At 46.5% G+C, this 144,179-nt stretch overlaps 13 protein-coding genes across 13 annotated transcripts; 9 read left to right on the plus strand and 4 right to left on the minus strand.

Annotated features, from left to right (window-relative positions):
- The first annotated feature begins 13,108 nt into the window (after positions 1-13,108).
- LOC134584843 (histone H1B-like) lies at positions 13,109-13,753 on the plus strand. The gene has a single exon (XM_063440661.1). The coding sequence runs from the start codon at positions 13,109-13,111 to the stop codon at positions 13,751-13,753; it is 645 nt and encodes a 214-aa protein (XP_063296731.1).
- A 1,928-nt stretch (positions 13,754-15,681) lies between these two features.
- Positions 15,682-16,092, minus strand: LOC134584813 (histone H3). The gene has a single exon (XM_063440635.1). It carries the CDS (start codon positions 16,090-16,092, stop codon positions 15,682-15,684), a length of 411 nt encoding a protein of 136 aa, XP_063296705.1.
- A 20,602-nt stretch (positions 16,093-36,694) lies between these two features.
- Positions 36,695-37,339, plus strand: LOC134584761 (histone H1B-like). The gene has a single exon (XM_063440590.1). The coding sequence runs from the start codon at positions 36,695-36,697 to the stop codon at positions 37,337-37,339; it is 645 nt and encodes a 214-aa protein (XP_063296660.1).
- Positions 37,340-38,225: 886 nt separating this feature from the next.
- On the plus strand, positions 38,226-38,537 carry LOC134584802 (histone H4). The gene has a single exon (XM_063440626.1). It carries the CDS (start codon positions 38,226-38,228, stop codon positions 38,535-38,537), a length of 312 nt encoding a protein of 103 aa, XP_063296696.1.
- A 730-nt stretch (positions 38,538-39,267) lies between these two features.
- LOC134584814 (histone H3) lies at positions 39,268-39,678 on the minus strand. Its single transcript, XM_063440636.1, has one exon. The coding sequence runs from the start codon at positions 39,676-39,678 to the stop codon at positions 39,268-39,270; it is 411 nt and encodes a 136-aa protein (XP_063296706.1).
- Positions 39,679-48,900: 9,222 nt separating this feature from the next.
- LOC134584762 (histone H1B-like) lies at positions 48,901-49,545 on the plus strand. Its single transcript, XM_063440591.1, has one exon. It carries the CDS (start codon positions 48,901-48,903, stop codon positions 49,543-49,545), a length of 645 nt encoding a protein of 214 aa, XP_063296661.1.
- Positions 49,546-50,432: 887 nt separating this feature from the next.
- Positions 50,433-50,744, plus strand: LOC134584765 (histone H4-like). The gene has a single exon (XM_063440594.1). It carries the CDS (start codon positions 50,433-50,435, stop codon positions 50,742-50,744), a length of 312 nt encoding a protein of 103 aa, XP_063296664.1.
- A 730-nt stretch (positions 50,745-51,474) lies between these two features.
- On the minus strand, positions 51,475-51,885 carry LOC134584815 (histone H3). The gene has a single exon (XM_063440637.1). The coding sequence runs from the start codon at positions 51,883-51,885 to the stop codon at positions 51,475-51,477; it is 411 nt and encodes a 136-aa protein (XP_063296707.1).
- Positions 51,886-66,977: 15,092 nt separating this feature from the next.
- LOC134584754 (histone H1B-like) lies at positions 66,978-67,622 on the plus strand. The gene has a single exon (XM_063440584.1). The coding sequence runs from the start codon at positions 66,978-66,980 to the stop codon at positions 67,620-67,622; it is 645 nt and encodes a 214-aa protein (XP_063296654.1).
- Positions 67,623-89,787: 22,165 nt separating this feature from the next.
- On the plus strand, positions 89,788-90,432 carry LOC134584760 (histone H1B-like). Its single transcript, XM_063440589.1, has one exon. It carries the CDS (start codon positions 89,788-89,790, stop codon positions 90,430-90,432), a length of 645 nt encoding a protein of 214 aa, XP_063296659.1.
- Positions 90,433-92,361: 1,929 nt separating this feature from the next.
- On the minus strand, positions 92,362-92,772 carry LOC134584816 (histone H3). Its single transcript, XM_063440638.1, has one exon. The coding sequence runs from the start codon at positions 92,770-92,772 to the stop codon at positions 92,362-92,364; it is 411 nt and encodes a 136-aa protein (XP_063296708.1).
- Positions 92,773-111,874: 19,102 nt separating this feature from the next.
- LOC134584753 (histone H1B-like) lies at positions 111,875-112,519 on the plus strand. Its single transcript, XM_063440583.1, has one exon. The coding sequence runs from the start codon at positions 111,875-111,877 to the stop codon at positions 112,517-112,519; it is 645 nt and encodes a 214-aa protein (XP_063296653.1).
- A 27,321-nt stretch (positions 112,520-139,840) lies between these two features.
- On the plus strand, positions 139,841-142,322 carry LOC134584782 (histone H1-like). The gene is made up of 2 exons (XM_063440608.1): positions 139,841-139,879; positions 141,711-142,322. Exons 1-2 carry the CDS (start codon positions 139,841-139,843, stop codon positions 142,320-142,322), a joined length of 651 nt encoding a protein of 216 aa, XP_063296678.1.
- The last annotated feature ends 1,857 nt before the right edge of the window (positions 142,323-144,179 follow it).

Consider the following 144,179-nt stretch of genomic DNA (forward strand, 5'->3'; position numbering starts at 1 on the left):
ATATATATATATATATATAAAAATTTCAAAACAAATTAAAAATTTTTTAAATAATTAAAAAAAAAAAAAAAAAAAAAAAAAAATAAAAAAAAAATAAAGAGTAACTGGAATCACCCCACAACGCGGACTAGGATCCCATTAACTGGTTAATTGAGATCTTCTCACACACTGTTTATACTACCTGTTCTATTAAATATAGGTCCCCTGACCTTCTCTCCTAAAGGTTATTTAAGCAAATAGGATCGATAAGCCCCGGGTCCTAGATACACACCCGTAGCACACAACCCCAAATAAACTACGGTTCTCTCTCTGATAAAGAGACTGAACTTTATTCCCCTTAAGGGAAAACAGACTACCCACATTGTTGGGTTTAATCTCCATCTAATCTTTCATAGTATTACTACACAGTACAGACAACTCTTTATGAGATAGAGCGTTCACAACACAGAGAGAAATACTTTTCAGATACAATATATTCACATCTACGTTTGAAATTACGACTTACCTGTGAAATAACCTTTGTATCCATAATATCGAGAGGTCAATCTAAATATACTGAAGGGCTTTGTTGTTATTGCTATTGTTAGTGATACATTTTATACGTGTTATTTTTCTATGTATTAACTTATCTTTTCTTATCGTTGTTGTAATATATATACAGTGGTGCTCGCTTAGTGCCTGACAAATTACTCCACGGACAGCTTATACCGCACACCTGTGCTTCTGTGACTAAGACATATCATCGACTGTGAACACTAAATCTACTGCGCAGCCAGTTGCCCGGGGCCGACCGGGAGGAATCTCTGGTCTCCTACAGAACATCCTATCTGCAAGGTAACCAGTATCACCACCTCACCCCATCCATACACCAAACTTCCTTAAAAAATCAGGAAGGCTTGGGAGGTTATCGCACCAATAACACCCATTTGAATCTCCAAAATACACTAGCATTGAACACAATCCAAGCACCATATTAACAACCGCACCATAGCAATGTCCAATATAATTATTGTCACACAAAACGCTAGGGGACTAAATACTCCTGAGAAACGGTCCATAGCCCTAACAGATTTCCACAAACATAGGGCAAACTTTGTTTATATACAAGAAACACATTTTCGTAAAGATGCTCCTCCCAGACTTCAGAATAGGGACTATCCAAGAGGTTACTTTAGCAACTACACTGAGGCTAAAGCGAGGGGTGTGGCCATCCTGGTCAGCCGTCAGACACAATTCATTTTTCAGGATCAATTACTTGACGATGCTGGTAGATATATATTTGTGAAGGGCAAATTAGGAAACACTCAAATCACATTGGCAAATATCTACCTACCAAACAAAAAACAATCACACTCACTCAATAAAATATTACACAAATTATCCTCCTTTTATGAAGGAATACTTATCATGGGGGGAGACATCAACATATCCCTAGATGAAATCCTTGACACTACTTCCTCATCGCAGGGCTATCTGACGCAAACGAGACTACATATGAAAAATATCCTTTATGAAGCTCAACTATTTGATAGCTGGAGAGCAGTCAATCCTAAAACAAAAGACTACTCCTTCTTCTCACCTCCCACTGGCACTTACACACGAATAGACACAATTTTTCTCCATCATAGACACCTGCCCCTGATCACATCAGCCTCTTATGGCCCGATCACGTGGTCAGACCATGCACCACTTACACTCAAGCTGACCATACCTTCAATCCCTAAGTCGGCTCCTCAATGGAAACTTAATGACATGATACTGAACAATGAGGAAGCTGTTTCTCAAATAAAAGAAACAGTCACGAATTACTTTAAAGAAAATACCAACCCAGACACGACGCCAATCATGACATGGGAAGCACATAAAGCTGTACTTAGAGGAGAATTAATTAGAATAGCATCAAAACTAAAACGTAAGAGGGAACAAACAATTACCAAACTCACACAAGATATTAAAAATCTGGAAAGCCAACACCGGGGCGCCTCTTCCCTAGAAAATTACAATCTTCTGCTCTCTAAAAGGTCTGAACTCACATCGATCCTTACATTAAACGCAAAACGTAAGCTCTCACTCACCAAGGGATCTTACTACACACAGGGAGGCAAAGCGGGGAGATTCCTTGCTCAGGCACTTCAGGCAGAAAGACAATCCAGCTTTGTCTCCGAAATTAATATGGAGAATGGCGACCCTACCAGCCACATGCCAGACATACTCAAAGCTTTCCATAAATTTTATACTAACTTATACAACTTGAAAACCTCCCAACCCACCTCACAAGATATATTAGATTTCCTAACACCCAGGATTAAACATACTTTACCACCCATAGATAAAGCATTTCTTGACGAACCCATCTCCATCGACGAATTCCTTCAGGTAGTTAAAACTATCCCCATTGGTAAAAGCCCAGGCCCAGACGGCTTCACTGGGAAATACTATAAATTACTGTCTCAAATCCTAGCACAACCCTTCACTACTGCTTTTAACGCCCAAAACTTGTCATCTATCATCCCCAAGTCTGCACTAGAGGCAACCATCACTTTAATACCGAAACCAGGTAAAGATCATAAGGCATGTAGCAGCTATCGACCTATTTCTTTGATAAATGCAGACATCAAAATACTCACCAAAATAATGGCCAATAGATTGAAACCTCTACTACCCGGCCTTATCCACCAAGACCAAGCCGGTTTCGTTCCGTGCAGAGAAGCAAAACACAACACAACTAAAATTATTAATCTTGTACATTGGGCCCAATCGCGCAAAATAGAAAGCATTCTCCTAGCTATCGATGCGGAGAAAGCATTTGATAGAGTCAGTTGGGCGTTACTACATCACACAATTCAACAGTTAGGTTTTGGACCACGCTGGCAAGAATGGCTAAACTCTATATATTCTGCACCGACAGCCAGACTGAGGGTCAATGGCCAGTTATCCCAACCAGTAACCATCACTAATGGGACGAGACAGGGGTGTCCTCTTTCCCCTATCCTATTCATATTAATCTTAGAACCGTTCCTTCAGGGCGTCAGAGACAACAAACATATTCAGGGCTTTAAGATTGATAAACAGGAATACAAGGTCACTGCTTTTGCAGATGACCTTTTATTCACGATCACTAATCCACTCTCAACTTTACCTCACTTAATATTGGAGATGGAAGCATATGGCAGAATATCCAACTTCCAGGCGAACCTAACAAAATGTGACATTCTACCAATTCACACAACGGGAAACACCAATATGTTACTACAGTCCAAATTCAAATTCAACTGGGCCTCAGGGTCGATTAAATATCTAGGTGTGCACATTCCAAACAAATTGGAATTGATTTATACATTAAACTTCCCTCCTCTGCTAGCTAACATCACTAAAGATTTGCAGAACTGGCACAAACCTTGCTTTGGCTGGCTATGCAGAATCAATATAATTAAAATGAATGTGCTACCACGACTTTTGTATCTTCTGCAAACTCTGCCCATCGTAATCCCACACACCTTTTTCAACACAAGCAGATCCATAATCACGAAATTTCTATGGGCACACACAACACCAAGGCTAGCTCACTCCATCCTGACGAGAAACAAAGGAAATGGGGGAGTAAATCTCCCTGATATTGAGTTATACCACCAGGCATTACATCTACAAAGGGTTTATGAATGGACCAAAAACACACAAACCCAACAATGGGTTACCATTGAAAATGCCCTCCACAGCTCCCCACTACATACATGCGTTTGGTTCCATTCCAATCCTACTCTTCCCATTAAGGGAACCCACAAATCCCACCCGACGATTGACACAACCCTCAAACTGTGGCACAAACTTAGAAAAAATCCCATCACTCACAATCCCTACTTTCAACAAGGGAACTCGGGCAAATCTTTTGATCTTTATCACAAAAACGAGACTCTACAATTACGTGATGTGCTACAGGACGGCAAAATTAAGACTTTACTCCAAATTTTACCGCACGAAAATCCGACGGTAATACAACTCTTACACTACCACCAACTGAAACACTTCATCAAGACGCAAAACCTACTACCCTTGGGGAACAGACCACTCACAAAATTAGAACAACTATGCTCCTCACACCCGCTCACTAAGAAAATCTTATCATCAATGTACACGCTGCTTAGAGAATCTCAAGAGAATACTCTTCCAGGGTATACAGTTAAATGGACAGAAGAGTTGAAGGTAAACTTAACAGGCCTACAATGGCACCGCATATTCAAAGCAGCACACACATCTACTATTTCCCTATCAGCACAGGAGAGCAATTATAAAAGATTAACGAGGTGGCATCATACCCCAGCGAAGATCCACATGATACACACCACCTCTCCAGATCAGTGCTGGAGATGCTGCCAAACAGGAGCAACTCATGCTCACATTTGGTGGCAATGCCCGCAAGTAGTAAAATTCTGGAACAGGATACATACTATTATACAAAGCATTTTCCAAACCAAATTCATACTAGCCCCAGATCAATACATCTTCCTCATGCCTCCTCAGGGTTTTACAAAAATGCAAACTGCCCTTTTCCGCCACTTAGTCATGGCTGCCACGCAACTAATCCCCAAACACTGGAAAAAGCCAAACCCTCCCTCGCTCAGGGAGTGGATTCAGAGGGTTGAGGACACGAAACAACTTGAAGGACTAACACATGCTAAAGCAGGGAACTATATGAGATATACCAAAGTTTGGGCTCCGTGGAATAATTTCACGAGACTGGGAACTCTATAGACAACCAATCATACCATTTCCATGATAACCAACTGAAAAGTGGGGGAGGAGCCTTCTGGACACTATCCACGGGCGGCTGGTGGCGCAGTATTTGATTTGCAAAGACGATAACGTACTTAAACGAACGACTTAGACAACGGTCTCTCTGACAGAGGCAACTAAGGACTAGATGATGTGAATATGACTATAAAGTTCGGAATAGGTATAAGACATGTAAAGTTACCTATACCTCTATGACCTCACAAGTATTTGCAGGCAACTTACTAAACAGTGCAACCGCTATTATGATTTACACATTAAGTTTTACAATGTCATATACCGCATTTCTATATTCAAATTGTCACTTTATCTAACCTAATCTGATCAAACCGTGGGTTATGGAAATCGCCAAACAAAGTTTACAGAAATGTTCATGTACGAACTCTCTAATCAAAATATCTATGTATGTACTGTTTATATTTTCTATCTTCATGATTGTTATTTGTGACTATAATGAAAAAATTGTGCTGATCTTTCCACATGCTGACCAACTGTTAACATATGTCTGGTTATATACTTCTCAATACTGTTGGGGCATGGCAAGCCCTCTTGTTATACTTTCATGCACTACAAAAATAAAGAATTCAAAAAAAAAAAAAAAAAAAAAAAAAAACACTAGCTAACCGCCTACGCCTCAAGCTCCCAGAGCTAATTCACCCAGACCAGGCTGGATTTATACAAGGCCGAGAAGCTAAAAAATAATATCACCAAACTCATTAATCTCATGCATCACTCTGAACACACAAACACCCAGACACTGTTACTCTCCAGAGATGCCGAAAAGGCTTTCAACAGGGTGGACTGGTCCCTGATGCTTGCCACCCTGGAACAGATGGGCTTTGGCCCAAACTGGCTAAGGTGGATGGGAGCTATATACTCCAGACCAACGGCTAGGCTACTCGTGAACGGCCAACTCTCACTCCCAGTACCCATCTCCAATAGCACCCCTCTTTGTTTCGTCCTGGTCCTGGAGCCATTCCTCCAGGGAGTTAGAGAAAATCCTAACATCAAGGGTTTCAAATTTGGATGGGCAGAACACAAAATATCAGCATTTGCAGATGACATGCTATTCACGGTCTCCGAACCCAGCTCCTCACTCCCTCATATACTGGAGGAGATGTCTCTCTATAGCAAAGTGTTCACCTTTCATGCCACTCTAGGTAAATGTGAACTCCTCCCACTGAAAGTACTAAACTCGACCAAAACACATCTACAATCAAACTTCCCATTCTCCTGGGGAACAGAGCATATAACATATCTGGGGGTAGCACTACCATCCGTTATCTCACGACTATATGAAACCACCCCCCACCCCCCTGCTAATCCAAGCTAGAACTAAAGATCTTACTAAATGGCACACTTCGCAGTTCAGCTGGTTTTGCAGGATAAATATCCTGAAAATTAGTATTCTCCCAAGAATATTATACTTGCTGCAAGTTCTCCCGATCACTCTACCCACAACCTTCTTTGCTGCCATACAAAAACTATTTACGACATTTATTTGGTCCCACAAACGCCCCAGGCTAGCCTATCAGCTGCTCACAAGATCAAAGACGGAGGGGGGTCTGGGGCTGCCAGATGTGGAACGATACCACAGTGCAGTACTATTGGCCAGGATTTATGACTGGACAGGCAAGAACACGACCAAACAATGGGTAGATGTAGAGAATAACATCTTCCGTGTCCCCATACACACAATACCATGGCACAACTCTGGCCAATCCTTCCTTATGCACAAACAACACCCGACCATTACTCCGACACTGAGAATGTGGTCACACATGAGTCATTGGCGGCGGACATATCACCATACCCATCACCGCTATATCCACTGACTCACAATCCGCTCTTCAAGCCTGGTGAATCGGGAGCGGCATACAGATAATATCATACCACAGCATACCTACCTTCACGAGACCTCCTTGACAATGAGGGAGTTAGGCCCCTGTCGTCCCTACACCCGCAGGGAACTCCCACGACCCTTCAAAAATTTCTCTACGATCAACTCATTCACTTTTTGCGGACCAACAAATACCCCCAACAAGGTCACCGAGCACTGACCAAATTCGAACTTACGTGCACCCAATGCACACTCAAAAAGAAACAGGTCAAAACCACATATGCCTACTACAGGACACTAGCCAACCAATCAACCTACTCTACAAAAAACACTGGGAACAAGAACTGCACTTATCTTTCGCAGATAATGACTGGAAGCAAATATTCCTCCTGACACAAAAATCATCCACCAGCTTAGCGACACAAGAAAGTAACTATAAGAAGATAGCTAGATGGCACTACACCCCATCCAAACTCAAACGGGCATTCCCAGGCACGTCCAATAACTGCTGTAGATGACTAGAGGCCATTGGGGACACGGCTCACATCTGGTGGTCATGCACAGTGAACCAAAAGTTCTGGTCACGGATCTCCAGTCTCATACACCTCATAACGGGAACCACCATACCCTACCCACCTTAAACACTCCTATATCTTATATTGCCTCCCTCCATACCAAGGGACACTAGGACCCTAGACATACATCTGCTCAAAGCAGCAAATCTGCTTATCACCCTCCACTGGAAAAAAAAAAAATATACATGACCTCCTGGGAACCCTAGTGTAACTTCATGAACACCAGTCAAACAGACCGATAGTGACACCCAGCTGGAGATAATATGAGACCTTGAACTACCAGCGAATCTATTTGAATATCAACACCCTTATTATTTTTGGTCTTCACTTCCCCTCTATGTCGACTACAAGTATTTCTGTTACTGAATGTGAACTTTGTACTAGACATTATGACTAAAGCAGCAATGTTATACACATTTTTGAAGTATCAATTGTTACATTTGCAAGAATTTTAAAATAAACAATTTCTAAAAAAAAAAGGAAAAAGGAAAAAAAGCCGAACAGACACTGCTTGATCCGTTTTAGGTCAGCTTTGGGATTTCTAGGTAGTCTCAGTAAAATCCATTCTGAGTTCTCCTTATAACCGGCAGAAAAAAAAAAAAAAAATATATATATATATATATATATATATATATATATATATATATATATATATATATATATATATATATATATATATATATATATATCTGCGAGCGGTTCAACAGAACACTGCTTGCCGAGACTGGAAGCGACTCCTACCGCACTTCTTATGTGCATATTGGGAGGTGCCGCAGGAACTGCTTTGGACTATTATATGGGAGAAGATAACGAGGACCTCATCACAGTGCATTGGGATGGGGGAATGTGCTAAAACTCTGTGACCACATGGAACAGTTGGCTAAGTTGGTAAAAGAGAACCTCCAAGCTGACAAGGGGTGACAGAAAGTATGGTATGACCGGGGTACCCGACTGCGTAGTTTCCGTGTTGGACAAAAGATTAAACCGGTCTGACATGATTAATTACAGGCGGCATGGCAGGGTCCCTACAAGGTGGTGGAGCATATCTGCAATACCACCTATGTGGTAGCCAGCTGTGCAGATGAGAGAGTAAACTGCTCCTTCCACGTTAATATGCTTAAAGAGTACAAAAAAAGGAAGGACGATGTAACTGCAGTGTGCGCCCCAGCTTCTGAGGATCTAGACAGCCTCGCATTACCTGACTTGCTAGAGGGAGACTCCCAAGTTGACCTTATCGCTCAAGTCAAACTAGGAGACAAACTGACTGATAAAGAAATAGTTCAGGCCCACAAATTATTGAAAGCTAAACGAAAGACCTTCTCCCAAGACCCTGGGTACATCACCCTGGCTGTACACAACGTGGAAATCCCAGGACAAGCACCTATGAGGCAACCACCCCTACCACATTCTCGAGGCAGTCCGGTAAGAGATACGGAAGGATATACAGTAAATGCTGTGACTAGGAGTGATTGAGGCTTCAGACTTGGCTTGTAGTCCTAGTACCGAAGCGGGACGGAACAACACTCTTCTGCGTGGACTACAGGCGACTGAACGATCGGACTCTTACCAACTCTTATCCCATGCCCTGGAGGAACTATTTCATCATATAGCATGGGGACAGTATCTCGCCACAACAGACCTATGCAAGGGCTACTAGCAGATTCACCTGGCCGAGGAGGCTATCCCCAAGTCGGCATTCGTCACCCCGCTTGGCCTATTCCAATATCAGGTCATGCCGTTCTAGATGAAGAATGTCCCAGCCACCTTTCAACGTATGGTGGATAGGTTCCTCAATGGCTTCCAGGAATTTGCACGTGCGTACCTGGACAGCATAGCTATCAATTGTGACTCATAGGAGGAAGATTTCCCATGTAGGGAAGGTTATCGGCCGAATTAGAGCAGCTGGCTTAACTCTGAAGCCAGACAAGTGTCACATTGGTATGGCTGAAGTGCGGTATCTGGGACACAGAGTAGCTGGGAGACTTCTGCCCCTACCCGAGTGGCCACCACACACTGGATAACACAGTTCTACTTCACCCTTTACTAAGTCTTGGCTCGTGTTTTTTTTTAAATTCTTTATTTTATTTGTGCATGAAAAATCACATAAAGCACACAATGCCACAACAGCTAGAGCATGCAGAGCGTCATACATAGATTTACATTGGTTAGGCATTAAAACATAGCACAGTTTTATGGATTATTATCGCATGACAAAGAGTTATATCTAATAATATTATCAATAACAGCGTTAAACTAGGTTATCCAGGTTAGATTGTTATCAGCTATATATATCAGAGAATTTACAACATTGAAAACAGGTTAGACTACAATGTTAAACCGGTGAGCTATAAAACCACCTGGTAAGCACGTTAATAGAGGTGAGATATCCCCAGCAGTACCTTTCTACATTAGTAAGCATGTTGGTAGCCTGGCTGTAATCAGGCTAAGTTAAGTAATGACATGCAATTAGCCGGCATAGATGTATCTGTGCCATGGAGTAATAAAACGAAAAAAAAAAAAAAAAAAATAGATAATGCTGCTTCTATCTATAACAAGCTCGTGTTGGGATAAAGTCACCCTCACAGGCCAGCAGTATGCATAAGGGCTAGTACTCGTGTTCGCCAAGAGGGACAGTTAATGTCCAGGGTGTAGTAGCAGTTTGTGAGTACGTCTCTCAACAGTCATGCTGTCCCAGGGCCGGTCCGACCCTCAGCCTGTTCCCCGTCTGGGAGAGTGCAGCAGGTCTGTGCCAAGGTGCTGGTCATATCGGGTGTTGGGCATTGCATGATGGGTGACTACCTTCGGGTGGGCCCGCTGCGTCTCCGATTTCTCCGATGTAGGAGCCGCTTTAGAGGCTGTTGGCGGTCCCCGCTGTTTGGTAGGCATGTAAGGGGTACGGAGATGAGTGCACCCGCTTGTCAGCTCTGTGTCGGGACGCTTTGTGCGGCTTCCTCCTCCGCTTCCCCGCTTGTGTAGCGCCAGCTTTCCGCCCTGGCTGTGGTGGTTTGTCCCCGTTCTGTGGAGGGCTTGTTGCAGCCGTGGGTCTTGTTTGGCTCTGTTTAGCTTGTTCCCAGTATTGCTCCCAAAAGCGTTCAAATGCCAGGGCAATGGGATCCCTGGAGTCTGGGACAAACTTGGTCACGTGTTGGCGGCCATCTTTGCCCACTCCAAGCCGCACTCTTGCTGGGCTCATGTTTGGGTGAGACAGCTATACTCTGTGCAAGAGAGCTTAATCACTAGGACCCTGTTACAGGTTAGGAAAGTTTGGATAGACCCCAGCCAAGCTGCAGCGGGTAGGGGCTATAGCACTACTGGTGTCCCAGTGATAGCTAGGAAGCAAGCTTGGCAGAGGTGCCCAGTCAGGGTACCATGCAGTCCATCAAAGTGTGTCCAGGATTGTGTGTCCATGAATGGAGACCCCATGCTGGGGGTCTGTGTATAAATTCTGTGTGCCTTGCCTGAATAAACCAGATCTACTCCCAGCACTGGCGTACATACCGCGGTCGCAGGGGTTGCAGCTGCGACTGGGCCCGGCCCACCAGGGGGCCCGGCCACCTAGCGACTCGGTATGTACGCCAGTGTGGGCAGACTCTTCTACTGGGGGGACAAGGAGCTGGCCACATCAGGGCCCCCGAGGCCGGCCCTGGTGTTACCGGGCGCGCGCGCGCGAGGGAGCACTCTCCCCTGAGCGCTCTCTGATCAGCTCCCTTGCGCGCCCCGCACTTATGCTGCAGCCGGAATATGAAGTTATATTCTGGCTCCGGCATCAGTAAAAATGTGCGAGGGAGCTGGGCAGAGAGCGCTCAGGGGACAGTGTTCCCTCACGAGCCAGCAGGACCGGCCGCCGGGCAGCCCCTGGACTGGACTGGAAAGGGAGGCTGCGGGATTAAATCTGAAGAAAAAAAACACACAAAAAACGTGTGTATGTGTGTTAGTGCTACAGTGTGTGTGTGTGTGTGTGTGTTAGTGCACATTTTTGTGCCAGTGTGTGTGTTACTGTGTCTGCTAGTGAGTGTCAGTGAGTGTGTTAGTTTTTGTTTGCGTGTGTTACTGTGTTTTAGTTGTGTGTGTCTGTTATTGAGTGTGTGTCTGTTAGTGAGTGTCAGTGTGTGTGTCTGTGTGTGAGTGAGTGTGTGTGTCTGTTACTGAGTGTGCTAGTTTGTGTGTGTCTGTTAGTGAGTCTGTTAGTGAGTCTAGTGAGTCTTAGGTTAGTGAGTCTAGTGAGTCTTAGGTGTCTTAGTGAGTGTGTGTTTGTCAGTGAGAGTGTGTGTTTTATAAGTGAGTGTGTATGTGTCTCTGTCTGTCACTGAGTGTGTCTTTGGCAGTAAATTTGTGTGTCTGTTAGCTAGTGTGTATGCGTCTGTTCGTGAGAGTGTGTGTGTGTTTTAAACCCCTTAAGCACTTACCTTTCTCCAGCGCCGGACTCCCTTGGCGCTGGGGATCCCTCCGCCCCGACCTGCCTCTCAGCTCCCAATGCGCATGCGTGGCAAGAGCCGCGCGCGCATTCAAACCGCCCATAGAAAAGCATTACTCAATGCTTTCCTATGGACGTCGAGCGTCTTCTCACTGTGATTTTCACAGGGAGAATCGCGGAAGCGCCTCTAGCCGCTGTCAGTGACACAGCCACTAGAGGCTGGATTAACCATCAGTGAAACATAGCAGTTTCTCTGAAACTGCTATGTATTCAGCTGCAGGGTTAAACTAGAGGGCCCTGGAACCCAGACCACTTCATTGAGCTGAAGTGATCTGGGTGTCTAAAGTGGTCTTTTAAGTGTATGTGTATCTGCATACACTTGCGTACATACCGCGGTCGCAGCCCTGCAGCCCTGCAACCCGGAGCCTGCCGCCATCTGTTGCCCGCGCAGAGTAAGTGCGGGGGGAAGGGCACGGATCAATTTTAGCACCGGGGCCCCATGGGTCGTGTGTACGCCACTGACTCCCAGCATTACGTTTAGACAAATGTATTTGTGGAAAGCTGTACTAGCTAATACAACGGGAAAGGGAATCCATGAAGGTGATACCCTGGTGGTCCGCCACACAGATCAACATGTTAGCTCCTAATTTGGTGCTAAAATCAGGACAATTTTTGCTGTCATGTTTTTATCATGATTTGAAATAGCATTGAAATGTTTTTGATGTTTTGGAAAAAAGTCCCTAGAGTGCGGAACTCATTGCTGTTGTTTACTGTGCCAGACCTACACCAGGCTTCATAAAGGATTTCCTGGAGAACACAGTGTGTGTGTTTTAATATAACTGGTCTTAGTTGTTGTTAGAGGGTAAACATAGATATATAACATACAATTATGTAATTATGTAATTTAAAAATTGCCACGACTAAGAGCTCTTCTGCTATGATCTTACTACATCCTACCTGAGCTACCTGTCTGAACAAACGAGGATCAAAATCCCTTTTCTCTGTTTCTTTACGACACGAGCTTCAACCCACCTTGATAACACTGGCCCCTTCCCTTTCTTGCATAAGAGTGAGAAAGAAAACCTTGGAATATATTCTTTTAATAGTTATCACAGTAATGTTTGTGGAGAACATCAGGCTCATCCCAAAGGAGATGTGTCAGCTTTCACCGGCTCTGCTAGATCGTGACAACCCTCGGGACCCATGGAGCTGCTAATGAATTCTTGGTTAGATAGTTTAGTACATTCCACGATAGATGGCATCGACCTCCGTCCTCTTATTTTACCTAAATGTATTCGTTTTATCCATTCGGAAACACAGTGTGAGAGCAGAGTGTGAAAAGATGGAGTAGGGACAGTGGAGGGTGTGTCATAAGACTGTATCCAATCAGAGCGTGGTTAGATCAGCCAATAAGATGCTAGCTGGAGATGTATAATTTGGAGGCTGCTGCGGGCGCGTATTATTGCTTGATCTTCATAGAGAATAGTGACCATGTCTGAAGCCGCCCCAGCTCCCGCCGCCGCACCTGCGGTAGAAAGCGCCTCCAAGAAGAAGCAGCCCAAGAAAGCAGCCGGTGTCAAGAAAGCCGCTAAGCCCTCCGGTCCTAGCGTGTCCGAGCTCATTGTCAAAGCTGTGTCCGCTTCTAAAGAGCGCAGCGGGGTGTCCCTGGCAGCTCTGAAGAAGGCTTTGGCTGCTTCTGGTTATGATGTGGAAAAGAATAACAGCCGCCTCAAGCTGGCTCTCAAGGGCTTGGTGACTAAAAGCACTCTCGTCCAGGTCAAAGGAAGCGGAGCTTCCGGCTCCTTCAAGCTCAACAAAAAGCAGGCGGAGAGCAAGGACAAGGCTACCAAGAAAAAGGCACCGGCTAAAGTCAAGAAGCCTGCCCCGAAGAAAGCCACCAAGTCTCCAGCCAAACCTAAGAAGGTAGCTGCAAAGAGCCCGAAAAAGGCCAAAAAGCCGGCCGCCTCCGCTAAAAAGGCCACCAAAAGTCCGAAGAAAGTCAAAGCCGCCAAGCCCAAGAAGGTAGTGAAAAGCCCGGCTAAGAAGACCGTGAAGAGCCCTGCCAAAAAGGCAGCCAAACCCAAAGCCGCAAAGAGTCCTGCAAAGGCTAAAAAGGCAGCTCCCAAAAAGAAATAAGCCTTGCTCGCATTTAATTTTATTTTCCAAACCCCAAAGGCTCTTGTAAGAGCCACCACATTCTCATTTCAGAGCTATATATCAGTGATGGCAACGTGTTTGTTTTGGTGTCATGTCACACATATCGTTCCCCCTCCATCCCTCATTCTAAAGTCAGGAATAACCTAATGAATCCTGTAATCCCAGCATCTAGTGCTCGAAAAGATTACACAGGAATGTATCTTGTCGGTGTGGCTAAGTCCCCGTATACCAGTGCTACACTTGAGCGTTGATTTTTTTTATTTTTTTTGGCTTAGAAATTCCCTCCGTTCTAAGATACTGAGGGTGTTTCTTCATTAAATTGCGAAAGGCCAGTTTTAGTGAGAAACGCATATAATATATAGAATATCACACAGTGTCCTTCCAGACTAGATTTAATGTTATTGCCTTTTTCAGTAAGATAATAAAGCAGAACATATTTTAGGGATTGCGATTTTGTACATGGTGATAATAAAAGGGACTGTCCTCGTCCTCTCTCCACGTGTGAAACGGGCGCTTATTTCGATATTCAAAGAGTGATAAAGCCCAAGAAATGATACCTTGTGCAGTAGCTAAGCCGACTATCAAAGAAACACTAAAGACATGATAAAATGATTATACTTCAAAAGACTTCACGATTGTGAAATCTTTTGAAGCATAAACAGCTTTGGTTTTAAAAGCCAGAACCATTTCGAGCACGGAAGGAGAGGGTTAAGCATATTATTGAGAGGAAAAAAAAAAGTGAAGGGGCGTGTTTAAAACGCCCGCCTCCTTTGCTGCAGGTCCCCATACGGTCCGTCCGAGGAGTATATAAGGAAGAGCTTTGCAAAGCATCTCATATCGTTCGTGCAGAAAGAAGAGCAGAACCATGTCTGGCAGAGGCAAAGGAGGAAAGGGTCTCGGAAAAGGTGGCGCTAAGCGTCACAGGAAGGTTCTTCGTGACAACATCCAGGGCATTACCAAGCCTGCAATTCGTCGCCTTGCTCGCAGGGGAGGCGTGAAGCGTATTTCCGGCCTCATCTATGAGGAGACTCGCGGGGTGCTGAAGGTATTCCTGGAGAACGTCATCCGGGACGCCGTCACTTACACCGAGCATGCCAAGAGGAAGACTGTCACCGCCATGGACGTAGTTTATGCTCTTAAGCGCCAGGGCCGCACTCTCTATGGCTTCGGAGGTTAAAACTCGGGCTTGACTTTACCGCACACCCCATTAACCCAAAGGCCCTTTTCAGGGCCACCCACTTTTTCACTAAAAGACTGAACCTAATCACTTTAACCCCTTCCACACCTGATAAATTGCCTGCTATCTACATAGATACACCGAGAAGGAGATAGTAGTAGAGGCTGCTCCCAAACATCTAGACGGGAAAGGTTGCTAAACACTGTATTTGTAGACCGCATTTTTGAACCATCGGAGGATTTGGAGCCGCCTTCTGTTAATGGTAGGGGATGTAAAAAAATATGAGCAAGTACGTACACACACACTGTCAAGAAAGCTCTGGTTTTGGTGTATTGTTACTGTTGCCTACATTTAATACATGCTTGCAGCCACTTAAATAGAAACATTGTTACTAGCTTTGCATATGCACTCCTGTGTTAACTATGTATTCTCCTCTAAGCGAAAAAGTAGTCTTTTTCCTGCTGCCTCTCCACACGATGGATTCTAAATAGTGAAGTTATTGTAAAATCGCCAGTGAAATAGACCAGCAGAGATGATGGCTACATCGTTGCCTGACGTGAAAATGGGATATGTGGGGACATTTGAGCATTGTAGTGTGTGGGCTCCGTAGCTAGCCCGCTCAAAGTCACAGGCTAAAAGACACGTTTTTATGAATGTGTTGGAGCTCGTTCGAGTGCAGATTTGGTGGCTCTTAAAAGAGCCTTTGTGTTTTGTGTTAGCAGGTTTCAACTTAAGCACGTTCGCCTCGGATCCTACGAGCCAGCTGGATGTCTTTGGGCATGATTGTGACCCTCTTAGCGTGGATGGCGCACAAGTTGGTATCCTCAAAAAGACCAACCAGGTAAGCCTCGCTAGCCTCTTGCAGAGCCATGACAGCAGAGCTCTGGAAGCGCAGATCAGTCTTGAAATCCTGAGCGATCTCACGGACAAGGCGCTGGAAGGGCAGCTTGCGGATGAGCAGCTCGGTGGACTTCTGATAACGGCGGATCTCCCTGAGAGCCACAGTTCCTGGACGGTAACGGTGAGGCTTTTTCACTCCCCCGGTAGCTGGGGCGCTCTTTCTAGCAGCTTTGGTGGCTAGCTGCTTGCGGGGAGCCTTGCCTCCGGTCGACTTACGGGCTGTCTGCTTAGTTCTGGCCATTGTAGCAAAACGAAAGGGAATGAACGCTGCTCGCTGTAGCCTGGGCTTTATAGCCGATACGGCGTTTTCATTGGTTCATCAAGTGGGTGGTATGTTCTGATTGGCTGAAAACAAATAGTAAACCATTTCAAAATACCCGCTCAAATCAACTGCTTCTCATCCCCTCCCCCACATTCAAAATGCCCGCTCAAATCAACTGCTTCATCCCCTCCCCCCTCCTCCATCTATTGAGACCACGCGCCCAAAGAAGGGATCTAAGCCTTTAGTGACCCTTCCTGTCCTGACAGCATTTATTATAGACGCTACTAGTTGAAAGGAATGGCAGTGGGCAGTAATGGACGTATTCCTCCCAACATACTTATTAATAGCTGTATAGGCTTTATCGAGGGGGAGGGGTGCATGGGACATTGACCTCTTACACATGCAGAAAGGCCGCTTCTTTCGATGGGATAGAAGCCACGTCTGATAAAGGACTTTCACTCACAGGACGCTCAGTAGCCATACAAATGAGCTCCAGGAGACAGAGCAGCAGGAAATGTTACAAAGCATCCACTTATTGAAACAATGTTTTCAGCCGAGAGGCCAGGCTATTAAGGCTGCGTTAACTCATCCAGCAGCACAGACAACAGAGCTGTAGCGCCGCTAGGATTTGAACGCTCATAGTAGGTTTCACCCGGCATGTCCTCCAGACAGCGGGAGAGGGGGGAATCCTGAGAGTGAGCGACATGTAGAGATGCCCCGCTTAACAAAAGAGGACCTGTACACTATATACACTTGCCCCAATTGGTATTAATTTGCTGCTGCGTTTATCATAGACATGCATGGCAGCCATTGATTTTAACTAGTTCTATAGCTGGAATGTTGGACAGGATATGGACTGCAAATGGGACTCAGTCAGTGCTGTGACAGAAGCGCCCTAATATTTTAGCTTGCTTATGAGCTGCCAGCGTGGTGTGTGTGTAGATACAGGGAACGGTTTGCGCGCAGCAGAACAATTAATCGGCTCTTTGTGGAGAACGTGGGTGGCTCTTAAAAGAGCCTTTGTGTTTGGTAGGTGAGGGAGGCAGGTGCAGCAGCTGTCCGCTTTACTTGCTCTTGGGCTTGTGGCTCTCGGTCTTCTTGGGCAGCAGCACAGCCTGGATGTTAGGCAGGACACCTCCCTGGGCGATAGTCACTCCTCCCAGCAGTTTGTTGAGCTCTTCATCGTTACGGACAGCGAGCTGGAGATGGCGGGGAATGATGCGGGTCTTTTTGTTGTCTCTAGCGGCATTCCCTGCCAGCTCCAGAATCTCAGCGGTCAGGTACTCCAGCACTGCAGCCAGATAGACGGGGGCACCGGCTCCCACACGCTCTGCATAATTGCCCTTCCTCAGCAAACGGTGGACTCTGCCGACTGGGAACTGAAGTCCCGCTCGGGATGAGCGAGTCTTCGCCTTTGCACGGGTCTTTCCACCTTGCTTTCCGCGGCCAGACATGTTTGTTCTTGATTGAATGCAAGAAGATGAAAACTCCTCCCCTACCACAAGCTATTTATAAACACACTGTGCTCTGTGATTGGATGACTTTACAAGCAGCCAATTAGAGACACGTTATACAGGGAACCAATCTATTGCTGGAGCTAGTGTTAAACAGCCGCTTCCTTACGTCATCTGACTTTAGCAACCAATCGCAGGAAGGGAAGCGGAAGGGCCTCATTTACATGGTCCGCCTATAAATAGAACCGCCGGAGCAAGCCGCTTGCTATTCGCTCGCGAGCTAACAGCGTTAATCATGCCTGATCCAGCAAAGTCCGCACCAGCCCCCAAGAAAGGCTCCAAAAAAGCCGTCACCAAGACTCAGAAGAAAGATGGCAAGAAGCGTAGAAAGAGCAGGAAGGAGAGCTATGCCATCTACGTGTACAAGGTGCTGAAGCAGGTCCATCCCGACACCGGCATCTCCTCCAAGGCAATGGGGATCATGAACTCCTTTGTCAATGATATCTTTGAGCGCATCGCAGGAGAAGCTTCTCGCCTGGCTCACTACAACAAGCGCTCCACCATCACCTCCCGGGAGATCCAGACTGCCGTGCGCCTGCTACTACCCGGAGAGCTGGCAAAGCACGCCGTGTCTGAGGGCACCAAGGCTGTCACAAAGTACACCAGCGCCAAGTAAATGTCCGCCTCCCTGACCACCCGCTAACACAAAGGCTCTTTTAAGAGCCACCCACACTGTCTCTCTCAGAGCTGGCATCACACCCATGCATCAACTCTACAGCTTACTTGCTGCCCACCACAAGCTCACGCAAACGTGTAGCTTTCCTTTCACTTAACCCTTTCCATGCTGTCCTGTAACTCTGAAGATCTCGAGCTGCTCGTGTTTGCACATTTTAGACACTTGTATCACTCACATGCTGATTTAGCCACCTAATGCTCAGTTTGCTCCGCTCTATTACTTTCAAGTCTACCTAGATACCGGACTTGATCTTAGAAGATATTCGTTGGGCGGCTGTATATCTAGTAACTGTAGATTAGGGACAGGCTTCTTATTCAGGGTAGCGCTTGAAGTCGCATTAGGGATATTATAAAAGCTGCTACTGTAGGAGATCTTATACCTAATACTTTACCAAATGGCTACATGGCCAGGGATTTCACTCGATAAGTGTATCCGTTTCTTTCTCTTTTGTTATAGCCTATTGAAACAATGTTTCACTTCATCCTGATACTGTCTATTACTATGTTGCAACTCATGGAAGCCTAGTATGTGGTTCTATCGTCTTTTTGCTCACGCTAGTATTTTACTAGACTTTAAAAGGTCTTTTTGACATATATACCTCAAAACAGCTAGTGTGCAATATCTAGCCTACCTACCCTATGTTCTATCATTTCCACTAGTTATGGGGAATGTGCGCAGGCTTACTTTGGAACATTTAGCAGGCTTTTCCCTTTATTGCACATTGGATATGTACGGATTTATTTTTGTAATTGTCTTTATTTTGTGTAAGTCTTGATATTGGTGACTTCTTTTGGGGTATCCCACCCCTTTAGCTTTATTCTTATTAAAGGTTTAGTTGTATCCATTTGTTCAGCCAACCCCCGACTGAATTAGATACCTGTCCTTAGAAAGTATCTACATTAGTCCACATACGATTGTTCATTACTTTTTGGATACATGGAAATCCTCCTTTTTTTTTTTTTTTTTTTTGATTTGGTGTTTGCCAGTAAAGAACAATTTAGACCATTGAGGCTTCATCTAAATATCAGCATGATGATTTCAGTGTCTGCAGACATGTTGAGCTTATTAAAGACAATCTGATAAGCCTGTTTTGATCTTAAAGACATAAGCATTTTATTTTTTTTGTAACTTGCCTTTTTTTCCTGTTTATTGCGCCAACACATTATACACTTTCTCACCAGATGTGCCTGTATACACTCAAACAGCGTTTTCCAATTGGTTTTCTGCAGGAACCTATGGTCCAGCGAGAACAAAACTGGAGTTCTGTAGTGATTTGCCCATTGGGTAGCCCATACACTTAAAGAAACCTGATGGGCATTGCTGCAGAGGGACTCGGTAAGCACTGTTTAATTGCCCAACGGAATCCCTGTAGCATGAGATGCTGGGAAGTGACTGACTATCATTACCTCCCAGCTTCAAATAGAAAATGCTGCACTGGAGGGAGAGAGACCGCAGTCGGCACTGAGCAGCGATTTAGGCGGCTGCCTAAGGCCTAACTCGCCATCGGGCAGGCATACTGTGTCAGGTACAAGGACCCCACACCTTGCCCGGTATGCTGCTGGTTGCGAGGTCCCTCCACTCTGTCCTGAGAAGCAGAAAGCCAGCACAGTCTGCAGCTCCGCTGACTATGCAGTGTCTCGCGATCTCTGGCCAATCAGACCGTCGCCGCGGGATACCACTTCAATGCTCTGTTTTCTGGATATTGTGAGGCACTGCACAATCTGCAGCTCACACCTGGTGGAGTTGCAGACTGTGCAGTCTCTCAGGGCAAATTGTAGAGAGAGCTTACTGGAGCACCAGGGATCAAAGACACCAGGGGCCACCAGTTGCAATCCCCTCCCTCACTTTCACACCACTGTGCAACCCGCTCCCTTACTGTGTCACCCCGTCTCTCCCTCAGGCACTCTACCACCGTTCAACCTCTACCACCGTGAGGTTGGAGTGCCTCGTGTCGCCTGCTGCGTTCAGATAGCTGGGGTGGTGATTGATGCCACAGTCTGTTCCCCCAGTGGGGACCGGGATAACCCCCACCGGTCCAGAGGGGGGGGGGGGGTAGGAGACCTGTAGAGACGCTTGGTGTGTCTGGCGTCGGGGTGAGCGGCCGTCTCTCCCCGGCTCCAACTTTAGTAGGCCGCACTCGGCGTTTCGGTTTCCCTGCCTCGACGGGTTTCAGAGGGGTGTCCTTCGGTTCCGCAGTGCATTCCCAGCATGGGTAGCACAACCCGGTGAGTCTGCGGTCAGTGTAGCCGTTGAGTTTGACCCAAATTTGGCCCGTCAGGCGAGAGCTCGTGGTGCCCACGTCTGTACTGCTTGGCGGTCAGGCTCCGCCCCCTGGGTACGGATTTTTATTTAGCTTTCGGGTATTCACCTTTTTTCTCTACTCGCTGACACATATCAAAGGTTTGGCTATATCCCTGTATGATCCGATGATTCGCTTTCCAAATGCCTAATTGCCCTGCAAGGGGAATATCATGGCTGAGCTTCAAAATGCCCATTTGGTATAGTAGTCTTTGTGCCCTTAACGTAATCCTCTAGTTTGTTTGTTTGTCCGGTAGGTTTCCGGGGTTATATTGTATTGAACCATTCATTTCTCCTTGACCTTCTCGTATAGATGCATTTCTGATACTGCTCGATATGCCTCTGCCGGACAATTTGCTAGTTAAAATAGGTGCCCGGTTGTTTGTTGAAACACTTGAATCCACAGACAAAAACAACCTAGACCTCACCACATATAAAACACTTTTGGATAAACGCTCAGAGCTAGCCACCCTTAATAGAACACAAATCAAGAAAAGTCTTCTTCTTACCAGACACCGGTACTATACCCAAGGGGGCAAAGGGGGACGACTATCAGCGCAAGCTCTAAAAACACAAAGACAAACCACATTTATCTCATCCATACAGACTCCACAAGGGACCAAGTCAAATCTGATGGCGGACATCATGCTAGCCTTCCAGGAGTTTTACCACAAACTTTACAACTTGAGGGACTCTCCCCCCAGATGTTACTGACATAAGAGCCTTCCTCAAACAAAGGATCGCCAAGACAATCCCACCCAACGTACAACAAAGACTTGACTCTCCCACAACTAAAGAGGAGTTAGAAGTAGTGATACACTCCCTCCCACTAGGAAAGAGCCCGGGCCCAGATGTCTTCACGGCCAAATACTACAAGAGCTTTTCCATCCAGCTCATACCCCCACTCCTAGACGCACTCAACTCCCTACTTAAAGACAATTCCATACCCCCACAGGCATCGGAAGCCACTATTGCACTCTACCCAAACCAGGTAAAGATTTGACCCAATGTGGGAGTTATTGGCCTATCTCACTTAAAAATATTGATTTAAAAAATGTTCACTAAAACACTAGCTAACGGGGGCGTGGCTAACCGGGAAGCCTGATGGACGCGTTCTGATTCAGCTCCTCCAGACCCGGGCACAATCCGCTGCAATCGGAGAGACGTGAGTGACATGGGCAATCCCAGGAAACAAAATCAGGTACAGGGGCAACAAGGGAAGACCCCCACAGCTAAATCGGGCACCCTCACCCGATATTTTAAAGATAATCTCGATCGAGAGCCGGAGTCCGCGGCCGCGCTCTCCAAGATGGCGGACACTGACTCTGTAATAGAATCACAGCCACAAAGCCCCCACATGTCGGAGTGTTCAAGTAACTCACCAAACATTAGTGAGGATTTAGATATAAAAGATATGCTAAGAAATCTCCCATCTAAGTCTGATATCCAGAATCTCCCATCTAAATCAGATATACAGAATATAATTGGGAAATTAGAGACCACACTTCATGCTAAAATGGCGGAGATGGGCTCAGAAATTCAACAAATTAACCTAAAAGTCACTGACCTGGAAGAAGAAAAGGATGTAATGCAGGCCCAAATAGTTAATATTTCCTCAACTCTGGAATCTCACATACACTTCATGTCAGCCACCCAGAGACATATTGATGATTTGGATAATCGTGGGAGAAGAAATAATCTACGCATAAGGGGGATCCCAGAAACCCTAAATGAAGACTTACCAGGGGTATTAACTGAGCTATTCACCCTCATATTAGGAGACTCCAACGCAAGCCAAATGCTCCTAGATAGGGCCCATCGTTCGTTGCGCCCCAGGGGACTATCCCAGGATTCCCCCAGAGATGTCATTTGCAGGCTGCATTATTTTAACACTAAAGATTCAATTCTGAGATCATTGAGGGACACAACACAACCACTTTTATTTCATGGAAATCCAATACAGATCTATCCGGATCTTTCCTGGTACACCTTACAGGCCAGACGGGCACTTAAACCAATCACGGAACTGCTACGCAATAGGAGCATTAGATATCGTTGGGGTTTCCCCTTTGCGCTGATTGTAAATAACAAAGGTAACATCCACCAAATTGCCTCGATCATGGACGTCCCCCCATTTCTAAGAGCTATGGACCTGCCAGACACAGTTATAATGGACTGGAACTATCCAATACCGAACCAAGAAAGCCTTCAAATATCACAAAGACAGAAATGGACCACCCCAGCGAAACCAAGGAAACCACCGAACAGATTCATCTCACCGCATCTTCAACGAGAAAGGCAGCTGAACACTCAAAACCACATGAGACCAATCTCCAACGATTAATCCTCTATGTCTACTCTACATGTAATGGACGATGACGATAGGGGTTCTCTTTCATCTAAAATCCACTGATACCAGCCACATACAACCCAAATCTCTATCTATCTTGCACATGCCTCGTTTGTAGCTTTTGGAGACGCATGTAAGCACTGGACATCAAGACTTTCACCTAAACCTGATCGGACAAAGTCGTTGAGCCTTTGAAGCAACCACCTTTATGCTGGGAGATTAATGACTTGCGCTATCAGGTCGTATACCCAAAGACAGTCCGGACACATACGCTGTGTTCAAAATTCCTAAGTTTTACACATTTTGTACAGCTTTCTATATATATCTATAGGTTTTATTGTCTAATGTTTACTGTTAATATACCCGTAATAAGTCCTTAAGCCAAGCAAGTCCATTAGTAGCACAACAAATCAGGGATTCCAGGGTTTCCTAATCTAATAGTGGAAATAAAACTGGGTCATTCATACGAGACTCCCTAGAGTAACTATAGATGAGAAACCACACTAAACTGGTTTAGCTTCAGCTATTTATGTACGTTACACTTTGATTAGATAAGGGATTAAGGCTCATACTTTGAGACCGGCTAGATGACAATTGGACGTAAACGTTAATTCATAAAAAAAAAAAAAAAAAAAATATATATATATATATATATAAAAATTTCAAAACAAATTAAAAATTTTTTAAATAATTAAAAAAAAAAAAAAAAAAAAAAAAAAATAAAAAAAAAATAAAGAGTAACTGGAATCACCCCACAACGCGGACTAGGATCCCATTAACTGGTTAATTGAGATCTTCTCACACACTGTTTATACTACCTGTTCTATTAAATATAGGTCCCCTGACCTTCTCTCCTAAAGGTTATTTAAGCAAATAGGATCGATAAGCCCCGGGTCCTAGATACACACCCGTAGCACACAACCCCAAATAAACTACGGTTCTCTCTCTGATAAAGAGACTGAACTTTATTCCCCTTAAGGGAAAACAGACTACCCACATTGTTGGGTTTAATCTCCATCTAATCTTTCATAGTATTACTACACAGTACAGACAACTCTTTATGAGATAGAGCGTTCACAACACAGAGAGAAATACTTTTCAGATACAATATATTCACATCTACGTTTGAAATTACGACTTACCTGTGAAATAACCTTTGTATCCATAATATCGAGAGGTCAATCTAAATATACTGAAGGGCTTTGTTGTTATTGCTATTGTTAGTGATACATTTTATACGTGTTATTTTTCTATGTATTAACTTATCTTTTCTTATCGTTGTTGTAATATATATACAGTGGTGCTCGCTTAGTGCCTGACAAATTACTCCACGGACAGCTTATACCGCACACCTGTGCTTCTGTGACTAAGACATATCATCGACTGTGAACACTAAATCTACTGCGCAGCCAGTTGCCCGGGGCCGACCGGGAGGAATCTCTGGTCTCCTACAGAACATCCTATCTGCAAGGTAACCAGTATCACCACCTCACCCCATCCATACACCAAACTTCCTTAAAAAATCAGGAAGGCTTGGGAGGTTATCGCACCAATAACACCCATTTGAATCTCCAAAATACACTAGCATTGAACACAATCCAAGCACCATATTAACAACCGCACCATAGCAATGTCCAATATAATTATTGTCACACAAAACGCTAGGGGACTAAATACTCCTGAGAAACGGTCCATAGCCCTAACAGATTTCCACAAACATAGGGCAAACTTTGTTTATATACAAGAAACACATTTTCGTAAAGATGCTCCTCCCAGACTTCAGAATAGGGACTATCCAAGAGGTTACTTTAGCAACTACACTGAGGCTAAAGCGAGGGGTGTGGCCATCCTGGTCAGCCGTCAGACACAATTCATTTTTCAGGATCAATTACTTGACGATGCTGGTAGATATATATTTGTGAAGGGCAAATTAGGAAACACTCAAATCACATTGGCAAATATCTACCTACCAAACAAAAAACAATCACACTCACTCAATAAAATATTACACAAATTATCCTCCTTTTATGAAGGAATACTTATCATGGGGGGAGACATCAACATATCCCTAGATGAAATCCTTGACACTACTTCCTCATCGCAGGGCTATCTGACGCAAACGAGACTACATATGAAAAATATCCTTTATGAAGCTCAACTATTTGATAGCTGGAGAGCAGTCAATCCTAAAACAAAAGACTACTCCTTCTTCTCACCTCCCACTGGCACTTACACACGAATAGACACAATTTTTCTCCATCATAGACACCTGCCCCTGATCACATCAGCCTCTTATGGCCCGATCACGTGGTCAGACCATGCACCACTTACACTCAAGCTGACCATACCTTCAATCCCTAAGTCGGCTCCTCAATGGAAACTTAATGACATGATACTGAACAATGAGGAAGCTGTTTCTCAAATAAAAGAAACAGTCACGAATTACTTTAAAGAAAATACCAACCCAGACACGACGCCAATCATGACATGGGAAGCACATAAAGCTGTACTTAGAGGAGAATTAATTAGAATAGCATCAAAACTAAAACGTAAGAGGGAACAAACAATTACCAAACTCACACAAGATATTAAAAATCTGGAAAGCCAACACCGGGGCGCCTCTTCCCTAGAAAATTACAATCTTCTGCTCTCTAAAAGGTCTGAACTCACATCGATCCTTACATTAAACGCAAAACGTAAGCTCTCACTCACCAAGGGATCTTACTACACACAGGGAGGCAAAGCGGGGAGATTCCTTGCTCAGGCACTTCAGGCAGAAAGACAATCCAGCTTTGTCTCCGAAATTAATATGGAGAATGGCGACCCTACCAGCCACATGCCAGACATACTCAAAGCTTTCCATAAATTTTATACTAACTTATACAACTTGAAAACCTCCCAACCCACCTCACAAGATATATTAGATTTCCTAACACCCAGGATTAAACATACTTTACCACCCATAGATAAAGCATTTCTTGACGAACCCATCTCCATCGACGAATTCCTTCAGGTAGTTAAAACTATCCCCATTGGTAAAAGCCCAGGCCCAGACGGCTTCACTGGGAAATACTATAAATTACTGTCTCAAATCCTAGCACAACCCTTCACTACTGCTTTTAACGCCCAAAACTTGTCATCTATCATCCCCAAGTCTGCACTAGAGGCAACCATCACTTTAATACCGAAACCAGGTAAAGATCATAAGGCATGTAGCAGCTATCGACCTATTTCTTTGATAAATGCAGACATCAAAATACTCACCAAAATAATGGCCAATAGATTGAAACCTCTACTACCCGGCCTTATCCACCAAGACCAAGCCGGTTTCGTTCCGTGCAGAGAAGCAAAACACAACACAACTAAAATTATTAATCTTGTACATTGGGCCCAATCGCGCAAAATAGAAAGCATTCTCCTAGCTATCGATGCGGAGAAAGCATTTGATAGAGTCAGTTGGGCGTTACTACATCACACAATTCAACAGTTAGGTTTTGGACCACGCTGGCAAGAATGGCTAAACTCTATATATTCTGCACCGACAGCCAGACTGAGGGTCAATGGCCAGTTATCCCAACCAGTAACCATCACTAATGGGACGAGACAGGGGTGTCCTCTTTCCCCTATCCTATTCATATTAATCTTAGAACCGTTCCTTCAGGGCGTCAGAGACAACAAACATATTCAGGGCTTTAAGATTGATAAACAGGAATACAAGGTCACTGCTTTTGCAGATGACCTTTTATTCACGATCACTAATCCACTCTCAACTTTACCTCACTTAATATTGGAGATGGAAGCATATGGCAGAATATCCAACTTCCAGGCGAACCTAACAAAATGTGACATTCTACCAATTCACACAACGGGAAACACCAATATGTTACTACAGTCCAAATTCAAATTCAACTGGGCCTCAGGGTCGATTAAATATCTAGGTGTGCACATTCCAAACAAATTGGAATTGATTTATACATTAAACTTCCCTCCTCTGCTAGCTAACATCACTAAAGATTTGCAGAACTGGCACAAACCTTGCTTTGGCTGGCTATGCAGAATCAATATAATTAAAATGAATGTGCTACCACGACTTTTGTATCTTCTGCAAACTCTGCCCATCGTAATCCCACACACCTTTTTCAACACAAGCAGATCCATAATCACGAAATTTCTATGGGCACACACAACACCAAGGCTAGCTCACTCCATCCTGACGAGAAACAAAGGAAATGGGGGAGTAAATCTCCCTGATATTGAGTTATACCACCAGGCATTACATCTACAAAGGGTTTATGAATGGACCAAAAACACACAAACCCAACAATGGGTTACCATTGAAAATGCCCTCCACAGCTCCCCACTACATACATGCGTTTGGTTCCATTCCAATCCTACTCTTCCCATTAAGGGAACCCACAAATCCCACCCGACGATTGACACAACCCTCAAACTGTGGCACAAACTTAGAAAAAATCCCATCACTCACAATCCCTACTTTCAACAAGGGAACTCGGGCAAATCTTTTGATCTTTATCACAAAAACGAGACTCTACAATTACGTGATGTGCTACAGGACGGCAAAATTAAGACTTTACTCCAAATTTTACCGCACGAAAATCCGACGGTAATACAACTCTTACACTACCACCAACTGAAACACTTCATCAAGACGCAAAACCTACTACCCTTGGGGAACAGACCACTCACAAAATTAGAACAACTATGCTCCTCACACCCGCTCACTAAGAAAATCTTATCATCAATGTACACGCTGCTTAGAGAATCTCAAGAGAATACTCTTCCAGGGTATACAGTTAAATGGACAGAAGAGTTGAAGGTAAACTTAACAGGCCTACAATGGCACCGCATATTCAAAGCAGCACACACATCTACTATTTCCCTATCAGCACAGGAGAGCAATTATAAAAGATTAACGAGGTGGCATCATACCCCAGCGAAGATCCACATGATACACACCACCTCTCCAGATCAGTGCTGGAGATGCTGCCAAACAGGAGCAACTCATGCTCACATTTGGTGGCAATGCCCGCAAGTAGTAAAATTCTGGAACAGGATACATACTATTATACAAAGCATTTTCCAAACCAAATTCATACTAGCCCCAGATCAATACATCTTCCTCATGCCTCCTCAGGGTTTTACAAAAATGCAAACTGCCCTTTTCCGCCACTTAGTCATGGCTGCCACGCAACTAATCCCCAAACACTGGAAAAAGCCAAACCCTCCCTCGCTCAGGGAGTGGATTCAGAGGGTTGAGGACACGAAACAACTTGAAGGACTAACACATGCTAAAGCAGGGAACTATATGAGATATACCAAAGTTTGGGCTCCGTGGAATAATTTCACGAGACTGGGAACTCTATAGACAACCAATCATACCATTTCCATGATAACCAACTGAAAAGTGGGGGAGGAGCCTTCTGGACACTATCCACGGGCGGCTGGTGGCGCAGTATTTGATTTGCAAAGACGATAACGTACTTAAACGAACGACTTAGACAACGGTCTCTCTGACAGAGGCAACTAAGGACTAGATGATGTGAATATGACTATAAAGTTCGGAATAGGTATAAGACATGTAAAGTTACCTATACCTCTATGACCTCACAAGTATTTGCAGGCAACTTACTAAACAGTGCAACCGCTATTATGATTTACACATTAAGTTTTACAATGTCATATACCGCATTTCTATATTCAAATTGTCACTTTATCTAACCTAATCTGATCAAACCGTGGGTTATGGAAATCGCCAAACAAAGTTTACAGAAATGTTCATGTACGAACTCTCTAATCAAAATATCTATGTATGTACTGTTTATATTTTCTATCTTCATGATTGTTATTTGTGACTATAATGAAAAAATTGTGCTGATCTTTCCACATGCTGACCAACTGTTAACATATGTCTGGTTATATACTTCTCAATACTGTTGGGGCATGGCAAGCCCTCTTGTTATACTTTCATGCACTACAAAAATAAAGAATTCAAAAAAAAAAAAAAAAAAAAAAAAAAACACTAGCTAACCGCCTACGCCTCAAGCTCCCAGAGCTAATTCACCCAGACCAGGCTGGATTTATACAAGGCCGAGAAGCTAAAAAATAATATCACCAAACTCATTAATCTCATGCATCACTCTGAACACACAAACACCCAGACACTGTTACTCTCCAGAGATGCCGAAAAGGCTTTCAACAGGGTGGACTGGTCCCTGATGCTTGCCACCCTGGAACAGATGGGCTTTGGCCCAAACTGGCTAAGGTGGATGGGAGCTATATACTCCAGACCAACGGCTAGGCTACTCGTGAACGGCCAACTCTCACTCCCAGTACCCATCTCCAATAGCACCCCTCTTTGTTTCGTCCTGGTCCTGGAGCCATTCCTCCAGGGAGTTAGAGAAAATCCTAACATCAAGGGTTTCAAATTTGGATGGGCAGAACACAAAATATCAGCATTTGCAGATGACATGCTATTCACGGTCTCCGAACCCAGCTCCTCACTCCCTCATATACTGGAGGAGATGTCTCTCTATAGCAAAGTGTTCACCTTTCATGCCACTCTAGGTAAATGTGAACTCCTCCCACTGAAAGTACTAAACTCGACCAAAACACATCTACAATCAAACTTCCCATTCTCCTGGGGAACAGAGCATATAACATATCTGGGGGTAGCACTACCATCCGTTATCTCACGACTATATGAAACCACCCCCCACCCCCCTGCTAATCCAAGCTAGAACTAAAGATCTTACTAAATGGCACACTTCGCAGTTCAGCTGGTTTTGCAGGATAAATATCCTGAAAATTAGTATTCTCCCAAGAATATTATACTTGCTGCAAGTTCTCCCGATCACTCTACCCACAACCTTCTTTGCTGCCATACAAAAACTATTTACGACATTTATTTGGTCCCACAAACGCCCCAGGCTAGCCTATCAGCTGCTCACAAGATCAAAGACGGAGGGGGGTCTGGGGCTGCCAGATGTGGAACGATACCACAGTGCAGTACTATTGGCCAGGATTTATGACTGGACAGGCAAGAACACGACCAAACAATGGGTAGATGTAGAGAATAACATCTTCCGTGTCCCCATACACACAATACCATGGCACAACTCTGGCCAATCCTTCCTTATGCACAAACAACACCCGACCATTACTCCGACACTGAGAATGTGGTCACACATGAGTCATTGGCGGCGGACATATCACCATACCCATCACCGCTATATCCACTGACTCACAATCCGCTCTTCAAGCCTGGTGAATCGGGAGCGGCATACAGATAATATCATACCACAGCATACCTACCTTCACGAGACCTCCTTGACAATGAGGGAGTTAGGCCCCTGTCGTCCCTACACCCGCAGGGAACTCCCACGACCCTTCAAAAATTTCTCTACGATCAACTCATTCACTTTTTGCGGACCAACAAATACCCCCAACAAGGTCACCGAGCACTGACCAAATTCGAACTTACGTGCACCCAATGCACACTCAAAAAGAAACAGGTCAAAACCACATATGCCTACTACAGGACACTAGCCAACCAATCAACCTACTCTACAAAAAACACTGGGAACAAGAACTGCACTTATCTTTCGCAGATAATGACTGGAAGCAAATATTCCTCCTGACACAAAAATCATCCACCAGCTTAGCGACACAAGAAAGTAACTATAAGAAGATAGCTAGATGGCACTACACCCCATCCAAACTCAAACGGGCATTCCCAGGCACGTCCAATAACTGCTGTAGATGACTAGAGGCCATTGGGGACACGGCTCACATCTGGTGGTCATGCACAGTGAACCAAAAGTTCTGGTCACGGATCTCCAGTCTCATACACCTCATAACGGGAACCACCATACCCTACCCACCTTAAACACTCCTATATCTTATATTGCCTCCCTCCATACCAAGGGACACTAGGACCCTAGACATACATCTGCTCAAAGCAGCAAATCTGCTTATCACCCTCCACTGGAAAAAAAAAAAATATACATGACCTCCTGGGAACCCTAGTGTAACTTCATGAACACCAGTCAAACAGACCGATAGTGACACCCAGCTGGAGATAATATGAGACCTTGAACTACCAGCGAATCTATTTGAATATCAACACCCTTATTATTTTTGGTCTTCACTTCCCCTCTATGTCGACTACAAGTATTTCTGTTACTGAATGTGAACTTTGTACTAGACATTATGACTAAAGCAGCAATGTTATACACATTTTTGAAGTATCAATTGTTACATTTGCAAGAATTTTAAAATAAACAATTTCTAAAAAAAAAAGGAAAAAGGAAAAAAAGCCGAACAGACACTGCTTGATCCGTTTTAGGTCAGCTTTGGGATTTCTAGGTAGTCTCAGTAAAATCCATTCTGAGTTCTCCTTATAACCGGCAGAAAAAAAAAAAAAAAAATATATATATATATATATATATATATATATATATATATATATATATATATATATATATATATATATATATATATATATATATCTGCGAGCGGTTCAACAGAACACTGCTTGCCGAGACTGGAAGCGACTCCTACCGCACTTCTTATGTGCATATTGGGAGGTGCCGCAGGAACTGCTTTGGACTATTATATGGGAGAAGATAACGAGGACCTCATCACAGTGCATTGGGATGGGGGAATGTGCTAAAACTCTGTGACCACATGGAACAGTTGGCTAAGTTGGTAAAAGAGAACCTCCAAGCTGACAAGGGGTGACAGAAAGTATGGTATGACCGGGGTACCCGACTGCGTAGTTTCCGTGTTGGACAAAAGATTAAACCGGTCTGACATGATTAATTACAGGCGGCATGGCAGGGTCCCTACAAGGTGGTGGAGCATATCTGCAATACCACCTATGTGGTAGCCAGCTGTGCAGATGAGAGAGTAAACTGCTCCTTCCACGTTAATATGCTTAAAGAGTACAAAAAAAGGAAGGACGATGTAACTGCAGTGTGCGCCCCAGCTTCTGAGGATCTAGACAGCCTCGCATTACCTGACTTGCTAGAGGGAGACTCCCAAGTTGACCTTATCGCTCAAGTCAAACTAGGAGACAAACTGACTGATAAAGAAATAGTTCAGGCCCACAAATTATTGAAAGCTAAACGAAAGACCTTCTCCCAAGACCCTGGGTACATCACCCTGGCTGTACACAACGTGGAAATCCCAGGACAAGCACCTATGAGGCAACCACCCCTACCACATTCTCGAGGCAGTCCGGTAAGAGATACGGAAGGATATACAGTAAATGCTGTGACTAGGAGTGATTGAGGCTTCAGACTTGGCTTGTAGTCCTAGTACCGAAGCGGGACGGAACAACACTCTTCTGCGTGGACTACAGGCGACTGAACGATCGGACTCTTACCAACTCTTATCCCATGCCCTGGAGGAACTATTTCATCATATAGCATGGGGACAGTATCTCGCCACAACAGACCTATGCAAGGGCTACTAGCAGATTCACCTGGCCGAGGAGGCTATCCCCAAGTCGGCATTCGTCACCCCGCTTGGCCTATTCCAATATCAGGTCATGCCGTTCTAGATGAAGAATGTCCCAGCCACCTTTCAACGTATGGTGGATAGGTTCCTCAATGGCTTCCAGGAATTTGCACGTGCGTACCTGGACAGCATAGCTATCAATTGTGACTCATAGGAGGAAGATTTCCCATGTAGGGAAGGTTATCGGCCGAATTAGAGCAGCTGGCTTAACTCTGAAGCCAGACAAGTGTCACATTGGTATGGCTGAAGTGCGGTATCTGGGACACAGAGTAGCTGGGAGACTTCTGCCCCTACCCGAGTGGCCACCACACACTGGATAACACAGTTCTACTTCACCCTTTACTAAGTCTTGGCTCGTGTTTTTTTTTAAATTCTTTATTTTATTTGTGCATGAAAAATCACATAAAGCACACAATGCCACAACAGCTAGAGCATGCAGAGCGTCATACATAGATTTACATTGGTTAGGCATTAAAACATAGCACAGTTTTATGGATTATTATCGCATGACAAAGAGTTATATCTAATAATATTATCAATAACAGCGTTAAACTAGGTTATCCAGGTTAGATTGTTATCAGCTATATATATCAGAGAATTTACAACATTGAAAACAGGTTAGACTACAATGTTAAACCGGTGAGCTATAAAACCACCTGGTAAGCACGTTAATAGAGGTGAGATATCCCCAGCAGTACCTTTCTACATTAGTAAGCATGTTGGTAGCCTGGCTGTAATCAGGCTAAGTTAAGTAATGACATGCAATTAGCCGGCATAGATGTATCTGTGCCATGGAGTAATAAAACGAAAAAAAAAAAAAAAAAAATAGATAATGCTGCTTCTATCTATAACAAGCTCGTGTTGGGATAAAGTCACCCTCACAGGCCAGCAGTATGCATAAGGGCTAGTACTCGTGTTCGCCAAGAGGGACAGTTAATGTCCAGGGTGTAGTAGCAGTTTGTGAGTACGTCTCTCAACAGTCATGCTGTCCCAGGGCCGGTCCGACCCTCAGCCTGTTCCCCGTCTGGGAGAGTGCAGCAGGTCTGTGCCAAGGTGCTGGTCATATCGGGTGTTGGGCATTGCATGATGGGTGACTACCTTCGGGTGGGCCCGCTGCGTCTCCGATTTCTCCGATGTAGGAGCCGCTTTAGAGGCTGTTGGCGGTCCCCGCTGTTTGGTAGGCATGTAAGGGGTACGGAGATGAGTGCACCCGCTTGTCAGCTCTGTGTCGGGACGCTTTGTGCGGCTTCCTCCTCCGCTTCCCCGCTTGTGTAGCGCCAGCTTTCCGCCCTGGCTGTGGTGGTTTGTCCCCGTTCTGTGGAGGGCTTGTTGCAGCCGTGGGTCTTGTTTGGCTCTGTTTAGCTTGTTCCCAGTATTGCTCCCAAAAGCGTTCAAATGCCAGGGCAATGGGATCCCTGGAGTCTGGGACAAACTTGGTCACGTGTTGGCGGCCATCTTTGCCCACTCCAAGCCGCACTCTTGCTGGGCTCATGTTTGGGTGAGACAGCTATACTCTGTGCAAGAGAGCTTAATCACTAGGACCCTGTTACAGGTTAGGAAAGTTTGGATAGACCCCAGCCAAGCTGCAGCGGGTAGGGGCTATAGCACTACTGGTGTCCCAGTGATAGCTAGGAAGCAAGCTTGGCAGAGGTGCCCAGTCAGGGTACCATGCAGTCCATCAAAGTGTGTCCAGGATTGTGTGTCCATGAATGGAGACCCCATGCTGGGTGTCTGTGTATAAATTCTGTGTGCCTTGCCTGAATAAACCAGATCTACTCCCAGCACTGGCGTACATACCGCGGTCGCAGGGGTTGCAGCTGCGACTGGGCCCGGCCCACCAGGGGGCCCGGCCACCTAGCGACTCGGTATGTACGCCAGTGTGGGCAGACTCTTCTACTGGGGGGACAAGGAGCTGGCCACATCAGGGCCCCCGAGGCCGGCCCTGGTGTTACCGGGCGCGCGCGCGCGAGGGAGCACTCTCCCCTGAGCGCTCTCTGATCAGCTCCCTTGCGCGCCCCGCACTTATGCTGCAGCCGGAATATGAAGTTATATTCTGGCTCCGGCATCAGTAAAAATGTGCGAGGGAGCTGGGCAGAGAGCGCTCAGGGGACAGTGTTCCCTCACGAGCCAGCAGGACCGGCCGCCGGGCAGCCCCTGGACTGGACTGGAAAGGGAGGCTGCGGGATTAAATCTGAAAAAAAAAACACACAAAAAACGTGTGTATGTGTGTTAGTGCTACAGTGTGTGTGTGTGTGTGTGTGTTAGTGCACATTTTTGTGCCAGTGTGTGTGTTACTGTGTCTGCTAGTGAGTGTCAGTGAGTGTGTTAGTTTTTGTTTGCGTGTGTTACTGTGTGTTAGTTGTGTGTGTCTGTTATTGAGTGTGTGTCTGTTAGTGAGTGTCAGTGTGTGTGTCTGTGTGTGAGTGAGTGTGTGTGTCTGTTACTGAGTGTGCTAGTTTGTGTGTGTCTGTTAGTGAGTCTGTTAGTGAGTCTAGTGAGTCTTAGGTTAGTGAGTCTAGTGAGTCTTAGGTGTCTTAGTGAGTGTGTGTTTGTCAGTGAGAGTGTGTGTTTTATAAGTGAGTGTGTATGTGTCTCTGTCTGTCACTGAGTGTGTCTTTGGCAGTAAATTTGTGTGTCTGTTAGCTAGTGTGTATGCGTCTGTTCGTGAGAGTGTGTGTGTGTTTTAAACCCCTTAAGCACTTACCTTTCTCCAGCGCCGGACTCCCTTGGCGCTGGGGATCCCTCCGCCCCGACCTGCCTCTCAGCTCCCAATGCGCATGCGTGGCAAGAGCCGCGCGCGCATTCAAACCGCCCATAGAAAAGCATTACTCAATGCTTTCCTATGGACGTCGAGCGTCTTCTCACTGTGATTTTCACAGGGAGAATCGCGGAAGCGCCTCTAGCCGCTGTCAGTGACACAGCCACTAGAGGCTGGATTAACCATCAGTGAAACATAGCAGTTTCTCTGAAACTGCTATGTATTCAGCTGCAGGGTTAAACTAGAGGGCCCTGGAACCCAGACCACTTCATTGAGCTGAAGTGATCTGGGTGTCTAAAGTGGTCCTTTAAGTGTATGTGTATCTGCATACACTTGCGTACATACCGCGGTCGCAGCCCTGCAGCCCTGCAACCCGGAGCCTGCCGCCATCTGTTGCCCGCGCAGAGTAAGTGCGGGGGGAAGGGCACGGATCAATTTTAGCACCGGGGCCCCATGGGTCGTGTGTACGCCACTGACTCCCAGCATTACGTTTAGACAAATGTATTTGTGGAAAGCTGTACTAGCTAATACAACGGGAAAGGGAATCCATGAAGGTGATACCCTGGTGGTCCGCCACACAGATCAACATGTTAGCTCCTAATTTGGTGCTAAAATCAGGACAATTTTTGCTGTCATGTTTTTATCATGATTTGAAATAGCATTGAAATGTTTTTGATGTTTTGGAAAAAAGTCCCTAGAGTGCGGAACTCATTGCTGTTGTTTACTGTGCCAGACCTACACCAGGCTTCATAAAGGATTTCCTGGAGAACACAGTGTGTGTGTTTTAATATAACTGGTCTTAGTTGTTGTTAGAGGGTAAACATAGATATATAACATACAATTATGTAATTATGTAATTTAAAAATTGCCACGACTAAGAGCTCTTCTGCTATGATCTTACTACATCCTACCTGAGCTACCTGTCTGAACAAACGAGGATCAAAATCCCTTTTCTCTGTTTCTTTACGACACGAGCTTCAACCCACCTTGATAACACTGGCCCCTTCCCTTTCTTGCATAAGAGTGAGAAAGAAAACCTTGGAATATATTCTTTTAATAGTTATCACAGTAATGTTTGTGGAGAACATCAGGCTCATCCCAAAGGAGATGTGTCAGCTTTCACCGGCTCTGCTAGATCGTGACAACCCTCGGGACCCATGGAGCTGCTAATGAATTCTTGGTTAGATAGTTTAGTACATTCCACGATAGATGGCATCGACCTCCGTCCTCTTATTTTACCTAAATGTATTCGTTTTATCCATTCGGAAACACAGTGTGAGAGCAGAGTGTGAAAAGATGGAGTAGGGACAGTGGAGGGTGTGTCATAAGACTGTATCCAATCAGAGCGTGGTTAGATCAGCCAATAAGATGCTAGCTGGAGATGTATAATTTGGAGGCTGCTGCGGGCGCGTATTATTGCTTGATCTTCATAGAGAATAGTGACCATGTCTGAAGCCGCCCCAGCTCCCGCCGCCGCACCTGCGGTAGAAAGCGCCTCCAAGAAGAAGCAGCCCAAGAAAGCAGCCGGTGTCAAGAAAGCCGCTAAGCCCTCCGGTCCTAGCGTGTCCGAGCTCATTGTCAAAGCTGTGTCCGCTTCTAAAGAGCGCAGCGGGGTGTCCCTGGCAGCTCTGAAGAAGGCTTTGGCTGCTTCTGGTTATGATGTGGAAAAGAATAACAGCCGCCTCAAGCTGGCTCTCAAGGGCTTGGTGACTAAAAGCACTCTCGTCCAGGTCAAAGGAAGCGGAGCTTCCGGCTCCTTCAAGCTCAACAAAAAGCAGGCGGAGAGCAAGGACAAGGCTACCAAGAAAAAGGCACCGGCTAAAGTCAAGAAGCCTGCCCCGAAGAAAGCCACCAAGTCTCCAGCCAAACCTAAGAAGGTAGCTGCAAAGAGCCCGAAAAAGGCCAAAAAGCCGGCCGCCTCCGCTAAAAAGGCCACCAAAAGTCCGAAGAAAGTCAAAGCCGCCAAGCCCAAGAAGGTAGTGAAAAGCCCGGCTAAGAAGACCGTGAAGAGCCCTGCCAAAAAGGCAGCCAAACCCAAAGCCGCAAAGAGTCCTGCAAAGGCTAAAAAGGCAGCTCCCAAAAAGAAATAAGCCTTGCTCGCATTTAATTTTATTTTCCAAACCCCAAAGGCTCTTGTAAGAGCCACCACATTCTCATTTCAGAGCTATATATCAGTGATGGCAACGTGTTTGTTTTGGTGTCATGTCACACATATCGTTCCCCCTCCATCCCTCATTCTAAAGTCAGGAATAACCTAATGAATCCTGTAATCCCAGCATCTAGTGCTCGAAAAGATTACACAGGAATGTATCTTGTCGGTGTGGCTAAGTCCCCGTATACCAGTGCTACACTTGAGCGTTGATTTTTTTTATTTTTTTTGGCTTAGAAATTCCCTCCGTTCTAAGATACTGAGGGTGTTTCTTCATTAAATTGCGAAAGGCCAGTTTTAGTGAGAAACGCATATAATATATAGAATATCACACAGTGTCCTTCCAGACTAGATTTAATGTTATTGCCTTTTTCAGTAAGATAATAAAGCAGAACATATTTTAGGGATTGCGATTTTGTACATGGTGATAATAAAAGGGACTGTCCTCGTCCTCTCTCCACGTGTGAAACGGGCGCTTATTTCGATATTCAAAGAGTGATAAAGCCCAAGAAATGATACCTTGTGCAGTAGCTAAGCCGACTATCAAAGAAACACTAAAGACATGATAAAATGATTATACTTCAAAAGACTTCACGATTGTGAAATCTTTTGAAGCATAAACAGCTTTGGTTTTAAAAGCCAGAACCATTTCGAGCACGGAAGGAGAGGGTTAAGCATATTATTGAGAGGAAAAAAAAAAGTGAAGGGGCGTGTTTAAAACGCCCGCCTCCTTTGCTGCAGGTCCCCATACGGTCCGTCCGAGGAGTATATAAGGAAGAGCTTTGCAAAGCATCTCATATCGTTCGTGCAGAAAGAAGAGCAGAACCATGTCTGGCAGAGGCAAAGGAGGAAAGGGTCTCGGAAAAGGTGGCGCTAAGCGTCACAGGAAGGTTCTTCGTGACAACATCCAGGGCATTACCAAGCCTGCAATTCGTCGCCTTGCTCGCAGGGGAGGCGTGAAGCGTATTTCCGGCCTCATCTATGAGGAGACTCGCGGGGTGCTGAAGGTATTCCTGGAGAACGTCATCCGGGACGCCGTCACTTACACCGAGCATGCCAAGAGGAAGACTGTCACCGCCATGGACGTAGTTTATGCTCTTAAGCGCCAGGGCCGCACTCTCTATGGCTTCGGAGGTTAAAACTCGGGCTTGACTTTACCGCACACCCCATTAACCCAAAGGCCCTTTTCAGGGCCACCCACTTTTTCACTAAAAGACTGAACCTAATCACTTTAACCCCTTCCACACCTGATAAATTGCCTGCTATCTACATAGATACACCGAGAAGGAGATAGTAGTAGAGGCTGCTCCCAAACATCTAGACGGGAAAGGTTGCTAAACACTGTATTTGTAGACCGCATTTTTGAACCATCGGAGGATTTGGAGCCGCCTTCTGTTAATGGTAGGGGATGTAAAAAAATATGAGCAAGTACGTACACACACACTGTCAAGAAAGCTCTGGTTTTGGTGTATTGTTACTGTTGCCTACATTTAATACATGCTTGCAGCCACTTAAATAGAAACATTGTTACTAGCTTTGCATATGCACTCCTGTGTTAACTATGTATTCTCCTCTAAGCGAAAAAGTAGTCTTTTTCCTGCTGCCTCTCCACACGATGGATTCTAAATAGTGAAGTTATTGTAAAATCGCCAGTGAAATAGACCAGCAGAGATGATGGCTACATCGTTGCCTGACGTGAAAATGGGATATGTGGGGACATTTGAGCATTGTAGTGTGTGGGCTCCGTAGCTAGCCCGCTCAAAGTCACAGGCTAAAAGACACGTTTTTATGAATGTGTTGGAGCTCGTTCGAGTGCAGATTTGGTGGCTCTTAAAAGAGCCTTTGTGTTTTGTGTTAGCAGGTTTCAACTTAAGCACGTTCGCCTCGGATCCTACGAGCCAGCTGGATGTCTTTGGGCATGATTGTGACCCTCTTAGCGTGGATGGCGCACAAGTTGGTATCCTCAAAAAGACCAACCAGGTAAGCCTCGCTAGCCTCTTGCAGAGCCATGACAGCAGAGCTCTGGAAGCGCAGATCAGTCTTGAAATCCTGAGCGATCTCACGGACAAGGCGCTGGAAGGGCAGCTTGCGGATGAGCAGCTCGGTGGACTTCTGATAACGGCGGATCTCCCTGAGAGCCACAGTTCCTGGACGGTAACGGTGAGGCTTTTTCACTCCCCCGGTAGCTGGGGCGCTCTTTCTAGCAGCTTTGGTGGCTAGCTGCTTGCGGGGAGCCTTGCCTCCGGTCGACTTACGGGCTGTCTGCTTAGTTCTGGCCATTGTAGCAAAACGAAAGGGAATGAACGCTGCTCGCTGTAGCCTGGGCTTTATAGCCGATACGGCGTTTTCATTGGTTCATCAAGTGGGTGGTATGTTCTGATTGGCTGAAAACAAATAGTAAACCATTTCAAAATACCCGCTCAAATCAACTGCTTCTCATCCCCTCCCCCACATTCAAAATGCCCGCTCAAATCAACTGCTTCATCCCCTCCCCCCTCCTCCATCTATTGAGACCACGCGCCCAAAGAAGGGATCTAAGCCTTTAGTGACCCTTCCTGTCCTGACAGCATTTATTATAGACGCTACTAGTTGAAAGGAATGGCAGTGGGCAGTAATGGACGTATTCCTCCCAACATACTTATTAATAGCTGTATAGGCTTTATCGAGGGGGAGGGGTGCATGGGACATTGACCTCTTACACATGCAGAAAGGCCGCTTCTTTCGATGGGATAGAAGCCACGTCTGATAAAGGACTTTCACTCACAGGACGCTCAGTAGCCATACAAATGAGCTCCAGGAGACAGAGCAGCAGGAAATGTTACAAAGCATCCACTTATTGAAACAATGTTTTCAGCCGAGAGGCCAGGCTATTAAGGCTGCGTTAACTCATCCAGCAGCACAGACAACAGAGCTGTAGCGCCGCTAGGATTTGAACGCTCATAGTAGGTTTCACCCGGCATGTCCTCCAGACAGCGGGAGAGGGGGGAATCCTGAGAGTGAGCGACATGTAGAGATGCCCCGCTTAACAAAAGAGGACCTGTACACTATATACACTTGCCCCAATTGGTATTAATTTGCTGCTGCGTTTATCATAGACATGCATGGCAGCCATTGATTTTAACTAGTTCTATAGCTGGAATGTTGGACAGGATATGGACTGCAAATGGGACTCAGTCAGTGCTGTGACAGAAGCGCCCTAATATTTTAGCTTGCTTATGAGCTGCCAGCGTGGTGTGTGTGTAGATACAGGGAACGGTTTGCGCGCAGCAGAACAATTAATCGGCTCTTTGTGGAGAACGTGGGTGGCTCTTAAAAGAGCCTTTGTGTTTGGTAGGTGAGGGAGGCAGGTGCAGCAGCTGTCCGCTTTACTTGCTCTTGGGCTTGTGGCTCTCGGTCTTCTTGGGCAGCAGCACAGCCTGGATGTTAGGCAGGACACCTCCCTGGGCGATAGTCACTCCTCCCAGCAGTTTGTTGAGCTCTTCATCGTTACGGACAGCGAGCTGGAGATGGCGGGGAATGATGCGGGTCTTTTTGTTGTCTCTAGCGGCATTCCCTGCCAGCTCCAGAATCTCAGCGGTCAGGTACTCCAGCACTGCAGCCAGATAGACGGGGGCACCGGCTCCCACACGCTCTGCATAATTGCCCTTCCTCAGCAAACGGTGGACTCTGCCGACTGGGAACTGAAGTCCCGCTCGGGATGAGCGAGTCTTCGCCTTTGCACGGGTCTTTCCACCTTGCTTTCCGCGGCCAGACATGTTTGTTCTTGATTGAATGCAAGAAGATGAAAACTCCTCCCCTACCACAGGCTATTTATAAACACACTGTGCTCTGTGATTGGATGACTTTACAAGCAGCCAATTAGAGACACGTTATACAGGGAACCAATCTATTGCTGGAGCTAGTGTTAAACAGCCGCTTCCTTACGTCATCTGACTTTAGCAACCAATCGCAGGAAGGGAAGCGGAAGGGCCTCATTTACATTGTCCGCCTATAAATAGAACCGCCGGAGCAAGCAGCTTGTTATTCGCTCGCGAACTAACAGCGTTAATCATGCCTGATCCAGCAAAGTCCGCACCAGCCCCCAAGAAAGGCTCCAAAAAAGCCGTCACCAAGACTCAGAAGAAAGATGGCAAGAAGCGTAGAAAGAGCAGGAAGGAGAGCTATGCCATCTACGTGTACAAGGTGCTGAAGCAGGTCCATCCCGACACCGGCATCTCCTCCAAGGCAATGGGGATCATGAACTCCTTTGTCAATGATATCTTTGAGCGCATCGCAGGAGAAGCTTCTCGCCTGGCTCACTACAACAAGCGCTCCACCATCACCTCCCGGGAGATCCAGACTGCCGTGCGCCTGCTACTACCCGGAGAGCTGGCAAAGCACGCCGTGTCTGAGGGCACCAAGGCTGTCACAAAGTACACCAGCGCCAAGTAAATGTCCGCCTCCCTGACCACCCGCTAACACAAAGGCTCTTTTAAGAGCCACCCACACTGTCTCTCTCAGAGCTGGCATCACACCCATGCATCAACTCTACAGCTTACTTGCTGCCCACCACAAGCTCACGCAAACGTGTAGCTTTCCTTTCACTTAACCCTTTCCATGCTGTCCTGTAACTCTGAAGATCTCGAGCTGCTCGTGTTTGCACATTTTAGACACTTGTATCACTCACATGCTGATTTAGCCACCTAATGCTCAGTTTGCTCCGCTCTATTACTTTCAAGTCTACCTAGATACCGGACTTGATCTTAGAAGATATTCGTTGGGCGGCTGTATATCTAGTAACTGTAGATTAGGGACAGGCTTCTTATTCAGGGTAGCGTTCGAAGTCGCATTAGGGATATTATAAAAGCTGCTACTGTAGGAGATCTTATACCTAATACTTTACCAAATGGCTACATGGCCAGGGATTTCACTCGATAAGTGTATCCGTTTCTTTCTCTTTTGTTATAGCCTATTGAAACAATGTTTCACTTCATCCTGATACTGTCTATTACTATGTTGCATGTTACATGAGTCATTGGCGGCGGACATATCACCATACCCATCACCGCTATATCCACTGACTCACAATCCGCTCTTCAAGCCTGGTGAATCGGGAGCGGCATACAGATAATATCATACCACAGCATACCTACCTTCACGAGACCTCCTTGACAATGAGGGAGTTAGGCCCCTGTCGTCCCTACACCCGCAGGGAACTCCCACGACCCTTCAAAAATTTCTCTACGATCAACTCATTCACTTTTTGCGGACCAACAAATACCCCCAACAAGGTCACCGAGCACTGACCAAATTCGAACTTACGTGCACCCAATGCACACTCAAAAAGAAACAGGTCAAAACCACATATGCCTACTACAGGACACTAGCCAACCAATCAACCTACTCTACAAAAAACACTGGGAACAAGAACTGCACTTATCTTTCGCAGATAATGACTGGAAGCAAATATTCCTCCTGACACAAAAATCATCCACCAGCTTAGCGACACAAGAAAGTAACTATAAGAAGATAGCTAGATGGCACTACACCCCATCCAAACTCAAACGGGCATTCCCAGGCACGTCCAATAACTGCTGTAGATGACTAGAGGCCATTGGGGACACGGCTCACATCTGGTGGTCATGCACGGTGAACCAAAAGTTCTGGTCACGGATCTCCAGTCTCATACACCTCATAACGGGAACCACCATACCCTACCCACCTTAAACACTCCTATATCTTATATTGCCTCCCTCCATACCAAGGGACACTAGGACCCTAGACATACATCTGCTCAAAGCAGCAAATCTGCTTATCACCCTCCACTGGAAAAAAAAAATATACATGACCTCCTGGGAACCCTAGTGTAACTTCATGAACACCAGTCAAACAGACCGATAGTGACACCCAGCTGGAGATAATATGAGACCTTGAACTACCAGCGAATCTATTTGAATATCAACACCCTTATTATTTTTGGTCTTCACTTCCCCTCTATGTCGACTACAAGTATTTCTGTTACTGAATGTGTACTTTGTACTAGACATTATGACTAAAGCAGCAATGTTATACACATTTTTGAAGTATCAATTGTTACATTTGCAAGAATTTTAAAATAAACAATTTCTAAAAAAAAAAGGAAAAAGGAAAAAAAGCCGAACAGACACTGCTTGATCCGTTTTAGGTCAGCTTTGGGATTTCTAGGTAGTCTCAGTAAAATCCATTCTGAGTTCTCCTTATAACCGGCAGAAAAAAAAAAAAAAAAAAAAAAAATATATATATATATATATATATATATATATATATCTGCGAGCGGTTCAACAGAACACTGCTTGCCGAGACTGGGAGCGACTCCTACCGCACTTCTTATGTGCATATTGGGAGGTGCCGCAGGAACTGCTTTGGACTATTATATGGGAGAAGATTACGAGGACCTCATCACAGTGCATTGGGATGGGGGAATGTGCTAAAACTCTGTGACCACATGGAACAGTTGGCTAAGTTGGTAAAAGAGAACCTCCAAGCTGACAAGGGGTGACAGAAAGTATGGTATGACCGGGGTACCCGACTGCGTAGTTTCCGTGTTGGACAAAAGATTAAACCGGTCTGACATGATTAATTACAGGCGGCATGGCAGGGTCCCTACAAGGTGGTGGAGCATATCTGCAATACCACCTATGTGGTAGCCAGCTGTGCAGATGAGAGAGTAAACTGCTCCTTCCACGTTAATATGCTTAAAGAGTACAAAAAAAGGAAGGACGATGTAACTGCAGTGTGCGCCCCAGCTTCTGAGGATCTAGACAGCCTCGCATTACCTGACTTGCTAGAGGGAGACTCCCAAGTTGACCTTATCGCTCAAGTCAAACTAGGAGACAAACTGACTGATAAAGAAATAGTTCAGGCCCACAAATTATTGAAAGCTAAACGAAAGACCTTCTCCCAAGACCCTGGGTACATCACCCTGGCTGTACACAACGTGGAAATCCCAGGACAAGCACCTATGAGGCAACCACCCCTACCACATTCTCGAGGCAGTCCGGTAAGAGATACGGAAGGATATACAGTAAATGCTGTGACTAGGAGTGATTGAGGCTTCAGACTTGGCTTGTAGTCCTAGTACCGAAGCGGGACGGAACAACACTCTTCTGCGTGGACTACAGGCGACTGAACGATCGGACTCTTACCAACTCTTATCCCATGCCCTGGAGGAACTATTTCATCATATAGCATGGGGACAGTATCTCGCCACAACAGACCTATGCAAGGGCTACTAGCAGATTCACCTGGCCGAGGAGGCTATCCCCAAGTCGGCATTCGTCACCCCGCTTGGCCTATTCCAATATCAGGTCATGCCGTTCTAGATGAAGAATGTCCCAGCCACCTTTCAACGTATGGTGGATAGGTTCCTCAATGGCTTCCAGGAATTTGCACGTGCGTACCTGGACAGCATAGCTATCAATTGTGACTCATAGGAGGAAGATTTCCCATGTAGGGAAGGTTATCGGCCGAATTAGAGCAGCTGGCTTAACTCTGAAGCCAGACAAGTGTCACATTGGTATGGCTGAAGTGCGGTATCTGGGACACAGAGTAGCTGGGAGACTTCTGCCCCTACCCGAGTGGCCACCACACACTGGATAACACAGTTCTACTTCACCCTTTACTAAGTCTTGGCTCGTGTTTTTTTTTAAATTCTTTATTTTATTTGTGCATGAAAAATCACATAAAGCACACAATGCCACAACAGCTAGAGCATGCAGAGCGTCATACATAGATTTACATTGGTTAGGCATTAAAACATAGCACAGTTTTATGGATTATTATCGCATGACAAAGAGTTATATCTAATAATATTATCAATAACAGCGTTAAACTAGGTTATCCAGGTTAGATTGTTATCAGCTATATATATATCAGAGAATTTACAACATTGAAAACAGGTTAGACTACAATGTTAAACCGGTGAGCTATAAAACCACCTGGTAAGCACGTTAATAGAGGTGAGATATCCCCAGCAGTACCTTTCTACATTAGTAAGCATGTTGGTAGCCTGGCTGTAATCAGGCTAAGTTAAGTAATGACATGCAATTAGCCGGCATAGATGTATCTGTGCCATGGAGTAATAAAACGAAAAAAAAAAAAAAAAAAATAGATAATGCTGCTTCTATCTATAACAAGCTCGTGTTGGGATAAAGTCACCCTCACAGGCCAGCAGTATGCATAAGGGCTAGTACTCGTGTTCGCCAAGAGGGACAGTTAATGTCCAGGGTGTAGTAGCAGTTTGTGAGTACGTCTCTCAACAGTCATGCTGTCCCAGGGCCGGTCCGACCCTCAGCCTGTTCCCCGTCTGGGAGAGTGCAGCAGGTCTGTGCCAAGGTGCTGGTCATATCGGGTGTTGGGCATTGCATGATGGGTGACTACCTTCGGGTGGGCCCGCTGCGTCTCCGATTTCTCCGATGTAGGAGCCGCTTTAGAGGCTGTTGGCGGTCCCCGCTGTTTGGTAGGCATGTAAGGGGTACGGAGATGAGTGCACCCGCTTGTCAGCTCTGTGTCGGGACGCTTTGTGCGGCTTCCTCCTCCGCTTCCCCGCTTGTGTAGCGCCAGCTTTCCGCCCTGGCTGTGGTGGTTTGTCCCCGTTCTGTGGAGGGCTTGTTGCAGCCGTGGGTCTTGTTTGGCTCTGTTTAGCTTGTTCCCAGTATTGCTCCCAAAAGCGTTCAAATGCCAGGGCAATGGGATCCCTGGAGTCTGGGACAAACTTGGTCACGTGTTGGCGGCCATCTTTGCCCACTCCAAGCCGCACTCTTGCTGGGCTCATGTTTGGGTGAGACAGCTATACTCTGTGCAAGAGAGCTTAATCACTAGGACCCTGTTACAGGTTAGGAAAGTTTGGATAGACCCCAGCCAAGCTGCAGCGGGTAGGGGCTATAGCACTACTGGTGTCCCAGTGATAGCTAGGAAGCAAGCTTGGCAGAGGTGCCCAGTCAGGGTACCATGCAGTCCATCAAAGTGTGTCCAGGATTGTGTGTCCATGAATGGAGACCCCATGCTGGGGGTCTGTGTATAAATTCTGTGTGCCTTGCCTGAATAAACCAGATCTACTCCCAGCACTGGCGTACATACCGCGGTCGCAGGGGTTGCAGCTGCGACTGGGCCCGGCCCACCAGGGGGCCCGGCCACCTAGCGACTCGGTATGTACGCCAGTGTGGGCAGACTCTTCTACTGGGGGGACAAGGAGCTGGCCACATCAGGGCCCCCGAGGCCGGCCCTGGTGTTACCGGGCGCGCGCGCGCGAGGGAGCACTCTCCCCTGAGCGCTCTCTGATCAGCTCCCTTGCGCGCCCCGCACTTATGCTGCAGCCGGAATATGAAGTTATATTCTGGCTCCGGCATCAGTAAAAATGTGCGAGGGAGCTGGGCAGAGAGCGCTCAGGGGACAGTGTTCCCTCACGAGCCAGCAGGACCGGCCGCCGGGCAGCCCCTGGACTGGACTGGAAAGGGAGGCTGCGGGATTAAATCTGAAAAAAAAAACACACAAAAAACGTGTGTATGTGTGTTAGTGCTACAGTGTGTGTGTGTGTGTGTGTGTTAGTGCACATTTTTGTGCCAGTGTGTGTGTTACTGTGTCTGCTAGTGAGTGTCAGTGAGTGTGTTAGTTTTTGTTTGCGTGTGTTACTGTGTGTTAGTTGTGTGTGTCTGTTATTGAGTGTGTGTCTGTTAGTGAGTGTCAGTGTGTGTGTCTGTGTGTGAGTGAGTGTGTGTGTCTGTTACTGAGTGTGCTAGTTTGTGTGTGTCTGTTAGTGAGTCTGTTAGTGAGTCTAGTGAGTCTTAGGTTAGTGAGTCTAGTGAGTCTTAGGTGTCTTAGTGAGTGTGTGTTTGTCAGTGAGAGTGTGTGTTTTATAAGTGAGTGTGTATGTGTCTCTGTCTGTCACTGAGTGTGTCTTTGGCAGTAAATTTGTGTGTCTGTTAGCTAGTGTGTATGCGTCTGTTCGTGAGAGTGTGTGTGTGTTTTAAACCCCTTAAGCACTTACCTTTCTCCAGCGCCGGACTCCCTTGGCGCTGGGGATCCCTCCGCCCCGACCTGCCTCTCAGCTCCCAATGCGCATGCGTGGCAAGAGCCGCGCGCGCATTCAAACCGCCCATAGAAAAGCATTACTCAATGCTTTCCTATGGACGTCGAGCGTCTTCTCACTGTGATTTTCACAGGGAGAATCGCGGAAGCGCCTCTAGCCGCTGTCAGTGACACAGCCACTAGAGGCTGGATTAACCATCAGTGAAACATAGCAGTTTCTCTGAAACTGCTATGTATTCAGCTGCAGGGTTAAACTAGAGGGCCCTGGAACCCAGACCACTTCATTGAGCTGAAGTGATCTGGGTGTCTAAAGTGGTCCTTTAAGTGTATGTGTATCTGCATACACTTGCGTACATACCGCGGTCGCAGCCCTGCAGCCCTGCAACCCGGAGCCTGCCGCCATCTGTTGCCCGCGCAGAGTAAGTGCGGGGGGAAGGGCACGGATCAATTTTAGCACCGGGGCCCCATGGGTCGTGTGTACGCCACTGACTCCCAGCATTACGTTTAGACAAATGTATTTGTGGAAAGCTGTACTAGCTAATACAACGGGAAAGGGAATCCATGAAGGTGATACCCTGGTGGTCCGCCACACAGATCAACATGTTAGCTCCTAATTTGGTGCTAAAATCAGGACAATTTTTGATGTCATGTTTTTATCATGATTTGAAATAGCATTGAAATGTTTTTGATGTTTTGGAAAAAAGTCCCTAGAGTGCGGAACTCATTGCTGTTGTTTACTGTGCCAGACCTACACCAGGCTTCATAAAGGATTTCCTGGAGAACACAGTGTGTGTGTTTTAATATAACTGGTCTTAGTTGTTGTTAGAGGGTAAACATAGATATATAACATACAATTATGTAATTATGTAATTTAAAAATTGCCACGACTAAGAGCTCTTCTGCTATGATCTTACTACATCCTACCTGAGCTACCTGTCTGAACAAACGAGGATCAAAATCCCTTTTCTCTGTTTCTTTACGACACGAGCTTCAACCCACCTTGATAACACTGGCCCCTTCCCTTTCTTGCATAAGAGTGAGAAAGAAAACCTTGGAATATATTCTTTTAATAGTTATCACAGTAATGTTTGTGGAGAACATCAGGCTCATCCCAAAGGAGATGTGTCAGCTTTCACCGGCTCTGCTAGATCGTGACAACCCTCGGGACCCATGGAGCTGCTAATGAATTCTTGGTTAGATAGTTTAGTACATTCCACGATAGATGGCATCGACCTCCGTCCTCTTATTTTACCTAAATGTATTCGTTTTATCCATTCGGAAACACAGTGTGAGAGCAGAGTGTGAAAAGATGGAGTAGGGACAGTGGAGGGTGTGTCATAAGACTGTATCCAATCAGAGCGTGGTTAGATCAGCCAATAAGATGCTAGCTGGAGATGTATAATTTGGAGGCTGCTGCGGGCGCGTATTATTGCTTGATCTTCATAGAGAATAGTGACCATGTCTGAAGCCGCCCCAGCTCCCGCCGCCGCACCTGCGGTAGAAAGCGCCTCCAAGAAGAAGCAGCCCAAGAAAGCAGCCGGTGTCAAGAAAGCCGCTAAGCCCTCCGGTCCTAGCGTGTCCGAGCTCATTGTCAAAGCTGTGTCCGCTTCTAAAGAGCGCAGCGGGGTGTCCCTGGCAGCTCTGAAGAAGGCTTTGGCTGCTTCTGGTTATGATGTGGAAAAGAATAACAGCCGCCTCAAGCTGGCTCTCAAGGGCTTGGTGACTAAAAGCACTCTCGTCCAGGTCAAAGGAAGCGGAGCTTCCGGCTCCTTCAAGCTCAACAAAAAGCAGGCGGAGAGCAAGGACAAGGCTACCAAGAAAAAGGCACCGGCTAAAGTCAAGAAGCCTGCCCCGAAGAAAGCCACCAAGTCTCCAGCCAAACCTAAGAAGGTAGCTGCAAAGAGCCCGAAAAAGGCCAAAAAGCCGGCCGCCTCCGCTAAAAAGGCCACCAAAAGTCCGAAGAAAGTCAAAGCCGCCAAGCCCAAGAAGGTAGTGAAAAGCCCGGCTAAGAAGACCGTGAAGAGCCCTGCCAAAAAGGCAGCCAAACCCAAAGCCGCAAAGAGTCCTGCAAAGGCTAAAAAGGCAGCTCCCAAAAAGAAATAAGCCTTGCTCGCATTTAATTTTATTTTCCAAACCCCAAAGGCTCTTGTAAGAGCCACCACATTCTCATTTCAGAGCTATATATCAGTGATGGCAACGTGTTTGTTTTGGTGTCATGTCACACATATCGTTCCCCCTCCATCCCTCATTCTAAAGTCAGGAATAACCTAATGAATCCTGTAATCCCAGCATCTAGTGCTCGAAAAGATTACACAGGAATGTATCTTGTCGGTGTGGCTAAGTCCCCGTATACCAGTGCTACACTTGAGCGTTGATTTTTTTTATTTTTTTTTGGCTTAGAAATTCCCTCCGTTCTAAGATACTGAGGGTGTTTCTTCATTAAATTGCGAAAGGCCAGTTTTAGTGAGAAACGCATATAATATATAGAATATCACACAGTGTCCTTCCAGACTAGATTTAATGTTATTGCCTTTTTCAGTAAGATAATAAAGCAGAACATATTTTAGGGATTGCGATTTTGTACATGGTGATAATAAAAGGGACTGTCCTCGTCCTCTCTCCACGTGTGAAACGGGCGCTTATTTCGATATTCAAAGAGTGATAAAGCCCAAGAAATGATACCTTGTGCAGTAGCTAAGCCGACTATCAAAGAAACACTAAAGACATGATAAAATGATTATACTTCAAAAGACTTCACGATTGTGAAATCTTTTGAAGCATAAACAGCTTTGGTTTTAAAAGCCAGAACCATTTCGAGCACGGAAGGAGAGGGTTAAGCATATTATTGAGAGGAAAAAAAAAAGTGAAGGGGCGTGTTTAAAACGCCCGCCTCCTTTGCTGCAGGTCCCCATACGGTCCGTCCGAGGAGTATATAAGGAAGAGCTTTGCAAAGCATCTCATATCGTTCGTGCAGAAAGAAGAGCAGAACCATGTCTGGCAGAGGCAAAGGAGGAAAGGGTCTCGGAAAAGGTGGCGCTAAGCGTCACAGGAAGGTTCTTCGTGACAACATCCAGGGCATTACCAAGCCTGCAATTCGTCGCCTTGCTCGCAGGGGAGGCGTGAAGCGTATTTCCGGCCTCATCTATGAGGAGACTCGCGGGGTGCTGAAGGTATTCCTGGAGAACGTCATCCGGGACGCCGTCACTTACACCGAGTATGCCAAGAGGAAGACTGTCACCGCCATGGACGTAGTTTATGCTCTTAAGCGCCAGGGCCGCACTCTCTATGGCTTCGGAGGTTAAAACTCGGGCTTGACTTTACCGCACACCCCATTAACCCAAAGGCCCTTTTCAGGGCCACCCACTTTTTCACTAAAAGACTGAACCTAATCACTTTAACCCCTTCCACACCTGATAAATTGCCTGCTATCTACATAGATACACCGAGAAGGAGATAGTAGTAGAGGCTGCTCCCAAACATCTAGACGGGAAAGGTTGCTAAACACTGTATTTGTAGACCGCATTTTTGAACCATCGGAGGATTTGGAGCCGCCTTCTGTTAATGGTAGGGGATGTAAAAAAATATGAGCAAGTACGTACACACACACTGTCAAGAAAGCTCTGGTTTTGGTGTATTGTTACTGTTGCCTACATTTAATACATGCTTGCAGCCACTTAAATAGAAACATTGTTACTAGCTTTGCATATGCACTCCTGTGTTAACTATGTATTCTCCTCTAAGCGAAAAAGTAGTCTTTTTCCTGCTGCCTCTCCACACGATGGATTCTAAATAGTGAAGTTATTGTAAAATCGCCAGTGAAATAGACCAGCAGAGATGATGGCTACATCGTTGCCTGACGTGAAAATGGGATATGTGGGGACATTTGAGCATTGTAGTGTGTGGGCTCCGTAGCTAGCCCGCTCAAAGTCACAGGCTAAAAGACACGTTTTTATGAATGTGTTGGAGCTCGTTCGAGTGCAGATTTGGTGGCTCTTAAAAGAGCCTTTGTGTTTTGTGTTAGCAGGTTTCAACTTAAGCACGTTCGCCTCGGATCCTACGAGCCAGCTGGATGTCTTTGGGCATGATTGTGACCCTCTTAGCGTGGATGGCGCACAAGTTGGTATCCTCAAAAAGACCAACCAGGTAAGCCTCGCTAGCCTCTTGCAGAGCCATGACAGCAGAGCTCTGGAAGCGCAGATCAGTCTTGAAATCCTGAGCGATCTCACGGACAAGGCGCTGGAAGGGCAGCTTGCGGATGAGCAGCTCGGTGGACTTCTGATAACGGCGGATCTCCCTGAGAGCCACAGTTCCTGGACGGTAACGGTGAGGCTTTTTCACTCCCCCGGTAGCTGGGGCGCTCTTTCTAGCAGCTTTGGTGGCTAGCTGCTTGCGGGGAGCCTTGCCTCCGGTCGACTTACGGGCTGTCTGCTTAGTTCTGGCCATTGTAGCAAAACGAAAGGGAATGAACGCTGCTCGCTGTAGCCTGGGCTTTATAGCCGATACGGCGTTTTCATTGGTTCATCAAGTGGGTGGTATGTTCTGATTGGCTGAAAACAAATAGTAAACCATTTCAAAATACCCGCTCAAATCAACTGCTTCTCATCCCCTCCCCCACATTCAAAATGCCCGCTCAAATCAACTGCTTCATCCCCTCCCCCCTCCTCCATCTATTGAGACCACGCGCCCAAAGAAGGGATCTAAGCCTTTAGTGACCCTTCCTGTCCTGACAGCATTTATTATAGACGCTACTAGTTGAAAGGAATGGCAGTGGGCAGTAATGGACGTATTCCTCCCAACATACTTATTAATAGCTGTATAGGCTTTATCGAGGGGGAGGGGTGCATGGGACATTGACCTCTTACACATGCAGAAAGGCCGCTTCTTTCGATGGGATAGAAGCCACGTCTGATAAAGGACTTTCACTCACAGGACGCTCAGTAGCCATACAAATGAGCTCCAGGAGACAGAGCAGCAGGAAATGTTACAAAGCATCCACTTATTGAAACAATGTTTTCAGCCGAGAGGCCAGGCTATTAAGGCTGCGTTAACTCATCCAGCAGCACAGACAACAGAGCTGTAGCGCCGCTAGGATTTGAACGCTCATAGTAGGTTTCACCCGGCATGTCCTCCAGACAGCGGGAGAGGGGGGAATCCTGAGAGTGAGCGACATGTAGAGATGCCCCGCTTAACAAAAGAGGACCTGTACACTATATACACTTGCCCCAATTGGTATTGATTTGCTGCTGCGTTTATCATAGACATGCATGGCAGCCATTGATTTTAACTAGTTCTATAGCTGGAATGTTGGACAGGATATGGACTGCAAATGGGACTCAGTCAGTGCTGTGACAGAAGCGCCCTAATATTTTAGCTTGCTTATGAGCTGCCAGCGTGGTGTGTGTGTAGATACAGGGAACGGTTTGCGCGCAGCAGAACAATTAATCGGCTCTTTGTGGAGAACGTGGGTGGCTCTTAAAAGAGCCTTTGTGTTTGGTAGGTGAGGGAGGCAGGTGCAGCAGCTGTCCGCTTTACTTGCTCTTGGGCTTGTGGCTCTCGGTCTTCTTGGGCAGCAGCACAGCCTGGATGTTAGGCAGGACACCTCCCTGGGCGATAGTCACTCCTCCCAGCAGTTTGTTGAGCTCTTCATCGTTACGGACAGCGAGCTGGAGATGGCGGGGAATGATGCGGGTCTTTTTGTTGTCTCTAGCGGCATTCCCTGCCAGCTCCAGAATCTCAGCGGTCAGGTACTCCAGCACTGCAGCCAGATAGACGGGGGCACCGGCTCCCACACGCTCTGCATAATTGCCCTTCCTCAGCAAACGGTGGACTCTGCCGACTGGGAACTGAAGTCCCGCTCGGGATGAGCGAGTCTTCGCCTTTGCACGGGTCTTTCCACCTTGCTTTCCGCGGCCAGACATGTTTGTTCTTGATTGAATGCAAGAAGATGAAAACTCCTCCCCTACCACAGGCTATTTATAAACACACTGTGCTCTGTGATTGGATGACTTTACAAGCAGCCAATTAGAGACACGTTATACAGGGAACCAATCTATTGCTGGAGCTAGTGTTAAACAGCCGCTTCCTTACGTCATCTGACTTTAGCAACCAATCGCAGGAAGGGAAGCGGAAGGGCCTCATTTACATTGTCCGCCTATAAATAGAACCGCCGGAGCAAGCAGCTTGTTATTCGCTCGCGAACTAACAGCGTTAATCATGCCTGATCCAGCAAAGTCCGCACCAGCCCCCAAGAAAGGCTCCAAAAAAGCCGTCACCAAGACTCAGAAGAAAGATGGCAAGAAGCGTAGAAAGAGCAGGAAGGAGAGCTATGCCATCTACGTGTACAAGGTGCTGAAGCAGGTCCATCCCGACACCGGCATCTCCTCCAAGGCAATGGGGATCATGAACTCCTTTGTCAATGATATCTTTGAGCGCATCGCAGGAGAAGCTTCTCGCCTGGCTCACTACAACAAGCGCTCCACCATCACCTCCCGGGAGATCCAGACTGCCGTGCGCCTGCTACTACCCGGAGAGCTGGCAAAGCACGCCGTGTCTGAGGGCACCAAGGCTGTCACAAAGTACACCAGCGCCAAGTAAATGTCCGCCTCCCTGACCACCCGCTAACACAAAGGCTCTTTTAAGAGCCACCCACACTGTCTCTCTCAGAGCTGGCATCACACCCATGCATCAACTCTACAGCTTACTTGCTGCCCACCACAAGCTCACGCAAACGTGTAGCTTTCCTTTCACTTAACCCTTTCCATGCTGTCCTGTAACTCTGAAGATCTCGAGCTGCTCGTGTTTGCACATTTTAGACACTTGTATCACTCACATGCTGATTTAGCCACCTAATGCTCAGTTTGCTCCGCTCTATTACTTTCAAGTCTACCTAGATACCGGACTTGATCTTAGAAGATATTCGTTGGGCGGCTGTATATCTAGTAACTGTAGATTAGGGACAGGCTTCTTATTCAGGGTAGCGTTCGAAGTCGCATTAGGGATATTATAAAAGCTGCTACTGTAGGAGATCTTATACCTAATACTTTACCAAATGGCTACATGGCCAGGGATTTCACTCGATAAGTGTATCCGTTTCTTTCTCTTTTGTTATAGCCTATTGAAACAATGTTTCACTTCATCCTGATACTGTCTATTACTATGTTGCATGTTACATGAGTCATTGGCGGCGGACATATCACCATACCCATCACCGCTATATCCACTGACTCACAATCCGCTCTTCAAGCCTGGTGAATCGGGAGCGGCATACAGATAATATCATACCACAGCATACCTACCTTCACGAGACCTCCTTGACAATGAGGGAGTTAGGCCCCTGTCGTCCCTACACCCGCAGGGAACTCCCACGACCCTTCAAAAATTTCTCTACGATCAACTCATTCACTTTTTGCGGACCAACAAATACCCCCAACAAGGTCACCGAGCACTGACCAAATTCGAACTTACGTGCACCCAATGCACACTCAAAAAGAAACAGGTCAAAACCACATATGCCTACTACAGGACACTAGCCAACCAATCAACCTACTCTACAAAAAACACTGGGAACAAGAACTGCACTTATCTTTCGCAGATAATGACTGGAAGCAAATATTCCTCCTGACACAAAAATCATCCACCAGCTTAGCGACACAAGAAAGTAACTATAAGAAGATAGCTAGATGGCACTACACCCCATCCAAACTCAAACGGGCATTCCCAGGCACGTCCAATAACTGCTGTAGATGACTAGAGGCCATTGGGGACACGGCTCACATCTGGTGGTCATGCACGGTGAACCAAAAGTTCTGGTCACGGATCTCCAGTCTCATACACCTCATAACGGGAACCACCATACCCTACCCACCTTAAACACTCCTATATCTTATATTGCCTCCCTCCATACCAAGGGACACTAGGACCCTAGACATACATCTGCTCAAAGCAGCAAATCTGCTTATCACCCTCCACTGGAAAAAAAAAATATACATGACCTCCTGGGAACCCTAGTGTAACTTCATGAACACCAGTCAAACAGACCGATAGTGACACCCAGCTGGAGATAATATGAGACCTTGAACTACCAGCGAATCTATTTGAATATCAACACCCTTATTATTTTTGGTCTTCACTTCCCCTCTATGTCGACTACAAGTATTTCTGTTACTGAATGTGAACTTTGTACTAGACATTATGACTAAAGCAGCAATGTTATACACATTTTTGAAGTATCAATTGTTACATTTGCAAGAATTTTAAAATAAACAATTTCTAAAAAAAAAAGGAAAAAGGAAAAAAAGCCGAACAGACACTGCTTGATCCGTTTTAGGTCAGCTTTGGGATTTCTAGGTAGTCTCAGTAAAATCCATTCTGAGTTCTCCTTATAACCGGCAGAAAAAAAAAAAAAAAAAAAAAATATATATATATATATATATATATATATATATATATATATATATATATATCTGCGAGCGGTTCAACAGAACACTGCTTGCCGAGACTGGGAGCGACTCCTACCGCACTTCTTATGTGCATATTGGGAGGTGCCGCAGGAACTGCTTTGGACTATTATATGGGAGAAGATTACGAGGACCTCATCACAGTGCATTGGGATGGGGGAATGTGCTAAAACTCTGTGACCACATGGAACAGTTGGCTAAGTTGGTAAAAGAGAACCTCCAAGCTGACAAGGGGTGACAGAAAGTATGGTATGACCGGGGTACCCGACTGCGTAGTTTCCGTGTTGGACAAAAGATTAAACCGGTCTGACATGATTAATTACAGGCGGCATGGCAGGGTCCCTACAAGGTGGTGGAGCATATCTGCAATACCACCTATGTGGTAGCCAGCTGTGCAGATGAGAGAGTAAACTGCTCCTTCCACGTTAATATGCTTAAAGAGTACAAAAAAAGGAAGGACGATGTAACTGCAGTGTGCGCCCCAGCTTCTGAGGATCTAGACAGCCTCGCATTACCTGACTTGCTAGAGGGAGACTCCCAAGTTGACCTTATCGCTCAAGTCAAACTAGGAGACAAACTGACTGATAAAGAAATAGTTCAGGCCCACAAATTATTGAAAGCTAAACGAAAGACCTTCTCCCAAGACCCTGGGTACATCACCCTGGCTGTACACAACGTGGAAATCCCAGGACAAGCACCTATGAGGCAACCACCCCTACCACATTCTCGAGGCAGTCCGGTAAGAGATACGGAAGGATATACAGTAAATGCTGTGACTAGGAGTGATTGAGGCTTCAGACTTGGCTTGTAGTCCTAGTACCGAAGCGGGACGGAACAACACTCTTCTGCGTGGACTACAGGCGACTGAACGATCGGACTCTTACCAACTCTTATCCCATGCCCTGGAGGAACTATTTCATCATATAGCATGGGGACAGTATCTCGCCACAACAGACCTATGCAAGGGCTACTAGCAGATTCACCTGGCCGAGGAGGCTATCCCCAAGTCGGCATTCGTCACCCCGCTTGGCCTATTCCAATATCAGGTCATGCCGTTCTAGATGAAGAATGTCCCAGCCACCTTTCAACGTATGGTGGATAGGTTCCTCAATGGCTTCCAGGAATTTGCACGTGCGTACCTGGACAGCATAGCTATCAATTGTGACTCATAGGAGGAAGATTTCCCATGTAGGGAAGGTTATCGGCCGAATTAGAGCAGCTGGCTTAACTCTGAAGCCAGACAAGTGTCACATTGGTATGGCTGAAGTGCGGTATCTGGGACACAGAGTAGCTGGGAGACTTCTGCCCCTACCCGAGTGGCCACCACACACTGGATAACACAGTTCTACTTCACCCTTTACTAAGTCTTGGCTCGTGTTTTTTTTTAAATTCTTTATTTTATTTGTGCATGAAAAATCACATAAAGCACACAATGCCACAACAGCTAGAGCATGCAGAGCGTCATACATAGATTTACATTGGTTAGGCATTAAAACATAGCACAGTTTTATGGATTATTATCGCATGACAAAGAGTTATATCTAATAATATTATCAATAACAGCGTTAAACTAGGTTATCCAGGTTAGATTGTTATCAGCTATATATATATCAGAGAATTTACAACATTGAAAACAGGTTAGACTACAATGTTAAACCGGTGAGCTATAAAACCACCTGGTAAGCACGTTAATAGAGGTGAGATATCCCCAGCAGTACCTTTCTACATTAGTAAGCATGTTGGTAGCCTGGCTGTAATCAGGCTAAGTTAAGTAATGACATGCAATTAGCCGGCATAGATGTATCTGTGCCATGGAGTAATAAAACGAAAAAAAAAAAAACAAATAGATAATGCTGCTTCTATCTATAACAAGCTCGTGTTGGGATAAAGTCACCCTCACAGGCCAGCAGTATGCATAAGGGCTAGTACTCGTGTTCGCCAAGAGGGACAGTTAATGTCCAGGGTGTAGTAGCAGTTTGTGAGTACGTCTCTCAACAGTCATGCTGTCCCAGGGCCGGTCCGACCCTCAGCCTGTTCCCCGTCTGGGAGAGTGCAGCAGGTCTGTGCCAAGGTGCTGGTCATATCGGGTGTTGGGCAGTGCATGATGGGTGACTACCTTCGGGTGGGCCCGCTGCGTCTCCGATTTCTCCGATGTAGGAGCCGCTTTAGAGGCTGTTGGCGGTCCCCGCTGTTTGGTAGGCATGTAAGGGGTACGGATATGAGTGCACCCGCTTGTCAGCTCTGTGTCGGGACGCTTTGTGCGGCTTCCTCCTCCGCTTCCCCGCTTGTGTAGCGCCAGCTTTCCGCCCTGGCTGTGGTGGTTTGTCCCCGTTCTGTGGAGGGCTTGTTGCAGCCGTGGGTCTTGTTTGGCTCTGTTTAGCTTGTTCCCAGTATTGCTCCCAAAAGCGTTCAAATGCCAGGGCAATGGGATCCCTGGAGTCTGGGACACACTTGGTCACGTGTTGGCGGCCATCTTTGCCCACTCCAAGCCGCACTCTTGCTGGGCTCATGTTTGGGTGAGACAGCTATACTCTGTGCAAGAGAGCTTAATCACTAGGACCCTGTTACAGGTTAGGAAAGTTTGGATAGACCCCAGCCAAGCTGCAGCGGGTAGGGGCTATAGCACTACTGGTGTCCCAGTGATAGCTAGGAAGCAAGCTTGGCAGAGGTGCCCAGTCAGGGTACCATGCAGTCCATCAAAGTGTGTCCAGGATTGTGTGTCCATGAATGGAGACCCCATGCTGGGGGTCTGTGTATAAATTCTGTGTGCCTTGCCTGAATAAACCAGATCTACTCCCAGCACTGGCGTACATACCGCGGTCGCAGGGGTTGCAGCTGCGACTGGGCCCGGCCCACCAGGGGGCCCGGCCACCTAGCGACTCGGTATGTACGCCAGTGTGGGCAGACTCTTCTACTGGGGGGACAAGGAGCTGGCCACATCAGGGCCCCCGAGGCCGGCCCTGGTGTTACCGGGCGCGCGCGCGCGAGGGAGCACTCTCCCCTGAGCGCTCTCTGATCAGCTCCCTTGCGCGCCCCGCACTTATGCTGCAGCCGGAATATGAAGTTATATTCTGGCTCCGGCATCAGTAAAAATGTGCGAGGGAGCTGGGCAGAGAGCGCTCAGGGGACAGTGTTCCCTCACGAGCCAGCAGGACCGGCCGCCGGGCAGCCCCTGGACTGGACTGGAAAGGGAGGCTGCGGGATTAAATCTGAAAAAAAAAGCACACAAAAAACGTGTGTATGTGTGTTAGTGCTACAGTGTGTGTGTGTGTGTGTGTTAGTGCACATTTTTGTGCCAGTGTGTGTGTTACTGTGTCTGCTAGTGAGTGTCAGTGAGTGTGTTAGTTTTTGTTTGCGTGTGTTACTGTGTGTTAGTTGTGTGTGTCTGTTATTGAGTGTGTGTCTGTTAGTGAGTGTCAGTGTGTGTGTCTGTGTGTGAGTGAGTGTGTGTGTCTGTTACTGAGTGTGCTAGTTTGTGTGTGTCTGTTAGTGAGTCTGTTAGTGAGTCTAGTGAGTCTTAGGTTAGTGAGTCTAGTGAGTCTTAGGTGTCTTAGTGAGTGTGTGTTTGTCAGTGAGAGTGTGTGTTTTATAAGTGAGTGTGTATGTGTCTCTGTCTGTCACTGAGTGTGTCTTTGGCAGTAAATTTGTGTGTCTGTTAGCTAGTGTGTATGCGTCTGTTCGTGAGAGTGTGTGTGTGTTTTAAACCCCTTAAGCACTTACCTTTCTCCAGCGCCGGACTCCCTTGGCGCTGGGGATCCCTCCGCCCCGACCTGCCTCTCAGCTCCCAATGCGCATGCGTGGCAAGAGCCGCGCGCGCATTCAAACCGCCCATAGAAAAGCATTACTCAATGTAATGTCGTGTGTACGCCACTGACTCCCAGCATTACGTTTAGACAAATGTATTTGTGGAAAGCTGTACTAGCTAATACAACGGGAAAGGGAATCCATGAAGGTGATACCCTGGTGGTCCGCCACACAGATCAACATGTTAGCTCCTAATTTGGTGCTAAAATCAGGACAATTTTTGCTGTCTTGTTTTTATCTTGATTTGAAATAGCATTGAAATGTTTTTGATGTTTTGGAAAAAAGTCCCTAGAGTGCGGAACTCATTGCTGTTGTTTACTGTGCCAGACCTACACCAGGCTTCATAAAGGATTTCCTGGAGAACACAGTGTGTGTGTTTTTTTTTTTGAAACTTAAAGTTTATTTGTTTTTGTTTTTGTTTTGTTCACTTTTTCGCAAACATTGTGGGAGGGGGTAGGGTACAGAAAGGAAAAAGGGAAGGGTTCAGGTATAGGGATACATCAGTTGGTTTTATTTCAACTGTACAGGTAGTAATATTTCAACTTATTACAGCATTGTTCAGATCGACAGTGATGAGCATTGGTTTTGGTAGCATGGTTGTGTACTGCGGCGTACTTACGAGGTAATGTTTGTTTCTGGTTTGGTGTTATGTTGCTTTGCTCTGCGTCTTGGGGGGTTTTGTGCGTCTGAGGGCGGCTATGCCTTTACCAGTGTATGTACCTCTCCGGTGATTGCGGTCTAATGCTCGATACTCCTCCACGTATCTCTTTTTCTTTATTTATCAAGTAACTATTCAGTAATTATGTGATTTTGGGGACAGTCTCTCACCACACGGGCGTGTGGGGGTAGTTTGAGTCGGTGTCTCATTGGGTGTTGCTGAGCGTCCTAATTTTTCCCCACGTCTCGTGGGCCGTTCGGACGCTCGGGCGTGTGCCAAGCTGTGCCGTTGCCATTAGTTCATATGACCAGTTTTGATCAACCTGTTTCACCAGCTCGGTTATCGTTGGCGTGGTGGTTTTTTTCCAGAGCCTAGATATTAGTAGGTGGGCAGAAATCAGAGTGTGATATATAGTGATTTTAATATGTTTTGGGATGCCCCCTGGTATCATGAATAATAGGCATTCCTGTGGCTGGTCCAACCTTGTGTCAGGCAGTAATTTTTGGAGTAAATGAGTCACCGCTTCCCACAGTGGGCTTATTTTGTCACAGGACCACCAGACGTGGAGCATCGTGCCCACCGCCCTTCCGCATCTCCAGCATACATTGCTGGTGTGGGGCCATATTTTATGTAGCTTCGCTGGTACTAGGTACCATCGATACATGATTTTGCGTTGCAATTCTAGGTGGGTGGCGCAGGCAGTGAGCCCACGATGTGCCGAGTACGCCCTGTCCCACTCATCATTAGAAAATGTTTGGCCTATTTCCCCGTGCCATTCTCTTTTTATGTGCTCTAGTGTGTGTGTTTGTGCGGAGACTAGTTTTTGATACCCCCAAGACATTGTCTTTTTGAGAGGCGCCGCTCCCACGCATTGCCTTTCAAATATCGTCATTTCTTTACTGTCGCTGATACCTGTTTGGTGTTTCAGTTTGTCTGCTACATATGATTTGAGTTGTAGGTAGGAGAATGTGGTCTTGGTGGGCAGTGTGTATTCCTTCTGGATGTCTAGCAGTGTTTTTAGTTTTCCCCTGTCTATAACTTGGTATATGTGGTGTATACCCCCTTTCTTCCATGTTTCCCATGCGAATGTGGGGATTTCGATGCCTATTGTTTGTATTGGCGTGGCCATAGATAGTTTAGGGCTCGACATCATTTTATGTTTCATTGTGTCCCACATTCTTAACAGGTTCTGTGTGCTGGGTAGTAGGGCCTCACGTGTGTGCTTAGGGCATCTATGTAACCATAATATAGCTTTGAGGTCTTGTTGAGGTGCCCAGTGGGATTCTATTGTTACCCATTGTGGGGTTTGGGTCGGGAGGTTTATTTGTGCTATGTTATGGAGGTATGCTGCTCTACAGTACGCCGTTAGATTTGGCAGGCCCAACCCCCCTTTGCTCACTGGTTGTTGCAACGTTCCCGCTGCTACCCGTACCTTTTTTCCTTCCCATATGAATGTGTTAAGGGAATGTTGCATATTTTTTAGGAACTTTTTCGGGATGGGTATTTGCAATGTACGAAAGAGATATTGAATTTTGGGTATAAGTGTCATTTTTACCGCAGCTATGCGGCCTGTCCAGGATAGAAACTTTCCCTTCCATTTTTGTATGGTGTCCATGATCACTGTTCGGAGACTTTCGTAGTTTAGTTTAAATAGTCGTGCTGGGTTTCTGGGAATCTTAAGTCCCAGAAACGACACGTAGTCGTCCCTCCAGTCCAGTTGAAATGCCATTTTCAGCCTGTCCACTAGGTCACTATCCAAATTTATCCCCAAAGCTTGCGTCTTAGTGACATTTAACTTGTAGTACGAGACTGCCCCATACTCATGTATTTGTGCCATCAGGTTTGGTAAGGATATTAACGGTTGTGTAATTGTTACCAGGATATCATCCGCGAAGAGGTTTAATTTGTACTCTCTCTCTCCCAGGGTTATTCCCCGTATGGATCGGTCTGCTCTTATGGCTGCTGCCAGTGGTTCCAGCGCTAGAATGTATAGTAACGGGGATAAGGGACATCCCTGTCTCGACCCATTAGTTATCGTAATTTGTTTAGACATGAATCCAGCATTCAGTACCCTTGCCGTGGGACGGGAATACAGTGCTTTTACTGCACTCAAAAACCCCTGGGGGAATTTGTATTTGCGGAGCACAGCTTCCAGAAACGGCCAGGCAAGCCGATCAAAAGCTTTTTCGGCATCCAGGGAGAGTAGAACACCCCCTCCCCGGATCCGAAGCAGGCTGTGCACAAGGTCCACTACCTTCCTTGTGTTGTCGGATCCCTGTCTACCCGTGGTGAAGCCCACTTGGTCGTCATGTATCAGTGTGGGGATGATGTGGGTGAGCCTGGTGGCTTGGACTTTAGCATATAACTTGGTGTCAGTATTGAGCAGCGATATCGGTCTAAAGTTTTGGCTACACGTGGGGGATTTCCCTGGCTTGGGCAATGTAACAATATGCGCTTCTAGCATATCTGCGGGGGTTTTCTCTTTCTGCGTGGATACATTAAACAGGTTGGCTAGGTGTGGGGTCAAGGTGCTGGCAAATTTCTTATAGTAGGCGTTCGTGAGGCCATCCGGCCCTGGTGCTTTCCCAGGAGGGAGATGTGTGATGGCCTGCAGAATTTCGGCCTCGGTTATAGGGGCCTGTAGTGTGTTTATTTGTTCCTCTGTTAGTGAGGGTAGGGTTATTTTTTCCAGGTAGCGTTCTATGTTCCCAAGGGTTGGCTGTATGGTGTTTGGATCTTGCCCTAAATTGTACAGGGTCGTATAGTAGTCTGCAAATATGTCGCTGATGTCTTTGGGCGTTACTCTTTTCTCCCCATTGGAGTTTAGTAGGTACGGGATCTTTGTGTTCATGCTTTTTTGTGTTAGTCTTCTGGCTAGAAGTTTGCTCGCCCTATTGCCTTGTGTATATTGCGTCGCCTTGAGTTTTCTAAGGCTAAATCCCATTACTGCCAGGTCGTGTTCCCTAATGTCATTTAGTTGTTCCTTTATTTTCGTCTGTAGCATTGGTGACGGGGTCAGTTGGTTTTGTTTGTTGAGGCTATACAGTGTTTTCAGCCAGCTTTTCATTTTTGCCTGAGATTTCTGTTTCAGTGCGCTAGCTTTCCCTATGATTAATCCTCTGATTACTGGTTTGTGTGCTTGCCAGAGGGTTTCTGGGGAAATGTCTGGGTGTGTGTTCGTCTCAAAATACTGTTTAATGTCTTCCCCTAAACGCTCGCAGAAACGCTCATCATGTAGTATGGACTCATTCAGGCGCCAAGGGCTGCGATGTTTGTAGTCATAGGCATCCTGTAGTTCTAGGGTTATGGGGGCATGATCGGACCACGTGATGGTACCTATGGAGCAGGCCTTAAGCTGATTTAGGAATGAGCCTTTTATGTAAAACCCGTCTATGCGAGAATACGTGTTGTGTGCTTGAGAAAAGAAAGTATAATCTCTCTCTTCCGGGTGTAGCACCCTCCATGCGTCGTATAAGTCATGGTCTCTAAATAGTCGCGTTAGAGGTTTACATTCTCGTGTCAGTGTTGTGGACCTGGGTGTGTGTGGGGGGACCGTGGTGTCCCATCGCGGATCCAGAATGTGGTTCAGATCTCCACATATGGTGGTAACGCCTCTTTGAACCGGTGTGATTTGTGCAATCAGTTTATGCAAAAAATTTCTCTGATTTGTGTTGGGTGCATACATGTTGATTATCGTGTGTTCCAGATTATTAATTTCACACACTAGTATTATATATCTCCCTTGCGGGTCTATAGATTCGTATAACAGCTTAAAGGACACATCTCTACTGATTAAGATAGATACTCCCCTAGTTTTTGATGTGTAGGTGCTATGGTACTGCGTGGGGAATTGTGCCCGTGCTATGGTTATGGTCTGTTTAAGGTGGGTTTCTTGTAGGCATACAACATCGGGGTGTATTTTGTGCAGATCTCTGGTCAGGCAGTGGCGTTTCACCGGGGTATTCAACCCCTTTACATTATGACAGTATATTCTCATGTTCTATTGGGTATACTGGCGGTTGTTTCGTGGGTCATTGGGTGGCAAGATTTGTCTGTAGGTGCTACCTTCTTTAGTGAGTATCCTGATCCTAAGGGCTCGTGTAGCAGTCCCGCTGCTCATTCCCCATGTGACCAACTTTATTCTCTGGAGGTTCCCTGACATAGGTGTATGCTCTCCCTGATTTGCGCTTGTCTTGTGCTTAAGGGTTGACCTGCGGACTGGTCCCTGTTTGGAGGGTGAGGGTTGGAGAGGTGGGTATAGGTAGGGTGCAACAGTAATGCAGTCTTTTTCCATAACATAGGAAGAAAACATTACAACATTTAACATATATACAGTAAAATCAAGATCAGTGTACATTTCCCAATGAAGGGTGAGGCACTAACTAGATAGTGCCGGGTAGGAGCGTGGTAGTCGTGTGCGTGTATAAGAAGTAGAGATCAGTGGGTGAGCTCGCTAGGCCCGATATGTGCTGTCATTCATCACATGACAGCCATGTCCGTGTCGTGTGTTGATTACTTATCGGTAGATGCGGGTGAAGCCTGGGTTCTTTCTTCCCTTACAATGGCAGCCTGCTTCTACCAGTGTGTGCAACTACTTTTTTTTTTTTTTTTTTTTTTGTTTTGTTTGTAACGTGTCTCTGCCCTATCAATAGGCACTTTTTTACCCACGGGAACTATCTCTCGTTCCCGGTATCGTCTATACGTTGTTTCATCTGTTTGCATGTGTGTGGTGCAGCCTCATGGTATAGCCTTGTGTTATGCGGATGTGTGGTGTAATTATACTTGCGACTCGTTGGATGACCAGTCTTGGTCGGGACCTCGTTTGGTACCGCAACAGAGTCCATATATTTGTCAGTCAGTTCATTTTTTTTGCTTTTTCCACTCCGGTGGCATTCTGGCTCGTGGTGCAGCGTTCTTTCCCTCTGGGTTCGTTGCAATGTTCCAGCTGCGCAGGATTTTCCGACCCTCCTCTGGTGTGCTGGCCGTCGTCACCGTACCGTTTCTCCTTATTAGAAGGCGGATTGGGTATCCCCATCTGTATTGCACATCGTTCTGTCGCAGTGCTTCCGTGATGTCTTTGAATTCTTTTCTCTTTTGAAGTGTGGCCGCTGATAGATCAGTGAATACTTTGATGTGTCTGTATTTCTGTGGCAATTCACGTTCTCCCCTTGTGGCTTGTAGTAGTGCCTCTTTTACATGGAAGTAGTGCAGATGTGTGAGCACATCCCTGGGGGTATCTTGTGGTAGGAACGTTGGCTTTTGGACCCTGTGGTACCTGTCTAAAAGTAGTACCTCTGCGGGCAGGTCTGGTGCTAGTTCTTTAAAGTACCCTATCAGGAACGCATGGAGCTCCTGCTGCTTCACTTCTTCAGAGATGCCTCTTATTCGTAAGTTCTGGCGCCTAGAGCGATCCTCTAGGTCCATTACCTTGCGCTGTGTGAATTCCAATTGTTGCTGTACATGCTGCATCTGGTCAGCCATGTCATTATGTGCTGCAGCTTGGTCTTCCACTCTCTGTTCCACATGTGTTGTCCTGTCTCCCAGTTCTTGCACTTCTTTGCGAAGTTCCCGCAGGGTGCTCTGGATTGAGGTGAGAATTTTGCTGGACATGTCGTCCAGACAGCTCTGCAGGAAATCCTGCGTGACAGGCAGGTTTTGCGGCCCAGGAGACGATTGCAGCGGCACTGTGTCATTCCCGCCGTCGCCATCTTGGTCCCGTTCCGTGAGGCCTGAAGTTTTAGGCGTCGATGTACGGGTCTGAAAAAAGTCGGATCGGTCCGTTTTTTCCGTTTGTTTTTTCTGCTTCGTGTTAGCCATGATGTTTCCCAGTAGTCAGGTCTTTTGGAGTCAGCGATAAGCTTTTTTCTTAGCTTTGTTGGGCCGGCGGCTTGCGGAGCTCAGATCAGTGCGACCATCCGCGTTGCTCGCTAGGCCACGCCCCCACAGTGTGTGTGTTTTAATATAACTGGTCTTAGTTGTTGTTAGAGGGTAAACATAGATATATAACATACAATTATGTAATTATGTAATTTAAAAATTGCCACGACTAAGAGCTCTTCTGCTATGATCTTACTACATCCTACCTGAGCTACCTGTCTGAACAAACGAGGATCAAAATCCCTTTTCTCTGTTTCTTTACGACACGAGCTTCAACCCACCTTGATAACACGGGCCCCTTCCCTTTCTTGCATAAGAGTGAGAAAGAAAACCTTGGAATATATTCTTTTAATAGTTATCACAGTAATGTTTGTGGAGAACATCAGGCTCATCCCAAAGGAGATGTGTCAGCTTTCACCGGCTCTGCTAGATCGTGACAACCCTCGGGACCCATGGAGCTGCTAATGAATTCTTGGTTAGATAGTTTAGTACATTCCACGATAGATGGCATCGACCTCCGTCCTCTTATTTTACCTAAATGTATTCGTTTTATCCATTCGGAAACACAGTGTGAGAGCAGAGTGTGAAAAGATGGAGTAGGGACAGTGGAGGGTGTGTCATAAGACTGTATCCAATCAGAGCGTGGTTAGATCAGCCAATAAGATGCTAGCTGGAGATGTATAATTTGGAGGCTGCTGCGGGCGCGTATTATTGCTTGATCTTCATAGAGAATAGTGACCATGTCTGAAGCCGCCCCAGCTCCCGCCGCCGCACCTGCGGTAGAAAGCGCCTCCAAGAAGAAGCAGCCCAAGAAAGCAGCCGGTGTCAAGAAAGCCGCTAAGCCCTCCGGTCCTAGCGTGTCCGAGCTCATTGTCAAAGCTGTGTCCGCTTCTAAAGAGCGCAGCGGGGTGTCCCTGGCAGCTCTGAAGAAGGCTTTGGCTGCTTCTGGTTATGATGTGGAAAAGAATAACAGCCGCCTTAAGCTGGCTCTCAAGGGCTTGGTGACTAAAAGCACTCTCGTCCAGGTCAAAGGAAGCGGAGCTTCCGGCTCCTTCAAGCTCAACAAAAAGCAGGCGGAGAGCAAGGACAAGGCTACCAAGAAAAAGGCACCGGCTAAAGTCAAGAAGCCTGCCCCGAAGAAAGCCACCAAGTCTCCAGCCAAACCTAAGAAGGTAGCTGCAAAGAGCCCGAAAAAGGCCAAAAAGCCGGCCGCCTCCGCTAAAAAGGCCACCAAAAGTCCGAAGAAAGTCAAAGCCGCCAAGCCCAAGAAGGTAGTGAAAAGCCCGGCTAAGAAGACCGTGAAGAGCCCTGCCAAAAAGGCAGCCAAACCCAAAGCCGCAAAGACTCCTGCAAAGGCTAAAAAGGCAGCTCCCAAAAAGAAATAAGCCTTGCTCGCATTTAATTTTATTTTCCAAACCCCAAAGGCTCTTGTAAGAGCCACCACATTCTCATTTCAGAGCTATATATCAGTGATGGCAACGTGTTTGTTTTGGTGTCATGTCACACATATCGTTCCCCCTCCATCCCTCATTCTAAAGTCAGGAATAACCTAATGAATCCTGTAATCCCAGCATCTAGTGCTCGAAAAGATTACACAGGAATGTATCTTGTCGGTGTGGCTAAGTCCCCGTATACCAGTGCTACACTTGAGCGTTGATTTTTTTTATTTTTTTTGGCTTAGAAATTCCCTCCGTTCTAAGATACTGAGGGTGTTTCTTCATTAAATTGCGAAAGGCCAGTTTTAGTGAGAAACGCATATAATATATAGAATATCACACAGTGTCCTTCCAGACTAGATTTAATGTTATTGCCTTTTTCAGTAAGATAATAAAGCAGAACATATTTTAGGGATTGCGATTTTGTACATGGTGATAATAAAAGGGACTGTCCTCGTCCTCTCTCCACGTGTGAAACGGGCGCTTATTTCGATATTCAAAGAGTGATAAAGCCCAAGAAATGATACCTTGTGCAGTAGCTAAGCCGACTATCAAAGAAACACTAAAGACATGATAAAATGATTATACTTCAAAAGACTTCACGATTGTGAAATCTTTTGAAGCATAAACAGCTTTGGTTTTAAAAGCCAGAACCATTTCGAGCACGGAAGGAGAGGGTTAAGCATATTATTGAGAGGAAAAAAAAAAGTGAAGGGGCGTGTTTAAAACGCCCGCCTCCTTTGCTGCAGGTCCCCATACGGTCCGTCCGAGGAGTATATAAGGAAGAGCTTTGCACAGCATCTCATATCGTTCGTGCAGAAAGAAGAGCAGAACCATGTCTGGCAGAGGCAAAGGAGGAAAGGGTCTCGGAAAAGGTGGCGCTAAGCGTCACAGGAAGGTTCTTCGTGACAACATCCAGGGCATTACCAAGCCTGCAATTCGTCGCCTTGCTCGCAGGGGAGGCGTGAAGCGTATTTCCGGCCTCATCTATGAGGAGACTCGCGGGGTGCTGAAGGTATTCCTGGAGAACGTCATCCGGGACGCCGTCACTTACACCGAGCATGCCAAGAGGAAGACTGTCACCGCCATGGACGTAGTTTATGCTCTTAAGCGCCAGGGCCGCACTCTCTATGGCTTCGGAGGTTAAAACTCGGGCTTGACTTTACCGCACACCCCATTAACCCAAAGGCCCTTTTCAGGGCCACCCACTTTTTCACTAAAAGACTGAACCTAATCACTTTAACCCCTTCCACACCTGATAAATTGCCTGCTATCTACATAGATACACCGAGAAGGAGATAGTAGTAGAGGCTGCTCCCAAACATCTAGACGGGAAAGGTTGCTAAACACTGTATTTGTAGACCGCATTTTTGAACCATCGGAGGATTTGGAGCCGCCTTCTGTTAATGGTAGGGGATGTAAAAAAATATGAGCAAGTACGTACACACACACTGTCAAGAAAGCTCTGGTTTTGGTGTATTGTTACTGTTGCCTACATTTAATACATGCTTGCAGCCACTTAAATAGAAACATTGTTACTAGCTTTGCATATGCACTCCTGTGTTAACTATGTATTCTCCTCTAAGCGAAAAAGTAGTCTTTTTCCTGCTGCCTCTCCACACGATGGATTCTAAATAGTGAAGTTATTGTAAAATCGCCAGTGAAATAGACCAGCAGAGATGATGGCTACATCGTTGCCTGACGTGAAAATGGGATATGTGGGGACATTTGAGCATTGTAGTGTGTGGGCTCCGTAGCTAGCCCGCTCAAAGTCACAGGCTAAAAGACACGTTTTTATGAATGTGTTGGAGCTCGTTCGAGTGCAGATTTGGTGGCTCTTAAAAGAGCCTTTGTGTTTTGTGTTAGCAGGTTTCAACTTAAGCACGTTCGCCTCGGATCCTACGAGCCAGCTGGATGTCTTTGGGCATGATTGTGACCCTCTTAGCGTGGATGGCGCACAAGTTGGTATCCTCAAAAAGACCAACCAGGTAAGCCTCGCTAGCCTCTTGCAGAGCCATGACAGCAGAGCTCTGGAAGCGCAGATCAGTCTTGAAATCCTGAGCGATCTCACGGACAAGGCGCTGGAAGGGCAGCTTGCGGATGAGCAGCTCGGTGGACTTCTGATAACGGCGGATCTCCCTGAGAGCCACAGTTCCTGGACGGTAACGGTGAGGCTTTTTCACTCCCCCGGTAGCTGGGGCGCTCTTTCTAGCAGCTTTGGTGGCTAGCTGCTTGCGGGGAGCCTTGCCTCCGGTCGACTTACGGGCTGTCTGCTTAGTTCTGGCCATTGTAGCAAAACGAAAGGGAATGAACGCTGCTCGCTGTAGCCTGGGCTTTATAGCCGATACGGCGTTTTCATTGGTTCATCAAGTGGGTGGTATGTTCTGATTGGCTGAAAACAAATAGTAAACCATTTCAAAATACCCGCTCAAATCAACTGCTTCTCATCCCCTCCCCCACATTCAAAATGCCCGCTCAAATCAACTGCTTCATCCCCTCCCCCCTCCTCCATCTATTGAGACCACGCGCCCAAAGAAGGGATCTAAGCCTTTAGTGACCCTTCCTGTCCTGACAGCATTTATTATAGACGCTACTAGTTGAAAGGAATGGCAGTGGGCAGTAATGGACGTATTCCTCCCAACATACTTATTAATAGCTGTATAGGCTTTATCGAGGGGGAGGGGTGCATGGGACATTGACCTCTTACACATGCAGAAAGGCCGCTTCTTTCGATGGGATAGAAGCCACGTCTGATAAAGGACTTTCACTCACAGGACGCTCAGTAGCCATACAAATGAGCTCCAGGAGACAGAGCAGCAGGAAATGTTACAAAGCATCCACTTATTGAAACAATGTTTTCAGCCGAGAGGCCAGGCTATTAAGGCTGCGTTAACTCATCCAGCAGCACAGACAACAGAGCTGTAGCGCCGCTAGGATTTGAACGCTCATAGTAGGTTTCACCCGGCATGTCCTCCAGACAGCGGGAGAGGGGGGAATCCTGAGAGTGAGCGACATGTAGAGATGCCCCGCTTAACAAAAGAGGACCTGTACACTATATACACTTGCCCCAATTGGTATTAATTTGCTGCTGCGTTTATCATAGACATGCATGGCAGCCATTGATTTTAACTAGTTCTATAGCTGGAATGTTGGACAGGATATGGACTGCAAATGGGACTCAGTCAGTGCTGTGACAGAAGCGCCCTAATATTTTAGCTTGCTTATGAGCTGCCAGCGTGGTGTGTGTGTAGATACAGGGAACGGTTTGCGCGCAGCAGAACAATTAATCGGCTCTTTGTGGAGAACGTGGGTGGCTCTTAAAAGAGCCTTTGTGTTTGGTAGGTGAGGGAGGCAGGTGCAGCAGCTGTCCGCTTTACTTGCTCTTGGGCTTGTGGCTCTCGGTCTTCTTGGGCAGCAGCACAGCCTGGATGTTAGGCAGGACACCTCCCTGGGCGATAGTCACTCCTCCCAGCAGTTTGTTGAGCTCTTCATCGTTACGGACAGCGAGCTGGAGATGGCGGGGAATGATGCGGGTCTTTTTGTTGTCTCTAGCGGCATTCCCTGCCAGCTCCAGAATCTCAGCGGTCAGGTACTCCAGCACTGCAGCCAGATAGACGGGGGCACCGGCTCCCACACGCTCTGCATAATTGCCCTTCCTCAGCAAACGGTGGACTCTGCCGACTGGGAACTGAAGTCCCGCTCGGGATGAGCGAGTCTTCGCCTTTGCACGGGTCTTTCCACCTTGCTTTCCGCGGCCAGACATGTTTGTTCTTGATTGAATGCAAGAAGATGAAAACTCCTCCCCTACCACAAGCTATTTATAAACACACTGTGCTCTGTGATTGGATGACTTTACAAGCAGCCAATTAGAGACACGTTATACAGGGAACCAATCTATTGCTGGAGCTAGTGTTAAACAGCCGCTTCCTTACGTCATCTGACTTTAGCAACCAATCGCAGGAAGGGAAGCGGAAGGGCCTCATTTACATGGTCCGCCTATAAATAGAACCGCCGGAGCAAGCAGCTTGCTATTCGCTCGCGAGCTAACAGCGTTAATCATGCCTGATCCAGCAAAGTCCGCACCAGCCCCCAAGAAAGGCTCCAAAAAAGCCGTCACCAAGACTCAGAAGAAAGATGGCAAGAAGCGTAGAAAGAGCAGGAAGGAGAGCTATGCCATCTACGTGTACAAGGTGCTGAAGCAGGTCCATCCCGACACCGGCATCTCCTCCAAGGCAATGGGGATCATGAACTCCTTTGTCAATGATATCTTTGAGCGCATCGCAGGAGAAGCTTCTCGCCTGGCTCACTACAACAAGCGCTCCACCATCACCTCCCGGGAGATCCAGACTGCCGTGCGCCTGCTACTACCCGGAGAGCTGGCAAAGCACGCCGTGTCTGAGGGCACCAAGGCTGTCACAAAGTACACCAGCGCCAAGTAAATGTCCGCCTCCCTGACCACCCGCTAACACAAAGGCTCTTTTAAGAGCCACCCACACTGTCTCTCTCAGAGCTGGCATCACACCCATGCATCAACTCTACAGCTTACTTGCTGCCCACCACAAGCTCACGCAAACGTGTAGCTTTCCTTTCACTTAACCCTTTCCATGCTGTCCTGTAACTCTGAAGATCTCGAGCTGCTCGTGTTTGCACATTTTAGACACTTGTATCACTCACATGCTGATTTAGCCACCTAATGCTCAGTTTGCTCCGCTCTATTACTTTCAAGTCTACCTAGATACCGGACTTGATCTTAGAAGATATTCGTTGGGCGGCTGTATATCTAGTAACTGTAGATTAGGGACAGGCTTCTTATTCAGGGTAGCGCTTGAAGTCACATTAGGGATATTATAAAAGCTGCTACTGTAGGAGATCTTATACCTAATACTTTACCAAATGGCTACATGGCCAGGGATTTCACTCGATAAGTGTATCCGTTTCTTTCTCTTTTGTTATAGCCTATTGAAACAATGTTTCACTTCATCCTGATACTGTCTATTACTATGTTGCAACTCATGGAAGCCTAGTATGTGGTTCTAGCGTCTTTTTGCTCACGCTAGTATTTTACTAGACTTTAAAAGGTCTTTTTGACATATATACCTCAAAACAGCTAGTGTGCAATATCTAGCCTACCTACCCTATTTTCTATCATTTCCACTAGTTATGGGGAATGTGCGCAGGCTTACTTTGGAACATTTAGCAGGCTTTTCCCTTTATTGCACATTGGATATGTACGGATTTATTTTTGTAATTGTCTTTATTTTGTGTAAGTCTTGATATTGGTGACTTCTTTTGGGGTATCCCACCCCTTTAGCTTTATTCTTATTAAAGGTTTAGTTGTATCCATTTGTTCAGCCAACCCCCGACTGAATTAGATACCTGTCCTTAGAAAGTATCTACATTAGTCCACATACGATTGTTCATTACTTTTTGGATACATGGAAATCCTCCTTTTTTTTTTTTTTTTTTTGATTTGGTGTTTGCCAGTAAAGAACAATTTAGACCATTGAGGCTTCATCTAAATATCAGCATGATGATTTCAGTGTCTGCAGACATGTTGAGCTTATTAAAGACAATCTGATAAGCCTGTTTTGATCTTAAAGACATAAGCATTTTATTTTTTTTGTAACTTGCCTTTTTTTCCTGTTTATTGCGCCAACACATTATACACTTTCTCACCAGATGTGCCTGTATACACTCAAACAGCGTTTTCCAATTGGTTTTCTGCAGGAACCTATGGTCCAGCGAGAACAAAACTGGAGTTCTGTAGTGATTTGCCCATTGGGTAGCCCATACACTTAAAGAAACCTGATGGGCATTGCTGCAGAGGGACTCGGTAAGCACTGTTTAATTGCCCAACGGAATCCCTGTAGCATGAGATGCTGGGAAGTGACTGACTATCATTACCTCCCAGCTTCAAATAGAAAATGCTGCACTGGAGGGAGAGAGACCGCAGTCGGCACTGAGCAGCGATTTAGGCGGCTGCCTAAGGCCTAACTCGCCATCGGGCAGGCATACTGTGTCAGGTACAAGGACCCCACACCTTGCCCGGTATGCTGCTGGTTGCGAGGTCCCTCCACTCTGTCCTGAGAAGCAGAAAGCCAGCACAGTCTGCAGCTCCGCTGACTATGCAGTGTCTCGCGATCTCTGGCCAATCAGACCGTCGCCGCGGGATACCACTTCAATGCTCTGTTTTCTGGATATTGTGAGGCACTGCACAATCTGCAGCTCACACCTGGTGGAGTTGCAGACTGTGCAGTCTCTCAGGGCAAATTGTAGAGAGAGCTTACTGGAGCACCAGGGATCAAAGACACCAGGGGCCACCAGTTGCAATCCCCTCCCTCACTTTCACACCACTGTGCAACCCGCTCCCTTACTGTGTCACCCCGTCTCTCCCTCAGGCACTCTACCACCGTTCAACCTCTACCACCGTGAGGTTGGAGTGCCTCGTGTCGCCTGCTGCGTTCAGATAGCTGGGGTGGTGATTGATGCCACAGTCTGTTCCCCCAGTGGGGACCGGGATAACCCCCACCGGTCCAGAGGGGGGGGGGGGGTAGGAGACCTGTAGAGACGCTTGGTGTGTCTGGCGTCGGGGTGAGCGGCCGTCTCTCCCCGGCTCCAACTTTAGTAGGCCGCACTCGGCGTTTCGGTTTCCCTGCCTCGACGGGTTTCAGAGGGGTGTCCTTCGGTTCCGCAGTGCATTCCCAGCACGGGTAGCACAACCCGGTGAGTCTGCGGTCAGTGTAGCCGTTGAGTTTGACCCAAATTTGGCCCGTCAGGCGAGAGCTCGTGGTGCCCACGTCTGTACTGCTTGGCGGTCAGGCTCCGCCCCCTGGGTACGGATTTTTATTTAGCTTTCGGGTATTCACCTTTTTTCTCTACTCGCTGACACATATCAAAGGTTTGGCTATATCCCTGTATGATCCGATGATTCGCTTTCCAAATGCCTAATTGCCCTGCAAGGGGAATATCATGGCTGAGCTTCAAAATGCCCATTTGGTATAGTAGTCTTTGTGCCCTTAACGTAATCCTCTAGTTTGTTTGTTTGTCCGGTAGGTTTCCGGGGTTATATTGTATTGAACCATTCATTTCTCCTTGACCTTCTCGTATAGATGCATTTCTGATACTGCTCGATATGCCTCTGCCGGACAATTTGCTAGTTAAAATAGGTGCCCGGTGGGGGGCGGAGCCGACCGCGAGCCGAGCTGGACGTGCACTAGCTGAGCTCTGCAGGAGACCGCGGGCAATCCACGACCATCGGGCACACAGAGCAACATGGGACACCCCAAAAAAGGTACCACACCTGCCCAAGCCTCCCACAGACAATCCGCTGTCAAAACGGGCGCCCTTAATAAATTTTTTAAAGAAAATCCGGCGCAAAACGCCGCCGACGAGATAGGCCCCAAAATGGCGGCGGAAGCTCTACACGAGCACCCCTCATCCTCACCCCCACTAAGCCCAGCCATCTCGGACAGTGCCTCCACAAACATAGATGCTGACCTGAGAGCCATACTCAGCAATCTACCAACTAAACAAGATATAGCAGCCTTGATCCAGAAAATGGAATCCTCCTTTCAAAATAAATTAGACAACATGGCGGCGGAAGTTAAAGTGGTAGAGGAACGTATAGAATCACTGGAAGATAATCAGGACCACACACTCACACAAGTTAAACAGGTCCAACAGGCACTAGAAGCACAAAATACGCAATTAGCGTTAATGTACAGAGCTATTGATGACCTGGACAATAGGGGGCGACGTAACAACCTAAGGCTGAAGGGCATGCCAGAAATAGAAGGGGAAGACCTCCCTAAAACACTCCAAGAATTATTCAACTACCTACTGCACAAAGATCCAGCGGAACATATCCTCTTTGACAGAGCCCATAGAGCACTTAAGCCAAGAGGTCCAGCCTCAGACGCCCCGAGAGACATAATCTGTCGCCTACACTATTATGGGGTGAAAGAAGACATCCTCCGCGAACTCAGAAAAACGACTCAACCGCTACTGTTTATGGGGGCCCAAATACAAATTTACCCGGACCTCTCCTGGATGACTCTGCAAGCAAGACGAACACTTAAACCCCTGACAGATATCCTGCGTACTAGGAACATCAAGTACAGATGGGGTTTCCCCCTCTCCTTAACAGCCACCCATAACGGGACCACCGCTACTGTAACCACTTCAGAGGACATTGCCACGTTCACTTCTACCTTAAATCTCCCGGATGTACAAATACCAGACTGGTACGGCCCGATTCAAGCTCCTCATAATTATCCACGTCCCCAGAGATCAAGATGGCAAACCCCGCCAAAAAGGCGTCGCAACGACAACCAACCTCATCTCCGAAACACGCAAAGGCAACAGGTTGAACCACACCGATTCTGAAACCTGAGACGGAAACACGACATAGAAAAGAACTGAAAACCACATAAATTGCCAGAAAAGCGTCTTTATTCACAGGTTATCACACTCTTAGGAGCCTGCTCAAGACTACTCACAAAGGGACTGAGACACTGATTTCCCACAAGACATGGCTACATCAGCCTCTCCTTCGAACAGCAAGTCTCCCGCTCAATTAGACCTCACGAGCCTAATATGAAGCCCCGACTCTTGGAAAACGCCTGATCCACAGGAAGCCTGGACTTAAGACATGGCAGCTCTTCGTCAATGTCTTATATCAAGCCGGAGAAGGGCCATCGGTGCGATCCCAGTGACTTTTACCATAAAGCTGAGTTTGGCACCACAGATCTTGTCACCCACACCTGAAGGGCTCCAAATACCCACGAACTTATCTGACCAAGGAGCATACGTACTTGCTGTCTACCAAAAGGTTCAGGGTTCTGTTGTTATGCAAACCACTAGTTAAACCTACTGTGTTCTTCTGCTCCCTCCCCTGTCCTTTCTCCCGGCCCTCTGGGCCGCGGGCCTGCTCTCCCACCTTCATCTTTCCTTGCTCTTTTTACCCTTCACACCTCTCCAGTACAATATTTAGACATGTATTTGGGGATGTCGGGAGGGGGGAGGGCGAGGGGCGATGGGGGGGGGGGAGAGTCGGGTGCCCTGAAAAGTCACCACCAAGAGAAAGCTTTTGAGAGTGTTGACCATAACCGAAGCCACACACAACCTGACACATAACTGAGCCAGGAGACCCGTTCATAACGAGCAAAGCTCACATGTGTCCCAATTCCTCACTAAAACTTAACGCCCGAAATCCACTTCCTTACATAAGTTGACAGGTGGATTGCCCGCCACCTCTCCTTATATCACTCAAAACTTAGATTTACCCCCCACCACAGACTGCGAGACACTCTGCAGCAGCATCACAAGCCCCAGCGGTGCCATATCTGTATCCCCGAGATCTCCCAATACACTCGGGGAAAGCCACCGGCTAAAAGGGCCTACACACCCACAACACCTTCGCACTCTCAATTGCTAGCTCCGGAGTTTATTCAAAGTCTTTGTATATAGTTGGATTAATCCGTTTTTGATATCCTTTCTTTCTTTATTTTTTATTTTCTCTGGTTGATATATTGTAATCTGCACTTAATACTCTCGCTACTAGAGTCGATATCTCTCATATATTGTTTTCAGTGTATCCACTGTGCCTGCATTTACACTATCTAACACTCCTAGAAGCAGTGACTTCACCTAGATAACCGAACATGGCAACCATACGTATCACGACCCTAAACACGAGGGGGCTTAATTCACCAACCAAAAGATCCCTAGCTCTTCGAGAACTTCACACTCTCAGAACAGACATAGCATTTCTACAAGAAACGCATTTTAAAGCTAACTCAGCCCCAACCCTTCGCAATAAACACTACCCAACAGGATATTTTAGCAATTATGAAAGCTCCAAATCCAAAGGGGTAGCCATTCTGATAGGGAAACACGTACCCTTCACGTACCTATCACACCACTCAGTCTCAGAAGGTAGGCTTTTGATAGTCAAAGGTAAGATAGGGAACACCGTAGTGACACTTGCCAACCTATACCTTCCTAATAGCAAACAATGCAAACATACACGCAAATATCTGAACGCAGTAGACAAAACCACGGAAGGGATCCTTATACTGGGGGGAGACTTCAACATCTCACTAGATTCTGACTTAGACACAACTTCCAAGTCCACTAAATACAACGCAACCTCCAGATCTAGAATCGTTCAAATCCTAGACAATCGTCACCTGTTTGACTGTTGGCGAATAACACACCCCACCTCCCGGGACTACTCCTTCTTCTCAGCGGTTCAGCACACATACTCGAGACTAGACATGTTCTTCCTGCAACACAGACACCTACATCTCATACGTTCCTGCGAATACGGCCCCATTACGTGGTCCGACCATGGTCCCCTATCTATGTCTATCCAGATACCTAACCTGTTCCCATCTAGATCACAATGGAAACTTAACGACTCATTACTCAACGACCCAATACATGTTGCCCAAATACAGGAGACGCTCAATAACTACTTTGAAGAGAACAGCACACCTTCGGTTTCACCCACAGTAATCTGGGAGGCCCATAAAGCCGTTGTACGGGGACACATAATTGCCCTTGCATCCAGGCACAAGAAAGCGAGGGAGGCCCAAATTACCTCTCTCACGGAGGACATTAGACGCTTAGAAAATGCTCACAAAAGGCACATGATCCTAGATACATATAAAGAACTCATAGACAAGCGCTCTACCCTCCAAACACTTCTGAACACGAAAATTCAACGGTCGCTCCTATATACTAGACACAAGTACTACACCCAAAGCGGAAAATGCGGCCGCATGTTGGCCAGGGCGATACAAAAAGAGAGGCAACTAACGTACATAACCCACATAAAAAAATCCTCAGGGACAATAACCCACTTACTGCCAGACATAATGAGAGAATTCCACTCCTATTACTCAAACCTATATAACCTAAGATCCCAACCACCAGATCCGGAAGCCATCCAAAATTTCCTCGCAAAAAGACTAGCCCAGACAATCCCTCCAAACGCTAGGCAAATACTAGACTCTCCACTCACATCAGAAGAAGTCTCCATGATTATAAGACAACTACCACTAGGAAAGAGTCCCGGGCCAGATGGCTTTACAGCCAAATACTTCAAAACTTTCTCCAAGACCCTGAACAAACCGTTCCTAGCGGCGTTCAATTCCTTAAACCATGGGCACACTCTGCCTCGAGAAACACTAGAAGCGCATATTACACTTATCCCCAAACCAGGCAAGGACCTAACGGAATGTGGCAGCTACAGGCCCATTTCACTAATAAATATTGACCTTAAAATTTTTACAAAGATACTAGCTGTCCGCCTCAAACCATACTTGCAGGGACTAGTTCACCCCGACCAAGCTGGGTTCGTGCCAGGGCGAGAAGCCAAAAATAATCCCACCAAAGTGTTGAACCTTATATACCATGCACAGACGAAGGGGGACCCGAGCCTTATCCTCACAATCGACGCCGAAAAGGCGTTTGACAGGGTGGACTGGTCTCTGCTAACAGCCACAATGCAGGCCATGGGCTTCGGCCCCAATTGGCTGTCGTGGCTCTCAGCTATTTACTCTAAGCCGGGTGCAAAAATAAGGGTTAATGGCCAACTCTCAGACACAGTCCATATCTCTAATGGCACGAGACAAGGATGTCCTCTGTCCCCCCTGCTTTTCATCCTAACACTAGAACCCTTCCTTCAGGGGATCAGAAACAACCCGAATATCCAGGGCATACACATAGCCGACCGGGAATACAAAGTTTCTGCCTTTGCAGATGATTTACTATACACGATAAAAAACCCAGAAACCTCACTACCCCACCTGTTGCAAGAGATCGATCTATATGGCCTAGTATCCAACTACAAAATAAATAGTAGCAAGAGTGAGATCCTCCCCTTGAACATTTCAAAGGGGTTGGAGACCAGACTTCAACAGACATACCCATTCCACTGGCCACAGAATTCTGTAAGATACCTGGGAATACAATTGACGAACTCCTTACACAAAACATACGACCTCAACTTTCCCCCACTATTGGCCAACATTGACAGAGACCTAAGAACCTGGAACAAACCTCATTTCAGCTGGCTCTGCAGAGTACACATCTTGAAAATGGCCATCTTGCCGAAATTCCTTTACATTTTACAAACACTACCCATAAAGATCCCAACTTCATTCTTCAAGACAGTAAAGCACTGCCTCTCCAACTTTCTGTGGGCAGGAAAACACCCAAGGACTCAATACACAAACTTAACGAGACACAAAACACAAGGCGGCATGGGGGCACCAGACGTAGAGACATACCATAGGGCAGTCATCCTATCCCGTATCTACGATTGGACTAACAATTACAACCAGAAACAGTGGGTACAAATAGAAGCAACCAGCCTACAAGTCCACATTCGAACGCTACCATGGCATGCCTCAGGCCTGGAATTAGTACGCCCAAACCACAAAGACCATCCAACATTAATCCCTACACTAAGATACTGGAACAATATTAAGAAATCCGACCATGTTGCCCCGCATCCATCCCCACTGTACCCGATTACAGGAAACCCACACTTCAAACCAGGCATTCCACAGAATGCATACCGAGACTTCGGGAACCAACAGGAGCAACTACTCCTGAAAGACGTACTAAACAGTCAGGGAATGGTCCCTATTTCGGATCTAATCCCCACGCCCACACACACACCAATGCAGGGTTACAAATACACACAACTCATGCACTTCCTACAAACTCAACCTACCCTCACACAAGGTAGCAGACCATTGACGGCATTCGAAGCTAGAACCTTTTTGGGGACTATGACAAAGAAACACATCACCGTGTTCTATAAATGTTTACAGACGGATCTCCACGCTCACCTCCCAGAATTCACAAAATCCTGGGAAAAAGACTTAAAGATCACAATTTCACCTGACGATTGGAGAACTATATTTAAAAATGCCTTTAAGTCCTCTAGCAACACTATAACCCAAGAGAGTAACTATAAGCGCATTTCTAGATGGCACTTCACCCCAACCAGAATATGCAAGTTCTTCCCGAACGCATCCAACCTATGCTGGAGATGCAAAACTGACGCAGGGACCCCGGGCCACATCTGGTGGTTTTGCAATGTAATACAATCATACTGGTGCAAAATAACCACCATAATAACACTTATTACGGGCTACGCAATCCCACAATCTCCTGAGGCCTTACTATTCATGCTCTTCCCCACCCCTCTACCAAAATCAATGCGTACCCTACTCTATCATCTGCTTACCGCAGCAAATAGTCTAATTCCCCTCAAATGGAAGCAAACCAAGCCCCCATCCATCAGGGAATGGATTACCAAAGTGGACACCTTTAGGCAAATGGATGAGCTCTCACACTCCTTCTCTGGCACTTACGATGTGTTCACATATACCTGGGCACCCTGGGACAAGTATATTAAAGATTCTGATGGTTCTCCACTCCACGATACTTAACCCACTTAGTTTTTCTTTGAGCCATTCAGACGATTACCTAATATATACGTAACCACACCGTTACAAACTGCTTCTAATACCTCACTGAACTACTGTGTATTGTTCTCTAAGATGACAACAATGTATTTTAGGAATTTGTCAAGCTAGGACTACCCTAAAGTTTGAAACTTCTGTACCACTCGTGCATACTGTAAAGTATTACATGTTATGAGATGTATGACTCCTATATCCTTTTCACATGATGTCAAGTGCAAAATTAAACAATAAAAGTTTAAAAAAAAAAAAAAAAAAAATAGGTGCCCGGTTGTTTGTTGAAACACTTGAATCCACAGACAAAAACAACCTAGACCTCACCACATATAAAACACTTTTGGATAAACGCTCAGAGCTAGCCACCCTTTATGGAACACAAATCAAGAAAAGTCTTCTTCTTACCAGACACCGGTACTATACCCAAGGGGGCAAAGGGGGACAACTATCAGCGCAAGCTCTAAAAACACAAAGACAAACCACATTTATCTCATCCATACAGACTCCACAAGGGACCAAGTCAAATCTGATGGCGGACATCATGCTAGCCTTCCAGGAGTTTTACCACAAACTTTACAACTTGAGGGACTCTCCCCCCAGATGTTACTGACATAAGAGCCTTCCTCAAACAAAGGATCGCCAAGACAATCCCACCCAACGTACAACAAAGACTTGACTCTCCCACAACTAAAGAGGAGTTAGAAGTAGTGATACACTCCCTCCCACAAGGAAAGAGCCCGGGCCCAGATGTCTTCACGGCCAAATACTACAAGAGCTTTTCCATCCAGCTCATACCCCCACTCCTAGACGCACTCAACTCCCTACTTAAAGACAATTCCATACCCCCACAGGCATCGGAAGCCACTATTGCACTCTACCCAAACCAGGTAAAGATTTGACCCAATGTGGGAGTTATTGGCCTATCTCACTTAAAAATATTGATTTAAAAAATGTTCACTAAAACACTAGCTAACCGCCTACGCCTCAAGCTCCCAGAGCTAATTCACCCAGACCAGGCTGGATTTATACAAGGCCGAGAAGCTAAAAAATAATATCACCAAACTCATTAATCTCATGCATCACTCTGAACACACAAACACCCAGACACTGTTACTCTCCAGAGATGCCGAAAAGGCTTTCAACAGGGTGGACTGGTCCCTGATGCTTGCCACCCTGGAACAGATGGGCTTTGGCCCAAACTGGCTAAGGTGGATGGGAGCTATATACTCCAGACCAACGGCTAGGCTACTCGTGAACGGCCAACTCTCACTCCCAGTACCCATCTCCAATAGCACCCCTCTTTGTTTCGTCCTGGTCCTGGAGCCATTCCTCCAGGGAGTTAGAGAAAATCCTAACATCAAGGGTTTCAAATTTGGATGGGCAGAACACAAAATATCAGCATTTGCAGATGACATGCTATTCACGGTCTCCGAACCCAGCTCCTCACTCCCTCATATACTGGAGGAGATGTCTCTCTATAGCAAAGTGTTCACCTTTCATGCCACTCTAGGTAAATGTGAACTCCTCCCACTGAAAGTACTAAACTCGACCAAAACACATCTACAATCAAACTTCCCATTCTCCTGGGGAACAGAGCATATAACATATCTGGGGGTAGCACTACCATCCGTTATCTCACGACTATATGAAACCACCCCCCACCCCCCTGCTAATCCAAGCTAGAACTAAAGATCTTACTAAATGGCACACTTCGCAGTTCAGCTGGTTTTGCAGGATAAATATCCTGAAAATTAGTATTCTCCCAAGAATATTATACTTGCTGCAAGTTCTCCCGATCACTCTACCCACAACCTTCTTTGCTGCCATACAAAAACTATTTACGACATTTATTTGGTCCCACAAACACCCCAGGCTAGCCTATCAGCTGCTCACAAGATCAAAGACGGAGGGGGGTCTGGGGCTGCCAGATGTGGAACGATACCACAGTGCAGTACTATTGGCCAGGATTTATGACTGGACAGGCAAGAACACGACCAAACAATGGGTAGATGTAGAGAATAACATCTTCCGTGTCCCCATACACACAATACCATGGCACAACTCTGGCCAATCCTTCCTTATGCACAAACAACACCCGACCATTACTCCGACACTGAGAATGTGGTCACACATGAGTCATTGGCGGCGGACATATCACCATACCCATCACCGCTATATCCACTGACTCACAATCCGCTCTTCAAGCCTGGTGAATCGGGAGCGGCATACAGATAATATCATACCACAGCATACCTACCTTCACGAGACCTCCTTGACAATGAGGGAGTTAGGCCCCTGTCGTCCCTACACCCGCAGGGAACTCCCACGACCCTTCAAAAATTTCTCTACGATCAACTCATTCACTTTTTGCGGACCAACAAATACCCCCAACAAGGTCACCGAGCACTGACCAAATTCGAACTTACGTGCACCCAATGCACACTCAAAAAGAAACAGGTCAAAACCACATATGCCTACTACAGGACACTAGCCAACCAATCAACCTACTCTACAAAAAACACTGGGAACAAGAACTGCACTTATCTTTCGCAGATAATGACTGGAAGCAAATATTCCTCCTGACACAAAAATCATCCACCAGCTTAGCGACACAAGAAAGTAACTATAAGAAGATAGCTAGATGGCACTACACCCCATCCAAACTCAAACGGGCATTCCCAGGCACGTCCAATAACTGCTGTAGATGACTAGAGGCCATTGGGGACACGGCTCACATCTGGTGGTCATGCACGGTGAACCAAAAGTTCTGGTCACGGATCTCCAGTCTCATACACCTCATAACGGGAACCACCATACCCTACCCACCTTAAACACTCCTATATCTTATATTGCCTCCCTCCATACCAAGGGACACTAGGACCCTAGACATACATCTGCTCAAAGCAGCAAATCTGCTTATCACCCTCCACTGGAAAAAAAAAAATATACATGACCTCCTGGGAACCCTAGTGTAACTTCATGAACACCAGTCAAACAGACCGATAGTGACACCCAGCTGGAGATAATATGAGACCTTGAACTACCAGCGAATCTATTTGAATATCAACACCCTTATTATTTTTGGTCTTCACTTCCCCTCTATGTCGACTACAAGTATTTCTGTTACTGAATGTGAACTTTGTACTAGACATTATGACTAAAGCAGCAATGTTATACACATTTTTGAAGTATCAATTGTTACATTTGCAAGAATTTTAAAATAAACAATTTCTAAAAAAAAAAGGAAAAAGGAAAAAAAGCCGAACAGACACTGCTTGATCCGTTTTAGGTCAGCTTTGGGATTTCTAGGTAGTCTCAGTAAAATCCATTCTGAGTTCTCCTTATAACCGGCAGAAAAAAAAAAAAAAAAAATATATATATATATATATATATATATATATATATCTGCGAGCGGTTCAACAGAACACTGCTTGCCGAGACTGGGAGCGACTCCTACCGCACTTCTTATGTGCATATTGGGAGGTGCCGCAGGAACTGCTTTGGACTATTATATGGGAGAAGATTACGAGGACCTCATCACAGTGCATTGGGATGGGGGAATGTGCTAAAACTCTGTGACCACATGGAACAGTTGGCTAAGTTGGTAAAAGAGAACCTCCAAGCTGACAAGGGGTGACAGAAAGTATGGTATGACCGGGGTACCCGACTGCGTAGTTTCCGTGTTGGACAAAAGATTAAACCGGTCTGACATGATTAATTACAGGCGGCATGGCAGGGTCCCTACAAGGTGGTGGAGCATATCTGCAATACCACCTATGTGGTAGCCAGCTGTGCAGATGAGAGAGTAAACTGCTCCTTCCACGTTAATATGCTTAAAGAGTACAAAAAAAGGAAGGACGATGTAACTGCAGTGTGCGCCCCAGCTTCTGAGGATCTAGACAGCCTCGCATTACCTGACTTGCTAGAGGGAGACTCCCAAGTTGACCTTATCGCTCAAGTCAAACTAGGAGACAAACTGACTGATAAAGAAATAGTTCAGGCCCACAAATTATTGAAAGCTAAACGAAAGACCTTCTCCCAAGACCCTGGGTACATCACCCTGGCTGTACACAACGTGGAAATCCCAGGACAAGCACCTATGAGGCAACCACCCCTACCACATTCTCGAGGCAGTCCGGTAAGAGATACGGAAGGATATACAGTAAATGCTGTGACTAGGAGTGATTGAGGCTTCAGACTTGGCTTGTAGTCCTAGTACCGAAGCGGGACGGAACAACACTCTTCTGCGTGGACTACAGGCGACTGAACGATCGGACTCTTACCAACTCTTATCCCATGCCCTGGAGGAACTATTTCATCATATAGCATGGGGACAGTATCTCGCCACAACAGACCTATGCAAGGGCTACTAGCAGATTCACCTGGCCGAGGAGGCTATCCCCAAGTCGGCATTCGTCACCCCGCTTGGCCTATTCCAATATCAGGTCATGCCGTTCTAGATGAAGAATGTCCCAGCCACCTTTCAACGTATGGTGGATAGGTTCCTCAATGGCTTCCAGGAATTTGCACGTGCGTACCTGGACAGCATAGCTATCAATTGTGACTCATAGGAGGAAGATTTCCCATGTAGGGAAGGTTATCGGCCGAATTAGAGCAGCTGGCTTAACTCTGAAGCCAGACAAGTGTCACATTGGTATGGCTGAAGTGCGGTATCTGGGACACAGAGTAGCTGGGAGACTTCTGCCCCTACCCGAGTGGCCACCACACACTGGATAACACAGTTCTACTTCACCCTTTACTAAGTCTTGGCTCGTGTTTTTTTTTAAATTCTTTATTTTATTTGTGCATGAAAAATCACATAAAGCACACAATGCCACAACAGCTAGAGCATGCAGAGCGTCATACATAGATTTACATTGGTTAGGCATTAAAACATAGCACAGTTTTATGGATTATTATCGCATGACAAAGAGTTATATCTAATAATATTATCAATAACAGCGTTAAACTAGGTTATCCAGGTTAGATTGTTATCAGCTATATATCAGAGAATTTACAACATTGAAAACAGGTTAGACTACAATGTTAAACCGGTGAGCTATAAAACCACCTGGTAAGCACGTTAATAGAGGTGAGATATCCCCAGCAGTACCTTTCTACATTAGTAAGCATGTTGGTAGCCTGGCTGTAATCAGGCTAAGTTAAGTAATGACATGCAATTAGCCGGCATAGATGTATCTGTGCCATGGAGTAATAAAACGAAAAAAAAAAAAAAAAAATAGATAATGCTGCTTCTATCTATAACAAGCTCGTGTTGGGATAAAGTCACCCTCACAGGCCAGCAGTATGCATAAGGGCTAGTACTCGTGTTCGCCAAGAGGGACAGTTAATGTCCAGGGTGTAGTAGCAGTTTGTGAGTACGTCTCTCAACAGTCATGCTGTCCCAGGGCCGGTCCGACCCTCAGCCTGTTCCCCGTCTGGGAGAGTGCAGCAGGTCTGTGCCAAGGTGCTGGTCATATCGGGTGTTGGGCATTGCATGATGGGTGACTACCTTCGGGTGGGCCCGCTGCGTCTCCGATTTCTCCGATGTAGGAGCCGCTTTAGAGGCTGTTGGCGGTCCCCGCTGTTTGGTAGGCATGTAAGGGGTACGGAGATGAGTGCACCCGCTTGTCAGCTCTGTGTCGGGACGCTTTGTGCGGCTTCCTCCTCCGCTTCCCCGCTTGTGTAGCGCCAGCTTTCCGCCCTGGCTGTGGTGGTTTGTCCCCGTTCTGTGGAGGGCTTGTTGCAGCCGTGGGTCTTGTTTGGCTCTGTTTAGCTTGTTCCCAGTATTGCTCCCAAAAGCGTTCAAATGCCAGGGCAATGGGATCCCTGGAGTCTGGGACAAACTTGGTCACGTGTTGGCGGCCATCTTTGCCCACTCCAAGCCGCACTCTTGCTGGGCTCATGTTTGGGTGAGACAGCTATACTCTGTGCAAGAGAGCTTAATCACTAGGACCCTGTTACAGGTTAGGAAAGTTTGGATAGACCCCAGCCAAGCTGCAGCGGGTAGGGGCTATAGCACTACTGGTGTCCCAGTGATAGCTAGGAAGCAAGCTTGGCAGAGGTGCCCAGTCAGGGTACCATGCAGTCCATCAAAGTGTGTCCAGGATTGTGTGTCCATGAATGGAGACCCCATGCTGGGGGTCTGTGTATAAATTCTGTGTGCCTTGCCTGAATAAACCAGATCTACTCCCAGCACTGGCGTACATACCGCGGTCGCAGGGGTTGCAGCTGCGACTGGGCCCGGCCCACCAGGGGGCCCGGCCACCTAGCGACTCGGTATGTACGCCAGTGTGGGCAGACTCTTCTACTGGGGGGACAAGGAGCTGGCCACATCAGGGCCCCCGAGGCCGGCCCTGGTGTTACCGGGCGCGCGCGCGAGGGAGCACTCTCCCCTGAGCGCTCTCTGATCAGCTCCCTTGCGCGCCCCGCACTTATGCTGCAGCCGGAATATGAAGTTATATTCTGGCTCCGGCATCAGTAAAAATGTGCGAGGGAGCTGGGCAGAGAGCGCTCAGGGGACAGTGTTCCCTCACGAGCCAGCAGGACCGGCCGCCGGGCAGCCCCTGGACTGGACTGGAAAGGGAGGCTGCGGGATTAAATCTGAAAAAAAAAACACACAAAAAACGTGTGTATGTGTGTTAGTGCTACAGTGTGTGTGTGTGTGTGTGTGTTAGTGCACATTTTTGTGCCAGTGTGTGTGTTACTGTGTCTGCTAGTGAGTGTCAGTGAGTGTGTTAGTTTTTGTTTGCGTGTGTTACTGTGTGTTAGTTGTGTGTGTCTGTTATTGAGTGTGTGTCTGTTAGTGAGTGTCAGTGTGTGTGTCTGTGTGTGAGTGAGTGTGTGTGTCTGTTACTGAGTGTGCTAGTTTGTGTGTGTCTGTTAGTGAGTCTGTTAGTGAGTCTAGTGAGTCTTAGGTTAGTGAGTCTAGTGAGTCTTAGGTGTCTTAGTGAGTGTGTGTTTGTCAGTGAGAGTGTGTGTTTTATAAGTGAGTGTGTATGTGTCTCTGTCTGTCACTGAGTGTGTCTTTGGCAGTAAATTTGTGTGTCTGTTAGCTAGTGTGTATGCGTCTGTTCGTGAGAGTGTGTGTGTGTTTTAAACCCCTTAAGCACTTACCTTTCTCCAGCGCCGGACTCCCTTGGCGCTGGGGATCCCTCCGCCCCGACCTGCCTCTCAGCTCCCAATGCGCATGCGTGGCAAGAGCCGCGCGCGCATTCAAACCGCCCATAGAAAAGCATTACTCAATGCTTTCCTATGGACGTCGAGCGTCTTCTCACTGTGATTTTCACAGGGAGAATCGCGGAAGCGCCTCTAGCCGCTGTCAGTGACACAGCCACTAGAGGCTGGATTAACCATCAGTGAAACATAGCAGTTTCTCTGAAACTGCTATGTATTCAGCTGCAGGGTTAAACTAGAGGGCCCTGGAACCCAGACCACTTCATTGAGCTGAAGTGATCTGGGTGTCTAAAGTGGTCCTTTAAGTGTATGTGTATCTGCATACACTTGCGTACATACCGCGGTCGCAGCCCTGCAGCCCTGCAACCCGGAGCCTGCCGCCATCTGTTGCCCGCGCAGAGTAAGTGCGGGGGGAAGGGCACGGATCAATTTTAGCACCGGGGCCCCATGGGTCGTGTGTACGCCACTGACTCCCAGCATTACGTTTAGACAAATGTATTTGTGGAAAGCTGTACTAGCTAATACAACGGGAAAGGGAATCCATGAAGGTGATACCCTGGTGGTCCGCCACACAGATCAACATGTTAGCTCCTAATTTGGTGCTAAAATCAGGACAATTTTTGCTGTCATGTTTTTATCATGATTTGAAATAGCATTGAAATGTTTTTGATGTTTTGGAAAAAAGTCCCTAGAGTGCGGAACTCATTGCTGTTGTTTACTGTGCCAGACCTACACCAGGCTTCATAAAGGATTTCCTGGAGAACACAGTGTGTGTGTTTTAATATAACTGGTCTTAGTTGTTGTTAGAGGGTAAACATAGATATATAACATACAATTATGTAATTATGTAATTTAAAAATTGCCACGACTAAGAGCTCTTCTGCTATGATCTTACTACATCCTACCTGAGCTACCTGTCTGAACAAACGAGGATCAAAATCCCTTTTCTCTGTTTCTTTACGACACGAGCTTCAACCCACCTTGATAACACTGGCCCCTTCCCTTTCTTGCATAAGAGTGAGAAAGAAAACCTTGGAATATATTCTTTTAATAGTTATCACAGTAATGTTTGTGGAGAACATCAGGCTCATCCCAAAGGAGATGTGTCAGCTTTCACCGGCTCTGCTAGATCGTGACAACCCTCGGGACCCATGGAGCTGCTAATGAATTCTTGGTTAGATAGTTTAGTACATTCCACGATAGATGGCATCGACCTCCGTCCTCTTATTTTACCTAAATGTATTCGTTTTATCCATTCGGAAACACAGTGTGAGAGCAGAGTGTGAAAAGATGGAGTAGGGACAGTGGAGGGTGTGTCATAAGACTGTATCCAATCAGAGCGTGGTTAGATCAGCCAATAAGATGCTAGCTGGAGATGTATAATTTGGAGGCTGCTGCGGGCGCGTATTATTGCTTGATCTTCATAGAGAATAGTGACCATGTCTGAAGCCGCCCCAGCTCCCGCCGCCGCACCTGCGGTAGAAAGCGCCTCCAAGAAGAAGCAGCCCAAGAAAGCAGCCGGTGTCAAGAAAGCCGCTAAGCCCTCCGGTCCTAGCGTGTCCGAGCTCATTGTCAAAGCTGTGTCCGCTTCTAAAGAGCGCAGCGGGGTGTCCCTGGCAGCTCTGAAGAAGGCTTTGGCTGCTTCTGGTTATGATGTGGAAAAGAATAACAGCCGCCTCAAGCTGGCTCTCAAGGGCTTGGTGACTAAAAGCACTCTCGTCCAGGTCAAAGGAAGCGGAGCTTCCGGCTCCTTCAAGCTCAACAAAAAGCAGGCGGAGAGCAAGGACAAGGCTACCAAGAAAAAGGCACCGGCTAAAGTCAAGAAGCCTGCCCCGAAGAAAGCCACCAAGTCTCCAGCCAAACCTAAGAAGGTAGCTGCAAAGAGCCCGAAAAAGGCCAAAAAGCCGGCCGCCTCCGCTAAAAAGGCCACCAAAAGTCCGAAGAAAGTCAAAGCCGCCAAGCCCAAGAAGGTAGTGAAAAGCCCGGCTAAGAAGACCGTGAAGAGCCCTGCCAAAAAGGCAGCCAAACCCAAAGCCGCAAAGAGTCCTGCAAAGGCTAAAAAGGCAGCTCCCAAAAAGAAATAAGCCTTGCTCGCATTTAATTTTATTTTCCAAACCCCAAAGGCTCTTGTAAGAGCCACCACATTCTCATTTCAGAGCTATATATCAGTGATGGCAACGTGTTTGTTTTGGTGTCATGTCACACATATCGTTCCCCCTCCATCCCTCATTCTAAAGTCAGGAATAACCTAATGAATCCTGTAATCCCAGCATCTAGTGCTCGAAAAGATTACACAGGAATGTATCTTGTCGGTGTGGCTAAGTCCCCGTATACCAGTGCTACACTTGAGCGTTGATTTTTTTTATTTTTTTTTGGCTTAGAAATTCCCTCCGTTCTAAGATACTGAGGGTGTTTCTTCATTAAATTGCGAAAGGCCAGTTTTAGTGAGAAACGCATATAATATATAGAATATCACACAGTGTCCTTCCAGACTAGATTTAATGTTATTGCCTTTTTCAGTAAGATAATAAAGCAGAACATATTTTAGGGATTGCGATTTTGTACATGGTGATAATAAAAGGGACTGTCCTCGTCCTCTCTCCACGTGTGAAACGGGCGCTTATTTCGATATTCAAAGAGTGATAAAGCCCAAGAAATGATACCTTGTGCAGTAGCTAAGCCGACTATCAAAGAAACACTAAAGACATGATAAAATGATTATACTTCAAAAGACTTCACGATTGTGAAATCTTTTGAAGCATAAACAGCTTTGGTTTTAAAAGCCAGAACCATTTCGAGCACGGAAGGAGAGGGTTAAGCATATTATTGAGAGGAAAAAAAAAAGTGAAGGGGCGTGTTTAAAACGCCCGCCTCCTTTGCTGCAGGTCCCCATACGGTCCGTCCGAGGAGTATATAAGGAAGAGCTTTGCACAGCATCTCATATCGTTCGTGCAGAAAGAAGAGCAGAACCATGTCTGGCAGAGGCAAAGGAGGAAAGGGTCTCGGAAAAGGTGGCGCTAAGCGTCACAGGAAGGTTCTTCGTGACAACATCCAGGGCATTACCAAGCCTGCAATTCGTCGCCTTGCTCGCAGGGGAGGCGTGAAGCGTATTTCCGGCCTCATCTATGAGGAGACTCGCGGGGTGCTGAAGGTATTCCTGGAGAACGTCATCCGGGACGCCGTCACTTACACCGAGCATGCCAAGAGGAAGACTGTCACCGCCATGGACGTAGTTTATGCTCTTAAGCGCCAGGGCCGCACTCTCTATGGCTTCGGAGGTTAAAACTCGGGCTTGACTTTACCGCACACCCCATTAACCCAAAGGCCCTTTTCAGGGCCACCCACTTTTTCACTAAAAGACTGAACCTAATCACTTTAACCCCTTCCACACCTGATAAATTGCCTGCTATCTACATAGATACACCGAGAAGGAGATAGTAGTAGAGGCTGCTCCCAAACATCTAGACGGGAAAGGTTGCTAAACACTGTATTTGTAGACCGCATTTTTGAACCATCGGAGGATTTGGAGCCGCCTTCTGTTAATGGTAGGGGATGTAAAAAAATATGAGCAAGTACGTACACACACACTGTCAAGAAAGCTCTGGTTTTGGTGTATTGTTACTGTTGCCTACATTTAATACATGCTTGCAGCCACTTAAATAGAAACATTGTTACTAGCTTTGCATATGCACTCCTGTGTTAACTATGTATTCTCCTCTAAGCGAAAAAGTAGTCTTTTTCCTGCTGCCTCTCCACACGATGGATTCTAAATAGTGAAGTTATTGTAAAATCGCCAGTGAAATAGACCAGCAGAGATGATGGCTACATCGTTGCCTGACGTGAAAATGGGATATGTGGGGACATTTGAGCATTGTAGTGTGTGGGCTCCGTAGCTAGCCCGCTCAAAGTCACAGGCTAAAAGACACGTTTTTATGAATGTGTTGGAGCTCGTTCGAGTGCAGATTTGGTGGCTCTTAAAAGAGCCTTTGTGTTTTGTGTTAGCAGGTTTCAACTTAAGCACGTTCGCCTCGGATCCTACGAGCCAGCTGGATGTCTTTGGGCATGATTGTGACCCTCTTAGCGTGGATGGCGCACAAGTTGGTATCCTCAAAAAGACCAACCAGGTAAGCCTCGCTAGCCTCTTGCAGAGCCATGACAGCAGAGCTCTGGAAGCGCAGATCAGTCTTGAAATCCTGAGCGATCTCACGGACAAGGCGCTGGAAGGGCAGCTTGCGGATGAGCAGCTCGGTGGACTTCTGATAACGGCGGATCTCCCTGAGAGCCACAGTTCCTGGACGGTAACGGTGAGGCTTTTTCACTCCCCCGGTAGCTGGGGCGCTCTTTCTAGCAGCTTTGGTGGCTAGCTGCTTGCGGGGAGCCTTGCCTCCGGTCGACTTACGGGCTGTCTGCTTAGTTCTGGCCATTGTAGCAAAACGAAAGGGAATGAACGCTGCTCGCTGTAGCCTGGGCTTTATAGCCGATACGGCGTTTTCATTGGTTCATCAAGTGGGTGGTATGTTCTGATTGGCTGAAAACAAATAGTAAACCATTTCAAAATACCCGCTCAAATCAACTGCTTCTCATCCCCTCCCCCACATTCAAAATGCCCGCTCAAATCAACTGCTTCATCCCCTCCCCCCTCCTCCATCTATTGAGACCACGCGCCCAAAGAAGGGATCTAAGCCTTTAGTGACCCTTCCTGTCCTGACAGCATTTATTATAGACGCTACTAGTTGAAAGGAATGGCAGTGGGCAGTAATGGACGTATTCCTCCCAACATACTTATTAATAGCTGTATAGGCTTTATCGAGGGGGAGGGGTGCATGGGACATTGACCTCTTACACATGCAGAAAGGCCGCTTCTTTCGATGGGATAGAAGCCACGTCTGATAAAGGACTTTCACTCACAGGACGCTCAGTAGCCATACAAATGAGCTCCAGGAGACAGAGCAGCAGGAAATGTTACAAAGCATCCACTTATTGAAACAATGTTTTCAGCCGAGAGGCCAGGCTATTAAGGCTGCGTTAACTCATCCAGCAGCACAGACAACAGAGCTGTAGCGCCGCTAGGATTTGAACGCTCATAGTAGGTTTCACCCGGCATGTCCTCCAGACAGCGGGAGAGGGGGGAATCCTGAGAGTGAGCGACATGTAGAGATGCCCCGCTTAACAAAAGAGGACCTGTACACTATATACACTTGCCCCAATTGGTATTAATTTGCTGCTGCGTTTATCATAGACATGCATGGCAGCCATTGATTTTAACTAGTTCTATAGCTGGAATGTTGGACAGGATATGGACTGCAAATGGGACTCAGTCAGTGCTGTGACAGAAGCGCCCTAATATTTTAGCTTGCTTATGAGCTGCCAGCGTGGTGTGTGTGTGTGTGTGTGTGTGTGTGTGTGTGTGTATAGATACAGGGAACGGTTTGCGCGCAGCAGAACAATTAATCGGCTCTTTGTGGAGAACGTGGGTGGCTCTTAAAAGAGCCTTTGTGTTTGGTAGGTGAGGGAGGCAGGTGCAGCAGCTGTCCGCTTTACTTGCTCTTGGGCTTGTGGCTCTCGGTCTTCTTGGGCAGCAGCACAGCCTGGATGTTAGGCAGGACACCTCCCTGGGCGATAGTCACTCCTCCCAGCAGTTTGTTGAGCTCTTCATCGTTACGGACAGCGAGCTGGAGATGGCGGGGAATGATGCGGGTCTTTTTGTTGTCTCTAGCGGCATTCCCTGCCAGCTCCAGAATCTCAGCGGTCAGGTACTCCAGCACTGCAGCCAGATAGACGGGGGCACCGGCTCCCACACGCTCTGCATAATTGCCCTTCCTCAGCAAACGGTGGACTCTGCCGACTGGGAACTGAAGTCCCGCTCGGGATGAGCGAGTCTTCGCCTTTGCACGGGTCTTTCCACCTTGCTTTCCGCGGCCAGACATGTTTGTTCTTGATTGAATGCAAGAAGATGAAAACTCCTCCCCTACCACAGGCTATTTATAAACACACTCTGCTCTGTGATTGGATGACTTTACAAGCAGCCAATTAGAGACACGTTATACAGGGAACCAATCTATTGCTGGAGCTAGTGTTAAACAGCCGCTTCCTTACGTCATCTGACTTTAGCAACCAATCGCAGGAAGGGAAGCGGAAGGGCCTCATTTACATGGTCCGCCTATAAATAGAACCGCCGGAGCAAGCAGCTTGCTATTCGCTCGCGAGCTAACAGCGTTAATCATGCCTGATCCAGCAAAGTCCGCACCAGCCCCCAAGAAAGGCTCCAAAAAAGCCGTCACCAAGACTCAGAAGAAAGATGGCAAGAAGCGTAGAAAGAGCAGGAAGGAGAGCTATGCCATCTACGTGTACAAGGTGCTGAAGCAGGTCCATCCCGACACCGGCATCTCCTCCAAGGCAATGGGGATCATGAACTCCTTTGTCAATGATATCTTTGAGCGCATCGCAGGAGAAGCTTCTCGCCTGGCTCACTACAACAAGCGCTCCACCATCACCTCCCGGGAGATCCAGACTGCCGTGCGCCTGCTACTACCCGGAGAGCTGGCAAAGCACGCCGTGTCTGAGGGCACCAAGGCTGTCACAAAGTACACCAGCGCCAAGTAAATGTCCGCCTCCCTGACCACCCGCTAACACAAAGGCTCTTTTAAGAGCCACCCACACTGTCTCTCTCAGAGCTGGCATCACACCCATGCATCAACTCTACAGCTTACTTGCTGCCCACCACAAGCTCACGCAAACGTGTAGCTTTCCTTTCACTTAACCCTTTCCATGCTGTCCTGTAACTCTGAAGATCTCGAGCTGCTCGTGTTTGCACATTTTAGACACTTGTATCACTCACATGCTGATTTAGCCACCTAATGCTCAGTTTGCTCCGCTCTATTACTTTAAAGTCTACCTAGATACCGGACTTGATCTTAGAAGATATTCGTTGGGCGGCTGTATATCTAGTAACTGTAGATTAGGGACAGGCTTCTTATTCAGGGTAGCGCTTGAAGTCACATTAGGGATATTATAAAAGCTGCTACTGTAGGAGATCTTATACCTAATACTTTACCAAATGGCTACATGGCCAGGGATTTCACTCGATAAGTGTATCCGTTTCTTTCTCTTTTGTTATAGCCTATTGAAACAATGTTTCACTTCATCCTGATACTGTCTATTACTATGTTGCAACTCATGGAAGCCTAGTATGTGGTTCTAGCGTCTTTTTGCTCACGCTAGTATTTTACTAGACTTTAAAAGGTCTTTTTGACATATATACCTCAAAACAGCTAGTGTGCAATATCTAGCCTACCTACCCTATTTTCTATCATTTCCACTAGTTATGGGGAATGTGCGCAGGCTTACTTTGGAACATTTAGCAGGCTTTTCCCTTTATTGCACATTGGATATGTACGGATTTATTTTTGTAATTGTCTTTATTTTGTGTAAGTCTTGATATTGGTGACTTCTTTTGGGGTATCCCACCCCTTTAGCTTTATTCTTATTAAAGGTTTAGTTGTATCCATTTGTTCAGCCAACCCCCGACTGAATTAGATACCTGTCCTTAGAAAGTATCTACATTAGTCCACATACGATTGTTCATTACTTTTTGGATACATGGAAATCCTCCTTTTTTTTTTTTTTTTTTTGATTTGGTGTTTGCCAGTAAAGAACAATTTAGACCATTGAGGCTTCATCTAAATATCAGCATGATGATTTCAGTGTCTGCAGACATGTTGAGCTTATTAAAGACAATCTGATAAGCCTGTTTTGATCTTAAAGACATAAGCATTTTATTTTTTTTGTAACTTGCCTTTTTTTCCTGTTTATTGCGCCAACACATTATACACTTTCTCACCAGATGTGCCTGTATACACTCAAACAGCGTTTTCCAATTGGTTTTCTGCAGGAACCTATGGTCCAGCGAGAACAAAACTGGAGTTCTGTAGTGATTTGCCCATTGGGTAGCCCATACACTTAAAGAAACCTGATGGGCATTGCTGCAGAGGGACTCGGTAAGCACTGTTTAATTGCCCAACGGAATCCCTGTAGCATGAGATGCTGGGAAGTGACTGACTATCATTACCTCCCAGCTTCAAATAGAAAATGCTGCACTGGAGGGAGAGAGACCGCAGTCGGCACTGAGCAGCGATTTAGGCGGCTGCCTAAGGCCTAACTCGCCATCGGGCAGGCATACTGTGTCAGGTACAAGGACCCCACACCTTGCCCGGTATGCTGCTGGTTGCGAGGTCCCTCCACTCTGTCCTGAGAAGCAGAAAGCCAGCACAGTCTGCAGCTCCGCTGACTATGCAGTGTCTCGCGATCTCTGGCCAATCAGACCGTCGCCGCGGGATACCACTTCAATGCTCTGACTTCTGGATATTGTGAGGCACTGCACAATCTGCAGCTCACACCTGGTGGAGTTGCAGACTGTGCAGTCTCTCAGGGCAAATTGTAGAGAGAGCTTACTGGAGCACCAGGGATCAAAGACACCAGGGGCCACCAGTTGCAATCCCCTCCCTCACTTTCACACCACTGTGCAACCCGCTCCCTTACTGTGTCACCCCGTCTCTCCCTCAGGCACTCTACCACCGTTCAACCTCTACCACCGTGAGGTTGGAGTGCCTCGTGTCGCCTGCTGCGTTCAGATAGCTGGGGTGGTGATTGATGCCACAGTCTGTTCCCCCAGTGGGGACCGGGATAACCCCCACCGGTCCAGAGGGGGGGGGGGGGGGTAGGAGACCTGTAGAGACGCTTGGTGTGTCTGGCGTCGGGGTGAGCGGCCGTCTCTCCCCGGCTCCAACTTTAGTAGGCCGCACTCGGCGTTTCGGTTTCCCTGCCTCGACGGGTTTCAGAGGGGTGTCCTTCGGTTCCGCAGTGCATTCCCAGCACGGGTAGCACAACCCGGTGAGTCTGCGGTCAGTGTAGCCGTTGAGTTTGACCCAAATTTGGCCCGTCAGGCGAGAGCTCGTGGTGCCCACGTCTGTACTGCTTGGCGGTCAGGCTCCGCCCCCTGGGTACGGATTTTTATTTAGCTTTCGGGTATTCACCTTTTTTCTCTACTCGCTGACACATATCAAAGGTTTGGCTATATCCCTGTATGATCCGATGATTCGCTTTCCAAATGCCTAATTGCCCTGCAAGGGGAATATCATGGCTGAGCTTCAAAATGCCCATTTGGTATAGTAGTCTTTGTGCCCTTAACGTAATCCTCTAGTTTGTTTGTTTGTCCGGTAGGTTTCCGGGGTTATATTGTATTGAACCATTCATTTCTCCTTGACCTTCTCGTATAGATGCATTTCTGATACTGCTCGATATGCCTCTGCCGGACAATTTGCTAGTTAAAATAGGTGCCCGGTTGTTTGTTGAAACACTTGAATCCACAGACAAAAACAACCTAGACCTCACCACATATAAAACACTTTTGGATAAACGCTCAGAGCTAGCCACCCTTTATGGAACACAAATCAAGAAAAGTCTTCTTCTTACCAGACACCGGTACTATACCCAAGGGGGCAAAGGGGGACGACTATCAGCGCAAGCTCTAAAAACACAAAGACAAACCACATTTATCTCATCCATACAGACTCCACAAGGGACCAAGTCAAATCTGATGGCGGACATCATGCTAGCCTTCCAGGAGTTTTACCACAAACTTTACAACTTGAGGGACTCTCCCCCCAGATGTTACTGACATAAGAGCCTTCCTCAAACAAAGGATCGCCAAGACAATCCCACCCAACATACAACAAAGACTTGACTCTCCCACAACTAAAGAGGAGTTAGAAGTAGTGATACACTCCCTCCCACTAGGAAAGAGCCCGGGCCCAGATGTCTTCACGGCCAAATACTACAAGAGCTTTTCCATCCAGCTCATACCCCCACTCCTAGACGCACTCAACTCCCTACTTAAAGACAATTCCATACCCCCACAGGCATCGGAAGCCACTATTGCACTCTACCCAAACCAGGTAAAGATTTGACCCAATGTGGGAGTTATTGGCCTATCTCACTTAAAAATATTGATTTAAAAAATGTTCACTAAAACACTAGCTAACCGCCTACGCCTCAAGCTCCCAGAGCTAATTCACCCAGACCAGGCTGGATTTATACAAGGCCGAGAAGCTAAAAAATAATATCACCAAACTCATTAATCTCATGCATCACTCTGAACACACAAACACCCAGACACTGTTACTCTCCAGAGATGCCGAAAAGGCTTTCAACAGGGTGGACTGGTCCCTGATGCTTGCCACCCTGGAACAGATGGGCTTTGGCCCAAACTGGCTAAGGTGGATGGGAGCTATATACTCCAGACCAACGGCTAGGCTACTCGTGAACGGCCAACTCTCACTCCCAGTACCCATCTCCAATAGCACCCCTCTTTGTTTCGTCCTGGTCCTGGAGCCATTCCTCCAGGGAGTTAGAGAAAATCCTAACATCAAGGGTTTCAAATTTGGATGGGCAGAACACAAAATATCAGCATTTGCAGATGACATGCTATTCACGGTCTCCGAACCCAGCTCCTCACTCCCTCATATACTGGAGGAGATGTCTCTCTATAGCAAAGTGTTCACCTTTCATGCCACTCTAGGTAAATGTGAACTCCTCCCACTGAAAGTACTAAACTCGACCAAAACACATCTACAATCAAACTTCCCATTCTCCTGGGGAACAGAGCATATAACATATCTGGGGGTAGCACTACCATCCGTTATCTCACGACTATATGAAACCACCCCCCACCCCCCTGCTAATCCAAGCTAGAACTAAAGATCTTACTAAATGGCACACTTCGCAGTTCAGCTGGTTTTGCAGGATAAATATCCTGAAAATTAGTATTCTCCCAAGAATATTATACTTGCTGCAAGTTCTCCCGATCACTCTACCCACAACCTTCTTTGCTGCCATACAAAAACTATTTACGACATTTATTTGGTCCCACAAACGCCCCAGGCTAGCCTATCAGCTGCTCACAAGATCAAAGACGGAGGGGGGTCTGGGGCTGCCAGATGTGGAACGATACCACAGTGCAGTACTATTGGCCAGGATTTATGACTGGACAGGCAAGAACACGACCAAACAATGGGTAGATGTAGAGAATAACATCTTCCGTGTCCCCATACACACAATACCATGGCACAACTCTGGCCAATCCTTCCTTATGCACAAACAACACCCGACCATTACTCCGACACTGAGAATGTGGTCACACATGAGTCATTGGCGGCGGACATATCACCATACCCATCACCGCTATATCCACTGACTCACAATCCGCTCTTCAAGCCTGGTGAATCGGGAGCGGCATACAGATAATATCATACCACAGCATACCTACCTTCACGAGACCTCCTTGACAATGAGGGAGTTAGGCCCCTGTCGTCCCTACACCCGCAGGGAACTCCCACGACCCTTCAAAAATTTCTCTACGATCAACTCATTCACTTTTTGCGGACCAACAAATACCCCCAACAAGGTCACCGAGCACTGACCAAATTCGAACTTACGTGCACCCAATGCACACTCAAAAAGAAACAGGTCAAAACCACATATGCCTACTACAGGACACTAGCCAACCAATCAACCTACTCTACAAAAAACACTGGGAACAAGAACTGCACTTATCTTTCGCAGATAATGACTGGAAGCAAATATTCCTCCTGACACAAAAATCATCCACCAGCTTAGCGACACAAGAAAGTAACTATAAGAAGATAGCTAGATGGCACTACACCCCATCCAAACTCAAACGGGCATTCCCAGGCACGTCCAATAACTGCTGTAGATGACTAGAGGCCATTGGGGACACGGCTCACATCTGGTGGTCATGCACGGTGAACCAAAAGTTCTGGTCACGGATCTCCAGTCTCATACACCTCATAACGGGAACCACCATACCCTACCCACCTTAAACACTCCTATATCTTATATTGCCTCCCTCCATACCAAGGGACACTAGGACCCTAGACATACATCTGCTCAAAGCAGCAAATCTGCTTATCACCCTCCACTGGAAAAAAAAATATATACATGACCTCCTGGGAACCCTAGTGTAACTTCATGAACACCAGTCAAACAGACCGATAGTGACACCCAGCTGGAGATAATATGAGACCTTGAACTACCAGCGAATCTATTTGAATATCAACACCCTTATTATTTTTGGTCTTCACTTCCCCTCTATGTCGACTACAAGTATTTCTGTTACTGAATGTGAACTTTGTACTAGACATTATGACTAAAGCAGCAATGTTATACACATTTTTGAAGTATCAATTGTTACATTTGCAAGAATTTTAAAATAAACAATTTCTAAAAAAAAAAGGAAAAAGGAAAAAAAGCCGAACAGACACTGCTTGATCCGTTTTAGGTCAGCTTTGGGATTTCTAGGTAGTCTCAGTAAAATCCATTCTGAGTTCTCCTTATAACCGGCAGAAAAAAAAAAATATATATATATATATATATATCTGCGAGCGGTTCAACAGAACACTGCTTGCCGAGACTGGGAGCGACTCCTACCGCACTTCTTATGTGCATATTGGGAGGTACCGCAGGAACTGCTTTGGACTATTATATGGGAGAAGATTACGAGGACCTCATCACAGTGCATTGGGATGGGGGAATGTGCTAAAACTCTGTGACCACATGGAACAGTTGGCTAAGTTGGTAAAAGAGAACCTCCAAGCTGACAAGGGGTGACAGAAAGTATGGTATGACCGGGGTACCCGACTGCGTAGTTTCCGTGTTGGACAAAAGATTAAACCGGTCTGACATGATTAATTACAGGCGGCATGGCAGGGTCCCTACAAGGTGGTGGAGCATATCTGCAATACCACCTATGTGGTAGCCAGCTGTGCAGATGAGAGAGTAAACTGCTCCTTCCACGTTAATATGCTTAAAGAGTACAAAAAAAGGAAGGACGATGTAACTGCAGTGTGCGCCCCAGCTTCTGAGGATCTAGACAGCCTCGCATTACCTGACTTGCTAGAGGGAGACTCCCAAGTTGACCTTATCGCTCAAGTCAAACTAGGAGACAAACTGACTGATAAAGAAATAGTTCAGGCCCACAAATTATTGAAAGCTAAACGAAAGACCTTCTCCCAAGACCCTGGGTACATCACCCTGGCTGTACACAACGTGGAAATCCCAGGACAAGCACCTATGAGGCAACCACCCCTACCACATTCTCGAGGCAGTCCGGTAAGAGATACGGAAGGATATACAGTAAATGCTGTGACTAGGAGTGATTGAGGCTTCAGACTTGGCTTGTAGTCCTAGTACCGAAGCGGGACGGAACAACACTCTTCTGCGTGGACTACAGGCGACTGAACGATCGGACTCTTACCAACTCTTATCCCATGCCCTGGAGGAACTATTTCATCATATAGCATGGGGACAGTATCTCGCCACAACAGACCTATGCAAGGGCTACTAGCAGATTCACCTGGCCGAGGAGGCTATCCCCAAGTCGGCATTCGTCACCCCGCTTGGCCTATTCCAATATCAGGTCATGCCGTTCTAGATGAAGAATGTCCCAGCCACCTTTCAACGTATGGTGGATAGGTTCCTCAATGGCTTCCAGGAATTTGCACGTGCGTACCTGGACAGCATAGCTATCAATTGTGACTCATAGGAGGAAGATTTCCCATGTAGGGAAGGTTATCGGCCGAATTAGAGCAGCTGGCTTAACTCTGAAGCCAGACAAGTGTCACATTGGTATGGCTGAAGTGCGGTATCTGGGACACAGAGTAGCTGGGAGACTTCTGCCCCTACCCGAGTGGCCACCACACACTGGATAACACAGTTCTACTTCACCCTTTACTAAGTCTTGGCTCGTGTTTTTTTTTAAATTCTTTATTTTATTTGTGCATGAAAAATCACATAAAGCACACAATGCCACAACAGCTAGAGCATGCAGAGCGTCATACATAGATTTACATTGGTTAGGCATTAAAACATAGCACAGTTTTATGGATTATTATCGCATGACAAAGAGTTATATCTAATAATATTATCAATAACAGCGTTAAACTAGGTTATCCAGGTTAGATTGTTATCAGCTATATATATATCAGAGAATTTACAACATTGAAAACAGGTTAGACTACAATGTTAAACCGGTGAGCTATAAAACCACCTGGTAAGCACGTTAATAGAGGTGAGATATCCCCAGCAGTACCTTTCTACATTAGTAAGCATGTTGGTAGCCTGGCTGTAATCAGGCTAAGTTAAGTAATGACATGCAATTAGCCGGCATAGATGTATCTGTGCCATGGAGTAATAAAACGAAAAAAAAAAAAAACAAATAGATAATGCTGCTTCTATCTATAACAAGCTCGTGTTGGGATAAAGTCACCCTCACAGGCCAGCAGTATGCATAAGGGCTAGTACTCGTGTTCGCCAAGAGGGACAGTTAATGTCCAGGGTGTAGTAGCAGTTTGTGAGTACGTCTCTCAACAGTCATGCTGTCCCAGGGCCGGTCCGACCCTCAGCCTGTTCCCCGTCTGGGAGAGTGCAGCAGGTCTGTGCCAAGGTGCTGGTCATATCGGGTGTTGGGCAGTGCATGATGGGTGACTACCTTCGGGTGGGCCCGCTGCGTCTCCGATTTCTCCGATGTAGGAGCCGCTTTAGAGGCTGTTGGCGGTCCCCGCTGTTTGGTAGGCATGTAAGGGGTACGGATATGAGTGCACCCGCTTGTCAGCTCTGTGTCGGGACGCTTTGTGCGGCTTCCTCCTCCGCTTCCCCGCTTGTGTAGCGCCAGCTTTCCGCCCTGGCTGTGGTGGTTTGTCCCCGTTCTGTGGAGGGCTTGTTGCAGCCGTGGGTCTTGTTTGGCTCTGTTTAGCTTGTTCCCAGTATTGCTCCCAAAAGCGTTCAAATGCCAGGGCAATGGGATCCCTGGAGTCTGGGACACACTTGGTCACGTGTTGGCGGCCATCTTTGCCCACTCCAAGCCGCACTCTTGCTGGGCTCATGTTTGGGTGAGACAGCTATACTCTGTGCAAGAGAGCTTAATCACTAGGACCCTGTTACAGGTTAGGAAAGTTTGGATAGACCCCAGCCAAGCTGCAGCGGGTAGGGGCTATAGCACTACTGGTGTCCCAGTGATAGCTAGGAAGCAAGCTTGGCAGAGGTGCCCAGTCAGGGTACCATGCAGTCCATCAAAGTGTGTCCAGGATTGTGTGTCCATGAATGGAGACCCCATGCTGGGGGTCTGTGTATAAATTCTGTGTGCCTTGCCTGAATAAACCAGATCTACTCCCAGCACTGGCGTACATACCGCGGTCGCAGGGGTTGCAGCTGCGACTGGGCCCGGCCCACCAGGGGGCCCGGCCACCTAGCGACTCGGTATGTACGCCAGTGTGGGCAGACTCTTCTACTGGGGGGACAAGGAGCTGGCCACATCAGGGCCCCCGAGGCCGGCCCTGGTGTTACCGGGCGCGCGCGCGCGAGGGAGCACTCTCCCCTGAGCGCTCTCTGATCAGCTCCCTTGCGCGCCCCGCACTTATGCTGCAGCCGGAATATGAAGTTATATTCTGGCTCCGGCATCAGTAAAAATGTGCGAGGGAGCTGGGCAGAGAGCGCTCAGGGGACAGTGTTCCCTCACGAGCCAGCAGGACCGGCCGCCGGGCAGCCCCTGGACTGGACTGGAAAGGGAGGCTGCGGGATTAAATCTGAAAAAAAAAGCACACAAAAAACGTGTGTATGTGTGTTAGTGCTACAGTGTGTGTGTGTGTGTGTGTTAGTGCACATTTTTGTGCCAGTGTGTGTGTTACTGTGTCTGCTAGTGAGTGTCAGTGAGTGTGTTAGTTTTTGTTTGCGTGTGTTACTGTGTGTTAGTTGTGTGTGTCTGTTATTGAGTGTGTGTCTGTTAGTGAGTGTCAGTGTGTGTGTCTGTGTGTGAGTGAGTGTGTGTGTCTGTTACTGAGTGTGCTAGTTTGTGTGTGTCTGTTAGTGAGTCTGTTAGTGAGTCTAGTGAGTCTTAGGTTAGTGAGTCTAGTGAGTCTTAGGTGTCTTAGTGAGTGTGTGTTTGTCAGTGAGAGTGTGTGTTTTATAAGTGAGTGTGTATGTGTCTCTGTCTGTCACTGAGTGTGTCTTTGGCAGTAAATTTGTGTGTCTGTTAGCTAGTGTGTATGCGTCTGTTCGTGAGAGTGTGTGTGTGTTTTAAACCCCTTAAGCACTTACCTTTCTCCAGCGCCGGACTCCCTTGGCGCTGGGGATCCCTCCGCCCCGACCTGCCTCTCAGCTCCCAATGCGCATGCGTGGCAAGAGCCGCGCGCGCATTCAAACCGCCCATAGAAAAGCATTACTCAATGTAATGTCGTGTGTACGCCACTGACTCCCAGCATTACGTTTAGACAAATGTATTTGTGGAAAGCTGTACTAGCTAATACAACGGGAAAGGGAATCCATGAAGGTGATACCCTGGTGGTCCGCCACACAGATCAACATGTTAGCTCCTAATTTGGTGCTAAAATCAGGACAATTTTTGCTGTCTTGTTTTTATCATGATTTGAAATAGCATTGAAATGTTTTTGATGTTTTGGAAAAAAGTCCCTAGAGTGCGGAACTCATTGCTGTTGTTTACTGTGCCAGACCTACACCAGGCTTCATAAAGGATTTCCTGGAGAACACAGTGTGTGTGTTTTTTTTTTTGAAACTTAAAGTTTATTTGTTTTTGTTTTTGTTTTGTTCACTTTTTCGCAAACATTGTGGGAGGGGGTAGGGTACAGAAAGGAAAAAGGGAAGGGTTCAGGTATAGGGATACATCAGTTGGTTTTATTTCAACTGTACAGGTAGTAATATTTCAACTTATTACAGCATTGTTCAGATCGACAGTGATGAGCATTGGTTTTGGTAGCATGGTTGTGTACTGCGGCGTACTTACGAGGTAATGTTTGTTTCTGGTTTGGTGTTATGTTGCTTTGCTCTGCGTCTTGGGGGGTTTTGTGCGTCTGAGGGCGGCTATGCCTTTACCAGTGTATGTACCTCTCCGGTGATTGCGGTCTAATGCTCGATACTCCTCCACGTATCTCTTTTTCTTTATTTATCAAGTAACTATTCAGTAATTATGTGATTTTGGGGACAGTCTCTCACCACACGGGCGTGTGGGGGTAGTTTGAGTCGGTGTCTCATTGGGTGTTGCTGAGCGTCCTAATTTTTCCCCACGTCTCGTGGGCCGTTCGGACGCTCGGGCGTGTGCCAAGCTGTGCCGTTGCCATTAGTTCATATGACCAGTTTTGATCAACCTGTTTCACCAGCTCGGTTATCGTTGGCGTGGTGGTTTTTTTCCAGAGCCTAGATATTAGTAGGTGGGCAGAAATCAGAGTGTGATATATAGTGATTTTAATATGTTTTGGGATGCCCCCTGGTATCATGAATAATAGGCATTCCTGTGGCTGGTCCAACCTTGTGTCAGGCAGTAATTTTTGGAGTAAATGAGTCACCGCTTCCCACAGTGGGCTTATTTTGTCACAGGACCACCAGACGTGGAGCATCGTGCCCACCGCCCTTCCGCATCTCCAGCATACATTGCTGGTGTGGGGCCATATTTTATGTAGCTTCGCTGGTACTAGGTACCATCGATACATGATTTTGCGTTGCAATTCTAGGTGGGTGGCGCAGGCAGTGAGCCCACGATGTGCCGAGTACGCCCTGTCCCACTCATCATTAGAAAATGTTTGGCCTATTTCCCCGTGCCATTCTCTTTTTATGTGCTCTAGTGTGTGTGTTTGTGCGGAGACTAGTTTTTGATACCCCCAAGACATTGTCTTTTTGAGAGGCGCCGCTCCCACGCATTGCCTTTCAAATATCGTCATTTCTTTACTGTCGCTGATACCTGTTTGGTGTTTCAGTTTGTCTGCTACATATGATTTGAGTTGTAGGTAGGAGAATGTGGTCTTGGTGGGCAGTGTGTATTCCTTCTGGATGTCTAGCAGTGTTTTTAGTTTTCCCCTGTCTATAACTTGGTATATGTGGTGTATACCCCCTTTCTTCCATGTTTCCCATGCGAATGTGGGGATTTCGATGCCTATTGTTTGTATTGGCGTGGCCATAGATAGTTTAGGGCTCGACATCATTTTATGTTTCATTGTGTCCCACATTCTTAACAGGTTCTGTGTGCTGGGTAGTAGGGCCTCACGTGTGTGCTTAGGGCATCTATGTAACCATAATATAGCTTTGAGGTCTTGTTGAGGTGCCCAGTGGGATTCTATTGTTACCCATTGTGGGGTTTGGGTCGGGAGGTTTATTTGTGCTATGTTATGGAGGTATGCTGCTCTACAGTACGCCGTTAGATTTGGCAGGCCCAACCCCCCTTTGCTCACTGGTTGTTGCAACGTTCCCGCTGCTACCCGTACCTTTTTTCCTTCCCATATGAATGTGTTAAGGGAATGTTGCATATTTTTTAGGAACTTTTTCGGGATGGGTATTTGCAATGTACGAAAGAGATATTGAATTTTGGGTATAAGTGTCATTTTTACCGCAGCTATGCGGCCTGTCCAGGATAGAAACTTTCCCTTCCATTTTTGTATGGTGTCCATGATCACTGTTCGGAGACTTTCGTAGTTTAGTTTAAATAGTCGTGCTGGGTTTCTGGGAATCTTAAGTCCCAGAAACGACACGTAGTCGTCCCTCCAGTCCAGTTGAAATGCCATTTTCAGCCTGTCCACTAGGTCACTATCCAAATTTATCCCCAAAGCTTGCGTCTTAGTGACATTTAACTTGTAGTACGAGACTGCCCCATACTCATGTATTTGTGCCATCAGGTTTGGTAAGGATATTAACGGTTGTGTAATTGTTACCAGGATATCATCCGCGAAGAGGTTTAATTTGTACTCTCTCTCTCCCAGGGTTATTCCCCGTATGGATCGGTCTGCTCTTATGGCTGCTGCCAGTGGTTCCAGCGCTAGAATGTATAGTAACGGGGATAAGGGACATCCCTGTCTCGACCCATTAGTTATCGTAATTTGTTTAGACATGAATCCAGCATTCAGTACCCTTGCCGTGGGACGGGAATACAGTGCTTTTACTGCACTCAAAAACCCCTGGGGGAATTTGTATTTGCGGAGCACAGCTTCCAGAAACGGCCAGGCAAGCCGATCAAAAGCTTTTTCGGCATCCAGGGAGAGTAGAACACCCCCTCCCCGGATCCGAAGCAGGCTGTGCACAAGGTCCACTACCTTCCTTGTGTTGTCGGATCCCTGTCTACCCGTGGTGAAGCCCACTTGGTCGTCATGTATCAGTGTGGGGATGATGTGGGTGAGCCTGGTGGCTTGGACTTTAGCATATAACTTGGTGTCAGTATTGAGCAGCGATATCGGTCTAAAGTTTTGGCTACACGTGGGGGATTTCCCTGGCTTGGGCAATGTAACAATATGCGCTTCTAGCATATCTGCGGGGGTTTTCTCTTTCTGCGTGGATACATTAAACAGGTTGGCTAGGTGTGGGGTCAAGGTGCTGGCAAATTTCTTATAGTAGGCGTTCGTGAGGCCATCCGGCCCTGGTGCTTTCCCAGGAGGGAGATGTGTGATGGCCTGCAGAATTTCGGCCTCGGTTATAGGGGCCTGTAGTGTGTTTATTTGTTCCTCTGTTAGTGAGGGTAGGGTTATTTTTTCCAGGTAGCGTTCTATGTTCCCAAGGGTTGGCTGTATGGTGTTTGGATCTTGCCCTAAATTGTACAGGGTCGTATAGTAGTCTGCAAATATGTCGCTGATGTCTTTGGGCGTTACTCTTTTCTCCCCATTGGAGTTTAGTAGGTACGGGATCTTTGTGTTCATGCTTTTTTGTGTTAGTCTTCTGGCTAGAAGTTTGCTCGCCCTATTGCCTTGTGTATATTGCGTCGCCTTGAGTTTTCTAAGGCTAAATCCCATTACTGCCAGGTCGTGTTCCCTAATGTCATTTAGTTGTTCCTTTATTTTCGTCTGTAGCATTGGTGACGGGGTCAGTTGGTTTTGTTTGTTGAGGCTATACAGTGTTTTCAGCCAGCTTTTCATTTTTGCCTGAGATTTCTGTTTCAGTGCGCTAGCTTTCCCTATGATTAATCCTCTGATTACTGGTTTGTGTGCTTGCCAGAGGGTTTCTGGGGAAATGTCTGGGTGTGTGTTCGTCTCAAAATACTGTTTAATGTCTTCCCCTAAACGCTCGCAGAAACGCTCATCATGTAGTATGGACTCATTCAGGCGCCAAGGGCTGCGATGTTTGTAGTCATAGGCATCCTGTAGTTCTAGGGTTATGGGGGCATGATCGGACCACGTGATGGTACCTATGGAGCAGGCCTTAAGCTGATTTAGGAATGAGCCTTTTATGTAAAACCCGTCTATGCGAGAATACGTGTTGTGTGCTTGAGAAAAGAAAGTATAATCTCTCTCTTCCGGGTGTAGCACCCTCCATGCGTCGTATAAGTCATGGTCTCTAAATAGTCGCGTTAGAGGTTTACATTCTCGTGTCAGTGTTGTGGACCTGGGTGTGTGTGGGGGGACCGTGGTGTCCCATCGCGGATCCAGAATGTGGTTCAGATCTCCACATATGGTGGTAACGCCTCTTTGAACCGGTGTGATTTGTGCAATCAGTTTATGCAAAAAATTTCTCTGATTTGTGTTGGGTGCATACATGTTGATTATCGTGTGTTCCAGATTATTAATTTCACACACTAGTATTATATATCTCCCTTGCGGGTCTATAGATTCGTATAACAGCTTAAAGGACACATCTCTACTGATTAAGATAGATACTCCCCTAGTTTTTGATGTGTAGGTGCTATGGTACTGCGTGGGGAATTGTGCCCGTGCTATGGTTATGGTCTGTTTAAGGTGGGTTTCTTGTAGGCATACAACATCGGGGTGTATTTTGTGCAGATCTCTGGTCAGGCAGTGGCGTTTCACCGGGGTATTCAACCCCTTTACATTATGACAGTATATTCTCATGTTCTATTGGGTATACTGGCGGTTGTTTCGTGGGTCATTGGGTGGCAAGATTTGTCTGTAGGTGCTACCTTCTTTAGTGAGTATCCTGATCCTAAGGGCTCGTGTAGCAGTCCCGCTGCTCATTCCCCATGTGACCAACTTTATTCTCTGGAGGTTCCCTGACATAGGTGTATGCTCTCCCTGATTTGCGCTTGTCTTGTGCTTAAGGGTTGACCTGCGGACTGGTCCCTGTTTGGAGGGTGAGGGTTGGAGAGGTGGGTATAGGTAGGGTGCAACAGTAATGCAGTCTTTTTCCATAACATAGGAAGAAAACATTACAACATTTAACATATATACAGTAAAATCAAGATCAGTGTACATTTCCCAATGAAGGGTGAGGCACTAACTAGATAGTGCCGGGTAGGAGCGTGGTAGTCGTGTGCGTGTATAAGAAGTAGAGATCAGTGGGTGAGCTCGCTAGGCCCGATATGTGCTGTCATTCATCACATGACAGCCATGTCCGTGTCGTGTGTTGATTACTTATCGGTAGATGCGGGTGAAGCCTGGGTTCTTTCTTCCCTTACAATGGCAGCCTGCTTCTACCAGTGTGTGCAACTACTTTTTTTTTTTTTTTTTTTTTTTTTTTGTTTGTAACGTGTCTCTGCCCTATCAATAGGCACTTTTTTACCCACGGGAACTATCTCTCGTTCCCGGTATCGTCTATACGTTGTTTCATCTGTTTGCATGTGTGTGGTGCAGCCTCATGGTATAGCCTTGTGTTATGCGGATGTGTGGTGTAATTATACTTGCGACTCGTTGGATGACCAGTCTTGGTCGGGACCTCGTTTGGTACCGCAACAGAGTCCATATATTTGTCAGTCAGTTCATTTTTTTTGCTTTTTCCACTCCGGTGGCATTCTGGCTCGTGGTGCAGCGTTCTTTCCCTCTGGGTTCGTTGCAATGTTCCAGCTGCGCAGGATTTTCCGACCCTCCTCTGGTGTGCTGGCCGTCGTCACCGTACCGTTTCTCCTTATTAGAAGGCGGATTGGGTATCCCCATCTGTATTGCACATCGTTCTGTCGCAGTGCTTCCGTGATGTCTTTGAATTCTTTTCTCTTTTGAAGTGTGGCCGCTGATAGATCAGTGAATACTTTGATGTGTCTGTATTTCTGTGGCAATTCACGTTCTCCCCTTGTGGCTTGTAGTAGTGCCTCTTTTACATGGAAGTAGTGCAGATGTGTGAGCACATCCCTGGGGGTATCTTGTGGTAGGAACGTTGGCTTTTGGACCCTGTGGTACCTGTCTAAAAGTAGTACCTCTGCGGGCAGGTCTGGTGCTAGTTCTTTAAAGTACCCTATCAGGAACGCATGGAGCTCCTGCTGCTTCACTTCTTCAGAGATGCCTCTTATTCGTAAGTTCTGGCGCCTAGAGCGATCCTCTAGGTCCATTACCTTGCGCTGTGTGAATTCCAATTTTTGCTGTACATGCTGCATCTGGTCAGCCATGTCATTATGTGCTGCAGCTTGGTCTTCCACTCTCTGTTCCACATGTGTTGTCCTGTCTCCCAGTTCTTGCACTTCTTTGCGAAGTTCCCGCAGGGTGCTCTGGATTGAGGTGAGAATTTTGCTGGACATGTCGTCCAGACAGCTCTGCAGGAAATCCTGCGTGACAGGCAGGTTTTGCGGCCCAGGAGACGATTGCAGCGGCACTGTGTCATTCCCGCCGTCGCCATCTTGGTCCCGTTCCGTGAGGCCTGAAGTTTTAGGCGTCGATGTACGGGTCTGAAAAAAGTCGGATCGGTCCGTTTTTTCCGTTTGTTTTTTCTGCTTCGTGTTAGCCATGATGTTTCCCAGTAGTCAGGTCTTTTGGAGTCAGCGATAAGCTTTTTTCTTAGCTTTGTTGGGCCGGCGGCTTGCGGAGCTCAGATCAGTGCGACCATCCGCGTTGCTCGCTAGGCCACGCCCCCACAGTGTGTGTGTTTTAATATAACTGGTCTTAGTTGTTGTTAGAGGGTAAACATAGATATATAACATACAATTATGTAATTATGTAATTTAAAAATTGCCACGACTAAGAGCTCTTCTGCTATGATCTTACTACATCCTACCTGAGCTACCTGTCTGAACAAACGAGGATCAAAATCCCTTTTCTCTGTTTCTTTACGACACGAGCTTCAACCCACCTTGATAACACGGGCCCCTTCCCTTTCTTGCATAAGAGTGAGAAAGAAAACCTTGGAATATATTCTTTTAATAGTTATCACAGTAATGTTTGTGGAGAACATCAGGCTCATCCCAAAGGAGATGTGTCAGCTTTCACCGGCTCTGCTAGATCGTGACAACCCTCGGGACCCATGGAGCTGCTAATGAATTCTTGGTTAGATAGTTTAGTACATTCCACGATAGATGGCATCGACCTCCGTCCTCTTATTTTACCTAAATGTATTCGTTTTATCCATTCGGAAACACAGTGTGAGAGCAGAGTGTGAAAAGATGGAGTAGGGACAGTGGAGGGTGTGTCATAAGACTGTATCCAATCAGAGCGTGGTTAGATCAGCCAATAAGATGCTAGCTGGAGATGTATAATTTGGAGGCTGCTGCGGGCGCGTATTATTGCTTGATCTTCATAGAGAATAGTGACCATGTCTGAAGCCGCCCCAGCTCCCGCCGCCGCACCTGCGGTAGAAAGCGCCTCCAAGAAGAAGCAGCCCAAGAAAGCAGCCGGTGTCAAGAAAGCCGCTAAGCCCTCCGGTCCTAGCGTGTCCGAGCTCATTGTCAAAGCTGTGTCCGCTTCTAAAGAGCGCAGCGGGGTGTCCCTGGCAGCTCTGAAGAAGGCTTTGGCTGCTTCTGGTTATGATGTGGAAAAGAATAACAGCCGCCTCAAGCTGGCTCTCAAGGGCTTGGTGACTAAAAGCACTCTCGTCCAGGTCAAAGGAAGCGGAGCTTCCGGCTCCTTCAAGCTCAACAAAAAGCAGGCGGAGAGCAAGGACAAGGCTACCAAGAAAAAGGCACCGGCTAAAGTCAAGAAGCCTGCCCCGAAGAAAGCCACCAAGTCTCCAGCCAAACCTAAGAAGGTAGCTGCAAAGAGCCCGAAAAAGGCCAAAAAGCCGGCCGCCTCCGCTAAAAAGGCCACCAAAAGTCCGAAGAAAGTCAAAGCCGCCAAGCCCAAGAAGGTAGTGAAAAGCCCGGCTAAGAAGACCGTGAAGAGCCCTGCCAAAAAGGCAGCCAAACCCAAAGCCGCAAAGACTCCTGCAAAGGCTAAAAAGGCAGCTCCCAAAAAGAAATAAGCCTTGCTCGCATTTAATTTTATTTTCCAAACCCCAAAGGCTCTTGTAAGAGCCACCACATTCTCATTTCAGAGCTATATATCAGTGATGGCAACGTGTTTGTTTTGGTGTCATGTCACACATATCGTTCCCCCTCCATCCCTCATTCTAAAGTCAGGAATAACCTAATGAATCCTGTAATCCCAGCATCTAGTGCTCGAAAAGATTACACAGGAATGTATCTTGTCGGTGTGGCTAAGTCCCCGTATACCAGTGCTACACTTGAGCGTTGATTTTTTTTATTTTTTTTGGCTTAGAAATTCCCTCCGTTCTAAGATACTGAGGGTGTTTCTTCATTAAATTGCGAAAGGCCAGTTTTAGTGAGAAACGCATATAATATATAGAATATCACACAGTGTCCTTCCAGACTAGATTTAATGTTATTGCCTTTTTCAGTAAGATAATAAAGCAGAACATATTTTAGGGATTGCGATTTTGTACATGGTGATAATAAAAGGGACTGTCCTCGTCCTCTCTCCACGTGTGAAACGGGCGCTTATTTCGATATTCAAAGAGTGATAAAGCCCAAGAAATGATACCTTGTGCAGTAGCTAAGCCGACTATCAAAGAAACACTAAAGACATGATAAAATGATTATACTTCAAAAGACTTCACGATTGTGAAATCTTTTGAAGCATAAACAGCTTTGGTTTTAAAAGCCAGAACCATTTCGAGCACGGAAGGAGAGGGTTAAGCATATTATTGAGAGGAAAAAAAAAAGTGAAGGGGCGTGTTTAAAACGCCCGCCTCCTTTGCTGCAGGTCCCCATACGGTCCGTCCGAGGAGTATATAAGGAAGAGCTTTGCACAGCATCTCATATCGTTCGTGCAGAAAGAAGAGCAGAACCATGTCTGGCAGAGGCAAAGGAGGAAAGGGTCTCGGAAAAGGTGGCGCTAAGCGTCACAGGAAGGTTCTTCGTGACAACATCCAGGGCATTACCAAGCCTGCAATTCGTCGCCTTGCTCGCAGGGGAGGCGTGAAGCGTATTTCCGGCCTCATCTATGAGGAGACTCGCGGGGTGCTGAAGGTATTCCTGGAGAACGTCATCCGGGACGCCGTCACTTACACCGAGCATGCCAAGAGGAAGACTGTCACCGCCATGGACGTAGTTTATGCTCTTAAGCGCCAGGGCCGCACTCTCTATGGCTTCGGAGGTTAAAACTCGGGCTTGACTTTACCGCACACCCCATTAACCCAAAGGCCCTTTTCAGGGCCACCCACTTTTTCACTAAAAGACTGAACCTAATCACTTTAACCCCTTCCACACCTGATAAATTGCCTGCTATCTACATAGATACACCGAGAAGGAGATAGTAGTAGAGGCTGCTCCCAAACATCTAGACGGGAAAGGTTGCTAAACACTATTTGTAGACCGCATTTTTGAACCATCGGAGGATTTGGAGCCGCCTTCTGTTAATGGTAGGGGATGTAAAAAAATATGAGCAAGTACGTACACACACACTGTCAAGAAAGCTCTGGTTTTGGTGTATTGTTACTGTTGCCTACATTTAATACATGCTTGCAGCCACTTAAATAGAAACATTGTTACTAGCTTTGCATATGCACTCCTGTGTTAACTATGTATTCTCCTCTAAGCGAAAAAGTAGTCTTTTTCCTGCTGCCTCTCCACACGATGGATTCTAAATAGTGAAGTTATTGTAAAATCGCCAGTGAAATAGACCAGCAGAGATGATGGCTACATCGTTGCCTGACGTGAAAATGGGATATGTGGGGACATTTGAGCATTGTAGTGTGTGGGCTCCGTAGCTAGCCCGCTCAAAGTCACAGGCTAAAAGACACGTTTTTATGAATGTGTTGGAGCTCGTTCGAGTGCAGATTTGGTGGCTCTTAAAAGAGCCTTTGTGTTTTGTGTTAGCAGGTTTCAACTTAAGCACGTTCGCCTCGGATCCTACGAGCCAGCTGGATGTCTTTGGGCATGATTGTGACCCTCTTAGCGTGGATGGCGCACAAGTTGGTATCCTCAAAAAGACCAACCAGGTAAGCCTCGCTAGCCTCTTGCAGAGCCATGACAGCAGAGCTCTGGAAGCGCAGATCAGTCTTGAAATCCTGAGCGATCTCACGGACAAGGCGCTGGAAGGGCAGCTTGCGGATGAGCAGCTCGGTGGACTTCTGATAACGGCGGATCTCCCTGAGAGCCACAGTTCCTGGACGGTAACGGTGAGGCTTTTTCACTCCCCCGGTAGCTGGGGCGCTCTTTCTAGCAGCTTTGGTGGCTAGCTGCTTGCGGGGAGCCTTGCCTCCGGTCGACTTACGGGCTGTCTGCTTAGTTCTGGCCATTGTAGCAAAACGAAAGGGAATGAACGCTGCTCGCTGTAGCCTGGGCTTTATAGCCGATACGGCGTTTTCATTGGTTCATCAAGTGGGTGGTATGTTCTGATTGGCTGAAAACAAATAGTAAACCATTTCAAAATACCCGCTCAAATCAACTGCTTCTCATCCCCTCCCCCACATTCAAAATGCCCGCTCAAATCAACTGCTTCATCCCCCCCCCCCTCCTCCATCTATTGAGACCACGCGCCCAAAGAAGGGATCTAAGCCTTTAGTGACCCTTCCTGTCCTGACAGCATTTATTATAGACGCTACTAGTTGAAAGGAATGGCAGTGGGCAGTAATGGACGTATTCCTCCCAACATACTTATTAATAGCTGTATAGGCTTTATCGAGGGGGAGGGGTGCATGGGACATTGACCTCTTACACATGCAGAAAGGCCGCTTCTTTCGATGGGATAGAAGCCACGTCTGATAAATGACTTTCACTCACAGGACGCTCAGTAGCCATACAAATGAGCTCCAGGAGACAGAGCAGCAGGAAATGTTACAAAGCATCCACTTATTGAAACAATGTTTTCAGCCGAGAGGCCAGGCTATTAAGGCTGCGTTAACTCATCCAGCAGCACAGACAACAGAGCTGTAGCGCCGCTAGGATTTGAACGCTCATAGTAGGTTTCACCCGGCATGTCCTCCAGACAGCGGGAGAGGGGGGAATCCTGAGAGTGAGCGACATGTAGAGATGCCCCGCTTAACAAAAGAGGACCTGTACACTATATACACTTGCCCCAATTGGTATTAATTTGCTGCTGCGTTTATCATAGACATGCATGGCAGCCATTGATTTTAACTAGTTCTATAGCTGGAATGTTGGACAGGATATGGACTGCAAATGGGACTCAGTCAGTGCTGTGACAGAAGCGCCCTAATATTTTAGCTTGCTTATGAGCTGCCAGCGTGGTGTGTGTGTGTAGATACAGGGAACGGTTTGCGCGCAGCAGAACAATTAATCGGCTCTTTGTGGAGAACGTGGGTGGCTCTTAAAAGAGCCTTTGTGTTTGGTAGGTGAGGGAGGCAGGTGCAGCAGCTGTCCGCTTTACTTGCTCTTGGGCTTGTGGCTCTCGGTCTTCTTGGGCAGCAGCACAGCCTGGATGTTAGGCAGGACACCTCCCTGGGCGATAGTCACTCCTCCCAGCAGTTTGTTGAGCTCTTCATCGTTACGGACAGCGAGCTGGAGATGGCGGGGAATGATGCGGGTCTTTTTGTTGTCTCTAGCGGCATTCCCTGCCAGCTCCAGAATCTCAGCGGTCAGGTACTCCAGCACTGCAGCCAGATAGACGGGGGCACCGGCTCCCACACGCTCTGCATAATTGCCCTTCCTCAGCAAACGGTGGACTCTGCCGACTGGGAACTGAAGTCCCGCTCGGGATGAGCGAGTCTTCGCCTTTGCACGGGTCTTTCCACCTTGCTTTCCGCGGCCAGACATGTTTGTTCTTGATTGAATGCAAGAAGATGAAAACTCCTCCCCTACCACAAGCTATTTATAAACACACTGTGCTCTGTGATTGGATGACTTTACAAGCAGCCAATTAGAGACACGTTATACAGGGAACCAATCTATTGCTGGAGCTAGTGTTAAACAGCCGCTTCCTTACGTCATCTGACTTTAGCAACCAATCGCAGGAAGGGAAGCGGAAGGGCCTCATTTACATGGTCCGCCTATAAATAGAACCGCCGGAGCAAGCAGCTTGCTATTCGCTCGCGAGCTAACAGCGTTAATCATGCCTGATCCAGCAAAGTCCGCACCAGCCCCCAAGAAAGGCTCCAAAAAAGCCGTCACCAAGACTCAGAAGAAAGATGGCAAGAAGCGTAGAAAGAGCAGGAAGGAGAGCTATGCCATCTACGTGTACAAGGTGCTGAAGCAGGTCCATCCCGACACCGGCATCTCCTCCAAGGCAATGGGGATCATGAACTCCTTTGTCAATGATATCTTTGAGCGCATCGCAGGAGAAGCTTCTCGCCTGGCTCACTACAACAAGCGCTCCACCATCACCTCCCGGGAGATCCAGACTGCCGTGCGCCTGCTACTACCCGGAGAGCTGGCAAAGCACGCCGTGTCTGAGGGCACCAAGGCTGTCACAAAGTACACCAGCGCCAAGTAAATGTCCGCCTCCCTGACCACCCGCTAACACAAAGGCTCTTTTAAGAGCCACCCACACTGTCTCTCTCAGAGCTGGCATCACACCCATGCATCAACTCTACAGCTTACTTGCTGCCCACCACAAGCTCACGCAAACGTGTAGCTTTCCTTTCACTTAACCCTTTCCATGCTGTCCTGTAACTCTGAAGATCTCGAGCTGCTCGTGTTTGCACATTTTAGACACTTGTATCACTCACATGCTGATTTAGCCACCTAATGCTCAGTTTGCTCCGCTCTATTACTTTAAAGTCTACCTAGATACCGGACTTGATCTTAGAAGATATTCGTTGGGCGGCTGTATATCTAGTAACTGTAGATTAGGGACAGGCTTCTTATTCAGGGTAGCGCTTGAAGTCACATTAGGGATATTATAAAAGCTGCTACTGTAGGAGATCTTATACCTAATACTTTACCAAATGGCTACATGGCCAGGGATTTCACTCGATAAGTGTATCCGTTTCTTTCTCTTTTGTTATAGCCTATTGAAACAATGTTTCACTTCATCCTGATACTGTCTATTACTATGTTGCAACTCATGGAAGCCTAGTATGTGGTTCTAGCGTCTTTTTGCTCACGCTAGTATTTTACTAGACTTTAAAAGGTCTTTTTGACATATATACCTCAAAACAGCTAGTGTGCAATATCTAGCCTACCTACCCTATTTTCTATCATTTCCACTAGTTATGGGGAATGTGCGCAGGCTTACTTTGGAACATTTAGCAGGCTTTTCCCTTTATTGCACATTGGATATGTACGGATTTATTTTTGTAATTGTCTTTATTTTGTGTAAGTCTTGATATTGGTGACTTCTTTTGGGGTATCCCACCCCTTTAGCTTTATTCTTATTAAAGGTTTAGTTGTATCCATTTGTTCAGCCAACCCCCGACTGAATTAGATACCTGTCCTTAGAAAGTATCTACATTAGTCCACATACGATTGTTCATTACTTTTTGGATACATGGAAATCCTCCTTTTTTTTTTTTTTTTTTTGATTTGGTGTTTGCCAGTAAAGAACAATTTAGACCATTGAGGCTTCATCTAAATATCAGCATGATGATTTCAGTGTCTGCAGACATGTTGAGCTTATTAAAGACAATCTGATAAGCCTGTTTTGATCTTAAAGACATAAGCATTTTATTTTTTTTGTAACTTGCCTTTTTTTCCTGTTTATTGCGCCAACACATTATACACTTTCTCACCAGATGTGCCTGTATACACTCAAACAGCGTTTTCCAATTGGTTTTCTGCAGGAACCTATGGTCCAGCGAGAACAAAACTGGAGTTCTGTAGTGATTTGCCCATTGGGTAGCCCATACACTTAAAGAAACCTGATGGGCATTGCTGCAGAGGGACTCGGTAAGCACTGTTTAATTGCCCAACGGAATCCCTGTAGCATGAGATGCTGGGAAGTGACTGACTATCATTACCTCCCAGCTTCAAATAGAAAATGCTGCACTGGAGGGAGAGAGACCGCAGTCGGCACTGAGCAGCGATTTAGGCGGCTGCCTAAGGCCTAACTCGCCATCGGGCAGGCATACTGTGTCAGGTACAAGGACCCCACACCTTGCCCGGTATGCTGCTGGTTGCGAGGTCCCTCCACTCTGTCCTGAGAAGCAGAAAGCCAGCACAGTCTGCAGCTCCGCTGACTATGCAGTGTCTCGCGATCTCTGGCCAATCAGACCGTCGCCGCGGGATACCACTTCAATGCTCTGTTTTCTGGATATTGTGAGGCACTGCACAATCTGCAGCTCACACCTGGTGGAGTTGCAGACTGTGCAGTCTCTCAGGGCAAATTGTAGAGAGAGCTTACTGGAGCACCAGGGATCAAAGACACCAGGGGCCACCAGTTGCAATCCCCTCCCTCACTTTCACACCACTGTGCAACCCGCTCCCTTACTGTGTCACCCCGTCTCTCCCTCAGGCACTCTACCACCGTTCAACCTCTACCACCGTGAGGTTGGAGTGCCTCGTGTCGCCTGCTGCGTTCAGATAGCTGGGGTGGTGATTGATGCCACAGTCTGTTCCCCCAGTGGGGACCGGGATAACCCCCACCGGTCCAGAGGGGGGGGGGGGGTAGGAGACCTGTAGAGACGCTTGGTGTGTCTGGCGTCGGGGTGAGCGGCCGTCTCTCCCCGGCTCCAACTTTAGTAGGCCGCACTCGGCGTTTCGGTTTCCCTGCCTCGACGGGTTTCAGAGGGGTGTCCTTCGGTTCCGCAGTGCATTCCCAGCACGGGTAGCACAACCCGGTGAGTCTGCGGTCAGTGTAGCCGTTGAGTTTGACCCAAATTTGGCCCGTCAGGCGAGAGCTCGTGGTGCCCACGTCTGTACTGCTTGGCGGTCAGGCTCCGCCCCCTGGGTACGGATTTTTATTTAGCTTTCGGGTATTCACCTTTTTTCTCTACTCGCTGACACATATCAAAGGTTTGGCTATATCCCTGTATGATCCGATGATTCGCTTTCCAAATGCCTAATTGCCCTGCAAGGGGAATATCATGGCTGAGCTTCAAAATGCCCATTTGGTATAGTAGTCTTTGTGCCCTTAACGTAATCCTCTAGTTTGTTTGTTTGTCCGGTAGGTTTCCGGGGTTATATTGTATTGAACCATTCATTTCTCCTTGACCTTCTCGTATAGATGCATTTCTGATACTGCTCGATATGCCTCTGCCGGACAATTTGCTAGTTAAAATAGGTGCCCGGTGGGGGGCGGAGCCGACCGCGAGCCGAGCTGGACGTGCTCTAGCTGAGCTCTGCAGGAGACCGCGGGCAATCCACGACCATCGGGCACACAGAGCAACATGGGACACCCCAAAAAAGGTACCACACCTGCCCAAGCCTCCCACAGACAATCCGCTGTCAAAACGGGCGCCCTTAATAAATTTTTTAAAGAAAATCCGGCGCAAAACGCCGCCGACGAGATAGGCCCCAAAATGGCGGCGGAAGCTCTACACGAGCACCCCTCATCCTCACCCCCACTAAGCCCAGCCATCTCGGACAGTGCCTCCACAAACATAGATGCTGACCTGAGAGCCATACTCAGCAATCTACCAACTAAACAAGATATAGCAGCCTTGATCCAGAAAATGGAATCCTCCTTTCAAAATAAATTAGACAACATGGCGGCGGAAGTTAAAGTGGTAGAGGAACGTATAGAATCACTGGAAGATAATCAGGACCACACACTCACACAAGTTAAACAGGTCCAACAGGCACTAGAAGCACAAAATACGCAATTAGCGTTAATGTACAGAGCTATTGATGACCTGGACAATAGGGGGCGACGTAACAACCTAAGGCTGAAGGGCATGCCAGAAATAGAAGGGGAAGACCTCCCTAAAACACTCCAAGAATTATTCAACTACCTACTGCACAAAGATCCAGCGGAACATATCCTCTTTGACAGAGCCCATAGAGCACTTAAGCCAAGAGGTCCAGCCTCAGACGCCCCGAGAGACATAATCTGTCGCCTACACTATTATGGGGTGAAAGAAGACATCCTCCGCGAACTCAGAAAAACGACTCAACCGCTACTGTTTATGGGGGCCCAAATACAAATTTACCCGGACCTCTCCTGGATGACTCTGCAAGCAAGACGAACACTTAAACCCCTGACAGATATCCTGCGTACTAGGAACATCAAGTACAGATGGGGTTTCCCCCTCTCCTTAACAGCCACCCATAACGGGACCACCGCTACTGTAACCACTTCAGAGGACATTGCCACGTTCACTTCTACCTTAAATCTCCCGGATGTACAAATACCAGACTGGTACGGCCCGATTCAAGCTCCTCATAATTATCCACGTCCCCAGAGATCAAGATGGCAAACCCCGCCAAAAAGGCGTCGCAACGACAACCAACCTCATCTCCGAAACACGCAAAGGCAACAGGTTGAACCACACCGATTCTGAAACCTGAGACGGAAACACGACATAGAAAAGAACTGAAAACCACATAAATTGCCAGAAAAGCGTCTTTATTCACAGGTTATCACACTCTTAGGAGCCTGCTCAAGACTACTCACAAAGGGACTGAGACACTGATTTCCCACAAGACATGGCTACATCAGCCTCTCCTTCGAACAGCAAGTCTCCCGCTCAATTAGACCTCACGAGCCTAATATGAAGCCCCGACTCTTGGAAAACGCCTGATCCACAGGAAGCCTGGACTTAAGACATGGCAGCTCTTCGTCAATGTCTTATATCAAGCCGGAGAAGGGCCATCGGTGCGATCCCAGTGACTTTTACCATAAAGCTGAGTTTGGCACCACAGATCTTGTCACCCACACCTGAAGGGCTCCAAATACCCACGAACTTATCTGACCAAGGAGCATACGTACTTGCTGTCTACCAAAAGGTTCAGGGTTCTGTTGTTATGCAAACCACTAGTTAAACCTACTGTGTTCTTCTGCTCCCTCCCCTGTCCTTTCTCCCGGCCCTCTGGGCCGCGGGCCTGCTCTCCCACCTTCATCTTTCCTTGCTCTTTTTACCCTTCACACCTCTCCAGTACAATATTTAGACATGTATTTGGGGATGTCGGGAGGGGGGAGGGCGAGGGGCGATGGGGGGGGGGGAGAGTCGGGTGCCCTGAAAAGTCACCACCAAGAGAAAGCTTTTGAGAGTGTTGACCATAACCGAAGCCACACACAACCTGACACATAACTGAGCCAGGAGACCCGTTCATAACGAGCAAAGCTCACATGTGTCCCAATTCCTCACTAAAACTTAACGCCCGAAATCCACTTCCTTACATAAGTTGACAGGTGGATTGCCCGCCACCTCTCCTTATATCACTCAAAACTTAGATTTACCCCCCACCACAGACTGCGAGACACTCTGCAGCAGCATCACAAGCCCCAGCGGTGCCATATCTGTATCCCCGAGATCTCCCAATACACTCGGGGAAAGCCACCGGCTAAAAGGGCCTACACACCCACAACACCTTCGCACTCTCAATTGCTAGCTCCGGAGTTTATTCAAAGTCTTTGTATATAGTTGGATTAATCCGTTTTTGATATCCTTTCTTTCTTTATTTTTTATTTTCTCTGGTTGATATATTGTAATCTGCACTTAATACTCTCGCTACTAGAGTCGATATCTCTCATATATTGTTTTCAGTGTATCCACTGTGCCTGCATTTACACTATCTAACACTCCTAGAAGCAGTGACTTCACCTAGATAACCGAACATGGCAACCATACGTATCACGACCCTAAACACGAGGGGGCTTAATTCACCAACCAAAAGATCCCTAGCTCTTCGAGAACTTCACACTCTCAGAACAGACATAGCATTTCTACAAGAAACGCATTTTAAAGCTAACTCAGCCCCAACCCTTCGCAATAAACACTACCCAACAGGATATTTTAGCAATTATGAAAGCTCCAAATCCAAAGGGGTAGCCATTCTGATAGGGAAACACGTACCCTTCACGTACCTATCACACCACTCAGTCTCAGAAGGTAGGCTTTTGATAGTCAAAGGTAAGATAGGGAACACCGTAGTGACACTTGCCAACCTATACCTTCCTAATAGCAAACAATGCAAACATACACGCAAATATCTGAACGCAGTAGACAAAACCACGGAAGGGATCCTTATACTGGGGGGAGACTTCAACATCTCACTAGATTCTGACTTAGACACAACTTCCAAGTCCACTAAATACAACGCAACCTCCAGATCTAGAATCGTTCAAATCCTAGACAATCGTCACCTGTTTGACTGTTGGCGAATAACACACCCCACCTCCCGGGACTACTCCTTCTTCTCAGCGGTTCAGCACACATACTCGAGACTAGACATGTTCTTCCTGCAACACAGACACCTACATCTCATACGTTCCTGCGAATACGGCCCCATTACGTGGTCCGACCATGGTCCCCTATCTATGTCTATCCAGATACCTAACCTGTTCCCATCTAGATCACAATGGAAACTTAACGACTCATTACTCAACGACCCAATACATGTTGCCCAAATACAGGAGACGCTCAATAACTACTTTGAAGAGAACAGCACACCTTCGGTTTCACCCACAGTAATCTGGGAGGCCCATAAAGCCGTTGTACGGGGACACATAATTGCCCTTGCATCCAGGCACAAGAAAGCGAGGGAGGCCCAAATTACCTCTCTCACGGAGGACATTAGACGCTTAGAAAATGCTCACAAAAGGCACATGATCCTAGATACATATAAAGAACTCATAGACAAGCGCTCTACCCTCCAAACACTTCTGAACACGAAAATTCAACGGTCGCTCCTATATACTAGACACAAGTACTACACCCAAAGCGGAAAATGCGGCCGCATGTTGGCCAGGGTGATACAAAAAGAGAGGCAACTAACGTACATAACCCACATAAAAAAATCCTCAGGGACAATAACCCACTTACTGCCAGACATAATGAGAGAATTCCACTCCTATTACTCAAACCTATATAACCTAAGATCCCAACCACCAGATCCGGAAGCCATCCAAAATTTCCTCGCAAAAAGACTAGCCCAGACAATCCCTCCAAACGCTAGGCAAATACTAGACTCTCCACTCACATCAGAAGAAGTCTCCATGATTATAAGACAACTACCACTAGGAAAGAGTCCCGGGCCAGATGGCTTTACAGCCAAATACTTCAAAACTTTCTCCAAGACCCTGAACAAACCGTTCCTAGCGGCGTTCAATTCCTTAAACCATGGGCACACTCTGCCTCGAGAAACACTAGAAGCGCATATTACACTTATCCCCAAACCAGGCAAGGACCTAACGGAATGTGGCAGCTACAGGCCCATTTCACTAATAAATATTGACCTTAAAATTTTTACAAAGATACTAGCTGTCCGCCTCAAACCATACTTGCAGGGACTAGTTCACCCCGACCAAGCTGGGTTCGTGCCAGGGCGAGAAGCCAAAAATAATCCCACCAAAGTGTTGAACCTTATATACCATGCACAGACGAAGGGGGACCCGAGCCTTATCCTCACAATCGACGCCGAAAAGGCGTTTGACAGGGTGGACTGGTCTCTGCTAACAGCCACAATGCAGGCCATGGGCTTCGGCCCCAATTGGCTGTCGTGGCTCTCAGCTATTTACTCTAAGCCGGGTGCAAAAATAAGGGTTAATGGCCAACTCTCAGACACAGTCCATATCTCTAATGGCACGAGACAAGGATGTCCTCTGTCCCCCCTGCTTTTCATCCTAACACTAGAACCCTTCCTTCAGGGGATCAGAAACAACCCGAATATCCAGGGCATACACATAGCCGACCGGGAATACAAAGTTTCTGCCTTTGCAGATGATTTACTATACACGATAAAAAACCCAGAAACCTCACTACCCCACCTGTTGCAAGAGATCGATCTATATGGCCTAGTATCCAACTACAAAATAAATAGTAGCAAGAGTGAGATCCTCCCCTTGAACATTTCAAAGGGGTTGGAGACCAGACTTCAACAGACATACCCATTCCACTGGCCACAGAATTCTGTAAGATACCTGGGAATACAATTGACGAACTCCTTACACAAAACATACGACCTCAACTTTCCCCCACTATTGGCCAACATTGACAGAGACCTAAGAACCTGGAACAAACCTCATTTCAGCTGGCTCTGCAGAGTACACATCTTGAAAATGGCCATCTTGCCGAAATTCCTTTACATTTTACAAACACTACCCATAAAGATCCCAACTTCATTCTTCAAGACAGTAAAGCACTGCCTCTCCAACTTTCTGTGGGCAGGAAAACACCCAAGGACTCAATACACAAACTTAACGAGACACAAAACACAAGGCGGCATGGGGGCACCAGACGTAGAGACATACCATAGGGCAGTCATCCTATCCCGTATCTACGATTGGACTAACAATTACAACCAGAAACAGTGGGTACAAATAGAAGCAACCAGCCTACAAGTCCACATTCGAACGCTACCATGGCATGCCTCAGGCCTGGAATTAGTACGCCCAAACCACAAAGACCATCCAACATTAATCCCTACACTAAGATACTGGAACAATATTAAGAAATCCGACCATGTTGCCCCGCATCCATCCCCACTGTACCCGATTACAGGAAACCCACACTTCAAACCAGGCATTCCACAGAATGCATACCGAGACTTCGGGAACCAACAGGAGCAACTACTCCTGAAAGACGTACTAAACAGTCAGGGAATGGTCCCTATTTCGGATCTAATCCCCACGCCCACACACACACCAATGCAGGGTTACAAATACACACAACTCATGCACTTCCTACAAACTCAACCTACCCTCACACAAGGTAGCAGACCATTGACGGCATTCGAAGCTAGAACCTTTTTGGGGACTATGACAAAGAAACACATCACCGTGTTCTATAAATGTTTACAGACGGATCTCCACGCTCACCTCCCAGAATTCACAAAATCCTGGGAAAAAGACTTAAAGATCACAATTTCACCTGACGATTGGAGAACTATATTTAAAAATGCCTTTAAGTCCTCTAGCAACACTATAACCCAAGAGAGTAACTATAAGCGCATTTCTAGATGGCACTTCACCCCAACCAGAATATGCAAGTTCTTCCCGAACGCATCCAACCTATGCTGGAGATGCAAAACTGACGCAGGGACCCCGGGCCACATCTGGTGGTTTTGCAATGTAATACAATCATACTGGTGCAAAATAACCACCATAATAACACTTATTACGGGCTACGCAATCCCACAATCTCCTGAGGCCTTACTATTCATGCTCTTCCCCACCCCTCTACCAAAATCAATGCGTACCCTACTCTATCATCTGCTTACCGCAGCAAATAGTCTAATTCCCCTCAAATGGAAGCAAACCAAGCCCCCATCCATCAGGGAATGGATTACCAAAGTGGACACCTTTAGGCAAATGGATGAGCTCTCACACTCCTTCTCTGGCACTTACGATGTGTTCACATATACCTGGGCACCCTGGGACAAGTATATTAAAGATTCTGATGGTTCTCCACTCCACGATACTTAACCCACTTAGTTTTTCTTTGAGCCATTCAGACGATTACCTAATATATACGTAACCACACCGTTACAAACTGCTTCTAATACCTCACTGAACTACTGTGTATTGTTCTCTAAGATGACAACAATGTATTTTAGGAATTTGTCAAGCTAGGACTACCCTAAAGTTTGAAACTTCTGTACCACTCGTGCATACTGTAAAGTATTACATGTTATGAGATGTATGACTCCTATATCCTTTTCACATGATGTCAAGTGCAAAATTAAACAATAAAAGTTTAAAAAAAAAAAAAAAAAAAATAGGTGCCCGGTTGTTTGTTGAAACACTTGAATCCACAGACAAAAACAACCTAGACCTCACCACATATAAAACACTTTTGGATAAACGCTCAGAGCTAGCCACCCTTTATGGAACACAAATCAAGAAAAGTCTTCTTCTTACCAGACACCGGTACTATACCCAAGGGGGCAAAGGGGGACAACTATCAGCGCAAGCTCTAAAAACACAAAGACAAACCACATTTATCTCATCCATACAGACTCCACAAGGGACCAAGTCAAATCTGATGGCGGACATCATGCTAGCCTTCCAGGAGTTTTACCACAAACTTTACAACTTGAGGGACTCTCCCCCCAGATGTTACTGACATAAGAGCCTTCCTCAAACAAAGGATCGCCAAGACAATCCCACCCAACGTACAACAAAGACTTGACTCTCCCACAACTAAAGAGGAGTTAGAAGTAGTGATACACTCCCTCCCACAAGGAAAGAGCCCGGGCCCAGATGTCTTCACGGCCAAATACTACAAGAGCTTTTCCATCCAGCTCATACCCCCACTCCTAGACGCACTCAACTCCCTACTTAAAGACAATTCCATACCCCCACAGGCATCGGAAGCCACTATTGCACTCTACCCAAACCAGGTAAAGATTTGACCCAATGTGGGAGTTATTGGCCTATCTCACTTAAAAATATTGATTTAAAAAATGTTCACTAAAACACTAGCTAACCGCCTACGCCTCAAGCTCCCAGAGCTAATTCACCCAGACCAGGCTGGATTTATACAAGGCCGAGAAGCTAAAAAATAATATCACCAAACTCATTAATCTCATGCATCACTCTGAACACACAAACACCCAGACACTGTTACTCTCCAGAGATGCCGAAAAGGCTTTCAACAGGGTGGACTGGTCCCTGATGCTTGCCACCCTGGAACAGATGGGCTTTGGCCCAAACTGGCTAAGGTGGATGGGAGCTATATACTCCAGACCAACGGCTAGGCTACTCGTGAACGGCCAACTCTCACTCCCAGTACCCATCTCCAATAGCACCCCTCTTTGTTTCGTCCTGGTCCTGGAGCCATTCCTCCAGGGAGTTAGAGAAAATCCTAACATCAAGGGTTTCAAATTTGGATGGGCAGAACACAAAATATCAGCATTTGCAGATGACATGCTATTCACGGTCTCCGAACCCAGCTCCTCACTCCCTCATATACTGGAGGAGATGTCTCTCTATAGCAAAGTGTTCACCTTTCATGCCACTCTAGGTAAATGTGAACTCCTCCCACTGAAAGTACTAAACTCGACCAAAACACATCTACAATCAAACTTCCCATTCTCCTGGGGAACAGAGCATATAACATATCTGGGGGTAGCACTACCATCCGTTATCTCACGACTATATGAAACCACCCCCCACCCCCCTGCTAATCCAAGCTAGAACTAAAGATCTTACTAAATGGCACACTTCGCAGTTCAGCTGGTTTTGCAGGATAAATATCCTGAAAATTAGTATTCTCCCAAGAATATTATACTTGCTGCAAGTTCTCCCGATCACTCTACCCACAACCTTCTTTGCTGCCATACAAAAACTATTTACGACATTTATTTGGTCCCACAAACGCCCCAGGCTAGCCTATCAGCTGCTCACAAGATCAAAGACGGAGGGGGGTCTGGGGCTGCCAGATGTGGAACGATACCACAGTGCAGTACTATTGGCCAGGATTTATGACTGGACAGGCAAGAACACGACCAAACAATGGGTAGATGTAGAGAATAACATCTTCCGTGTCCCCATACACACAATACCATGGCACAACTCTGGCCAATCCTTCCTTATGCACAAACAACACCCGACCATTACTCCGACACTGAGAATGTGGTCACACATGAGTCATTGGCGGCGGACATATCACCATACCCATCACCGCTATATCCACTGACTCACAATCCGCTCTTCAAGCCTGGTGAATCGGGAGCGGCATACAGATAATATCATACCACAGCATACCTACCTTCACGAGACCTCCTTGACAATGAGGGAGTTAGGCCCCTGTCGTCCCTACACCCGCAGGGAACTCCCACGACCCTTCAAAAATTTCTCTACGATCAACTCATTCACTTTTTGCGGACCAACAAATACCCCCAACAAGGTCACCGAGCACTGACCAAATTCGAACTTACGTGCACCCAATGCACACTCAAAAAGAAACAGGTCAAAACCACATATGCCTACTACAGGACACTAGCCAACCAATCAACCTACTCTACAAAAAACACTGGGAACAAGAACTGCACTTATCTTTCGCAGATAATGACTGGAAGCAAATATTCCTCCTGACACAAAAATCATCCACCAGCTTAGCGACACAAGAAAGTAACTATAAGAAGATAGCTAGATGGCACTACACCCCATCCAAACTCAAACGGGCATTCCCAGGCACGTCCAATAACTGCTGTAGATGACTAGAGGCCATTGGGGACACGGCTCACATCTGGTGGTCATGCACGGTGAACCAAAAGTTCTGGTCACGGATCTCCAGTCTCATACACCTCATAACGGGAACCACCATACCCTACCCACCTTAAACACTCCTATATCTTATATTGCCTCCCTCCATACCAAGGGACACTAGGACCCTAGACATACATCTGCTCAAAGCAGCAAATCTGCTTATCACCCTCCACTGGAAAAAAAAAAATATACATGACCTCCTGGGAACCCTAGTGTAACTTCATGAACACCAGTCAAACAGACCGATAGTGACACCCAGCTGGAGATAATATGAGACCTTGAACTACCAGCGAATCTATTTGAATATCAACACCCTTATTATTTTTGGTCTTCACTTCCCCTCTATGTCGACTACAAGTATTTCTGTTACTGAATGTGAACTTTGTACTAGACATTATGACTAAAGCAGCAATGTTATACACATTTTTGAAGTATCAATTGTTACATTTGCAAGAATTTTAAAATAAACAATTTCTAAAAAAAAAAGGAAAAAGGAAAAAAAGCCGAACAGACACTGCTTGATCCGTTTTAGGTCAGCTTTGGGATTTCTAGGTAGTCTCAGTAAAATCCATTCTGAGTTCTCCTTATAACCGGCAGAAAAAAAAAAAAAAAATATATAAATAAAATATGTATCTATTTTGTGCAATCAAGCACCGGGTCCATATTGATGTGAGTTGGAGTGCAAGGTATTTTTTCTTTTTTCTATAATAGGGGGGATTTGGCACTACCCCTCTCCTATGCACCCACTAATTTTCCCTAAAAGGGACTAAAAGTAACCTTAAAATTGTCTGTCGATGGATAAGAAATTTGAAGTATTTTTTTGATTTTAAAACAACTTTTTTTTCTAAAGTATCAAGAGTTGCCTATACACCTTAATGGTTTTGGGGATTGCCCTGTGGAAATTGATTTAAAGCAACATACACATCAAAAGGCATTTTAGTGCATTTCAGCAAGTGGAAACTGATTTAAAGCAACACACATATCAAGAAGCACTACAGTGCATTTCAGCAAGTGATGCTATTAAAGGGACCTTTGCTATGAGAATTATGTGTATACATGCACCGTATGGAAAATAAGATCTTTTTCCTTAAAGTATTTGCACCAGACCAGATGGCACATTGATAAGTACTTTAGATAAGATCTTATGAATCAGTAAGATTTGGGATATTTAAAGGAACCTAAGATATATTTAAAAGAAAAAATTTTTTTTGAATCTACATTTCTATGTGGATGCTAATGGATACCATATAGGCTGATTTGGAGCCTCTACATCCTTTTTCCTTTTTTTTGGCTTGCTGTGGATTGTTTTTGGATATTCTTAATTGAACATAATAAAGGTGAAGTTTTAATACAAAGATTACTTTTTGCATTTTTTTGGAATCATACCAGTCCTGATTAGTAACTCTCGCTAAAGGAAAAATGGAGGACAATCTACTGTCAGGAGAAGAGACTCCACAATTGGAATTATTACACTTCACGGAGGAACAGGCTCTAAACATCTTATGGGACACCACCAGTCTGGAGCTTCCCACTACGGTCACCTCCAAAGATGTCTATTTCAAATTATTAAAACTCAAGAAAAGAGAGGTGGATTTGGACCTACATGGTCTTTTCTTGTCGGATTATCATAAGGCTAGACAAATCCCAAGAGGCTTTAGGGTGCAAAATGCGCCCACAATAGGAAGAATGAAACCCAAAGTAAGAAAGAACTGGGTAGCTGTTATGAACAAATGTTCAATGGACCTGATGCTCATCATAATTCAAGATGTAAAAGAAGACCTCCAGGATATTAGACTCAAAATACAACAAGCAGAAAGTGAGAATGCTGTTATATTGAGTTCACCAGAAGGCATCAGTCTAAGTATCAAATTGAATGAGGAAGTTTTAAAATACAAAAATCAATTGGTGAGGTTCAAACGTCAAAAAATGGAAAGAGTCAGGATGGATTATGGAGAGAACCGGGTGTACAAATGGCTAATGGGGGAGCAAAGACACAGACCCAAACGCTTCCGAAAGAAGATCATTAAACCAGATGTTATGACCATAGACATCACCTCAGGGGAATCTGCCTCCGAAAATGAAGGAACCTCTTCACAGAAATCGGTGACTTTTTTAGGGGACAACGACCAAATGGACACACTGTCCCCTCCTCGGAAAGTGACAAGAAGCAGTCGCAGAAACGTAAGAGATATATCACAAGAAGGGGCCAGAGGGGGCATCCCCACTGGACTCAAGGACAAACCACCTCTCAGGAGCTGATTCCGGTGTTTAACCTATCAGAGAGGTCCCTATCAGCGGAGGAAATACAGGTTCTAAACAAAGGTCTCTCTTTTATCCCAATGATGGCGCCTAATAAATTCCAGTGGGATGTGGAACTCTTTAAGTTCGGGAGGAGTCTTAGACTAAAGGACTTTTTCCACAAAACACAAGATGGAAAAACAGAAAAAGAGGAAATCACAAAACAGAAATTCAAAGTTGCTAGCAAATTTGACCCCCCTATTTGTCATCCAACTATCAAAACCTTCTTAATGGCTGTAAAAACAGAGACAGAGGAGTTAATATCAAAACATCAGATTCAGCATCCCAATATCTCTAAGAAACAAAACCAGATTATTCAAAGCCTTTCAAAAGATCCTACCATCACGATACGCTCTGCAGACAAAGGTGGAGGCATAGTCATACAGAATTATGCAGACTATGCACTAGAAATCCATAAACAATTGGAAGACGAGAACACCTACCTAACTTTAATTGGGGATCCCACCAAAAAGATAGCACAAATTATTGATGAAACTCTAACATTTGGACTTACAGCGGGCTTCATTGACTTGCAACTGTTTCAATTTCTGCACGAAGATAATCCCCGAACTCCTATCCTTTACACGCTCCCAAAAATTCATAAGAGCCTAGAGAAACCCCCGGGACGGCCAATAGTCTCGGCAGTGGGCGGCCTATTAGAACCGATTGCAAAGTATTTAGATTTTTTGTTCAAATCACCTGTAAATGGAATTCCTACGTGCATTAAGGATACTGCTACTCTAATAGAAGAACTGAAAAAAATCAAAAATTTAGAAGGAACAGTCACATTAATGACTTTAGACGTATCTAGCCTCTACACGGTAATACCCCATGAAGGGGGAATAGAGGCCATGAGAGAGTTACTATCCGAGACAACACTTTATTCTGGACCACCAATTGAATACACCCTAGAGCTATTATCGCTGGCATTGAAGAATAATTATTTTAGATTCGAGACGAAGTGGTACCTACAAAAGGCTGGTACATCCATGGGGGCTGCTATGGCCCCCATGTATGCGAATGCCTATATGTACCAATTTGAAAAGGAGCACATTCTCAATAGACAGCAAGATCACATTATTAAATACTTTCGTTACATCGACGATATCTTAATTTTGTGGAAAGGAAACACTCAACAAGCGATGGAATTTGTTGGAGATCTTAACAAGTTGCCAACTCCGATAAAAGTAACGTCGAATATCAGCAGTCAGAGTATTCAATTCTTGGATTTGGAGATACTATATGACCAAGGAAATATAGAGTATCAACTCTACACAAAACCAACAGATCGCAATACGTTACTCCATTACGAGAGTGCACATCCTAAACACGTGAAAAATTCCTTACCATTTTCGCAATTTTTAAGAGTAATGAGAAACAACTCTAAAGAATCCCAATGTGAGAAACAGCTACAGGAAATGTATGACAAGTTCCTACAGAGAGGGTACACTAATAAAGTGTTGAGCAAAGCACTGACTAAAGCAAGGGATCGAAGGGGGGAAACGGAAAAGAAAACTCAGGAGAAGAGTTATAGGATTCCATTCCCAATGACTCATAACTCAGCAACAAATAAAATCTGCCACTCTATAACCAAAAACTGGCACATTATGGAGAAAGATAAGAGTCTCCCCAAGGGTCTACACAACAAACCAATGTTCTCATACAGAAATAATAAGAACTTAAAAGATCTGTTGGTCCACACTGATCCAATCAAGAGCTACACGTCTACAAGTAAAAACGTGACAAACTATGGGTGTGTAAGATGCCTAGGCTGCGTGACTTGTGGACACCTGATACCCTGTAAAAGCTTCAACCATCCCCATACGGGTCAATCTTTCAAAATACAACATAGAATCAGTTGCCGCACAGAATATGTGATTTACAAGCTGTCATGTCCTTGCGGATTGAACTACGTAGGCAAGACGGAAACGGCTCTATGTGAAAGAATAAGAGGACATAGGTCCAGCATTAGACTGGCCTATAGGGATACCAAATCAGATAAACCAGTGGCACGACACTTCCTAGAGAAAAACCACCCTCTGTCATCACTCAAGTGTATAGCGATTGATCATCTTCCAATTTCCCGAAGAGGTGGTAACAGACAACAACAACTATTACAAAAAGAGACTTGGTGGATCCAGAAGTTGGGGACTTTGGCTCCCAATGGCCTAAATGAGAAACTTTCATATATGTCTTTTCTTTGATACGATATATGCTATAGACAGTCTATATATGGGCTAGTTAGAGATAGCATATGGGAAGATTATGGTAGAAGAACTGAGTGTTCCTTTATTTTAAATTTCATTAATTTTTGGATAAATTCCAAGATTTTTAATCAGATGTATTTCATTATAGTAATCACGAGAGCTCCAGTTATGATGGGGAAGGAAATAAAAATCACGCTGCAATGTGCTCGCTATGAGTAGTTTATGGAGCACACTGAGAGAGCGCTTGACTCATACTTAAAATTATCCTTCTATTGTTTATTTCCCGATAAGGATAGGCACAATTGCGCAACATTGTATGCTCCTTTACAGGAGTTTGTAATAAGTTCACATTAGAACGCTTATCTTTGAACACTAAATATCTTTGTATAGATGAGGCAGTATCACTTTGAAATCATGATATCTATAGCAATTTTTTTACACTTCAAATTTTTGATTAATAAGTTTGGCACACTTACTTTAGTGGACACTGTAATAGAGTAATGTCACATACTAGACTGATCACTTCTTCAGTGTTTTTAGTTTAGTAGTTACAAATAGTCTATATAGACCTTTTTCACTATATGTGGATTTAAATTTCCTTATTATATATATTTCCAGATGAAGTTTGAGATAATATTGATAATTGTCTAAATGTACCAATATGTCACTTTAATTATGGTCACTCGGTTCTCAGTCACAGTAAGGTTACTTATACCCTTGACTTATGGAGATTTTCTATTTAGGAGGATAGATTTATGTTCCCCCGGTAAGAGGGAGTTTATTTATGATTTTTGAGCGCTCTCCAGCTTCCGAGCGTATGATAAGGTGCAGAGGTAGTTTCTATCTGCAAGTACGCATGCGCCCGACGTCCCCATGGTGATGGAGGACGCAAGCGCCCGACGTCTCCATGGTGATGGAGGACGCGAGCGATCAGCAAGCAGAGATAGATTCCATTAAGCAATCGCGCATGCGCCCGACGTCTCCATGGTGATGGAGGACGCGGGCAATCAGAAAGTAGTCTGAACGCGCGCTTAGATCTATTGAACCGCCCTGCACCCGCCCAGAAGCTCGGATGATAGGTTGATTGATTCCTTGCAAACCTGAACTGTGAGTAAAGTTGATTACTTCCCTTATTTAATTCGATTGATTTTACTTGTATTTTGTATTCTGTCCTGATGAAAGTTCCCCAGAGGAACTGAAACGTTGACTACTGGAATAAAGAAATAACATTTCATTTTGGATAAATCCTGGGAGTGCTGATTTTTCTTTGCTTGTATATATATATATATATATATATATCTGCGAGCGGTTCAACAGAACACTGCTTGCCGAGACTGGGAGCGACTCCTACCGCACTTCTTATGTGCATATTGGGAGGTGCCGCAGGAACTGCTTTGGACTATTATATGGGAGAAGATTACGAGGACCTCATCACAGTGCATTGGGATGGGGGAATGTGCTAAAACTCTGTGACCACATGGAACAGTTGGCTAAGTTGGTAAAAGAGAACCTCCAAGCTGACAAGGGGTGACAGAAAGTATGGTATGACCGGGGTACCCGACTGCGTAGTTTCCGTGTTGGACAAAAGATTAAACCGGTCTGACATGATTAATTACAGGCGGCATGGCAGGGTCCCTACAAGGTGGTGGAGCATATCTGCAATACCACCTATGTGGTAGCCAGCTGTGCAGATGAGAGAGTAAACTGCTCCTTCCACGTTAATATGCTTAAAGAGTACAAAAAAAGGAAGGACGATGTAACTGCAGTGTGCGCCCCAGCTTCTGAGGATCTAGACAGCCTCGCATTACCTGACTTGCTAGAGGGAGACTCCCAAGTTGACCTTATCGCTCAAGTCAAACTAGGAGACAAACTGACTGATAAAGAAATAGTTCAGGCCCACAAATTATTGAAAGCTAAACGAAAGACCTTCTCCCAAGACCCTGGGTACATCACCCTGGCTGTACACAACGTGGAAATCCCAGGACAAGCACCTATGAGGCAACCACCCCTACCACATTCTCGAGGCAGTCCGGTAAGAGATACGGAAGGATATACAGTAAATGCTGTGACTAGGAGTGATTGAGGCTTCAGACTTGGCTTGTAGTCCTAGTACCGAAGCGGGACGGAACAACACTCTTCTGCGTGGACTACAGGCGACTGAACGATCGGACTCTTACCAACTCTTATCCCATGCCCTGGAGGAACTATTTCATCATATAGCATGGGGACAGTATCTCGCCACAACAGACCTATGCAACGGCTACTAGCAGATTCACCTGGCCGAGGAGGCTATCCCCAAGTCGGCATTCGTCACCCCGCTTGGCCTATTCCAATATCAGGTCATGCCGTTCTAGATGAAGAATGTCCCAGCCACCTTTCAACGTATGGTGGATAGGTTCCTCAATGGCTTCCAGGAATTTGCACGTGCGTACCTGGACAGCATAGCTATCAATTGTGACTCATAGGAGGAAGATTTCCCATGTAGGGAAGGTTATCGGCCGAATTAGAGCAGCTGGCTTAACTCTGAAGCCAGACAAGTGTCACATTGGTATGGCTGAAGTGCGGTATCTGGGACACAGAGTAGCTGGGAGACTTCTGCCCCTACCCGAGTGGCCACCACACACTGGATAACACAGTTCTACTTCACCCTTTACTAAGTCTTGGCTCGTGTTTTTTTTTAAATTCTTTATTTTATTTGTGCATGAAAAATCACATAAAGCACACAATGCCACAACAGCTAGAGCATGCAGAGCGTCATACATAGATTTACATTGGTTAGGCATTAAAACATAGCACAGTTTTATGGATTATTATCGCATGACAAAGAGTTATATCTAATAATATTATCAATAACAGCGTTAAACTAGGTTATCCAGGTTAGATTGTTATCAGCTATATATCAGAGAATTTACAACATTGAAAACAGGTTAGACTACAATGTTAAACCGGTGAGCTATAAAACCACCTGGTAAGCACGTTAATAGAGGTGAGATATCCCCAGCAGTACCTTTCTACATTAGTAAGCATGTTGGTAGCCTGGCTGTAATCAGGCTAAGTTAAGTAATGACATGCAATTAGCCGGCATAGATGTATCTGTGCCATGGAGTAATAAAACGAAAAAAAAAAAAAACAAATAGATAATGCTGCTTCTATCTATAACAAGCTCGTGTTGGGATAAAGTCACCCTCACAGGCCAGCAGTATGCATAAGGGCTAGTACTCGTGTTCGCCAAGAGGGACAGTTAATGTCCAGGGTGTAGTAGCAGTTTGTGAGTACGTCTCTCAACAGTCATGCTGTCCCAGGGCCGGTCCGACCCTCAGCCTGTTCCCCGTCTGGGAGAGTGCAGCAGGTCTGTGCCAAGGTGCTGGTCATATCGGGTGTTGGGCATTGCATGATGGGTGACTACCTTCGGGTGGGCCCGCTGCGTCTCCGATTTCTCCGATGTAGGAGCCGCTTTAGAGGCTGTTGGCGGTCCCCGCTGTTTGGTAGGCATGTAAGGGGTACGGAGATGAGTGCACCCGCTTGTCAGCTCTGTGTCGGGACGCTTTGTGCGGCTTCCTCCTCCGCTTCCCCGCTTGTGTAGCGCCAGCTTTCCGCCCTGGCTGTGGTGGTTTGTCCCCGTTCTGTGGAGGGCTTGTTGCAGCCGTGGGTCTTGTTTGGCTCTGTTTAGCTTGTTCCCAGTATTGCTCCCAAAAGCGTTCAAATGCCAGGGCAATGGGATCCCTGGAGTCTGGGACAAACTTGGTCACGTGTTGGCGGCCATCTTTGCCCACTCCAAGCCGCACTCTTGCTGGGCTCATGTTTGGGTGAGACAGCTATACTCTGTGCAAGAGAGCTTAATCACTAGGACCCTGTTACAGGTTAGGAAAGTTTGGATAGACCCCAGCCAAGCTGCAGCGGGTAGGGGCTATAGCACTACTGGTGTCCCAGTGATAGCTAGGAAGCAAGCTTGGCAGAGGTGCCCAGTCAGGGTACCATGCAGTCCATCAAAGTGTGTCCAGGATTGTGTGTCCATGAATGGAGACCCCATGCTGGGGGTCTGTGTATAAATTCTGTGTGCCTTGCCTGAATAAACCAGATCTACTCCCAGCACTGGCGTACATACCGCGGTCGCAGGGGTTGCAGCTGCGACTGGGCCCGGCCCACCAGGGGGCCCGGCCACCTAGCGACTCGGTATGTACGCCAGTGTGGGCAGACTCTTCTACTGGGGGGACAAGGAGCTGGCCACATCAGGGCCCCCGAGGCCGGCCCTGGTGTTACCGGGCGCGCGCGCGAGGGAGCACTCTCCCCTGAGCGCTCTCTGATCAGCTCCCTTGCGCGCCCCGCACTTATGCTGCAGCCGGAATATGAAGTTATATTCTGGCTCCGGCATCAGTAAAAATGTGCGAGGGAGCTGGGCAGAGAGCGCTCAGGGGACAGTGTTCCCTCACGAGCCAGCAGGACCGGCCGCCGGGCAGCCCCTGGACTGGACTGGAAAGGGAGGCTGCGGGATTAAATCTGAAAAAAAAAACACACAAAAAACGTGTGTATGTGTGTTAGTGCTACAGTGTGTGTGTGTGTGTGTGTGTTAGTGCACATTTTTGTGCCAGTGTGTGTGTTACTGTGTCTGCTAGTGAGTGTCAGTGAGTGTGTTAGTTTTTGTTTGCGTGTGTTACTGTGTGTTAGTTGTGTGTGTCTGTTATTGAGTGTGTGTCTGTTAGTGAGTGTCAGTGTGTGTGTCTGTGTGTGAGTGAGTGTGTGTGTCTGTTACTGAGTGTGCTAGTTTGTGTGTGTCTGTTAGTGAGTCTGTTAGTGAGTCTAGTGAGTCTTAGGTTAGTGAGTCTAGTGAGTCTTAGGTGTCTTAGTGAGTGTGTGTTTGTCAGTGAGAGTGTGTGTTTTATAAGTGAGTGTGTATGTGTCTCTGTCTGTCACTGAGTGTGTCTTTGGCAGTAAATTTGTGTGTCTGTTAGCTAGTGTGTATGCGTCTGTTCGTGAGAGTGTGTGTGTGTTTTAAACCCCTTAAGCACTTACCTTTCTCCAGCGCCGGACTCCCTTGGCGCTGGGGATCCCTCCGCCCCGACCTGCCTCTCAGCTCCCAATGCGCATGCGTGGCAAGAGCCGCGCGCGCATTCAAACCGCCCATAGAAAAGCATTACTCAATGCTTTCCTATGGACGTCGAGCGTCTTCTCACTGTGATTTTCACAGGGAGAATCGCGGAAGCGCCTCTAGCCGCTGTCAGTGACACAGCCACTAGAGGCTGGATTAACCATCAGTGAAACATAGCAGTTTCTCTGAAACTGCTATGTATTCAGCTGCAGGGTTAAACTAGAGGGCCCTGGAACCCAGACCACTTCATTGAGCTGAAGTGATCTGGGTGTCTAAAGTGGTCCTTTAAGTGTATGTGTATCTGCATACACTTGCGTACATACCGTGGTCGCAGCCCTGCAGCCCTGCAACCCGGAGCCTGCCGCCATCTGTTGCCCGCGCAGAGTAAGTGCGGGGGGAAGGGCACGGATCAATTTTAGCACCGGGGCCCCATGGGTCGTGTGTACGCCACTGACTCCCAGCATTACGTTTAGACAAATGTATTTGTGGAAAGCTGTACTAGCTAATACAACGGGAAAGGGAATCCATGAAGGTGATACCCTGGTGGTCCGCCACACAGATCAACATGTTAGCTCCTAATTTGGTGCTAAAATCAGGACAATTTTTGCTGTCATGTTTTTATCATGATTTGAAATAGCATTGAAATGTTTTTGATGTTTTGGAAAAAAGTCCCTAGAGTGCGGAACTCATTGCTGTTGTTTACTGTGCCAGACCTACACCAGGCTTCATAAAGGATTTCCTGGAGAACACAGTGTGTGTGTTTTAATATAACTGGTCTTAGTTGTTGTTAGAGGGTAAACATAGATATATAACATACAATTATGTAATTATGTAATTTAAAAATTGCCACGACTAAGAGCTCTTCTGCTATGATCTTACTACATCCTACCTGAGCTACCTGTCTGAACAAACGAGGATCAAAATCCCTTTTCTCTGTTTCTTTACGACACGAGCTTCAACCCACCTTGATAACACTGGCCCCTTCCCTTTCTTGCATAAGAGTGAGAAAGAAAACCTTGGAATATATTCTTTTAATAGTTATCACAGTAATGTTTGTGGAGAACATCAGGCTCATCCCAAAGGAGATGTGTCAGCTTTCACCGGCTCTGCTAGATCGTGACAACCCTCGGGACCCATGGAGCTGCTAATGAATTCTTGGTTAGATAGTTTAGTACATTCCACGATAGATGGCATCGACCTCCGTCCTCTTATTTTACCTAAATGTATTCGTTTTATCCATTCGGAAACACAGTGTGAGAGCAGAGTGTGAAAAGATGGAGTAGGGACAGTGGAGGGTGTGTCATAAGACTGTATCCAATCAGAGCGTGGTTAGATCAGCCAATAAGATGCTAGCTGGAGATGTATAATTTGGAGGCTGCTGCGGGCGCGTATTATTGCTTGATCTTCATAGAGAATAGTGACCATGTCTGAAGCCGCCCCAGCTCCCGCCGCCGCACCTGCGGTAGAAAGCGCCAGGGCCGTCTTTAACAAGGGGCAAACAGGGCAGCTGCCCAGGGCCCAGTTGCTCCTGGGGGGCCCAAAGCAGCTGCCCTGTGGGCCCCCTGTCCGCAGCCAGGTCTGAACAGCCCACCGGGATACTGAGAAATATCCCAGTGGGCTGCAGCAGGTGATGTAATCAGGGGCCCCGGCCCTTTAAAAAAGCTCCTGACCGAGCCCCTGTCTTCCGGCCTGCTGGGAGGAAGTGTTGTGAGGTCACTTCCTCCCATTTAACAGAGTGCCGCTGGGGAGGATTAGACATACATGGAGAGAAGGAGGAGGTACAGACCAAGAAGAAGACTCCCATCAATCTCAGCCATCATGCTCCCACTGGACTACAGGGAAGCCACACTTCTGTAAAGGTAAGGAGGGTGACTAAACTATGTGAATTCATATGACTGTGTGTGTGTATGTGTATCTGGCTGTATGTGTATCTGGCTGTGTGTGTATCTGACTCTGTGTGTGTATGTATGTTTATCTGACTGTATGTGTATCTGTGTGTGTGTGTACATCTGACTGTATGTGTATCTCATTGTGTGTGTGTGTGTATGTATGTGTATCTCACTGTATGTGTATGTGTATCTGACTGTGTATCTGTGTGTGTGTATATCTCACTGTGTGTATATCTGACTGTGTGTATATCTGACTGTGTGTATATCTGACTGTATGTGTGTGTGTGTATCTGAGTGTGTGTGTATCTGAGTGTGTATCTCACTGTGTGTGTGTGTGTGTGTATCTCACTGTGTGTGTGTATCTGGCTGTGTTTGTGCCAGTGTTTGTATCTGACTGTGTGTGTGTGTGTGTATCTGACACTGTGTGTGTGTATCTGACAGTGTGTGTGTATCTGACACTGTGTGTGTAAGTGTGTATCTGACACTGTGTGTGTGTGTATCTGACGCTGTGTGTGTAAGTGTGTATCTGTGCGTGTGGCAATGCATACATCCCATCTAACATTGCACACAAATACAACCCTGCATTCCAACATTAACAATGCACACAAATACACCACTGCATGTGTATCTGTGTTCCTGTGTGTATCACTGTTTGTGTGAGAGTGCATCTGTGTGACAATGCATACATCTCAGCATTCCTACACCAACACTGCACACAAATACACATGTATTTGTGTATATATCTGTGTCGGTGTGTAAGTGTGTATCTCTGTGTGTGGATGTGCCAGTGTCTTTATCTCTGTGTGTGCACGTGTATTTATGTATGTGGCTGTGTGTCTATACGCCAGTCTTTGTCAGTGTGTGCATGTGTCCAGATGTTTGCATGTATCAGTGTGCTAATGTGTATGTATATCTGTCAATGTATATCATTCATCAAGGCAATCAAACACAACATGCAACCACACCCCTGCAAACATTACATACAAACACACCCCTGAATTCAAACTCAAAAAGTATATAGAAACACATCCCTACACTTAAACACCAATACTACACCCTACGTGCACACACATACTGTATACAACAACATGCTCACATTCAAATGCACAAACACTGCTCACAAATACAGCCCTGCAAGAATGGTCAAATGGTAGATCCCCAGCTGGCATAGCATCGTGGGAATTGTACAACAGATGAGGATCTATCTTTTCTCTGCTCTTGCGCTAGAGGGGTGGCTCAAAACAATGTCTTGCACCAGGGCCCTGTCTACATTAGTTCTGCCACTGTGTTGGGGTGGAGGGCGTGATTGCATGCCAGAGAGTGAAAGTTTCGGGGGAGGGCGAGGGATGGCAGGATGCAGGGGCCCCAAACAAATGCTTGCCCAGGGTCCAATCAATGTTAAAGACGGCCCTGGAAAGCGCCTCCAAGAAGAAGCAGCCCAAGAAAGCAGCCGGTGTCAAGAAAGCCGCTAAGCCCTCCGGTCCTAGCGTGTCCGAGCTCATTGTCAAAGCTGTGTCCGCTTCTAAAGAGCGCAGCGGGGTGTCCCTGGCAGCTCTGAAGAAGGCTTTGGCTGCTTCTGGTTATGATGTGGAAAAGAATAACAGCCGCCTCAAGCTGGCTCTCAAGGGCTTGGTGACTAAAAGCACTCTCGTCCAGGTCAAAGGAAGCGGAGCTTCCGGCTCCTTCAAGCTCAACAAAAAGCAGGCGGAGAGCAAGGACAAGGCTACCAAGAAAAAGGCACCGGCTAAAGTCAAGAAGCCTGCCCCGAAGAAAGCCACCAAGTCTCCAGCCAAACCTAAGAAGGTAGCTGCAAAGAGCCCGAAAAAGGCCAAAAAGCCGGCCGCCTCCGCTAAAAAGGCCACCAAAAGTCCGAAGAAAGTCAAAGCCGCCAAGCCCAAGAAGGTAGTGAAAAGCCCGGCTAAGAAGACCGTGAAGAGCCCTGCCAAAAAGGCAGCCAAACCCAAAGCCGCAAAGAGTCCTGCAAAGGCTAAAAAGGCAGCTCCCAAAAAGAAATAAGCCTTGCTCGCATTTAATTTTATTTTCCAAACCCCAAAGGCTCTTGTAAGAGCCACCACATTCTCATTTCAGAGCTATATATCAGTGATGGCAACGTGTTTGTTTTGGTGTCATGTCACACATATCGTTCCCCCTCCATCCCTCATTCTAAAGTCAGGAATAACCTAATGAATCCTGTAATCCCAGCATCTAGTGCTCGAAAAGATTACACAGGAATGTATCTTGTCGGTGTGGCTAAGTCCCCGTATACCAGTGCTACACTTGAGCGTTGATTTTTTTTATTTTTTTTTGGCTTAGAAATTCCCTCCGTTCTAAGATACTGAGGGTGTTTCTTCATTAAATTGCGAAAGGCCAGTTTTAGTGAGAAACGCATATAATATATAGAATATCACACAGTGTCCTTCCAGACTAGATTTAATGTTATTGCCTTTTTCAGTAAGATAATAAAGCAGAACATATTTTAGGGATTGCGATTTTGTACATGGTGATAATAAAAGGGACTGTCCTCGTCCTCTCTCCACGTGTGAAACGGGCGCTTATTTCGATATTCAAAGAGTGATAAAGCCCAAGAAATGATACCTTGTGCAGTAGCTAAGCCGACTATCAAAGAAACACTAAAGACATGATAAAATGATTATACTTCAAAAGACTTCACGATTGTGAAATCTTTTGAAGCATAAACAGCTTTGGTTTTAAAAGCCAGAACCATTTCGAGCACGGAAGGAGAGGGTTAAGCATATTATTGAGAGGAAAAAAAAAAGTGAAGGGGCGTGTTTAAAACGCCCGCCTCCTTTGCTGCAGGTCCCCATACGGTCCGTCCGAGGAGTATATAAGGAAGAGCTTTGCAAAGCATCTCATATCGTTCGTGCAGAAAGAAGAGCAGAACCATGTCTGGCAGAGGCAAAGGAGGAAAGGGTCTCGGAAAAGGTGGCGCTAAGCGTCACAGGAAGGTTCTTCGTGACAACATCCAGGGCATTACCAAGCCTGCAATTCGTCGCCTTGCTCGCAGGGGAGGCGTGAAGCGTATTTCCGGCCTCATCTATGAGGAGACTCGCGGGGTGCTGAAGGTATTCCTGGAGAACGTCATCCGGGACGCCGTCACTTACACCGAGCATGCCAAGAGGAAGACTGTCACCGCCATGGACGTAGTTTATGCTCTTAAGCGCCAGGGCCGCACTCTCTATGGCTTCGGAGGTTAAAACTCGGGCTTGACTTTACCGCACACCCCATTAACCCAAAGGCCCTTTTCAGGGCCACCCACTTTTTCACTAAAAGACTGAACCTAATCACTTTAACCCCTTCCACACCTGATAAATTGCCTGCTATCTACATAGATACACCGAGAAGGAGATAGTAGTAGAGGCTGCTCCCAAACATCTAGACGGGAAAGGTTGCTAAACACTGTATTTGTAGACCGCATTTTTGAACCATCGGAGGATTTGGAGCCGCCTTCTGTTAATGGTAGGGGATGTAAAAAAATATGAGCAAGTACGTACACACACACTGTCAAGAAAGCTCTGGTTTTGGTGTATTGTTACTGTTGCCTACATTTAATACATGCTTGCAGCCACTTAAATAGAAACATTGTTACTAGCTTTGCATATGCACTCCTGTGTTAACTATGTATTCTCCTCTAAGCGAAAAAGTAGTCTTTTTCCTGCTGCCTCTCCACACGATGGATTCTAAATAGTGAAGTTATTGTAAAATCGCCAGTGAAATAGACCAGCAGAGATGATGGCTACATCGTTGCCTGACGTGAAAATGGGATATGTGGGGACATTTGAGCATTGTAGTGTGTGGGCTCCGTAGCTAGCCCGCTCAAAGTCACAGGCTAAAAGACACGTTTTTATGAATGTG

This window comes from Pelobates fuscus, unplaced genomic scaffold, assembly GCF_036172605.1.
Source record: "Pelobates fuscus isolate aPelFus1 unplaced genomic scaffold, aPelFus1.pri scaffold_24, whole genome shotgun sequence".
Taxonomy (NCBI): Eukaryota; Metazoa; Chordata; class Amphibia; order Anura; family Pelobatidae; genus Pelobates; species Pelobates fuscus.

Coding starts and splice junctions, on each gene's coding strand:
- LOC134584843 (XM_063440661.1), top strand. CDS start 13,109: ATGTCTGAAGCCGCCCCAGCTCCCGCCGCCGCACCTGCGGTAGAAAGC.
- LOC134584813 (XM_063440635.1), bottom strand. CDS start 16,092: ATGGCCAGAACTAAGCAGACAGCCCGTAAGTCGACCGGAGGCAAGGCT.
- LOC134584761 (XM_063440590.1), top strand. CDS start 36,695: ATGTCTGAAGCCGCCCCAGCTCCCGCCGCCGCACCTGCGGTAGAAAGC.
- LOC134584802 (XM_063440626.1), top strand. CDS start 38,226: ATGTCTGGCAGAGGCAAAGGAGGAAAGGGTCTCGGAAAAGGTGGCGCT.
- LOC134584814 (XM_063440636.1), bottom strand. CDS start 39,678: ATGGCCAGAACTAAGCAGACAGCCCGTAAGTCGACCGGAGGCAAGGCT.
- LOC134584762 (XM_063440591.1), top strand. CDS start 48,901: ATGTCTGAAGCCGCCCCAGCTCCCGCCGCCGCACCTGCGGTAGAAAGC.
- LOC134584765 (XM_063440594.1), top strand. CDS start 50,433: ATGTCTGGCAGAGGCAAAGGAGGAAAGGGTCTCGGAAAAGGTGGCGCT.
- LOC134584815 (XM_063440637.1), bottom strand. CDS start 51,885: ATGGCCAGAACTAAGCAGACAGCCCGTAAGTCGACCGGAGGCAAGGCT.
- LOC134584754 (XM_063440584.1), top strand. CDS start 66,978: ATGTCTGAAGCCGCCCCAGCTCCCGCCGCCGCACCTGCGGTAGAAAGC.
- LOC134584760 (XM_063440589.1), top strand. CDS start 89,788: ATGTCTGAAGCCGCCCCAGCTCCCGCCGCCGCACCTGCGGTAGAAAGC.
- LOC134584816 (XM_063440638.1), bottom strand. CDS start 92,772: ATGGCCAGAACTAAGCAGACAGCCCGTAAGTCGACCGGAGGCAAGGCT.
- LOC134584753 (XM_063440583.1), top strand. CDS start 111,875: ATGTCTGAAGCCGCCCCAGCTCCCGCCGCCGCACCTGCGGTAGAAAGC.
- LOC134584782 (XM_063440608.1), top strand. CDS start 139,841: ATGTCTGAAGCCGCCCCAGCTCCCGCCGCCGCACCTGCG. Junction 139,880..141,710: donor CTCCCGCCGCCGCACCTGCG/GTAGAAAGCGCC, acceptor TCAATGTTAAAG/ACGGCCCTGGAAAGCGCCTC.